We start from the raw sequence: 121,896 nt of genomic DNA, 5'->3' as shown, positions 1-121,896 counted from the left end.
CATGGTGATGATAGATTGGGGTGGGTATGGGAACAGATTGAAATAGGCATGGGGACAGTTAGGATAGCCACCTGGTTCCCGTTCCCTACATCACTGACATCGAGATCAAACAGCATCAACAGATTTTCGGATCTGATTCCCCTCCGGATTCGGGTAGGTCAATGTACTTTGCTCAGACTGGCGCAATGATTTTGTAGCAAACTCTCGCCTCCAATCACATTGAGGAGGAACCCGCAGTGAAACTGCAACCAATCAGTGAGATGGGGCGGTGACACCCCGGGGAGCCAATCAGATTGACGCTTCCGGGAAAAAAAACCTGCGGAGGGTGAGGTCCTGGGATGGAGCTGGAGAATATCGTCGCAAATACGGTGTTACTGAGAGCCAGAGAGGGTGAGGAGGGTAGGAAGGGTAGAGTGTGACTGTGACTGTGACTGTGACTGTGACTGTGACTGTGACTGAGAGCCAGAGATGGTGAGGAGGGTGCAAGTGTGACTGAGAGCCAGAGAGGGTGGGAAGGGTAGAGTGTGACTGAGACTGAGAGCCAGAGATGGTGAGGAGGGTGCAAGTGTGACTGAGAGCCAGAGAGGGTGGGGAGGGTAGAGTGTGACTGAGACTGAGAGCCAGAGATGGTGAGGAGGGTGCAGTGTAACTGAGAACCAGAGAGGGCGAGGAGGATTTGAGAATGAGAGAGGAGTAATTTTGGGAGGATAGGAAGATTTGTAGTATTGCACTTAGTTGGTGTAGAGAAGCAGGAATCTTGGGTGTGGAAGAGGATGCGATGGGATTTGACAGTGTGTGCAACGTGAATGTGAGCTGCACGGTGGTCTTCCTGTATTTTCTTCAGACTGGTGAGATGGCAGTAAGGTGTTTGATAAGGTTCCACGTGGTAGGCTATTGCACAAAATAGAGTTTTGCGATTGAAGGTCATTTAGCGGTTTGGATCAGAAATTTGCCAACTGAAAGAAGACCGAGGTGGTGGTTGATGGGAAAGGTTCATCGTGGAGCTCAGTTACCAGTGATGTGCTGCAGGGATCTGTTTTTGGGCCACTGCTGTTTGTAATTTTTATAAATGATCTGGCAGTAGGTGTAGAAGGATGGGTTAGTAAATTTGTGGATGACACTAAGGTAGGCAGAGTTGTGGATAGTGCTGAAGGATTTTGTGGGTTACAGAGGGACATAGATAAGTTGTAGAGTTAGGCTGAGAAGTGGCAAATGGAGTTTAATGTGGAAAAGTGAGATAGTTCACTTCAGAAGAAATAACAGAAATGGAGAGTACTGGGTTAATGGTAAAATTCTTGGCAGTGTAGATGAACACAGAGATCTTGGTGTCCAGGTGCATATATCCCTGAAAGTTCCCACCCATGTTGATAGGGTTGTTAAGAAGGCATATGGTGTGTTGGTGTTTATTATAGGGAGATTGAGTTTCGGAGCCATGAGGTCATGCTTCAGCTGCACAAGGAAGTGGTAAGGCTGCACCTGGAGTATTGCATACAGTTCTGGTCCCAGCATTATAGGAAAGATGTGGAAGCTTTGGAAAGGGCTCAGAGGAGATTCACTAGGATGTTGCTTGGTGTGGAAGGAAGGTCTTATGAGGAAAGGCTGAGGGAATTGAGGCTGTTTTTCCTGTAGAGAAGAAGGTTGAGAGGTAACTTAATTGAGATGCAGAAGATAATCAGAGGGTTAGGTAGGGTGGACAATGAGAAACGTTTTCCTCAGCTGGTGAAGGCTTACACAAGGAGACATGACTTTAAATTGAGGGGTGACAGGTTTAGGACAGATATCATGGGTAGTTTCTTTACTCTGAGAGTAGTATGGGGATCGAACTGTCTGCATACAACAGTAGTAGATTCACCAACATTAAGGGTATTTAAATATTTAAATGGGCATTGGACATCTGGATAATAATGGAAGGTGTAGGTTAGATGGGCATCAGATGAATTTCACAGGTCGGCAGAACATCGAGGGCCGAAGGGCCTGTACTGTGCTGTAATGTTCTAGGATGCATTATCGTCCCTCTCACTCTCCCTCCTTGGTCTTGCTCTCACCCTCTGCCCTTCCTCTGTCTCCTGTGCAGGTGGTGGTGGGAGATGGAAGGGGAAAAGCAAGAAATGGCGTCAGATGCTGCAGTTTCCCCACATCAGCCTGTGTGAAGAGCTGAGACAGACAATTGGTGAGTCACATTCATTGGGAAAGATTGACAGGCAAGGTCTGAAGTTAATGTGCATCTCTGATCCTGCGGGACTGTTGACTAAGTGGTGTATCTGGCGCAATGCTTGTTGGGAAGATGTGCTTATACAGGCTTGATTTAAAGTTAATCAGAACCCATGCTATTTTGTGATTAATTCAATAGTGTCTGCTCCACTTTAGTTAAATCAAGCCATCAGCAGTTTGTTGTTTTACATTTAGTTAAGTCACACCTCGACTTCATAAGAGCCTTTTTTTCCTGGTCTTTGCTCTTTTCTATGATAGCCCTAACTGTCTCTCAATTAGGCTCACTACTTCCAAAATGCTCCCTCCTTGCTAATGAGGATGTACATTTCAGGGGCTGAACAGTTGCCTTACCTTGAGACCTTTGGACTCATTTCTGATAAAGGGTTTATGCCTGAAACGTCGATTTTCCTGCTGCTGAGATGCTGCCTGACCTGTGCTTTTCCAGCACCACTAATCTTACCGTTAGACCCTGCTGGCCTCCATTGTGGGACTCCCCCGCTTCCCCCACGCCAGCCCTGTCCGGGGGGTCTCTGTCTCCACACCGTGCCGTGCTGGCCTGGTCCACGGGCTCTCTTCCTTTGTTCCTGTCCAAATATTTTAAAGTTAGAAGTTTGAAAAGAAAGAAAAAGACAACGAACGGACGGAGCAGAGGAGCTCTGGCTGGAGTGTCCTACTCTGTCGCCATCTTGGATCACTATAGTCATTATGATTCATTTGACACTCCACTCATTGCAGTTACCAATCTGAAAATACCCCCTTTTCCCCAACTCTCTCCTTACCCATTAGCTCCACTCTGCAGACTTGGTCATCCACCTATTTTTTGTGAAGCCCGCCATCATCACTTTCCTCCTCCAAGTCATTGATATTTATTGTAAACAATTGTGACTCCAGCATTGTGGCACTCAGTGACTTACAGGATGCCATTCCTGAACATGTCTCCCTCTGTCTTTTATTAATCAGCCAATTCTGTACTTCTGCTCATGTACCAGTTCCAACACCATGGCTTCTTATCAAGTAGACTAGCGTTCAATAGACAATTATGTCCAAATGGTTACCAGCCACTCACTGATCAGCATCTTCAGTGGTTGAGCTGAGATGGCATGTCATTACCACTGCTTCTCATGTGCTTTTGTTGTCAGATTTTGCTGAATCTATATTCTGCTCCATGCTCCACTCTGCAATCCCCTATTCTGAATGTGTTTCTCCATAATATAGTTCAATGTTGGCCTACTTGCCTGTGTCTGGGCATCAGCTGTCAGGCCACTAGGTCTCCTGGTGACATCCTAGTGACGGGTTCTGTACTGCTCGGGGAGCCCTGGTGACGGATATTGAGGTGATTGTTTAAAAATAAGGGGGGCACTATTTAAGACAGAAATGAGGAAGTATTTTACTCAGGTGATTGAGTTTCTTTGGAATTCTCTTTCTCAATACAGTAGGTGCAGAATCTTCAAATGTTTTTAAGGCAGACGTAGGTAGATTTTTGATTATCAAGGGGATAAAAGATTATTGGATATGCAGGAATGTTAAAACCAGATCTGCAATAGTTTTAATTGATGGATCAGGCCAGTGGGCTGAGGAGACAATTTTGTTCCTTGGTCATATGTGAGAGATGTCACGTTCTGCCTAATTTTTTTCTTATCATTATTTCATGGGCTATGAGCATTGCTGGTAAGACTGTCTGTCATTGAACTGACTGGCTCGCTAAATCGTTTCACACGTAGGCCAGGTCAGGTCAAGATGGCAGATTTCCCTCTCCTGAACAATCTGAATGAATGAAGTGGTTTTTGCAATATTCCATGAGTAGTTCATGAGCACTCTTACAGAACCTAGCTTTATTTATTTTTAAAACAATTTTCTGATATAGTCATAAAGATATACATCACAGAAAAAGACCCTTTGGTCCAACTCTTCCACACTGACCAGATATTCTATATAAATTTAAGTTCTGTTATCCCTGTAAACTTTTCCTATTCTTATACCCATCCAGATGTCTGTTAAATATTGAAATTGTACGAGCCTCCTCCACTTCCTTTGGCAGCTCAATCTGTGAAAAAGTTGCCCCTTGGGCCCCTTTTATATCTTTCCCCTCTCACCTTAAACCTATGTCCTCTAGTTTTGGACTCCCTGACTCTGGAGAAAAGATCTTCATGATTTTAGAAACACCCATAAGGTCACTCCTCAGCCTCTGATGTGCTAGGGAAAATAGCCCCAGCTTATTCAGCCTGTCCCTATAACTAACTCAACCCATCCAAACCTGGCAACAACCTTGTAAATCTTTTCCAAACCCTTTCAAGTTTCACAACATCCTTCCTATAGTAAGGAGACCAGAATTGCACACAGTATTCCAAAAGTGGTTCAACCAATGTCCTGTACAGCTGCAACATGACGTCGCAACTCCTATGCTTGATGCTCTGACAGATAAAGGAAAGCACACCAAATGCCACCTTCACTATCCTATCTCCCTGTGACTCCACTTTCAAGGAACTATGAACCTGCACTCTATGGTCTCTTTGTTCAGTGACACTCCCCAGGACCTTACCATTAAGTGTGTCAGTCCTGTCCTGATTTGCCTTTCCAAAATGCAGCACCTCGCATTTATCTAAATTAAACTGCAAGTGCCACTCCTCGGCTCGTTGACCCATCTGATCAAGATCCCATTGGATTCTGGGGTAACCACCTTTGCTATCCACTCTCTTGCCATATCTCACTCCTTTTTACTTAATTAATTAATCCTTACAGTGTTAAATATTTTGAATATTAAATTTATGCTTCTGATGCTGTCTGCTTTGATAACAATTTCTGAAATCTAACTTATTACTCACCAATAGCAGCTTCCAGAAACTATTTCAGTTTGTGCTCCTTTACCCGCTGGAATTCTTGCTAGTGAGCTTCCAATGTCTTGCTGTTCTGTCATCTCTCCTCGCCATTGGTTCGAGGTGGAAGGAGGGATGGAAACACCACAGTGATATAATGTTTGGGGCTGACCATTCCTTCATTGCAGATCCTTCCAGTGATACCCTTGACACCCGCACTGTCTGCAAAATCCACTCCTCGAATGCAACCGAGCAATGTCTGAACACCTACTGATTGGATTTCTGTTGATTTTTCTGGTCAATGGTAACCCCAAGGATTTCGATAGTGGGGAACTCAGTGATGGTAACATTATTGAATATCAAGGAATGGTTGTTAGATTGACTCTTATTACAAATCATAGAATCTCTACAGAGTAGAAACAGGTCCTTTGGCCTAACAAGTCTACACTGACCCACCCAGACCCATTCCCCTACCATATCACTCTACGTCCCCCTGACTAATGCACATAGCCTACACATCTCTGAACACTATAGGCAGTTTAATGTGGCCAATTCACCTAACCTGCACACCTTTGCAATCCCGGAGCACCCAGAGGAAACTCGTGCAGATACTGGGAGAGCGTGCAAACCCCACATAGACAGTCACTCAAGGCTGGAATCAAACCTGGATTCCTGTCACTGTGAGGCAACAGTGCTAACCACTGAGCCACCATACTGCCCGTGGTATTAATGTGGGGCAAATGCTCCCTGCCACCTGTCGACTCAGGCCCAGATGTTATCCAGATCGTGTTGATTGTCAGCAGGGAATTCAGTTTCTGAGTCTTAAATGATGCTGAATATTATACAATCATCAGTGAGCATTTCTATTTCTGACCATAAGATAGAGAGAAGCTCGCTGATGAAGCAGTTAAAGATGGTTGAGCCTAGGCCGTTACCATGAGGATCTCCTGCAGCCTGAGGGGCCCTGAAGGAACCCAAACACTGCATCAGTGAGCAGGCTGCTCCACAGGATGGCTGATGACACCCTCCAGATATGATTTGAATTATTTATTAGCGCACACATCTTGAAGATACGGTGAAAAGTGTTGTCAACATTATCCGGCACCATTTTGAGTTACAAAAAGGATAAAAACAAATTACTTTGTCTCCTGTTCAAATTGGGGTTTGAAGCACGGCTTCTGCAAGACATCTGGAAGGTATTCTGGTCCTGAAGGAATCCTGCTCCCAGAACAGCAAAGATGCCCCTGATGCCCCAGGAGACCCCACCTCTGCTGTTCCTGTTGTCTCTCTGACACCGAGGGTCCAGGCTCTGGGCCTACCACCACCAGGAGTCCCTGCTTCATATACCATCCCTGCCAAGAGATTATAGGAGCAGAATTGGGATATTCAGCCCATTAAGTCTACTCTGCCTTCAATCAAGATTGACCTGTTTCTCAATCCCATTCTTCTGCCTTCTCTGTGCAACCCTTGATCTTCTTACTAATCAAAATTCCATTTATTTCTGTCTTAAATACATGCAATGACTTCGCCTTCTGCAGAAGTAAATCCCGCCAATTAACCACCCTCTGGCTGAAGCAATTTCTCGTCCTCTCCATTTTAAATGGTCATCCTTTCACTCTGAGGCTGTGTTCCCGGGCCTTCCCTTGCTTACGAGAGGAAGCATTTTTTCCATGTCCACTCTATTCCAGGCCTCTCAGTATGCAGTAGGTTTTTTTTTAAACCGGATTCCACCCCCCCCACCACACACACACACACACACACACACACACACACACACACAATATTCTTCTAAACTCTACTGAATACAGAGTTCCTTAACTGTTCCCCATATGGAAAACCTTTTATCCCCAGGATCGTTCTTATAAACTTCCTCTGGACTCCCTCCAGACATCTTTCCTTGGATATGGGGCCTGAAATTGCTCACAATGTTCCAAGTATCTGACCAGCGCCATATATTACCTCAGCACTACATCTCTGCTCTTGTATTCTAGCCCTCTTGAAATGAATGTTAACTTTGCATTTACCTTCCTAACCACCAACTGAACCCACGTCTGAAGAGAATCCTGAACTAGGACTTCCAAGTCCCTTTGTACTTTATTCCCGAAGTCTTTCCCCATTTAGAAAATAGTCTATGCTTTTATTGTTCCTACCAAAATACATCACTTCACACTGTCTCGCATTACATTCTGTGTGCCACTTTTTTGTCCACTTGTCTAGTAAGTCCAAGACTTTCTGCACCTCCCTGTTTCCTCAACACTCCAACTATCTTTGTCATCTGCAAACTGAGCGGCAATTCTCAATTCCTTCATCCTGATTGTGGATGGATAACGTGAATAATTGTTGTCCCAACATTGACCACTGTAGAACTCTACTAGTCCCCAGCTGGCATGCTGGAAAAGGCCTGTTTATCCTTACACTCTGTGTAAGTTAATCCCCTATCTCTGCCATTATCTTACTCCTAAAACCATGAACTCATATCTTAGCCTCCTGGAACTCCAAATAGATCACATCCACTGGATCTCCCTTATCTAACTTACTCATTAGCTGCTCAAAGGATTCTGACAGATTTTTCAGGCATGACCACCTCCTGACAAAGCTGTGCTGATTCAGCCCTGTGTTACCATGCACTTCTAAGTACTCTGCAATCCATCCTTAAAAATGAACTCTTAAAATCGTACTAACAACTGAAGTCAGGCTAATAGGCCTACAGTTTCCTGTCTTCTGCCTTCATCCCTTCGTAAACAGGAATGTTACGTTAGTTCTCTTAGACCCTCCCTGACACCAGTGATGCTTGAATAAATGCTAGCAACGCGTCCACAATCTCCTCAGCTATCTTCTTCAGAACTCCTGGATATAGTCCATTTAATCCAGGTGACTTTTGCATCTTCAGACCGAGTTTGGAAATCAAGGAAGAATGCCTGTGATACAATTAAAGAAATTAACATATAGGAAATTCTGAGGTATGGCCAAAGAGAAAAAGGAAGCATACATAAGGTTTAGGAGGATGGGAACTGATGAAAGCCCTTGAAGTATATAAGGAAAGTAGGAAAGATCTTAAACTAGGAATTTGAAGGACTAAAAGGGGTCATGAAAAGTAATTAGCAAACAGAATTGAGGAGAAACCCAAGGCTTTTCATATAAAAACAAGAGGTTGGCCAGGAAAAGGGTTGACCCACTCAAGGACAAAGGAGGGAAACTGTTTGGAGTCAGAAGAGGTAGCTGAGGCCCTAAATGAATATTTTGTGATGGTATTCACCAAAGAGAAGGAATTGGTGGAGGATGAGCTCAGGGAAGGGAGTACTGACATCTAAGCCAAGTTGCTATTAAGAAGGAAGAGGTGTTGTGCACCTTAAAACTTATTAAGGTAGATAAGTTCCTGGGTCCTGACGGGATTTATCTCTGAATATTGAGAAAAGCAGGAGAGCAAATTGCTGGAGCATTGACAGACATCTTTGTAACCTCTTTGGCTATTCTCCAGGATTCTCGGACCTCACCTTTAGCCAGTGTAGTTCCATTCTTTTAAGAAGGGTAATGGAGAATAAATCCTGGAAATTACAGGCCTGTGAGCCTCACATTGGTGGTTGGGAAATTATTGGAAAAAGGTCTCAGCAACAAGATCTATAGCACTTAGAAGCAAATGGACTGATTAGCGATAAATGGCATGGTTTTGTGCAGGGGAAGTCGCACCTCATTAACGAGGTGATGATTGAGGGAAAAACAGTCGATGTTGTCTATGTGGATTTCAATAAAGCATTTGACAATGTCCCTCATGACAGACTGGTACAAAAAGTGAAGTCACATGGTATCGGGGTGAGCTGGCAAGACTGATACAGAACTGGCTTAGTCATAGACAGGGTAGTGTTGGAAGGTTGCTTTTGGGAATGGAGGGCTGTGAATAGTGGTGTTCCCCAGGGATCTGTGCTGGGATGTCTACGTAAGTGATTTAGAGAAAAACGAGGCTGGTCAAATTAATAAGTTTGTTGACTGTATAAAGATTAGCAGAGTCGCAGATAGCGAGGAGAATTGTTAGAGAATACAACAAGGATATACAGAGGAACCTCGATTACCTGAAGGGCACGCCTGGTGAGTATTTTGTTGAATTAATTGAATGCCAGATAACATAGTTAGCCAAGCACTGGGACCTTGCGATCTTGTTTGAATAATTGAAATTCAGTTAATCAAATGTTGGATTATAGAGGAACCTCTATAGATCAGTTGGAGGCATGGGCAGAAAATTGGCAGATGAAGTTTAATCTGGACAAATGTGAGGTGATGCATTTTTTGGAAGGGTAAGTACAGGTGGAAATTATACAGTGAATAGCAGAACCTTTTAAGAGTATTGATTTGCAGAGGGATCTGTGTGTGCGAGTTCACAGATCACTGAAGGTGGCAGCACAGGTAGATAAGGTAATTAAAAAGGTCTATAGCATGCTTGCCTTCATTGGAAGGGGCACGGAGTATAAGGATAGACAAGTTATGCTGCAGCTTTATAGAACTGTAGTTTGGCCACACTTGGAATATTGCGTACATTTCTGGTCACCACACTACCAGAAGAATGTGGATGCTTTGGAGAGGGTACAGAAAAGGTTTACCAGAATGTTGCCTGAAATGGGGGATTTTAGCTATAAGGGAACAGGAGTAAGATTAGGGCCAATCAAATATAGTAGTGAAAAATTGTGTGTGGAATCTGAGAACATAGGGGAAGCACTTAATGAATAATTTTCATTAGTATTCAAAAGGGCAATGTTATTGAGAATATGAAGATACAGGCTATTAGATTAGATGGAATTGAGGTTGACAAAGAGGAGGTTTTAGCAATTTTGAAAGATCTGAAATAGATAAGACCCCTGGGCTGGATGGGATTACTTCTTGGATTCTCTGGGAAGCCAGGGAGATTGCAGAGCCTTTGGCTTCGATCTATAGTCATCACTGTTGACAGGAGTAGTGCCAGAAGACTGGAGGGTAGTAATGTTGTTCCCTTGTGTAAGAAGGGGAGTCAGGACAACCCCAGTAATTATAGGCCAGTGAGCCTTAATTTGGTTGTGGGTAACATGTTGGAAAAGATGATGAGTTGGAATAACTTAATTAGAGATAGTCAATGTGGTTTTGTGAAGGGTATATCATGCCTCACTAACCTTATTGAGCTCTTTGAGAGGGTGACAAAGCAGGTGGATAAAGGTAAAGCGGTTGATGTGGTATATATGGACTTCAGTAAGGCATTTGATAAGGTTCCATATGGTAGGCTATTGCACAAAATACGGAGTTTCGGGATCGAAGATGATTTAGTGGTATGGATTAGAAATTGGCTAGCTGAAAGAAGACAGGATGGTTGTGGATGGGAATTGTTCATCCTGGAGCTCAGTTACCAGTAGTGTGCCACAAGGGTTTGTTTTTGGGCCACTGATGTTTGTCATTTTCATAAATGATCTAGAGGTGGGTGTAGAAGGATGAGTTAGTGAATTTGCTGATGACACTAAGGTAGGCAGAGTTGTGGATAGTACTGAAGGATGTTGTGGGTTACAGAGAGACATAGATAAGATGCAGAGTTAGGCTGAGAAGTGGCAAATGGAGTTTAATGCGGAAAAGTGTGAGGTAGTTCACTTTGGAAAAAAGTAACAGGAATGTGGGGTACTGGGCTATTAGTAAAATTCTTGGCAGTGTAGATGAACAGAGAGGTCTCTGTGTTGAAGTGCATAAATCCCTGCAAGTTGCCACCCAGGTTCATAGGGTTGTTAAGAAGCCACATGGGAGATTGAGTTTCAGAGCCACGAGGTCATGCTTCAGTTGTACAAGACATTGGTAAGGCTGCATTTGAAGTGTTGCAAACAGTTCTGGTCACTGCGTTATAGGAAGGATGTGGAAGCTTTGGAAAGGGTTCAGAAGAGATTTGCTAGGGTGTTGCCTGGTATGGAAGGAAAGGTCTTATGAGGAAAGGCTGAGGGAATTGAGGCTGTTCTTCTTGGAAAGAAGAAGGTTGACAGGTGACTTAATTGAGATGTAGAAGATAGAGGGTTTGATAGGGTGGACAGTGAGAGCCTTTTTCCTCTGATGGTGAAGGCGAACACAAGGGGACATAGCTTTAAATTGAGGGGTGATAGATTTAGGACAGATATCAGAGGTACTCAGAGTAGTAGGGGTGTGGAACGGCCTGCCTGCAACAGTAGTAGACTTGCCGACTTTAAGTGCATTTAAATGGGCATTGGACATACATATGGATAATAATGGAACGGTGTTGGTTAGGTGGGGCATCAGATTATCTTCATAGGTCGGTGTAACATCGAGGGCTGAAAGGCCTATACTGTGCTGTAACATTCTGTGTTGTGTTCTAACAGTCAGCCAAGTTTGAAGGGGAGGTCACGTCTGACCAACTTGACTGAATTTATCAAAGAGGTAAACTGGCGTATAGATGATGGCAGTGCTTTTGATGTAGTTTCCTTGGATTTCAAGGATTTTGATAGGTTCTGCATGGGAGATTGATAGCAAAGGCAAAAGCCAGTGGTATTGAAGGAAATTTGGCAAACTGTGTCCACAGTTGCCTGAGTGGAGGAAGCAGAGGGTGATGGTTGAGGTGTGTTTTTTGAACTGGAGGTCTGTGTCTAAAGGGGTCGCACAGAGGTTAATGATGAGCCCTTGCTGTTTGTGGATTATGTCAATCATTTCAATCTTGTTCAGAAGGTTGATCAGTAAGTTCACAGATGATCCAAAAATTGATTGGGCGGTAAATAGTGAGAAAGTTAGCTTTAGATTATAGGAGGATTGACGTGGTTAGTCAGATGGGCTGATCTGTGGCAAATGGAATTTAATTTGGATAACTGTGCAGTGATATGCTAGGACAGGACAAACAAAGCAAGGAAATGCATGGTCAATGGTAGGATTCTGGGAGTCATTGAGGGACTTTGTGCATGCACACTGGTTCCTGAAGGTAGCAAGACTTGTTGATATTGGTAAAGAAGGTATGGTATACTTGCCTCTTTTAGTTGCGGCATATAACATAAGAGCAGGAGATGATGCTGGAACTGTGTGAAACGTTGGTTAGGCCACAGCTAGAGTATTCTGTGAAGTGCTGGAATCCACGTGATATGTGGATGTGATGGCACAGAAGAGATTTACCAGGCTATTGCCTGGGCTGAAAATGTGTTGCCGGAAAAGCGCAGCAAGTCAGGCAGTATTCAAGGAACAGGAAATTCGACGTTTCGGGCACAAGCCCTTCATCAGGAATGAGGAAAGTGTGTCCAGCAGACTAAGATAAAAGGTAGGGAGGAGGGACTTGGGGGAGGGGCGATGGAGATGTGATAGGTGGAAGGAGGTCAAGTTGAGGGTGATAGGCTGGAGTGGGGTGGGGGCGGAGAGGTCAGGAAGAAAATTGCAGGTTAGGAAGGCGGTGCTGAGTTTGAGAGAATTGACTGAGACCAGGTCGGGGGAGGGGAAATGAGGAAACTGGAGAAATCTGAGTTCATCCCTTGTGGTTGGAGGGTTCCCAGGCAGAAGATGAGGCGCTCTTCCTCCAACCGTCGTGTTATTATGTTCTGGCGATGGAGGAGTCCAAGGACCTGCATGTCCTTGGTGGAGTGGGAGGGAGAGTTAGTGTTGAGCCACGGGGTGGTTGGTCCGGGCGTCCCAGAGGTGTTCTTTGAAGCGTTCCGCAAGTGGGCAGCCTGTCTCCCCAGAATAGAGGAGGCCACATCGGGTGCAGCGGATGCAATAGATGATGTGTGTGGAGGTGCAGGTAGCTGAAAATGTGTTACCGGAAAAGCGCAGCAGGTCAGCTGAAAATGTGTGGCCTGGGCTGTAAAGTTTCTTTTTGAACGCCAATTGGACAGACTGGGATTGTTTTCCTCAGAATAGCGAAGATTGAGAGTGGAAACTTGATCGAGATGTATGGAATTTGAGGGGCACAGATAGGGGAGACAGGAAGATACACCTCCACATGATGACCGGAAGGAGGCATACATTTAAAGTGAGGAGCAGAGGATTTCAAGGATGGGAGGAAAGGCTCTGGGTGGAAGAGTGTGGAGAATCTGGAACCCCTTACGTGTAAGGGTTGTAGAGACAGAAACCCTTGAACGTTTTAAGAAGTGTTTAGATGTGCACTTGCAATGCCAAAGCACACCTGGCTATGAGTCAAGTGCTGGAAACTGGGATTAGAGCAGCTAAGTTGTTTTTGACTGGTGCAGGTGTGATGGGCCATCGTACCTTTCTCTGTGCTGTAGATCTCAATGACCCGATGACTCTGCCATTGAACCACAAGAGCTCACAAACAGATGTCACTTTTTAAAAAATTTCTGATTAGTTAACACAGCATTTTTTTCCCCAGATTACACTCTTTCAAAGACTTTTGCTTTAAAGTTCCTGTTCATACACGTTCAGACCTATATCTGGGATAGGTGGCACTTCAACCTGAGGCTTTAAATTGAGGACACCATCCACCACAGGACTTGTTCAGATTTAATTCATTAAACCTGTGGGCTTGTGGCACAACGGGATCAGGTCCGACTCCACATCAGTAGATTGCGCATTCAAATCACGTCAGGCTCGCTGTGCTTAATTGAAGCTCAATTTCTATGGGTGGCACCATGGTTAACACTGCTGCCTTACAGCACCAGAGTCCCAGGTTCAATTCCAGCCTCTGGCAACTGTCTGTGTGGAGTTTGCACATTCTCCCTGTGTTTGCGTGGGTTTCCTCCCACAATCCAAAGATGTGCAGGTCAGGTGAATTGGCTATGCTAAATTGCCCATAGCGTTAGGGAAATGGGTCTGGGTGGATTACTCTTCAGAGGGTCAGTGTGGGCTGGTTGGGCCGAAGGGCCTGTCTCCACACTGTAGGGAATCTGATCTAATCTAAATAAATTATTGGCATTGACACTATCTCCCCACTAAGTCACCGGCTCCCCTGCCTCTGAAATCTCCTTGTTTGCATCATAGTTAGTATCCCAGCTATCCTGAGAGAGACTGGGGTTCAATTGCCTGAGGGGGAATGGTTGATTTCTCTCTGATTCAAGTATTTTCCTATTATTGTCGCACTGCCTGTCAATTATTTGTCATCAGTTTCATGAGGTGCAACATCAGCTCCCAGCATCTGAAAGGATTTTATCTGGACTTCCAGGCAATGGAGAAATTACATCCATAGATCCCTGCCAACTACTTCAGTCACTTCTTCACGATCTGACTCCTGAGGGAGTTCCCCGGCCTGCACTTGTACTTGACAGTTTTTTAGTTATTTGTGATAAAAATGTGCAGCTTCCGGACAGGATGTGACTCTCTGTAAACCGCAGCTTCCTGCACCGGGTACACTGTAGCTGCAGGAGGCCAGAGTAAATGGCTGGTTGTTTCATAAACTAGGCCAACTAGCAAGTCACAGGCAGGTCAATCGTAGCTGGCATGTCGAGCTGGGCGGGGAGCATTGGGCTGGTCAGTAGGCATTGAACTAGGCAGTGGGCAGGAGGCATTGAGCTGGATAGTGTGCAGGGCAGTGGACAGAGTGCTGGGCTGGTCAGCCTGTTGGATAGCAGTCAGCTGTCTAGGCCAGATGATGTTTTGAGTGGTAAACAATGTGCTGAGCTGGGCAGCAGGCTGTGTCAGTGAAAATAGGTGTATTTCAGGGCAGTTGCCGGAAGTATTCACAAAGGCAAATCATTGAAGATGTTTAAACATTGATGAATTTTATAGTCTGAGTCTGTATAACACCTGGATGATTTGACAATCTTCTTGGATCTCCTGATGGAATAACCTCCCTGTGATTGGGCGTTCTCACTTTTGAAGCCCTTGACTTGCTGATGTATTCAGGTAAAAAATGGCTTATGCCCGAAACGTCGAATTTCCTATTCCTTGGATGCTGCCTAACCTGCTGTGCTTTAACCAGCAACACATTTTCAATTGCTGATGTATTCAGGCCAGTTGTTTTCATGGTGGTTTCCCTTTGGTTTATCTCTGGATGTGCTCTGTGCACAGTAGGAATGCTGGTGTACATGATGGGTAATATATTCAAATCTAAAACAGAAGCAGAAGTAGGCCATTTGGCTCCTTAAGCCTGCTCAGCCATTTCATCAGACCATGACTGACCTTGTTTGTGTTCCGGATTGCACATTCCCACCTACCTCTGATAATTCCTTGTCCACCAAGAATCTACCTACCTTGAGTTAAAAATATTCCATACTGCCACCTCTGAAGCAGCCTCGCAAAGTTGCAAAACTTTCTCTCAAAAGATCTTTACTTAAAAGTGACCCTTAATTTTAAAACTGCTCCCTTATTGTTCTATACTCTCACTCAAGAGAAAACATTCTTTCTATGTCCAACTTGTACAGGATCTTAGCCACTTCAATTAAGTCACCTTCTAAACTCAAGGGAAAACCATCCCAGACTGTCCTATCTCTGTTCAAAAGACAACTCACTCATTCCAGGTATCAATCTCGTAAACAACCTCTGGTCTGAATCACACAGTATACAAGAGGCCTTTTAACCCATTGGTCTGTACTGCCAACTCTACCCTACACTTCTCAGTCTTCCTAGCAGTAAGCCCATTGTCTTTCATCATGGAATCCCTATAATGTGGAAGCAGGCCATTCAGCCCATCAAGTTCACACCAACCCTCTGAAGACCATCCCAACCCCCATCTTATCCCTGTAACCCTGCATTTCCCCTAGCTAATCCACCTAACCTGCACATCTTTGGACTGTGGGAGGAAACCCACGCAGACACAAGGAGAATGTGCAAAGTCCACACAGACTGAGGCTGGAATCGAACCTGGGTCCCTGGTGCTGAGAGGCAGCAGTACTAACCACTGAGCTGCTGTATCGTCCATAGCCTTGAATGTATCAAGTACTTTTAAAAAAGTTGAGGTTTCCCACTTCAGCAACCCTCCCAGGCCGTGCATTCCAAAACCCCACTCTCCCTCTGGGTGGGGGAGAAAAAAATCCTCCAGTTCACTCGAACCTTTTGCCTTTCACCTTGAAAAGTGTGTCCACTTGTTCTTGACCCTTCAAGCAGAACAGCTGCTTGCTTTTCACCTTGTCCATGCTCCTCACAAGCTCATACTTTTTTTTTCTAGTGAGCTTCATTTTATCCTCTAATTTCTTTCTCCTGATTGACCTTTAAGTCTTGGTCATTCTCAATATTCTGACCTGTCACCTGACCTGCCTGTCACCTTTTTGCAGTTTGTGCTTTTTCTTTGATAATTTCCTGAAGTACTTAGTTAAACATGGATGGTGAGTTCCCTTTGGAATTTTTGTTTGTGCTAGGAACATATTTATCCTGAAACAGCCTCTCAAATGAGTGCCACAGTTTGCATTGATCTATTCCCTAGTCTAGTATACTTGTTCATTTCAACTAGTTCTATTTTTACACCCCTACATTTACAATCATTTAGATTTAAAATATGTATTCCCTTTGAAACTGTACAATTCAATTCTGTTGTGGCTTTTACTATCTGCTGGTATCTTTACATGGGTCATTAATTGATCATAAGACCATAAGACAGAGGAGTGGAAGGAAGGCCATTCGGCCCATCGAGTCCACTCTGCCATTCAATCATGGCTGATGGGCATTTCAACTCCACTTACCCGCATTCTCCCCATAGCCCTTAATTCCTCGTGACATCAAGAATCTATCAATCTCTGCTTTGAAGACATTTAGCGTCCCGGCCTCCACTGCACTCTGGCAATGAATTCCACAGGCCCACCACCCTCTGGCTGAAGAAATGTCTCTGCATTTCTATTCTGAATTGACTCCCTCTAATTTTAAGGCTGTGTCCACAGGTCCAAGTCTCCTCACCTAACTGAAAAAAATTCCTAGCGTCCACCCTTTCCAAGCCATGTATTATCTTGTAAGTTTCTATTAAGTCTCCCCTTAATCTTCTAAACTCCAATGAATACAATCCCAAGATCCTCAGCTGTTCGTCATATGTTAGACCAATCATTCCAGCGATCATATGTGTGAATCTCCACTGGACACGTTCCAGTGCCAGTATGTCCTTCCTGAGGTGTGGGGACCAAAACTGGACACAGTACTCCAAATGGGGCCTAACCAGAGCTTTATAAAGTCTCAGTAGCACAACGGTGCTTTTATATTCCAACCCTCTTGACATAAGTGACAACATTGCATTCGCTTTCTTAATCACAGACTCAGTCTGCATGTTTACCTTTAGAGAATCCTCGACTAGCACTCCCAGATCCCTTTGTACTTTGGCTTTACGAATTTTCTCACCGTTTAGAAAGTAGTCTATGCTTTTATTCTTTTTGCCAAAGTGCAAGACCTCGCATTTGTTCACATTGAATTCCATCAGCCATTTCCTGGACCACTCTCCCAAACTGTCTAGATACTTCTGCAGCCTCCTCACTTCCTCAGTACTACCTGCCTGTCCACCTAACTTCGTATCATCTGCAAACTTCGCTAGAATGCCCCCAGTCCCTTCATCCAGATCGTATCATGTTACACAATACCAAGTCTAATTTAACCCGTTCTCTGGTTGGTTCCAGAATGTGCTGCTCCAACAAACTCTCAATTATTATCTGGCCTCCTCATTGAGGTCTCTGTTACTGATCTGACTTGCCCAATTAATATGTAGTTTAAAATCACCCACAACTATTATTGGAGTTTTACTTGATTATTTTCACTTTCCCAACAACTTGCAGAGACTCCCCAAATACAGCTGGACACTTACTCTGAAGTTGAGGACAAATGAATTCAAACAGCTCTGATGAATTTAGTTCACTTCCTGCCAGCTTGCTTTGGAGCCCTAATCTACCAACTCCTTTCAGCGATGCCAACTGCTTGTCTCGGGGCCCTCATCTTCTCCACCCCTCTCAGCGGTGCTAGGTGTACATCTCAGGGCCCCCACCTTCTCCACCCCTCTCAGCGGTGCCTCCCTCTGAGAAACCTCTCATGGGGAGAAGGGGAGGAAAGGTAACACTACTCTTACATGCATGATGGGGAAAACCCATGATCTGTTACCCAATTCACCATTAAACATCTCCCCCAAAAAAAAGGCCAGTTGATTTCCCCTATCTATTCAGCTCTGCGTTTCAGAATTCCAGGGTTTTGAGAAGAGTCCCTTCCGATTTGAAGTTGGCACTAGCTGTTTTTCCAGAGAGGAAGGAAAGAGAATTCCGGGAATACAGACCAGTTTAAACTCTTATCAACCATTTGAAAAAATGCTGGTGTTATTAATCAAGTCAAACTTAATAAATCATAGTTTGAGTAGAGCAAGTCTCTTTAAATATATAAATAGGAGAGAGAAGTAACGGGTCAAAGGAGTGTTTGATGAATGGTAGGACACTATGAAGGTCAGAGTGTTTTTGGAATGCTAGTCCACAGAACCCTGAAAGTGGCAGGAAAGGGTAATTAAGGTATATGGGGTGCTTGCCTTTATCAGCTGGGGCACAGATTATAGAGCAATGAGGTTTTGTTCGAGCTGTATGGGACTATGGTTAGACCATAGTTGGAGTACTGTGTGCTATTCTGGTAGCCATGCTACAGAAAGAATGTGATTGCATTGGTGAGGGTGCTGAGAGGAGATTACCAGGATATTCCCTGGGATGGAGCATTTCCACTATGAAGAAAGGCCGAATAAGCTTGGGTTGTTTTCTTTGAGCAGAGATGATTTGAGATGTTTTGGGATCGGGGGAGCCTGAGCGACGTGTACGATGTTATGAGGGTCATGGACAGAAAGCAGTTGTTGCCCTTGGTGGAAGAGTCAAGAACAAGAGGCACACTTTTGAGTTGAAAGGCAGGATGTCTGGAAGGATTTGAAGAAAATGTTTTCTTCACCCAGAGGATTGGGGGGGGGAGGGGGTCTCTGGAATGCACTGGCTGAGAGGGAGATGAGATGGGAAACCTGAACCGTTTTTAAAAAATTAACTTGGATGAGTACTGGAAGTTCATAACCTTCAAAACTACAGGTCCAGTGCAAGAAAGTGGGATTAGTGTAGGTTGTATTTTTTTTTTGGTGGGCTGTAGCGCCTCTTCTGTATCATTTATGGTTCTGAGAGGCCAAAGTGAAAACAGGCCCTTTGGAGATTGAAGATAATGGGGAGTCAGGAAATGGAAGAATTGAGTATATGTATATGTTGCAACATTTGGTAAACCCTACCCACCCACTAATTTAAACCTGCAAAACGGGTTTAACCCATGCTGTCATCTGTTAAAATTCGAGGGGCAAATAACTATCCCAAAAGTCACTATTTAGAGTAGAAATTAACAACTTTAATTTTTAAAAGTCTAATTAACTAACACCTATTTACAACTTGTTTATCTAAACCTATCTTTTACCTTTCCCTCTATAATGCTAGTCTGATAAAACCTTAGATTAAGATTTACCAAAAAATTCAAATTTCAGAATGAGCCAGCTGTTGAATCTTCTCTTGGTATCTTCCTCTGTAGATTTTCTCTCTAGTTCAGTGTCAATCTTTTTTTTTCTGTGCAAACTCCTTCTCCAGCCAGGTACCTCTGAGTTCTTAGTGGCAGCCTACATCTGTTAGTCTTTTGGCAGATCTCCTCAGCTGTTCAATTTTCCCCAGTCTTCAACCATCAAAGCATCAGATTGTGTAATTGGCTTTTTAATATTGTCAATATACTGAATCAAACTTGATTGGAGTCTTTTTTTCTTTGGGGGGGGGTATAATTTAAACTGATTGGCCCATTTAGTCAGTGGGCGGCACGGTGGCACAGTGGTTAGCACTGCTGCCTCACAGCGCCTGAGACCTGGGTTCAATTCCCGACTCAGGCGACTGACTGTGTGGAGTTTGCACGTTCTCCCCGTGTCTGCGTGGGTTTCCTCCGGGTGCTCCGGTTTCCTCCCACAGTCCAAAGATGTGCGGGTCAGGTGAATTGGCCATGCTAAATTGCCTGTAGTGTTAGGTAAGGGGTAAATGTAGGGGTATGGGTGGGTAGCGCTTCGGCGGGTCGGTGTGGACTTGTTGGGCCGAAGGACCTGTTTCCACACTGTAAGTAATCTATATTTGTTTTTATCTCCTGGCAACTAACTACTCTAGCTGCTGGGCCAAAGGTTGCATTGTGTCTTGTTCAGAACACTTGGTGCTGTCAGTTACTTCTGCTAGCCTTTAACTGTCTTAAAGATACAGTACACCCACATCTTCATAACACTTAAGTCAGAGATAATTTTTTTGCCTGCCAAGGGGATTGAAGGTTACAGGGAGAAAGCAGGGGTTGAGAAAACTCAGCTGTGATCAAATGGTGGAGCAGACTCAATGGGCCAAATGGTCTAATTTCTGCTCCAATGATCTTAAAGTCTTAAAAATCGTAAGAATTGAATAATGATTTAACATCAGTTTCCAAAAGTTGGGAGGGCATAACAAAAAATATTACTCAAAGGAAAGGTCTAGAGAAACTAATAAGGCTATATTTTAAAAAAAAAGTCCTCTATCATACTGAAGGAAGTGGCTACAAAGTTGGTAGATGCACTGGAAATATCCCAAAGGATCAGAAATCTGCCAAAGGAACACCCTTATTCAGGTGAATTCAGCTTAAGATAAGAGCCTACAGTATTGGAAACAGTATATGAGCATGGATATGGGATTAGCTAACCGATAGAGAGGGTTGAGATAAGAAGGCCTTGTCCAGATTAGCCAGTGGAGTGGCAAAGGAATCTGTGTGACAGCTATTTACCACATTTATTATAATGACTTGGACGAGGAAGCGAACATGCCACTACCAGGTTTGTGAATGATGCAGAAAAAAACCCAGATGGAAAGGCAAGTGATGGGGACAAAGGGAATGGAGTATGAAAATAAAATAGCATAAACTATACAAGGCTAAAACAGGACAAGGCACTTGTCAGACTATACCTAGAATAGTTTTGATGATCTTACATAAGGAAAAATATAATGACATTCTAAAGCGTCCATATGTTGTCAGCCCAGAGTAGGTTCCCTGGACTGATACAGGGCATTGAAACACTGTTTCATGAGGAGAGGGTAAACTGAACTTGGATTCATGGAGTTTTGAAGAATGAGAGGCAACCTTGTTGAAACATACCAGATCCTTGGGGGACTTGCCCAGGTAAATGTATAAATGTTATGACCCTTTGTGAGAGAATCTAGGACCAGAGGGTTTAATCTCAGAATAAGGTGTGACCCATTTAAGACTGATAAGGAGGAATTGCTTCTCAGAGGGTAGTAAATCTGTGGAATTATTTACCACTGAGGCCTGTTGAGGCTGGTTCATTAAGTATATTCAATGCTGAGATAGACAGATTTTTAATCAAGGAATTGGCTATTGTGTGAAAATAGCAGAAAAGTGGAGTTGAGGATTATTATCTAATGACCCATTCTGTTCAATGGCGGAGCAGATTTAACCAGTCTACTTCTGCGTGTTCTGATCTCATAGTTTCAATGTAACAAAGAGGATTGATGAGGGCAGAGTAGTAGATGTGATCTATGTGGACTTCAGTAAGGCGTTCGATAAGGTTCCCCATGGGAGACTTGTGAGCAAGGTTAGATCACACGGAATACAGGGAGAACTAGCCATTTGGATATACAGTCGGCTCAAAGATAGAAGACAGGGTGGTGGTGGAGGGTTGTTTTTCAGACTGGAGACCTGTGACCAGTGGAGTGCCAAAATGATTGGTGCTAGGTCCTCTACTTTTTGTCGTTTACATAAATGATTTGGATGTGAGCATAAGAGGTACAGTTATTAAGTTTGCAGATGACACCAAAATTGGAGGTGTAGCGGACAGCGAAGAGGGTTAGCTGAAAATGTGTTGCTGGTCAAAGCACAGCAGGCCAGGCAGCATCTCAGGAATAGAGAATTCGACGTTTCGAGCATAAGCCCTTCATCAGGAAGAGGGTTACCTCAGATTACAACAGGATCTTGACCAGATGGGCCAATGGGCTGAGAAGTGGCAGATGGAGTTTAATTCAGATAAATGCGAGGAGCTGCATTTTGGGAAAGTCAAGCTTAGCAGGACTTACACACTTAATGGTAAGGTCCTAGGGTGTGTTGCTGAACAAAGATCTTGGAGGGTAGGTTCATAGCTCCTTGAAAGTGGAGTCGCGTGTAGATAGGATAGTGAAGGTGGCATTTGGTATGCTTTCCTTTTATTGGTCAGAGTATTGAGTACAGGAGTAGGGAGGTCATGTTGCAGCTGTACAGGACATTGGTTAGGCCACTGTTGGAATATTGCGTGCAATTCTAGTCTCCTTCCTATCGGAAAGATGTTGTGAAACTTGAAAGGGTTCAGAAAAGACTTACAAGGATGTTGCCAGGGTTGGAGGATTTGAGCTCTAGGGAGAGGCTGAACAGGCTGGGGCTTTTTTTTCCCTGGATGGGGCATGGATAGGATAAATAGACAGTCTTTTTCCCTGGGGTTGGAGAGTCCAGGACTAGAGGGCATAGGTTTAGAGTGAGAGGGGAAAGATATGAGACCTAAGGGGCAACTTTTTCACATTGGGGGGGGTGGTGGGGTGGGGAGTGGTTTGTGTATGGAATGAGTTGTCAGAGGAAATGGTGGAGGCTGATACGATTGCAACATTTAAAAAGCATTTGGATGGGTATGTGAATACGAAGGGTTTGGAGGGATATGGGCTGGGTGTTGGGAGGTGGGACTAGATTGGGTTAGGATATCTGGTCGTCATGGACGGGTTGGACCGAAGGGTCTGTTTCCATGCTGTACATCTGACTGTCAAAACAGGGAGCTCAGTGCTTAGCACTGCTGCCTTATACTGCCAGGGACTCTGGTTCGATTCCAGCCTCAGGCAGCTGTCTATGTGGAGTTTGCACATTCTCCCTGTGCCTGTGTGGGTTTCCTGAATGTTCCAGCTTCTTCTCAGAGTCCAAAGATGTGCAGGTTAGGTGGATTGGCCATGCCAAATTGTCCACAGTGTCTAGAGATGTGTAGGTTAGCCATGGGCTTTGAAGATTTACAGGGATAGGCTGGAGTGGATGCTCTTTCAATGGACCAAATGGCCTGATCTTATGCTATGATTCAAACTGAGACCCCACAGCCCACTCCAATTGACACCCTAACATCCACCCCCTCCACCCACGCTCAGTAGCAGCTACATGTGCGATCTATACAATGTTCCTATCCTGTACATTCCATACCCACGATCACTTCCATCTGAAAAGACAAGGGGTGCAGATATATGGGGACATCACTATGTGCAAGTTCCCTTCCAAGATCAGACCTGGAAAAGTACTGCTATTTCATCACTGTCGAAGAGTCAAAATCTTGAAGCTGCCTTCCTGTTAGCATTGTGGACCATGAAGGTAAATCACTGCTACCTTCTCAAGGGTAACTAGGAATGGACAGCAAATGACACCATATTTCACGAACAAATAAAAGAAAATAAACATCGTTTCTCAGTGGAGAGTGAGATTCCCCATCAGGTTCTGTGTCTGGGGTGTGGTGTCTTTGGGTAAGATTTGATCATATTTGTGTAGTTGAACTGTTGTTTTTTTTTTTGGCTGGTTTATTTAAGCAGGTACATTGTCCTGGTTAGTGAACTCGTGTAATGTATTCACTGGTGAATTGTAGATTTGTTTGTCGAGTTGAGCGAAACTGATCTAAGCTTGAATGCATTGCTTCTTTTTCTAGTGAAGGACTACAAGAGTCTTTGTGATGAGCAGCCCATTGGGAGGTTACTGTTCCGCCAGTTCTGTGAGACCCGGCCGGAGCTGTGTCACTGTGTGCAGTTTCTGGATGCCATGGTAAGTGTCTGTGCTGGACCCCGTAGTTGTTTGAACCTATGACTCTGTCCCATCGTGTGCTGCCAGCGCTTTTATTTTTCTCTCTGTTCCTGACTCTTGTGGATAGAGCTAGCTCCTTGCAATATTCAGACCCACGTGACTGTTGTATCACATTGTGATGGAGCAGGCTGAGGAGTTTGTGCACTGCCTGAGAAATGCTGTTGGCCCCAGTGCCAAGTATGGCAGCACGATGGTTCAGTGGTTAGCACTGCTGCCTAACAGTCCCAGGGACCCGGTTCAATTCCAGCCTTGGGTAATTGTCTATGTAAAGTCTGTATGTTCTCCCTGTGTCTGCCTGGGTTTCCTCCAGGAGCCCAGTTTCCTCCCACAGTCCAAACCTATGCAGGTTAGGTGAATTGGCCACGCTGAATTGTCCACAGTGTCCAGAAATATGTGGGTTAGGTGTGTCAGTTAGGGGAAATGTAGAGTAATAGAGTAGGGGAATGGGTCTGGGTGAGATACTCTTCGGAGGGTCAGTGTGGACTTGTTGGGCTGAATACCTTGTTTCTGCACTGTCGGGATTCTGTGATTCCCGTTCCAGTCCTCCCCTCTGTTTTCTCTCTTGCAGCCTGCACTTGGCCTGTCTTGACACATTCAGACCTGGGCATGTTCAGAAGTAGATAATTCAATCCACTGTTTTGTAAATCAAAAGACAAGCTACTTTTTTAAAACAGAAAAGAGATTTCGAGTAAAAGTCAAGTTGCTGTTTGGTTTGCGAACAAAAAGGAATCACTTGATGTATTAAGTTAATCTCTCCCAACTCAACAACGTCATTGTATCAGGAAATGCTTTGTAGAAACGGTTCTGGAGTCCTGATTGAAGAAAGGCACCTCGTTTTCTGCTTGGGCACTTTACAATATTGAAGTCCACAACTTCAGAGTGTAACCTGTACCCGTTTTCTCACGTTATGTGGTATGATTAAATTAGGTGATAACGTGAAAAAGCCATTTTGACTTGCTATCTTTTCAAAAAAAAGTCTGTTCCTTTTTGTAATAAGTTTTCTTTAAATACCTGAAAATCAAAATTCCATGGACCTTAACTTTAGAATCCAAGTTTACTTGTAATATTATTCGCCTTTCTCTCGATCCAACTGTGCAATAAAGCTGATTTTCACATCATAAAGGCTTCTGCTTCTCACTATTTTCTGAGACAATTTTATACCTTGATTTAATCGTCTAATCTATCGAAACTACAGCCTCTGCTCATATTTTTTTTTAAAAATTCAATCTATTCATGGCGTATGAAAATTTCAGTGACTGGGTTATCTGACCTTAATTGCATTTGAGAAGGTACTAATGAACAGCTGCAGTCCCTTTTGTAGATAATGATGAAATCCTTTTTTTTAAAATATCCATTTCGGTTGTATTATCAGAGCTGGCAAATAGAGAGGAAGCTAGCTGGAGAATTGTAATATTCAGGAAATGTTTAGTGTTCCAATTAATCAACCCACCATTACTTAATCCTGCCAAAGGCTAAGGACAGGATTTGTTGTAAGGCTTTCACCCATATCGGTTCAAAGTTCATTTAACAGCAATGTAAGGGTAAGTTAGTTTTGGTCAGTCAGTCAGTTGGAGGATGTGGAAGCAGGTAGCTCCTACCTTTGAACTGCCAGTCAGTCAGGTACTTGGGGCTAGAGTGAGAAGGTTCCTTCCTGGACAGGATGCTACTCTGGCAGAGAGGAATTGGAGATGCTTGTGAAACAGTAACACTTAAAGGTTGGAGTTAGCTCTCGGGAAAAGCCTGGGATACTTTTAAGGCTCAAAGAAGCTTAGGAGCAATTAATAATTCAGTACAAGGGAAAGTAGAGGTGAAATAAGCCCACCGGTATTATTTGCTTCGTGTGGCTAAGCAGGATTGGAGCTCACAGAAACCAGTTGTCTAGGGAAAAAGCTGGAATTGTATCCAAGGGTACGTGCTTGAGTGCAGTTTCCAGAATCCATGAAAATGCTGTTCTGGGAAAAGAAAGTAAAAAAGAAAATGCGTTCTGGTCACCATGCTATCAGGAGGATGTGGATGCTTTGGAGAGGGTATAGAAAAGGTTTACCACGATGTTGCCTAATATAGGGGATTTTAGCTATAAAGAAAGGTTGGATAGACTGGGTTTGTTTTCAATGGAATGCTGAAGGTTGAGGGGTGACTTGAGAGAAGTTTGTAAGATTGTCAGTGGAATGGATAGAGTTCAAAGTATGAGGCTTTTTCCCAGGGTGAAGGGGTCAGTTAGTAGGGGACACAGGTTCAAGGTGCAGAGAGGAAGGTTTAAAAAAGATGTGTGAAGCAAGTGCCTGATTGCTGCCAGAGATGGTGGCAGAAGCAGACACGATGGCAGCATTCAAGAAACACCTGGACAAATACATTAATAGGATGGCACCAGAGCAATACTAGAGGGATAATTGAAGACTGTTTTAGTGTGGAAGGACAAAATGCGTCAGTACAGACTCAGAGGGCTGAAGGGCCTGTTCCTATGCTGGTTTGTTCTTTTGTTCTCTTTGTACCAGAAAGTGACTGGTTGCTGCAGCAGTCTTTTGAGAAGGTGGCTTTTAAGGAAGTTCTGAGGCAAGGCCTTCAAGTGAAGCACTGCAATTATTGTAGAGTTTAATGATCAGCTGGATAATTTAATGTTTTTGGAGTTAGTGCACAATCAAAGGGTTCTGTCTTGACTGATATGATATTCTGATATGGGGCTTGCAACCATAAGTTGTCACTTACACAGAATTAGCCAAAGATAAATGAGTATTAGACAGTAAGTTGTGGCTTTATTACAGATTGTATTGCTGTCTTCACTTTGCATATTGATGTTTCTTTTATCTTTGTTCAAAGACCATGGCTCAATTTGCTTTATCCTCTGGTCCGTAGCCAAGACCCAAGGGGGAGAATTTCAGGATTTTGATCCAGTGACACTGAAGGAACGGTGCCACAATTCCAAATTAGGATGGGGAGGGGTTTGGAGGAGATCTTCTAAGTGAACATGCAGGAGTGGTGTTCCCATGTTTGTGCTGCCCTTGTCCTTCAAGATGGAAGTGGCCATGATTTGGAAGATCTTTCTGCAGTGCATTTTGTTGGTAGTATAGAAATTGCTGGAAAAGCTCAGCAGGTCTGGCAGCATCTGAAGAGAGAAATAATTAACATTTTGGGTTAACTGATCCTTCCTTCGAACTGATAGCTTAGAAAACATTGGTTTATATGCAGAAGGATGGGCGGGAATAAGCGATAGGTGGAGAGAGAAGAGCAGTTGGACAGACAAAGGAGTGCATAACAATCTGGCTAGGAGGATGAATAGCTATTTAAGAACTATTCATGGCTAACAATGGATGGTATGTAGTCGCACACTGATAATAAGGCCTGGTGTTTGGCTTTAGGACATGGGAAAGCTCAAGCCCTAAAGTTGTTGAACTCGATATTGAGCCCAAAGGGCTGTTGAGTTCCCCAGGTGGAAAATGAGGTGTTCTTTCAGCTTGCACTGAATTTCGCTGGAACGCTGCAGCAAGCCCCAGACCAATGTTGACCAGGGAACAGGATGGTGTGTTGAACTGATAAGCAACTGGAAGCTCAGGGTCTCTTTTTGTTTTGCAAACAAAACGTAGGGATTCTGCAAAGCGGCTACCCAGTCTCCACTTTGTTTCCCTGATGTAGGAGAGACCACGTTGTGAACAGTAAATGCACTAGACTAGATTAGTGCAGGTAAAGTGTCACTTCACCTAGGCCATTGGATACTGTGGAGTGAGGAAGTAAACAGACAGGTGTTACACCTTCTATGATTGCAAGGGAAGGTGCTGTGAGGAGTGTTGGGAATGAAGGAAGGGTGGTACAGGGTGTCCCGGAGGAAGACTGACAAGGGAAGGGAATATGTGTTTTGTGGCATCTCACTGGAGGTGGTGGCTAATGACCCTGTGGATGTGGATGCTGTTGGGATGGTAGATAAGGACAAGGGGGACCCTATCGCTGTCATGGAAGGGAAGAGTGCAGGTGAGGGCCAGAGTGCAAGAAATGAGTTGGACCCAGTCAAGGAACTTGTCGACAACAGTGCTGTGGAATCCTCGGGTGAGGAAGAAGGTGGACAGTTCGGACATTCTTTTGTCAAAGTTGGCATCATCGGTACAGATGCAATAGAGACAGAGGAACTGGGAGAATGACGCAGGGTCTTTACAGGATGTGAGGATGTATAATCCAGGTAACTCTGGAGTCAGTGGGTTTCTAGTGGATATTGATGGTCAGCCTAGCCCCAGAAATGGAAACCATGTCAAGGAAGGGAAGGGAGAAATCCAAGATGGATTAAGTGAAAGTGAGGGCGGGGTGGAAATTGGAATCCAGATCATTAAACCTTTTGAATTCCAGATGACAGGGAAGCAGAAAGAGTTGTGAGTGAGGTCCAGAATAGGACTGGAGCATAGTCCAAATATGTGGGGTTTTTTTTGTAGATAGTACATACTGCTGCTTCTGAGTGTTGGTGGCGTAGGGAAGGGATGCTGAAGTGGTTGATGCAGTGTCAGTCAAGCGGGTTACTTTGTCCTAGGTGGTGTCAAACTTCCTGGGTGTTGGAGCTGCATCCTTCCAGGCAAGTGGGGATTATGGCATCATTTGCATCTTCTAGATGGTGGACAGGCTTTGGGGAGTCAGGGGAGGAATTACTCCCTAAGGAATCCCCAACCTCTAACCTGTTGATGTAGCCAATGTATTTAAATGGCTAGTCCAGTTAAATTTCTGGTTATAAAGATCTAAAGCTGAGAAAAAGGCCTTTTGGTCGATCACATCCATGCTGTCAATATCCTTTCTAATCCCTTTTTCCAGCACTTGCCTCATAACTTTGTCTGTCTTGACATCGCATGAGTGCATCTAAATACGGAGTTAAAAATCACACAACACCAGGTTATAGTCCAACAGGTTTAATTGGAAGCACACTAGCTTCGGAGCGACGCTCCTTCATCAGGTGATCAGGACAATCACCTGATGAAGGACCGTCGCTCCGAAAGCTAGTGTGCTTCCAGTTAAACCTGTCCGACTATAACCTGGTGTTGTGTGATTTTTAACTTTTGTACACCCCAGTCCAACACCGGCATCTCCAAATCTAAATACTGAGTCATAGAGATGTACAGCATGGAAACAGACTCTTTGGTCCAACTCGTCCATGCTGACCATATATCCTAACCTAAATCTAGTCCCATTTGCCAGCTCTTGGCCCATATTCCTCTAAACCCTTCCTATTCATATACCAATCCAGATGCCTTTTAAATGTTGCAATTGTACCAGCCTCCACTACTTCCTCTGGCAGCTCATTCCATATACGTACTACCCTCTGCATGAAAACGTTGCCCCTTAAGATGCCCTTTAAATCTTTCCCCTCCCATTTTAAATCTATGCCCTCTAGTTCTGGGCTCCTCCACCCCAGGGAAAAGACTTTGTCTAGTTACCCTATCCATGCCCCTCATAACTTTATAAACCCTCAGCCTCCAGGGAACACAGCCCCTGCCTATTCAGCCTCTCCCTATAGTTCAAAATCTTCTAAAACTGTTATGAGGATTGCGGCCTCTGGTGAAAATGTTTCTTTTCTCTCTTTATCTAAACCTTCTGCCACTTACTTCAAATTTGTGCGAAGATTTGTAGCTCGGGTGCTCGTTGTTGTGGTTCTGTTCGCCAAGCTGGGAATTTGTGTTGCAGATGACCAGCTATCCTTAGTAGCCACACATGCAGATGACAAGCAACATGAGTTTGACTGGGACAATGCTACTATTATAGGACAAGCCAAACACAGAACAGCCAGGGAATTCTTAGAGGCATGGCACTCATCCACTGATTCAATCAACAAGCACATTGACCTGGACCCAACGTACCAGCCACTGCAGCGGACAGCTGGAACAGACAACCAGAAGTGGCAGCGACAAACCACTATAAATGCCAGAGGAAAGATCACAGAAGCACTTCACAGGAGGTTCCCAAGTACTGAGGATGCCACCTAGACAGGGGACGGAACCTCTGCAACATAAATTCCCAGCTCGGCGAACAGAACCACAACAACTTACTTCAAATCTATCCCCCCCCACCCTGGTCATTGGTGCCTCCAATAAGGGGAAAAGTTTCTTCCTGTCTATCTTATCTATACTCTTCAATGTATGTGATTGCCAAGGTCCTTCTGATTGTCAGTGCTTCCCAGGATCCCATCATTGATCATGGTGGCTCAATGGTCAGCGCTGCTGCCTCACAGCGCCAGAGACCCAGGTTCCGTTCCCACCTCTGCGTGGAGTTTGCACATTCTCCCCGTGTCTGCGTGGGTTTCCTCCACAATCCAAAAAATGTGCGGGTCAGGTGAATTGGCCATGCGAAATTGCCTGTAATGTTAGGTGAAGGGGTAAATGTAGGGGAATGGTTCTGGGAAGGTTGCGCGTTGGCGGGTCGGTGTGGACTTGTTGGGCCGAAGGGCCTGTTTCCACACTGTAAGTAATCTAATCTAATCTAATGTTTGTCCTGCACAGATGCATCACTTTTATCTGGATTGGAATCCATTTGCCTCTGACCAGTCTGACCCCTAGGATGTTGATAGTGGGGGAATTCAAGAGTGATACTGTGGAGTTCAGCTTTTCTTTTGTCCATGTTTGACCCAAGGCTGTAATGAATCAGGAGCTGAATGGCCTTGTGGAATCCACACTGGGCATTGCTGAGCAAGTCTGGCCTGATACCACTTGATGCCTTACAGCACTTTACTGATTGTGAGTTAACCGATGAGGCTTACCCCTTCTCATTTCATTTGATTTTTTTCAGGAGCTTTTTATTTACTTCATGCTTGGACTCAGGATTGATAAAGATCGATATTGCTTTAAATTGAGGAGGCTGTGTGTCGAGAGAGCTGCAGTGTTTAAAAATATCATCTTGATTGGAGTGCATGGAGAGTTGGAGACCATGTTGCCTTTTCTTGGAGCAGTGAGAGCAGAAAGCAGACACTATGGAGCCAATAGTTCTGAGCTAGAGGGAGGATTATTTTCCAGCAGTGTTTAATTTGTTCCTGACCAGATAACCATGGCTTTTGTCAGGCTAGTGTGGAAGTGAGCAATGAGCTTGAAAAGGGAGAGCATTTGTTTTTAAAATCTGTCGGTCAGTCTGTCCATGTCTTTCTCAGCCTGTGCTCTCCTGCTTGCTCCTGCCCACTTGCCTGCTATCGCTCTGCAAATCCTACTGAAGGAGGGTTAAATCCTCTTCAGACAGTCAGAGGGCAAATTCGCAATCCATGGATGAAAGTGTTGGTGTACTGAAAGGAATTGGAGGAACTGAAACAAATAGCTCACTGACTCCAGTCTCCATACTGGTGCCATCCCGCTGTTTCCATATTTCCACCCTCCCTTGATATTCATCTCTGCCTTTGTGTCAGTCTATTTGTGAAAGGATAAAGTTTACTTTACAGAGCTGTAGGCTCTGAGAGAATTGCTGTAGGCCAGTGAGAATTCATATTAAACTGTTTTATTTTCTTAAGTGCAGAAACCCAATGAGGACTTGAGTTTGTCAGTCCAGTAAATTGGGGATTTTGGATAGTTTGACTAAATAATGTCACAATTGGGATGAGGCTGAGAATAGTGGGGTTTGATTTCCAGTTCACTACCTGGCGGATTCTTCTAGTCTCTGTCTAAAGGAGACTGGTTATTGCAGTTGACTTGATGACACTTCTGTATTTCAGAACAAAGCCAACAGCATGAGTTTGATTTCTGTTCTAGGTGATGTGGACTTAGGACTTTCGTCATGCTCAAAGAATCTGACACGGTAAATTGAGTCAGTATTCTTGATTCAAGAATGAGAGATGGTCAGATTGAAGCACTGAAGGTTCTGGAGAGATTTGATGGGGTCGCTGCTGAGAGACACCATTTCCCCCGGGATGGGCAATCGAGAACATGGAGATCCTGTCTCAGGGAAGGGGCCGATCACTTCGGACTGAGGAGGAGAAATTTCCTTGCCCAATGGATTGAGACATTCTGGCATTCTCCACCTGGGGGAGCTGTGGAGTCTACATCGCTGAAAGTGTTTACAACTGAGGTTGATAGATTAGAATACTTATTGTGGAAACCGGCCCTTTGGCCCAACAAGCTCACACCGACCCTCTGAAGAGCAACCCACCCAGACCCATTCCTCTACATTTACCCCTTCACCTAACACTACGGGCAATTTAGCATGGCCAATTCACCTAACCGGCACATCTTTAGACTGAGAGTGGAAACTGGAGCACCCGGAGGAAACCCACGCAAACACAGGGAGAATGTGCAAACTCCACACAGGCAGTTGCCCGAGGGGGGATTTGAACCTGGGTCTCTGGCACTGTGAGGCAGCAGTGCTAACCACTGTGCCGCCCTTTATGTTTGGTGCCTCAGAGAATGGAGGGATGTGGAGTGTGGTGAGGGCAGCTGAAACCCAAGATCATCTGTGAAAGAGAAGCAGGCCCAGCAGTCTGAATGGTATTCTGCTCCTACCTCTGCTGTTCTCATGTCATTGATGGTCTGTTTATGCTTCCTTCCCAGGCTGACTATGAGGTGACTCCAGATGAAAAGCGAAAAGATTGCGGTCAGTGCCTTGTGGACAAGTTCCTCGACCCCAAGGTATTACAGTGTCTCCCTTCATGTTGCCATGCCGGTGGCGCGGGCTGTGTGGTGGGATGTGGTGCCTGGAACTCTATATGGTCAGGGGATTAAGCCAGGTTGATGTCCATCTCCACAATCACCTACATTTTTGGGCAAAAAAGCACGAGTTGAACTGAGTTCTGACGCATGCTGACCTTGTGTTTTTATTTTCTCTTGAGTCTCCCGAGTATATTTCGGAGATACCCAGCAACATGAGGAGTCATTGTTTGCAAGAGCTGCAAAATGGAGCCTGCAAGGAGCTCTTCAAGGATTGTCAGAAGTGAGTGTCGTGGAGGGAAGCTATGGTTCAACTCCTAGATTCTCTGAGTAATTAGATCAACGTTCACAAGTCAATTGCAGGTTTCATTAATCCCAGCATTGCAATAACTTAGCACCTGTAGTGTTGTGAATTGACCCAAGCTGTTCCACAGGAGAAAAACAACTATATAATATTGAGCTTGATAGAGGGGGTAAGTGAGGCATCTGGCTGTAGGGAGGGCTTTCTGGAGCTCAGTCCCTCGGAACTTGAGGCATATCCTGAAATGACAGAGCATTTAAAATGCTCGGGTGCTACAGTTAGAGGAGGGGAGCGATCTCGGGTGGTTGTCAAGCTGGAAGAGATCACAGGAGCGGCAGTGAGGCTATGGAGGGATTTTGAAACAATGATGAGGATTTTGAAATCCTGTTGCTGCTTGTCTATGGACTAGCATGGGGCTGTGATCACAAGGGTGAGAGGAGAATGGGACTGGGGCTGATACTTCGAATGTGGACAGTGAGTTTTGGTGGCTCAGGGTTGTTGAGGGCAGATTCTAGGAGTCCAACCAGCAGCATTAGAATAGGCAGGCCTAGAGGAAACAAAGGCAGGGATGAGGGCCTCCAAAAATGATGAACTGCAACAGAGTCACACTTGGGCGATGGCAGCTGCGAAAATGTGATCTCCATGAGATGTGTGTCCGTCGGGGGGGGAGCATGGGCAGGGGGTGTTTGTGTATGGAACGTGGGTGGACAATGTTCACTGACTGCTATCTTCAGTCCTTCTATTCACTTTTCTCTGACAGGTTGGTCCACGATTTCCTAAGTGTTGCACCTTTCTCTGATTATATGGACAGTTTGTACTTCAGTCGCTTCCTCCAATGGAAATACCTGGAGAGGTGAGTACTGCCCTGCAGGAGGATGGGGTAGCACGTAGACTGATGTGGGTGTTTGACTGGGGATAGGGCTGAGGTATTCTCCGATGGAATCTGAGGAGTCACAGTGATGGGAGCCTTGTGTCTCTGAGTAGTCCTGTCCCTGTCATCCGATCTCCCTTGGGGATTGCTGTAATGGTGGACATAGTTATTAACAGCTCTCCATGGAAGCTCAGCCTGCTATTCATAGAATCCCGACAATTTAGCATGGTCAATTCACCTGACCTACACATCTTTGGACTGTGGGAGGAAACAGGAGCTCCTGGAGGAAACCCACACAGACACTGGGAGAATGTGCAAACTCCACACAGACAGTCACTCGAGGCTAGAATCGAACCGGGATTCCTGGTGCTGTGAGGCAGCAGTGCTAACTACTGAGCCACTGTGCTGCCCTGGTGTATAATTTGGCGCTCTCTTATTCAACAGGCAACCTGTGACCAAGTACAACTTCCGCCAGTACCGGGTGCTGGGAAAGGGAGGCTTTGGGGAGGTAAGTGTTGAGTTGGACAGATTGCTGTCAGTGAGATCCCTCCTGTACCTCCTGTTTGATATCTGTGCCTTTCTCCCTCTGAGGTCTGTGCCTGCCAGGTTCGAGCCACAGGGAAAATGTACGCCTGTAAAAAGCTGGAGAAGAAACGAATCAAAAAGCGGAAAGGAGAGGTCATGACTTTAAATGAGAAAGAGATTTTGGAAAAAGTGAACAGTAGGTTTGTAGTAAGTACTTGAAATGGATTCAATATCAGAGCCACAGGCAACCCCACAGTCCCCGGCCCACCAAATCTGTAGTCTGCCTCCATCCCCACGTTTTGGCTGGACTGCCATCTTTTCTCCTACATGATGATTATTTTGCTATCCTAAACTGAAGATATACAGGAGAAGTTTAATTTCTCTACAATGGCACTTTTTTCCCCATTGAATTCCATTATTTCCCTACCTACGCCATTCCTGTCTCTACCCTCCTGTTTTTGTCCTACCAGCTGCCAATGGACTGGGTCATCCCATGACTTCAGAATGTTTCCTTTCCCTTGCAGACAAATCTAATTCGCTGTCAATCTTGGATCACAGGACTCACCTAGCTTACTCCGTTTGAACTTAAGACATAACCTCAAATGGAGATGCTCAGGAACTGCAGTTAGGAGAGTAGTGATCTTGGACAGTTGTGGGGCTGGAAGAGCTCATGGTGATCACACTTGCCCATGCATGTGTCTGTGTACCTACCCTGTGCCTGTGTGCCCACTTGGTGTCTGCCTCTTTATGATTTGGCCTGTTTTGTTGCAGGTGAGCCTGGCCTATGCCTATGAGACAAAGGATGCTTTGTGCCTGGTCTTAACCCTGATGAACGGAGGAGATCTCAAGTTTCACATCTATCACATGGGCGAGGCTGGTTTTCCAGAGCAACGTGCCATCTTCTACGTGGCCCAGATCTGCTGTGGTCTTGAGCATCTGCAGAGAGAGAGAGTGGTTTACAGGTGAGTACAGTGACACATTGAGCAGTCCCAGCCTTTCCCACAACATTTGACACTTGCCCTGTTGTTTCTCTGTCACTACCTTGTATCCCATCACGGGAATGCAGCCGAGTGCCGTATCCCGTGACCCATCATGCTGTGCCATGTATCTGTCTCTCTGCCCACTCCCCCTCCTGTTCTTCTGCTTGTCCACCACCTCCCCCACCAACCCCCACTGATGGGTCTTTCTTTTGCAGAGATTTGAAGCCAGAAAATCTGCTGCTGGACGATCACGGTATGTGAGCGAATCTGCACCGGGATATCACTGCGCAGCGGGTTGGGAATGATTGGGGGAGGGGGAACTGGCAAGACAGTGTGTACCTCAGCGTTGGGTCGAGACCAGCAACCCAGATCACTATGGAAATTGGAGAATTGTCTATGGCCGTTCAAGCTGCTGGTTCGCTGTCTGAGATTGTGGAACTGAGACAGCTGCTACTGCAGGGACACATCCTTACCTTGTGCCTACAGATCAAGTTGAACTCCCTTGTTTGATAGTATCCGAATGTGCAATGGATGATATTAAAGCAAGTGTTGTGTGTACAGGTCACATTCGGATATCGGACTTGGGCCTGGCAGTGTACGTGCCAGAGGGACAGACAGTCAAAGGCAGAGTGGGCACCGTGGGCTATATGGGTGAGTATGGTATACACGGTGAAGACTTGTTCCTTGCCAGTGCTGCCGGCTGGCAGGAGAGAGAGTGCAGTCCTCATTAATCTGGCTCCAAGTCTGATCACTCTGTATTGCTGATCATGATAATGCTGTGTCAGTGTGATTGGAAATTACTGCAAAATCCCAAGGGAGAGACTAACTTGGTGTTTGAAGAATATTCCCAGAAACTATTAACAGCAGCACTTCTAGAACCATCGCTGCACTCATATATCTATCTGCATCACCACCTACATTCATCCAGGAAGAATTAGACTCTGGTGACTTTCCACTGGGCTACCCCTGATTCCCTCCTCCACTCTGGTTGACAGAGCCCTCACTTCTACCATCACCCCTTCCTTCCCTCCCTCCCAGAAGGATAATAGGGTTCCCCTCATTCTCACTTTCCAACCCTTCAGCCTTCACATCCAAAGGATCATCCTCTGCTATTTCTGCCTTCTCGAACAAGGTTCCAACACCAGACGAATCTTTCCCTCCCCTCCACCGTCAGCATTCCCATCGATTGTTTCCTCCAGGATACTGTGGGCCACTCCTCCATCATTATTAATGCTTCCTTACTGACATGTGGAATCGCAGTTGAGTGGTAATGACCTGTGAGATGCAGAAACAATGGTTTTAAAGGGAGATTTTATAATCATTTGAAGGAAATAAACTTGTCGTGCTACGGCATTAGTGGGACTGACTAGAACATTGCACAAGGAACCTTGGAAGCTATATAAATAAAATGGGGAACATGTAGATGTGGTGTACCTGGACTTCCAAATGGTGTATGCTAAGGTTTCACACCAATACTTACTGAGCCAAATAATATTTGTGCGAATACTTTATCCTTCACATCATGAGCTCTTGTGTGAATTGCAAAGAGGAATCATAGAATCCCTACAGTATGGAAACAGGTCCTTCAGTCCAACAAGTCCACACCAACGCTCCAAAAAGTAACCCTCCAGACCCATTCCCCTACCCTATTACTCTACATTTACCCCTGACTAGCCCACACATCCCTGATCATTATGGGCAATTTAGCATGGCAAATTCACCTAAGCTGCGCGTCTTTGGATTGTGGGAGGAAACCAGAGTACCCGGAGGAAACCCACACAGACACTGGGAGAACATGCAAACTCCACACAGACAGTCGCCCGATGTTGTAATCAAATCCGGGTCCCTGGTGCTATGAGGCAGCAATGCTAACCACTGAGCCACTGTGCTGCCAAAGGAAGCAGAGAAAGAATAAACAAGTAATTTTCAGTTTGCATTCCACCAATGAGTGAAATAACACTGGGATCAGTGCTGGTGCCACAATGGGTTACGGTTGAATATTAGCGATGGAATTAGAATGTCCTTTATTGTCACATGTACTCAAGTACAGAAATGCAAGGTTACAGTGAAATATTTACATTATTGCTCACATGGCACCATCTGAGGTACAAGCGCCCAGGTAGAGATCTTGGATGCAAAATACAGGAATAAAGGAAAAAATGTTGCATCATTTACAGTTATTCATAGTACATTTTTTTAAAAATGAGAAATAAAGTTAGAAAGATAAGCATTACAGTCTTTCCTTAATTGGGCTGCAGTTGATCAAGACAGAGGCTTCCACACATGGTCAAACTGGGCTCACAAGCCGCTGACCATCCGCAATGGTCCCCAGTTCAACAAGCATTCCCAGCTCTCAGGCTGGAGGTCTGAGCAGAGTACCTCTGCTCGCCAGTCGATCAGTGATTTTGGACAATGGCATCCAATGTATAATTTAGATTTGCTAGGGACTGAAAGATTTAAAACAAAAACTTGAGGAGGACATAGTCATGAAGGGAATTGGATGAATTCACTGGGTACAAAAATCAGTAGATTGTATTTGGGAATAATGCAAACTTGTCCACTCTTTGGCAGGAAGAATGGAATTGTAGTATTTTAATAAAACAGTGATTGCAGTACTTGACCGTACAGATGGATCTGGGTATCCTGGCAATGAATCATAAAAGTTGATATGCAACAAAAGCAGAAATTGCTGGAGAAGCTCAGCAGTTCTGGCAGCAGTTTTAGATCTCCAGCATCCTGCATACAAGAGATGATCAATGAGGCAAGTTGAGGTTTATTGCAAGGTGAATTCCGTTAGAGATAGAAGTTTGATTAGTCTGGATCACGTTGATATAAGTAGGGAAGATGTGTTGGGTAGGCTAGAGGTTATTATGGTGGACAAATCCCCAGGACTGGATGGGATCTATCCCAGGTTGCTGAAGGAGGTGAGAGGAAATAGCTGGGGCACTGACAGATATCTTTGTGGCATTCTTAAATACAGGTGAGATGCCGGAGGACTGAAGAGTTGTCCCCCTGTACAAGAAAGGTAGTAGGGATATTCTGGGTAAGGACAGACTAGTGAGCCTGATGTCAGTGGTGGGGTAGTTGCTGGAGAACCTATTGAGGGATAGGATCAATTTATACTTAGAAAAGAATGGGCCTATCAAGTGATAAGCAACGTGGGTTTTATGTTGGGGAGATCGTGCCTTACCAACTTCGTCGAGTTCTTTGAGGAAGTGACCAAGTTGATAGATGAAGGCAGGGCTGTTGCAGTCATATACATGGACTTTAGTAAGGCGTTTAAGGTTCCCCATGGTAAACTAATAGAGAAAGTGTGTAGGGTGTTCTAGCTAGGTGGATAAAGAACTGGTTGAGCAACAGGATACAGAGTTGAAGGGAGTTTCTCAATGGAGAAAGGTGACCAGTGGAGTTCCAGGATTGGGGCACTGTTGTTTGTAATATACATAAATGATCTGGAAAAGGGCACTGTTGGTATGATCAGCAAGTTTGCAGATGACACGAAGATTGGTGGAGTAGCAGAAAGCATAAGGGACTGTCAAAGAATACAGGAGGATATAGATAGATTAGGACGTTGGGCGGAGAAGTGGCAGATGGAGTTCAATCCAGACAAATGTGAAGTTTAGGCAAGACTAATTCTAGAGCTGGCAGGTCATGTTAAAGTTGTGCACAACGTTGGTTCGGCCACATTTAGAATACGGTGTACAGTTCTGGTCGCCACATTACCAAAAGGATGTGGACACTTTGGCGAGGGTGCAGAGAAGGTGTACAGGGATGTTGCCTGGTATGGAAGGTGCTAGCTATGAAGAGAAGTTGAGTAGATTAGGTTTGTTTTCATTAGAAAAAAGGAGATTGAGAGGGTACCTGATTGAGGTTCACAAAATCATGAAGGGTATAGACAGGGTAGATAGAGATAAGCTTTTTCACAGGGGTTCAATAACGAGAGGTCACGCTTTCAAGGTGAGAATGAAAAGTTTAAGGGGGATACACGTGGCAAGTACATAATAGAGGGTGGTAGGTGCCTAGAATGCGTTGCCAGCAGAGGTGGTAGAGACAGGTACAATACATTCATTTAAGATGCGTCTGGACAGATGCACGAATAGGTGGGGAGCAGAGGGATACAGATCCTTAGGAATTGGGCGACAGGTTTAGACAGTAGGTTTGGATCGGCTCAGGCTTGGAGGGCCAAAGGGCCTGTTCCTGGGCTGTAAACTTTCTTTGTTCTTTTCTTCTTTGTGAATGGAATATAAAAGTTCCTTCAATCTACCATGGTACTTTTAATGATTCAAACCCAAACCCACTCGGGTCCCTTTGCTCTTGCACCCTATTTCGGAGTTGTACCTATTCCTTTATGCTATCTCTCGATTCTTCCAACAAAATGAATCACCTCTACTACTCTCTGTCACCAGTTCACCCACTTTACCAGCCTGTCCATGTCCTTTTTAACAATTATAGCTATCCTCCTCATTTCCAGCTTTTTGATATCTCCTGATGTTAACATTATACCTATACACGGAGGCCTAGATCATTGACGTGTATCAGGAACAGTGAAAGTAGGAAACTCTGCTAATATGCTTTCTTGTATCTTCCTCATTGTTTTCATTCTGACTTAGCCTTGTCTTGTCAGAAATATTTTACGCAGTGCCTTCATCTACAATATAAATACCAACTGTAAATAGCTAAGGGCCCGGCGCACACCATTTACAACTTAAAAACAGCTGTTTATTCCCACTGCCTAACTTTCCATCAGACCAGCTCTTGTCTAACAGCCATTCATGGGGTATCTTATCAAATGCCTTTTGAAATGTTTAAATATATCGCATCCACTGGCCTCCCTTTATCTACTCTACATCCAAGAAACTCTCTGATATGAGAGAAAGAATGAAAAGGAGAGGGGAAGATAGATGCGTTGTCCAAACTGGAATATTGCTGCTGACCCATAAATGTGTTAATCCCTTCAAGCTCCTGAAGTTGTAAAGAATGAACGTTACACATTCAGCCCTGATTGGTGGGGTCTGGGTTGCCTGTTTTATGAGATGATTGAGGGGCAGTCACCATTTCAACAGCGCAAGAAAAAGACCAAACGGCAGGAGGTGGAACGGCGAGTCACGGAGGAGCAGGAGACTTACTCTAACAAGTTCTCAACACAAGCACGTTCACTGTGTCAGCTGGTGAGTCTGAGAGACTGTCAATATTGCAGGGTAAGGGGAAGTAAACATAGAATCTATATGTGTATGACAGAGGACTATATTTGTGTAGAGGCTTCTGGTGTACAATGGGCTGGGAGAAGTATGTGTGTTTGGGGGAGGGTGCTTGGTGTACGGAAGTGAAGGAGGCTTTGGGGGGAGGTGGGGGGAGAGGGTGTGGTTGATGTCTGGTTTGAGAAGGTGGGTATGGGTGAGGGAGGATACCTGACTCCAAGCATCTGTATCTGTACGTGTATCTGTGAGGGAGGGGGTGAGGGTATGGAGTGGTGTGTTCCTGGGTGAAAGGGGCTCCGGAGGTGGGCAGGTGTGAGGGGATAAAAGGGTCCTTCTCAGGATGGCAGCTGGTGACAAGGGATGTTCTGCAAGACTCAGTGTCTGGACCACAACTTTTCACTTTATACATTAGTGGGCGGCACGGTGGCATAGTAGTTAGCACTGCTGCCTCACAGCGCCAGAGATCCGGGTTCAATTCCCGCCTCAGGCGACTGACTGTGTGGAGTTTGCACGTTCTCCCCGTGTCTGTGTGGGTTTCCTCTGGGTACTCCGGTTTCCTCCCACAGTCCAAAGATGTGCGGGTCAGGTGAATTGGCCATGCTAAATTGCCCGTAGTGTTAGGGAAGGGGTAAATGTAGGGGTATGGGTGGGTCGCGCTTCGGCGGGTTGGTGTGGACTTGTTGGCCCGAAGGGCCTGTTCCCACACTGTAAGTAATCTAATCTAATTAACGATCCAGTTAAGGAACTGAGGGCATTCTGGCTGAGTTTGCAGATGATACAAAGATAGGTAGCATTAAGGAGGCAGGGAGGCTGCAGAAGGGTTTGGACAGATTGAGAGTGGGCAAAGCAGCAGATGGAATACAATGTAGGAAAGTGTGAGGTCATGCACTTTGGTAGGAAGAATAGAGGCATGGACTAATGGGGAGAAAATTCAGAAATCTGAAGGACAAAGGGACTTGAGAATTCTGGTCCAGGATTCTCTCAAAGTAAACTTGCAAGTTGAGTCAGTAATTAGGAAGACACTTGCAATATTTATTTTGAGGAGGACTTGAATATAAAAGCAGGGATGTACTTCTGAGGCTCCATAAGGCTCTGGTCAGACCACATTGGGAATATTGTGTGCAGTTTTGGGCCCCATATCTGAGGAAGGAGGTACTGGCCCTAGAATGTGTTCAGAGGAGGTTCACAAGACTGGTCCCAGGAATGAAAAGCTTAACATAAGAGGAACATTTGAGGATTCTGGGTCTATACACGATGGAGTTAGAAGGATAAGAGGGGATCTAATTGAAACGTACAGAATACTGAATGGCCTGGACAGAATAGATGTTGGGAAGATGTTTCTATTGGTCGGAGAGACAAGGACCCGAGGCACAGCCTTAGAGTCAAGGGAAGACCTTTTAGAACAGAGATCAGGAAAACTTCTTCAGCCAGAGATTAGTGAATCTACGGAATTCATTGCCACAGAAGGCTGTGGAGGCGAGGTCATTTAAGACTGAGATAGATAGGTTCTTGGGTATAAAGGGGATCAAAGGTTACAGGGAGAAGGTGGGAGAAAAGTTTCTCATACCTAATCGGCCATGATTGAATGGTGGAGCAGACTAGATGGGCTGAATGACCTAATTTCTACCTGTCAACGTGTGGAGGTGGATGAGTGTGTGAGGTGGGTCATGGCTTTGTAGAGGTAGGGGAGTGTGTCTGGGTGTAAATGCAGGGTATCTGGCTGTTGTGGTATTTCCGATTGTGAGTGTGGTAGCTGATCATTAGCTCTGTCTCCACAGTTACTGAGGAAAGCCCCTGAGGAGCGGTTAGGCTGCTGTGGAAGGGCTTCGAATGAGGTTAAGGAGCATCCCCTATTTCAAGACATAAACTTCAAACGGCTTGAGGCAGGAATGCTGCAGCCTCCATTTGTACCTGATGTAAGTCCTTTAAACCTCCTCCCCGCCTCCATCCCCTCACCCATGCTCCGATGTGCTCGCACTCTCTTCAGGTTTTGGCCTATCTTCCTTTACCTTGCACTGCATTTGCTTTGAGACAAGTATTGAGTGTGTGGTTCTCAGAGCTACCCACCATGTTCGAAGTAGGAGCTAATCAGAGCAAAGGTCTGAACCCCCAATCTCTGCACTGCAATGCCAGTGTTCCTTTTTGGCGTTAGAATGATTTAGGGTACCTGTTTATATGGCATTTTACTGATCAATAAACATGGAGCCAAAGGTTTTTCTATCCCACATGGAGACTGGTCCTCAGTCACTGACTCATTCACTCTGTTTTTCCACAGCCACAAGCAATCTACTGTAAGGACGTGTTGGATATTGAGCAGTTCTCTACAGTGAAAGGAGTGGAACTGGGGCCTGCTGATAATGATTTCTACACCAGGTTTGCCACAGGCTCTGTCTCCATCCCCTGGCAGAATGAGGTAATTCAAGCAATACAATCAGATTGCACAGAAAAAGGCCAATATCCCATTCGCTGCACAAATAACATTCTCTAGCTCCTCTTTGCAGGAGGTCTCATTGCAGCGTTTAGTCATCCAGGGGTCCTATAACACTCTCCAGTGTTTGCAGCAAGCTTTATACACAGCTTGAACCCTTGGCATTGCTTATCTCTCCACCTTGTCATCGCCCTCATTCCTACCCTCAGCCCCTCCAAGTTAACCCACTCTTCCCTCTGCCCATGTCCCTCAGGGTGTACCCACACTCATTTCACCCTCAACATCACACTGATGTTGTTTGGTTGCTGTGTTAGTCTCCTCACGAAGTGTGTTTTGGTCTTCCAGATGATCGAGACAGAATGTTTCAGTGAGCTGAATGTTTTTGGGAGTGATGGTTCAGTGCCCCCGGACCTGGATTGGAGGGGTCAGGCTGAGCCCCCACCCAGGAAGGGGTTACTGCAGAGACTGTTCAGTCGCCAGGTAAGTGAAAAGCAAGAGGTCAGAACTCGGACATTCTGACCCTGCTGGTTGTCATTCCAATCCATGTTGGAGTAAGGTGCTTCCTTTTCCCTGGTTTACAACAGCTCAGGAATTATTCAGTCAATCCCAGGCACATTCTTAATCTCCCACCTTGCCTCCAACACATCCATTTCCTCATGCCCCACCATGCGTCTAATTTATCCTTTGTCTCCTTTCATCCCTCTCCCATCCTCCTTAACTCTATTTATCAATCCTTCCCCTTCATTCCCCATCATCCTCACTGCTCTCACCCACCCTCCACACACTGTCGACCCCTCACAGCTGACACCCATATCTCTGTCAGAAGCCCTGCATTCACTGCACCCCACTTCTCACCTAATTCTCTCTAAATCCTGCACCTCCCCCAAGTGGGGGCATGCACTTTCTCCTCACCCCATCTCACCCCCCCCTTTCCCCCTGCATTCATGCTTAGCCTGTACCCCTTCTCCTGTTTCCTTCTCCTCCCCACTTTCTCTCCTCCCTTTTCCCTCCTTCCTCTCCACCCCGCCTCCCCTCCTTTCTGTCATCCCCAGACCCATTGCCTCCAGTATATCATCTCAACCCCTGGATTTCTTTCTCAGTTAGCTGCAGGGTCACAAGGATGTTGTCTGGGCATATCTGTTAATCTCAGGCAGTTGTGGAAAGACCTGAGGGTGAAGAGATTTCTGGCAGTCAGGACCCCAGACCTGATTATCAGCTCTTGAGAATCTTCCGCCTTGTTCCTGAGCCCATCTCCTTCTCTCTCCTGCAGAAATGAGCTCTCAATACGGGATAACTAAATACAAGTTGATAATCCCACAATCAAGCCTTTGGTGAAAGACTCAGTAAACCAAGAAAGTTAATCTTCAGGAGCATTCCACTACTACCTGCCACAGCTATCAACATGTCCACCGTCATTAACCTACACTGTTTATCACTGTTACTAACTGCCATAACAGCAACAGGGCCACCATTACTAACATACACTGCTTACAATTTTAACCAGCTAGCTGACTTAACAAACTAGTGAAAAGTTCTCACTAAAGTGCCACGTCATCATAACAAAGTTCGTCACTAAACATTACCACTTTTATACTATAGCCTGAGAGAGAATCGGGGTCGACCATTGAGCTCACCACCTTACTGAGTACTATCGTGACTGATCTTGTGCTTCACCTCCACTTGCCGGTCAGTGTTCCTGATCCCCGCTTTAAATATGTTCAACAATGGTGACTCCGTAACCTTTGGAGCAGAGAATTCCAAAGATTCTCAAATCCTTGCGTGAAGAGATTTCTCCTCATCTCGGTCTGAAATGACTGCCTTCTTACCCTGAGTGTGTGCTCTGTTTTAAATCCTCACGATGATTCCATTTCTTTTATTAGAAATTCCAATACATTCTTCTAGAATGCTTCGTCCAATATGTCGCTATAGTTAGGACCTTATAAACAGCCATTTTCTGACTCTTGCTATTGTGAATTTCTACCCGTACTGAGCGAGTGTTTCTCATGCACTTGAGGCCAGTTCCTTTCATAGGAATGTCCTTACTCACCTTTACAATCCGATCTACCTTCTTTGCCATTCTGTCTGTCTCTCTGATATATTGTGTATCCTGGATTATTTGTTTCCTATGTTTAGTAATCTTGTAACCATGTTTCTGCGATGTTAGTTAGATTTAAATCATTGACCTCAATTTATCCTCCTGTATATACTCTGGTCATCGAGATAAAGAACATCTTAATTCCATGTTTTTACTTCTATTCCCTGAAATGATCTTACTCACTGCACCATTTCTACTAAACTGTCTCACTTTTCCTATCCCATTTCACATTTATTCTCACTGCTACATTCTTGCATTGCCTCAACTTTTCTAGATTTCTAAATCTCCTTGTGCATGGACCTTCACTCCTCTTAGTTGAAAGCCTTGTCTAAAGCCCTAGTTAGCCCCGTAACTAGCAAGAGGTCTGTCCTCATTCTCCTGCAGTGTTAATGGCTGAATCAAATTCCTGTCACCGTTAAGCTTGTCCAACCCCCTAAACCTACACTGCTTCTCACAAGTGCTAACCTGTGTAACCTGAGAGCACAAATGTCACTACCCTGCACTGTTCATGGTGGTAAACAGACTACTAGAACTGGTGTGAAGTGGATTGTTGCTAACCTGTGCTGCTTACCACTGTAAATAGTGTGGATGCTTATCACTGTAACTAGTGGGTGCTGCTTACTGCTGTAACTAACTGCTGTCATTAGTGAATGCTGCAACATCATGAATCTCATGAACTCCCCGTTTTTAGAAACTTGCAGCAGTGAGCCACAATTCTACTCCAGAGACTAACCTGGCCTATTGGCTAAGCAGCACCGGGCAGCATGAGATAACCAGAGTCAGTCCACGGCACACTGAGCGGCTAATGGGGGAAGGGGTTTCTGATCAGTGAGGGGGTGATGAGGTAGATGTCTGGTTAGTGACTGAGTGAAAGTTAGATATCTAGTCAGTGAGGACTGTATCTGATTACTGAGGAAATGATTGGGGGAAGAGGTGTTCCTGGTCAGGTGAGGGGATGACAGTAAGTATCTGATCAGTGAGTGTGACGGGGTAAGATCAGGTTAATGAGTTGATGGGGAGGAGGGTTATCTGGTCAGTGAGAGGGTGATGGGGGAGGGAGTATCTGGTCAGTGACTGGGTGATGGGCTAGTGTCTGGTTAATGAGGGGGTGACGAGGTGTTAGGTTGGTCCACGGTTCAGAGTCTGTTAATGGCCAAAATGAGAAGGATTATTGTATCTTTTCTGATCTTGATAATCGGGAGAGAGCAAGAGAATCTGCTGTAGCACTTCAGTTTCTGCCTCAGTGCTGTATTGTACTTTTGTGGTCACAGCAATGGTTGGTCTGTTGTCCTGTCTGTGCTGAGCCTGTGTTTGCCTCTCCTATTGGTTCCAGCTCCTTGTCAAAGGCCTCGCTTTGCTTTGCTTTGCTCCCACCTGCCCTTGCTCCTTTTTTCAGGTTGACTGTGGAAATTGCCAGAAGACAGGAGAGGATCATCAACCGTTGGACCCAGACCAACCTCTGAAACCCTTCAATGGACCATTCCTCACTGAGCCAAAGGACACAAGCTGTTTACAATTTTGCACATATTTGTACATTTAATATATAAATACTAGGATGTATATTTTAACTACAAACTGTGTGATATTTGAGTTTATGAGCAAATCTGCAGGGATTTTGGAGAAATGTTGGCACTGTGGAGCAATTCTAATGGGGGACTTCAATAACCCAGATATAGACTAGGATATTGCGGGTATAGAGGCAGCTGTTTCTGGATTGTGTTTGGAAGAATTTCGTGCAGCACTGTCCAGCCCAACAAGAAAGGGTATGTTGTTGGGACTGGTCCTTGGAAAAGAAGTGGGTCAAGTGACCTGAAATGTTAACTCTGATTTCTCTCCAGATGCTGCTCCACCTGCTGAAGTTTTCCAACAATTTCTATTTTTGTCTCTGATTTACAGCATCTGCAGTTGTTTCAGTTTTTAAAATATAAAAAAAACTATGTTCATTTTTTCTAATTGAACATGGTATTCACTGAAACATAAGCACACAAAGACATTAACAATAAAACAATGCAAATCTGAGCTTATTACACATAAAACCAAGCTATCTACATATACCATACAGTCTGCTTGACTGAGTATTTTAAGATATTTCAAAGTCTCATCTATTAGCAAATAGTATCACTTTACAGTGATTCAAATAAAGAGAAGTTATCCTTCTTAACTGCTTCTCCCTGGTCTGTCCTGTGAACTGTGAAATTTCTTACATAAATCATCATCAAGCTCAAAGGTTAGATTTTCTAGCTTTTACTAAGCTGCAGATTTCTAGCCAACCACATCTTGGTTTGGAGAATCCACAAATGAAGCTTTAGCGCTAATGAAACTGCGTTTCTTGCACTGACCTCTACAGTCCTCTCTTGGAGTAAAACTATATTTCTTTCAAACCAGTCAGCTTTCCTCAAACTACTATAAAACATTTCGGTTTTCTAAGCTAGAACCAATCCTTGATTATTCTAAATGAAACCTGAAAATGTGTTGCTGGAAAAGGGCAGCAGGTCAGGCAGCATCCAAGGAGCAGGAGATTCGACGTTTCAGGCATGAGCCCTTCTTCAGGAATGAGGAAAAAGTTTGCCAAGCAGGCTAAGATAAAAGGTAGGGAGGAGGGACTTGGGGAAGGGGCGTTGGAAATGTGATCGGTGGAAGGAGGTTAAGGTGAGGGTGATGGGCCGGAGTGGGGGTGGAGGTGGAGAGGTCAGGAAGAAGATTGCAGGTTAGGAAGGCGGTGCTGAAATCGAGGTTTGGGACTAAGACAAGGTGGGGGGAAGGGAAATGAGGAAACTGGAGAAACCTGAGTTCGTAAACCGACCAACTCCCGCAGCTACCTAAACTGCACCTCCTCCCACCCTGCCCCCTGTAAAAATGCCATCCCATATTCCTAATTCCTTCGTCTCCGCCGCATCTGCTTCCAGGAAGACCAGTTCCAATACCGAACAACCCAGATGGCCTCCTTCTTCAAAGACCACAATTTCCCCCCAGATGTGATCGATAACGCTCTCCACCACATCTCCTCCACTTCTCGCTCCTCTGCCCTTGAGCACCGCCTCTCCAATCGCCTCCAGGACAGAACCCCACTGGTCCTCACCTACCAACGTCCACCTACCACCCCATCCAACGTCCAAACGGACCCCACCATCAGGGATATATTTCCCTCCCCTCCCCTATCAGTGTTCCGAAAAGGCCACTCCCTCCGTGACTCCCTCGTCAGGTCCACACCACCAACCCAACCTCCACTCCCGGCACCTTCCCCTGCAACCGCAAGAAATGCAAAACCTGCGCCCGCACCTCCCCCCTCCCTTCCCTCCAAGGCCCCAAGGGATCCTTCCATATCTGTCACAAATTCACCTGCACCTTCACACACATCATTGACTGCAATCGCTGCACCCGATGTGGCCGCCTCTATATTGGGGAGACAGGCCGCCTACTTGCAGAGCGTTTCAGAGAACACCTCTGGGACACCTGGACCAACCAGCCCAGCCACCCTGTGGCTCAACACTTCAACTCCCCCTCCCACTCCACCAAGGACATGCAGGTCCTTGGACTCCTCCATCGCCAGACCATAGCAATACGACGGCTGGAGGAAGAGCACCTCATCTTCCGCCTAGGAACCCTCCGCCCACAAGGAGCGAGAAGTGGAGGAGATGTAGTGGAGAGCGTTATCGATCACATCTGGGGGGAAATTTCTCCAGTTTCCTCATTTCCCCTCCTCCCACCTTGTCTCAGTCCTAATCCTCGAACTCAGCACCACATTCTTAACCTACAATCATCTTCCTGACCTCTCTGCCTCCACCCCTACTCCGGCCTATCACCCTCACTTTAAACTCCTTCCATCTATCGCATTTCCAGCGCCCTTCCCCCAAGTCCCTCCTCCCTACCTTTTATCTTAGCCTGCTTGGCACACTTTCCATGTTCAATTTTAAATGAAAGCCAACAATATTTCCACTTCCTTGTAAACACCACTGTATCAACAATCTTCCATTAACACTTGGGGACATTGAGTCAGAGTACCTGATCTCTGACCCATACTGGATTAGATCACTGTTCCAGACTCTGACTTTTTCATTTTCAAATTCATCTCCAAAGTAACCAACACTAATAAATTAGTTTGAAATTTAAGTGCTAATAATATTTAAATTATATATCTATCTATCATCTTTGATCACAGACTAAGCAGCTTGAAATAAAACGTAAGAGTCAAATGTTTGAAAAGAAAGCAGGAAAGGCATCATTTCATTGGAGGCAGTTCAGAGAAGGTTTTCTCGGATCACTCCCCGCTATGGAGGGTGTCTTATGAACAAAGGCGAAACAGTTTGGGGCACCACTTGCTGGAGGTTAGAAAGTGACAGGTGATCTTATTTGAGTATTATCATCAAGAGTCTTAAGATTTGTATTTCAGAGGACAGTTCCCCTCAAGGCAGATGCTAGGATCAGTGGGCATTGTCTCAGATATAAGGGTACAGTGTCCTTGTGTATATTTGAAATTGAAAAAGTCTTGATCAGTAGGGGAATCAAGAGTAAAGTAAAGACAGGAATGTAAAAGTGAGGATTGCAGTCGTGATCCTATTGAATGGTGCAGTATATTTGAGGGCAGAAGGGACCTACGACTGTTGTGATTTCTTATGGTCATATGGACTGGAGAGTGGCGAATGTTGTGCCCCTGTTCAAAAAATGGAATAGGGATAACCCCGGGAATTACAGGCCAGTTAGTCTTACTTCAATGGTAGGCAAAGTAATGGAAAGGGTACTGAGGGATAGGATTTATGAGTATCTGGAAAGACATTGCTTGATTAGGGATAGCTAGCATAGATTTGTGAGGGACAGGTCTTGCCTTACAAGTCTTATTGAATTCTTTGAGGAGGTGACCAAGCATGTGGATGAGGGTAGAGCAGTGGATGTAATGTACATGGATTTTAGTAAGGCATTTGATCAGGTTCCCCATGGTAGGCTTATATGGAAAGTCAGGAGACATGGGATAGTGGGAAGTTTGGCCAGTTGGATAGAGAACTGGCTAACCGGTCGAAGTCAGAGAGTGGTGGTAGATGGTAAATATTCAGCCTGGAGCCCAGTTACAAGTGGAGTTCCGCAGGGATCAGTTCTGGGTCCTCTGCTGTTTGTAATTTTTATTAATGACTTGGAAGAGGGAGTCGCAGGGTGGGTCAGTAAATTTGCAGACAATACGAAGATTGGTTGAGTTGTGGATAGTGAGGAGGGCTGTTGTCGCCTGCAAAGGGACTTAGATATGATGCAGAGCTGGGCTGAGGAGTGGTAGACGGCGTTCAACCCTGTCAAGTGTGAGGTTGTCCATTTTTGAAGGATAAATAAGAATGCGGAATACAGGGTTAACGGTAGGGTTCTTAGTAAGGTAGAGGAGCAGAGGGATTTTGGGGTCAATGTTCATATATCTTTGAAAGTTGCCACTCAGGTGAATAGAGCTTGTAAGAAGGCCTATGGTGTATTAGCATTCATTAGCAGAGGGAGTGAATTCAAGAGTCGTGAGGTGATGTTGTATCTGTATAGGACCTTGGTAAGGCCACATTTGGAAAACAGTGTGCAGTTCTGGTCGCCTTATTTTAGGAAAGGTGTGGAAGCTTTGGAGAGGGTGCAGAGGAGATTTACCAGGATGTTGCCTGGAATGGAGAATAGGTCGTATGAGGATAGGTTGAGCGTGCTAGGCCTTTTCTCATTGGAACGGCAAAGGATGAGGGGTGACCTGATAGAGGTTTATAAGATGATCAGGGGAATAGAGTAGACAGGACTTTTTCCCCGGGTACAACAGAGTGTTACAAGGGGACGTAAATTTAAGGTGAAGGGTGGAAGGTATAGGGGGGATGTCAGGGATAGGTTCTTTACCCAGAGAGTGGTGGGGGCATGGAATGCGCTGCCTGTGGGAGTGGCAGAGTCAGAATCATTGGTGACCTTTAAGTGGCAATTGGATAGGTACATGGATAGGTCCTTAAGCTAGAACAAATGTTCGACACAACATCATGGGTCGAAGGGCTTGTTCTGATCTGTATTGTTCTATGTTCTATGATTGCTTTTCTAAAAAAAGTCAAATTGCTGGAGAAACATAGCAGGTCTGGCAGCATCTGTGAAGAGACAAACAGGGTTCACGTTCAAGTCCCGAGACCCTTCTTCAGTATTGATAGTAACTAGGAAAAGGGTTTGCTGTTTCTGTTAGCAATCCTATAACAGTTCAATTGAAACACAAATGTTTGAAAATGTGATTACAGAAAAATTCAGGAAATCCAGTAATAGTTAAGACTTGGTTGGCCATCATGTGTTGTGAATACATGGAACATGTTGCCAGCTGTGGTGGTGGAAGCAGAGTCATTGGGGACATTTAAACGATTGCTGGACATGGACATAGCAGTGAGTTGAGGGGTGTGTAGGTTAAGTTATATTTTACATTAGGATTAAATCTCGGCACAACATCGTGGGCCAAAGGGTCTGTTCTGTGCTATACTTTTCTATATTCTATGTGTCTGAAGTCAGAGGCAGAAACTCACAGATTCATATGATATTTCTCACTGACAATAAGCATTTTAAAGTGTGCAAATGATTGCAAACTGTGGAGGAACAAATGAGAATCCATCTTTAAAGAGATGGTAGAAGATATTCCAGTTAATAATAAGGAGATTCAAATTAAAGAATTAGAGAAAAAACAGAATTTTGTATTGATGAAAGACAGGGCTCATAAGAACAAACAAAATCTGAAACTGCTAGAGAAACTCAGCAGATCCGGCAGCTTTTTAAAAAATTAATTTGTCTGATGTGGGTGTCACTCTCTGACCGATATTTACTGCCTGTCCCTAGTTGCCCCTTGAGAAGGTGAGTTCCCTTCCTGAACAGCTGCGGGTTGACCCACAATTCCATGAGGGAGAGAATTCCAGGATTTTCACCCAGCGACAGTGAAGGAATGATGATTATATTTCCAAGTCAGGGTGGTGAGTGACTTGGAGGGGAACTTGAAGGTGGTAGTGTTCGCATATATCTGCTGCCCTTGTCCTTCTAGATGGAAGTGGTTGTGGGTTTGGAAGGTGCCATCTGAGGATCTTTGGTGAATTTCTGCGGTGCGCCTTGTAGATTGTACACACTGCTTGATGAGCAGAGGGATCTTGGTGTCCATGTACACAGATCTCTGAAAGTTGCCACCCAGGTAAATAGTGCTGTGAGGAAGGCATATGGTGTACTGGGCTTTATTGGCAGAGGAATTGAGTTCCGGAGTCCTGAGGTCATGTTGCAGTTGTATAAGACTCTGGTGCGGCCTCATCTGGAGTATTGTGTGCAGTTTTGGTCGCCATACTATAGGAAGGATGTGGAAGCTTTAGAACGAGTGCAGAGGAGGTTTACCAGGATGTTGCCTGGAATGGTAGGAAAATCTTATGAGGAAAGGCTGAGGCACTTGGGGCTGTTCTCATTGGAGAAGAGAAGGTTTAGGGGAGACCTGATAGAAGTGTATAAGATGATTAGGGGTTTAGATAGGGTAGATACTAAGAACCTTTTCCTGCTAATGGAGTCAGGTGTTACTAGGGGACATAGCTTTAAATTAAGGGGTGGTAGGTATAGGACAGATGTTAGGGGTAGATTCTTCACACAGCGGGTTGTGAGTTCATGGAATGCCCTGCCCGTATCAGTGGTGAACTCTCCTTCTTTATGGTCATTTAAGCGGGCATTGGATAGGCATTTGGAAGTTATTGGGCTAGTATAGGTTAGGTAGGATTCGGTCGGCGCAACATCGAGGGCCGAAGGGCCTGTACTGCGCTGTATCCTTCTATGTTCTATGTTCTATGCTGCTACTGAGCATCAGGGGCGCAGGGTGTGGATGCTTATGGTTGTAGTGCCAATAAAGCAGGCTGTTTTGTCCCCGATGGTGTCAAGCTTCTTGAGTGCTATTGGGACTGCACTCATCCAGGCAAGGGGTGTGGTAATCCATCACACTCCTGCCTTACGCTTTGTGAGCATATTTTGTGGTGTCAGGATTCGCCTTTGACCTGCTCTTGTAGCTAGTGTGTTTATATGCTGAGTCCAATTTCTGGTCAATGGTAACCCCCACGATGTTGATAGTGGGGGAAACTGTGATGGTAACACTATTTAATGTCAAGAGATGGCAGTTAGATTGTCACTCATTGGTGATCATGTGGCATGACTGTTAATTGCCACTTGTCAGCCCAAGCCTAGATATTGTCCGCTTGTCGTTGCACTTGTATATGGTCTGCTTCAGTATCTGAGGAGTTGTGAATGGTGCAGAATGTTGTGCAATTAATGGTGAACATCCCCACTTCTCAGTTTATGATGGGGGAAGGTCACTGATGAAGCAGCTGAAGATGATTTGAGCCTAAGACACTACCCTGAGGAACTCCTGCAGAGATGTCCTGGAGCTAGGATGACTGACCACCAACAACCACGACCATCCTCCAATGTGTCAGGTATGACTCCATCCGGTGGAGAATTTGCCACCTGATACCCACTGATTCCAGTTATACCAGGGCTGTTTGACGCCATATTTGGTTGAATGCCGTTGATGTTAAGGGCTGTTGCTGTAACCTTACCTGAGGAATTCTGCTTGATTGTCCACATTTAAACCAAGGCTGTAATGAGGTCAGGAGCTGAGTGACCCTGGTGGAACACAAACTGGGTGTCAATTAATAGGTTATTGCTGAGCAAGCCCTGCTTGATAGCATTGTTGATTACTGATGACCAAGCATAGACTGGGACAGTAATTGGCTGGGTTGGATTTGTCCTGCTTCTTATATACAGGACATACCTGGGCAATTTTCCGCATTATCAGGTAGATGCCAGTGTTGTAACTGTCCTGGAAGAGCTTGGCTGGTGGAGCAACAAGTTCTGGAGCACGTTTTCAGCACTATTGCTGGAATGTTGATAGGGCCTGTTGTCTTTGCAGTATCCAGTGTCTCCAACAGTTTTTTGATATCACATGGAATGAATTTAATTGGCTGAAGACTGGTTACTGTAGTGCTGGGGACCATCCATTGAGCACTTTATAGCATCATATAATCCTCAGTTGGAAGCAGTCTATTTGACCCATCAAGTACACAGCCACTCTCCAAAGAGCATCTCACCTAGACCCATCCCTATCCTATACCTGTAAACGTGCAGTTCCCATCGCTAACCCACCTATCCTACACATCCCTGGACACTATGGGCACTTTAGCCTGGCCAATCCACAGCTTTGAAATTTGGAGGAAACCAGAGCGCCCAGAGAGAACCCACGCAGACACTGGGAGAGCGTGCAAACTCCACACAGACTGTCACCCGAGTGTAGAAACGAACCCAGGTCCCTGCTACTGTGAGACAGCAGTGAGAATCACTGAGCCATTGTGATGCCCCAATCATGTGCCCCCTTTGTCTTCTCTGCTGTAAAGATGCCAATCCACACCTATCTAGTCTGGCCATACAGCACAATTTCTCCATCCTAGGAAACATACTGCTGAACCTCCTCTATACTCCCTCCAGTGCCATTACATCTGTCCTGTTGTGAGGTGAGCAGAATGCATACAGTACTCCAGTTGTGGAGTACAAATACAGTACACTGTACAATTCGAACATACCTTCTTATTGATATGACTGATGAAAGCAGGTATCCTATATGCCACCTTAACTATCCTACTCACCTGCTCTGCTGACTTCAGGGATCTGTGAAAAGTTACCCCAGTAACCCTCTGTTCTCCTAAGCTGCCCTGTGCCCTGTATTCATTAAATACTCCCTCATCTTGTTTCTTCTTCCAAAGTGCATCACCTGACACTTATTAGGATTAAATAAGGTTAAAAATCATACTACACCAGGTTATATTCTAACCGGTTTATTTGGAAGCACTAGCTTTCAGAGCACTGCTCCTTCATCAGGTGGTTGTGGAACTGTGCTCCAAAAGCTTGTATTACCAAATACAACTGTTGGACTATAACCTGGTGTTGTGTGATTTTTAACTTCGTCCACCCAAGTCCAACACTGGCTCCTCCACATGCCATTTGCCCATCTGACCAACTTCAACACAGATAGTCGCCCAAAGCTGGAATCAAACCTGGGTCCCAGTCCTAGGCATTGTGAGGCAGCAGTGCTGACCACAGAACAATCATGTGACCTTCTGGCTAAAGATTGCTTCAAATGCTTTATCTCTCCATCCTGGAAGCTCCCATCCTCATTCCTGATGAAGGGCTCCTGCCCGAAAAGTCAATCTTCCTGCTCCTCGGATGCTGCCAGACCTGCTGTACTTTTCCAGCACCACTGTAATCTTGACTCAAATATTTCAGCCTTATCTTTTGCATTGATGTGCTACACTCTTCCAGCATTGAGGATGAAGATATTTGTGGAACCAGTTGTTCAATTGTCTACCACCATTCACAACTAGATGTGGCAGGACTGCAGAGCTTACATCTAATCCATTGGTTATGGGATCACTTAGCTCTGTCAATCACTTGTTACTTATACTGTTATAGCATGCAAATAGTCCTGTTTGTTAGTTTCACCAGCTTGACACCAGATTTTCAGGAATGCCTGATGTTGCTCCAAGCATTCTCTCTTGCATTGTCTATTAAACAGCTGGAGTCTCTGAGGAGAGAAATCAGAGTTAGCAGTTGAGGGGTCCTGTGACCCCTCTACCAAACATAAAAGCAAATTACTGAAAGCCGAAAAATAGACTGGTGCCAAAAATGTGGAAGGAGTCTTCAGAAAAGAGTTTAACTTTGTCCAGCCCAGTCCAACACCAGCTCCTCCACATAAGGGTAAAATACCATTTGCCCAGCTGACCAATTCCAACACAGACAGGCACCCAAGGGTGGAATCCTTTATTCATTCAACCTAAAGTTTTATACATTCCTGGATGCAAATGTTACTGGTTGGGTCAGCATTTCTGCCCCTCCGGGAGTACAAATGGAGTGAGCAAAAATACAGGAGGGTAAATGGATTTCCTTTTATCACCAGAAAACAATTTAAAATTTTATGGGACATGGGCTGGTGGTGGCCAATGAACATGATTTCCCAGAGAGTCTAAGGAAGTGTTAAGCGTGGGTAAGGAAGGGACTGATGAACCTGTTACCATGGCAAAGTTATTAAGTCACTCTTAAATAAGTGGGATTGTTCTAAGTAACCTATTGGATGAATGAGTTTCATTCTGGGCAGAGTCTGGCAGATTTTAAAGTGACCATGTATCTGAGAATTTCAGGATAGCAACATGAGCTGAGAGAAATAGCAATTCTTTATGAGGACCATCCTGAAATAATCCTCATGCGTGATAGCCAGCAGTCAATCTTGTAAGGTTAAATGGGAGGAGCAGGAAGATGCTTCAAGTACTCAATTTAATGGGGCATTTCTGGGAAGGTGAATGACAATAAAGATTCAGACCAGAGTGAAGCAGAATTATGTACCATGACTTCCCTGGTTACTGGATAAAAGGCAGACCCTCTTTTACAGAGTTGTCACAGTGGGTGTATGTTGAAGAGTGACTGTGTCTCACAATATACCTATCATCAAGATGGCCTCTTCATAAGGAAGTGGAGAGCTGCTCAAAGACACCTTGATTGGGACACCTTGATTCATCAAGGTCTTCTGCGCATCACTGGGGATTCTTATGAGATCACCTGGGAATATCATAATATCAACAAAAGTGGGAATTGAGATTAATAGTGGATGGTTTAACTGATTGCTGGGACTCTCGGTCTTTCTCTCTCTCTCTCTCTCTCCACCCCCCCCCCCACCACCGACAATCTCAATTCCCAATGTTGTTGGAACATTTAGTATAGTTCAAGTAGATTGAGTAGGATTCCTACATAGAATTAAAACAGGGCATCAGCCCTCCAACTATTTTATATTCATCCACTCATTTCCCAAAGACAATATCCTGAAGGAATCCACAGTTCCCGTGTTAACATTATAGTCTTCACCATCTTTACACAACTCCACTATAGCTGATGTCTATACATTTCATTAATCTGCATTCCATTTCAGCATGTCATGCTCAGAACTCAGTGATAGGATTTTAATTACCATCACATTCAAATCTGCTATGACCCAAGCAGGGCCAGCTTGCCATATGATATTAGGTTTCTTGTGGACACCAAATTTATGTGATATTAGAATAGAACACCCACAATGTGGAAACAGGCCCTTCGGCCCAACAAGTCCACACCAACCCTCCCAAGAGCAACCCACCCAGACCGCTATTATTCTACATTTAACCCAACTAATGCAGCTAACCTACACATCCCTGAATGCTGTAGGCAATTTAGCATGATCAATTCAACCTAAACTGCACATCTTTGGATTGTGGAAGACACGGGGAGAATGTGCAAACTCCACACACAGTCGCCCAAGGCTGGAATTGAACCCAGGTCCATGGCTGTGTGAAGCAACAGTGCTAACCACTTGTTTTATGTTAAATTTCCCTATGCATTATGAAGGTAATGATCAATGAGTTTTCGCAGTTTTTCACTAGGAATGGGTTACCTAGGAAGGTTTGGTCAGATTAGGGATCACATTTTATGGCAAATCGTGTTTAAGGAGGCCATGTATGTGGAAGTAAAGGAGACTGCATATCAATCCCATTCTCAAGGAGCTTCGAAAGATTCCATAAATCCTTCTTAAAAATGATTGAATGATTGCCTGGAAGGTTCTGAGGATTGGGGAAAAGGAGTCTGGGTTTTATTGTTAGAAATAATTAGATCCACTCACTTTGAGTGAACAACAGCTAGTCAACAACTGCATTGACCCAAGTCACATTGACAGAAGTTCCACAATGAAGGGTCAAAGATCAGAAGATTAATAGAGTTACGAAATCCAACTTGTATCCAATTCCCCAACAATAGTGTGTCCAGACAGGCCGCTCAAAATGATGAACTTATGAAAAAAGGGACAATAAATGAGGTGTACTGGGAGATTGAGGCATGCCTTGGCCAAAGTGACCGTGCTCAAGGACTGCTGCAGAATCCAGACTGACTGCAGCCACAGACAGGCAGGTTACAACTGACTCAGCAGCTGCAGACCATACAATATACACTTGAAATGGAATTGATCCAAATGCCATCCCCAGGACAATAGGAAACATTGAGTTGTTTACCAGACAACGGGGCACCTCACACCCTCATTTGGAAAGGGCTACCTGACCTATGTGCTCCCAACACCTCCAGGGATGGATGCCAAGGACCACTATCAACATATCAACGCTTGGTTTGGTCCAATTGATCTGGTGAATGAGCGCTGATTAATCCATTGGTGCACAACAAAGACCCTCCCAAAGGGGCACAAAGGCTTCTAAGTATCAGAATGTCCACAACCATCCTCAGGAGCAGTAACTCGAGACCAACCAGTGAGAAGAGAAAACATCCCTGGGAGCACAGGGAAAAGATTATCACCACCTGTATCAAGGTGAAGATCCCATGTGGTGGAATATGATCATCCAGAATTAAGTGAAATCTCAAGATAGTTGATTAGATTTATCGTGTAAATTGTTAGTTTGTAGTGTATTTTGTTATCATAATAAATTATATTTATTTATTTAACACAAGTAACATTAAGAGTCAACTTGCAGTTTCTTTGCTAAATAAAAGAGTTCAAACACAGAGTGTGTCAGGCGCAACAGTTGGATGCATCAATGGATTTGAGAATTTGACCTCTGTAAGCTATATTGAAGTACCCAGAAATGATTATCTACATCTGTTAACCAATTAGGCAAGAAATTAAATGAGCTGCAGGCACAGATTCAAATTGGAAATGATGATATCATAACCATTATGGAGACATAGCTGCAAGGTGGTCAGGACTGGGAACTAAACATTTCAGGTTATAAGGTTAACAGGAGGGATACAGAAAACAGCAGAGGGAGTAACATTACTGATTGGAAACAGAATCATTGAGCATCATAGAGAGGTATAGCACAGAAAAAAGACCCTTCAGTCCAACTCGTCCATGCTGACCAGATATTCGACATTAATCCAGTCCCATTTGCCAACATTTGGCCCATGTCTCTCTAAACCCTTCCTGTTCATTTCCCCATCCAGATGCCTTTTAAATAACGTAATTGTACCAGCCTCCACCACCTCCTCTGGCGGCTCATTCCAGAGAGGCACCACTGTCTGTTTGAAAATGCTGACCCTTAAAGTCCCTTTGAAATCTTTCCTCTCTCACCTGAAACTTATGCTGTCTCATTCTGCGCTTCCCTATGCTGGGGAATAGGCCTTGACTATTCATCCTATCCACCCCCCCTCATGATTTTATAGACGTTTATAAGGTCACCTCTGATCCTCTGATGCTCCAAGGAAAACAGTACCAGTCTATTCGGCCTGTCTCTGTAGCTCAAACCCTCTAAACCTGGCAACATCCTTGTAAGTCTTTTCTGAACTCTTTCAAGTATAACAACATCTTTTAGCAGAGAGACAGAATTGAATACAATATTCAAAAAGTGGCCTCACCAATGTCCTGCACAGCTGCAACATGACCTCCCAACTCCTACACTTGATGCACTGATCAATAAAAGCTTCTATGGAGTGTGAGGATGTAATAAGGGGAAAACACTCGGGTGAGACCTTATGAGTGGAACTGAGGAACTGTAATGGGATGAGGCAGAGACTGCCTACAGTAAACTAGGAAGCTTTGCTAATAGGTAAAACAATGAGGAACAGCGGAGGGTGTTCAAAGAAACATTGAATGCTATTGACAAGAAGTCTGTACCCATATGCAGCGCATAAAAAAACAGACAAGGGCATCTAAGGGACAGCAGAAAATTAAAGGCAAGGGCTTTCAAAAATGCAAAGAACATCACAGAGCCCACAGAATGGGATGACGAAGGGCCACAAAGTAGCTTAGAAGAGTGGCTGAAAAGGATTATGGCAGGAAACTTACAAAGAGGCATAAAAGATAGGAATAATGTGATCAAGGATAGTCGGCATGGTTTTGTGAAAGGCAGGTCGTGCCTCACAAACCTTATTGAATTTTTTGAGAAGGTGACTAAGGAGGTGGACGAGGGTAATGCGGTAGATGTGATGTATATGGATTTTAGTAAGGCGTTTGATAAGGTTCCCCATGGTAGGCTACTGCAAAAAATACGGAGTTATGGCATTGAGGGTGAGTTGGAGGTTTGGATTAGGAATTGGCTGGCTGGAAGAAGACAGAGGGTAGTAGTTGATGGTAAAGGTTCATCTTGGAGTGCAGGTATCAGCGGAGTTCCACAAGGATCTGTTTTGGGACCATTGCTGTTTGTCATTTTTATAAATGACCTGGAGGAGGGGTGAGAAGGTTGGGTGAGCAAGTTTGCGGATGATACAAAAGTCGGTGGAGTTGTTGACAGTGAGGAAGGATGTGGCAGGTTACAGCGGGATATAGATAAGCTGCAGAGCTGGGCAGAAAGGTGGCAAATGGAGTTCAAAGTAGCTAAGTGTGAAGTGATTCACTTTGGTAAGAGTAACAAGAAGACGGAGTACTGGGCTAATGGTCGGGTACTTGATAGTGTGGATGAGCAGAGGGATCTTGGTGTCCATGTACACAGATCTCTGAAAGTTGCCACCCAGGTAAATAGTGCAGCGAAGAAGGCATATGGCGTACTGGCTTTTATTGGTAGAGGAATTGAGTTCCGGAGTCCTGAGGTCATGTTGCAGTTGTATAAGGCTCTGGTGCAGCCACATCTGGAGTATTATGTGCAGTTTTGGTCGCCATACTATAGGAAGGATGTGGAGGCACTGGAACGGGTGCAAAGGAGGTTTACCAGGATGTTGCCTGGTATGGTAGGAAGATCATATGAGGAAAGGCTGAGACACTTGGGGCTGTTTTCATTGGAGAAAAGAAGGTTTAGGGGTGACATGATAGAGGTGTACAAGATGATTAGGGATTTAGATAGGGTTGGCCATGAGAACTTTTTCCACGTATGGAGTCAGATATTACGAGGGGGCATAGCTTTAAATTAAGGGGTGGTAGGTATAGGATTGATGTTAGGGGTAGATTCTTTACTCAGCGAGTTGTGAGTTCATGGAATGCCCTGCCAGTAACAGTGGTGGACTCTCCCTCTTTATGGACATTGAAACTGGCATATGGAGGAAAGTAGGCTATTGTAGGTTAGGTGGGCTTGGATTGGCGCAACATCGAGGGCAGAAGGACCTGTACTGAGCTGTATTTTTCTATGTTCTATGTTCTAAGACATTGAGAAGAGATTTTATTGTTATATAAAGGGCAAGCCGGCTGTTTAAGAGTACTATTGGCCACTCGATGCTAGCAGTGAAATTATTCTCAATGATCATGGGGAAATGGTAGACATGCTGAATGATTACTTTGCTTCAGCAATCACAGCAGAAAAGAAATAACTTGCCAAGAAGTCCCAAAGAATTTAACAGAGGATCAAGGATAGGGTCTAGGTAAAATTAGCTAAAGGAAATCATCAGTAAGGGGGAAAATAATGGAACTGAAGTATGAGAAAACTATACAAGACCCCATCCACGGGTGTTAAAGGAGGAAGGAGAGCACATTGACAATGCCCTTGTCATAATATTTCAGATTTCCCTGGATTCAGAAATTGTACATCTTGACTAGAAATTTGCTCATGGCATTCTGCTTTTTTGGAAAGGTATCGGAAGGAAATCAGGGCATGACAGGCCAGTCAGGCTGATATCTAAGGTGAGGAAATTGTCAGAGTCAAGGATAAGGTAATGATCATCTTGAAAATTTTCAGTTAATCAGGGAGCGTTAGCGTGAATTCATGAAGAATATATCATGCATGACAAATCTCGTAGAGTTATTTGAAGTGGTGATAAAGATTGTGGAGAGAAGTAGTTCAAAGGATGCTGTTTATATTGACTTCCAGAAGGCTTTTGATAAAGTCCCCACCACAGACTGGTAGCAGAATTGAGAGCACGTTACTGACATGGATAGAAAATTGGCTGAGTGGCAGGAAACAGAGTTGAAATTACTGATAAATACTCAAATTAGAACATAGAAAAGTACAGCAGAGAACAGGCCCTTCAGCCCATGATGTTGTGCCATGGATTATTCCTAACCTAAGATAAAATAACCAAACCTACACACCCCTCAATTCACTGTTGTCCATGTGCATGTCCAGCAGTCACTTAACTGTCCCTAATGGTTCTGCTTCCACCATCAACACCACTGGCAATGCAATGGGCAGCACGGTGGCTCAGTGGTTAGCACTGATGCCTCAGAGCGCCAGAGATCAGGGTTCAATTTCCACCTCGGTCAACTGTCTGTGTAGAGTTTGCACATTCTCCCTGTGTCTGCGTGGGTTTCCTCCCATAGTCCAAAGATGTGCAGGTTAGGTGAATTGGCTGTGCTAAATTGCCTGTAATCCTCTAAAACTGTGCTAGATCCTTGCTTCCTCCATCATACGTAAGCTGCCTCCTTCCTTTTGAAGAGAAGCTCCTCTGTTCTCGTCATCCAAGGTTCCTTAATTTTACCCCTTCTTGCCTGTCTCAGAGGAACAAATTTATGCATCACGCACAACAACTGTTCCTTAAACAGTTTCCACATGTTTGCTGTGCCCTTTCTGTGGAACAATTGCTCCCAATCCATACTTCCCAACGTCTGTCTGATAGCGTCATAATTTCCTTTTCCTCAATTAAATATCTTCCATTGGTAACTGCTCCTTTCCCTCTCCAAGGCTATGGTAAATGTGAGGCAGTTGTGGTCACTGTCACCAAAGCATTCTCTACCGCAAAATCTGACACTTGTCGTGGTTCATTGTCAAGCACCAAACCAAAATGGCCTCTCCTTTGTCAGCCTGTCTACATGCTGAGTAAGAAAACCCTTCTGAACATGCTGACAAAAACGGCTCCATCGAAACCATCTGCATTAAGGAGGTTCCAATCAAAATTGGAAAAGTTGAAGTCACCCATACAACAACCTTGCTACATCTGCATTATTCCAAAACCTGCCTGCTTATCAGTTGTCCAATCTCTCTACTGCTATTTGGGGGTTTTCTACAGAGCACCTATGGGATGGCTGCTCCCTTGCTGTTCCTAACCTCCACCCACACTGACTCAATAGACAAACCTTCCTCAACAACCTTCATTTCTGTTGTTGTGATGCCCTCTCTGATTAGCAATGCTACATCCCCTCCTCTTTTTCCACCCTCCCTGTTCTTTTTAAATGTTCTAAGCCCTGGAACATCTAGTAACCATTCTTGCCCCTGTGAAACCTACGTCTCCATTTTGGCCACAACAATATTGTCCCAAGTACTGATCCATGCTCTAAGTAAATTGGCAGGGTGTGAGTAGCGGTGTCACGTAGGGACAGGCCTCAATTATTCACAATGTTAATTATTGACAGCAGCCCAATGTTTGGGCGGGATGGTGGCTCAGGTGGTTAACACTGCTGCCTCACAGCACAAGGGAAGATGGGGTCAATTCCACTTTCAGGCAAATGTCTGTGTGGAGTTTGCAGATTCTCCCTGCATCTCCGTGGGTTTCTTCTGAGTGCTCTGGTTTCTTCCCATGGTCCAAAGATGTGCAGGTTCGGGTGGATTGGCCATACTAAATTGTCCAGGCTAGATGGATTAGGCATGGGAAATGCAGGGTTACAGGGATGGTGGTGGGGTCTTTGTGGGATGCTCTTTGGAGTATGGACCAAATAGCCTGTTTCCACACCATAGGGATTCTATGGCCTGGGTAATGGCATTAAAAGTGAAATATCCAAATTTGCTGATGACACAAACTTGGGCAATATCGTAGACAGTGTTGATGACAGCATCAAACTACAACAAGATATTAATTGGGTGAATGGATTTTAATATATTCAAGGGTGAGGTTATCCATTTCAGACTGTAAGAAGATAGATCAGGGTTTTAGTTTAGAAAGCATAAAGTTAAGTCCAATGGATGTCCAACAAGATTTGTGGTTTCAGGTTCAGAGCTCTTTAAAAGGCCAGGGAAAGTTGGAGAAAATAGTCAAAAAGGCTAGCAGACTTCAGGCTGTCATACCTAAAGGGCTGGTATACAAAAACGCAGACATCATGCTGCAGTTATACATAACTCAGGTTAGAACTACAGACCTGGGTGCACCTCGGAAAAGATACTTCGGCCCTGGAGGGAGTTTGATGCAGATTTACAATGATGATACCTGGACTTCAAACAAGGTAAGAAAGCAGACACATGGAATTAGGCTACAGATCAGCCATGAACATATTGAATTGTGGATCAAAGGTGATTTGCTGAATGCCCCCCTCCTGTTCTTCTGCCCTTAAACCTTGATGTTTGTAATTCTGCATGAGACCCCAAACAATATAATGATCCTGGAAAAGACCAGAATTTAGGTCGTGATCTGTTTGAGGACTAATAACATTTTGTTTTTGTAAAGTCAAACTTAACAGAATTAACATAACATAAATTTGGTCTTGACAGGAATCATAACAATATTTGATTCAATTATGATCCCATCAAATGATGTTAAAATTCTGTCAAGGGGTACTGAGTATCATAATCTGTAGAGGAAATCAGATTATTGAGGTGTAAAACAGCATCTGTAATGGGGTTAAGTGGAGATTATTACAGGTCTTGAGGACTGTGTACAATGGATAGTATACTCAAGTACAGTTTGTTCTGTTATAACATGATAGTCCCGTTCTCATGCAACCCTATATTATAAGAAAATCGTGTAATAGCAATATCATTTAAACTAATGAGCCAGAATCACGTTATAATCAATACACCTGCGGTTACGTTAGGGCCCGGGTGTCCTTGGAGAAGGAGCGTGCAGTGTTCACCAACACCCTGGAGTTGTTCAGGGAGAGGTGGGCGCCACAGGGAGTGGAGTGCATCATTTCCCCCTCCAACTCTATTTTGATTTAGTCCCTGCCCTCCCCTTCACTGTTTGATCACACAGCATTGTCCTTTTTTGATGTGAAGGACACTGCTTGTCACTGGCCACTTGGGTGTTTTCCTATTTTTCCTGGTGGTGGATATTGAATAAAGATTTGTACACTTTGTGTCTTTCACAGTGTCTCACACCTGCACACACACACCATGGGTGCTGGGGAAAAAAAAAAGCACTACCGCAGTTAGGCGGTAGTGCGGGGGTTAAAGAAAAAAAAGAGTGAGTGTCGGCACTGCGTGTCACTGGCCACTCGGGTGTTTTCCTACCTTCCTGGTGGAAATAAAAGGGGAGTGTCGGAAGGACTGATCCTCTGGTATCTGACTCTGAATAACAACCTGCCAACCACCCCCCTCCTTCTAAAAAAAAACAAAAATAAATAATCAATACACGCTTTAGAAGTCAGTGTCCCCAATTCACCAATTGTGTCATAGTGAATTTGCATTGATGAAACCCGTGTTATAGCAGAATGGCCTGTATATAGATTAATATGTTAATACAGGGACTGTGAACGGTCAGGAAGTGTCCCCTTTGCAGTTTGGGTGTCATCATTTGTAGCTTCCTCCATTACCACAGCAGCCACATTTCTTTACTGCGCAAGACTTTAGTTAGACCACATTCGGAGTATTGTGTGCAGTTCTGGTTGCCTCACTGTAAGAAGAATGTGGAGGCTTTGGTGAGGGTGCACAAACATTTATCAGTTCGAAGGGTCACTGGATCTGAAATGTTAACTGTACTTACTCGCCACAGATGCTGCCAGACCTGCTGAGTTTCTCCAACAATTTCTATTTTTGGTTAAGTTTATGGGGAAGTTACCTGGATTGGACAGCATTAGCTATAAGGAGAACTTCGACGAATATGGATTATTTTCACTAGAGTATCAGAGGCTGAGGAGTGACCAAATAGAAGTAAATAAAATAAAGAGAGGCATGGATAGGTTGGATAGTTGGAGTCTTTTTGCAAGGGTGACTGCAATGTGCTGTGAGGGGAGGTGGTAGAAGCTGAAATGATAACAACATCTAAGAGACATTTAAGCAGACACATGAACAAGCAGGGAATAGAGGGATTCAGGCTGTATGCAGGTAGATGGGATTGGTTTGGAATGGCATCATAGTTGGCACAGACATTGTTGGCCAAAGGACCTGTTCCTGCGAAGTATCGTTCTATGTTTATGGTAGGCCAACATACCCTGTCTTCACACAGAGCTAACAGGTTAACAGAACATTGGCACAAGGAACAGAAAGGAGGAGGCTAGTATGTAGGAAAAATGGTTGAAAGGCAGGAAACAATAAGACATAGTGAATTACTATTTTTCAGCCTGGAAAATGTTAGACAGTACTGTTTCACAACGGTCAGTGCTAGGACCATGGTACATAGAGTCATAGAGACATATAGCACAGAAACAGACCCATTCAACTTGTCCGTGCTGACCAGATATCCCAACCTAATCTAGTCCCATTTGCCAGCATTTGGCCCATATCCTCTAAACCCTTCTTATTCATGTTCCCACCCGGATGCTTTTTAAATGCAATTGTACCAGCCTCCACCACTTCCTCTGGCAGCTCAATCCACACATGTAACACCCTCTGCGTGAAAAGGTTGCCCCCTTAGATCTCTTTTATATCTTTCCCCTCTCACCCTAAACCTAAGTCTTTCCCACCCCAGGGAAAAGACTTTCTCTATTTAGGCGAAATTTAGGACTGCAGACACTGAAGATTAGAGTCAAGATTAGAGTGCTGCTGGAAAAGCACAGCAGGTGAGGCAGAATCCGAGGAGCAGGAAAATCAACATTTCGGGCAGGATTCCTGATGAAGGGCTCCTGAAAGAAACATCGATTTTCCTGCTCCTCAGATGCTGCCTAACTTGCTGTGCTTTTCCAGCACCACTCTCATCTTGACCTTGTCTATTTACCCTATCCATGCCCCTCTATAAGATCACCCCTCAGCCTCTGACGCTCCAGGGAAAACAGCCCCAGCCTACTTAGCCTCTCCCTACAGCTCAAATCCTCCAATCCTGGCAATATCATTGAAAATCTTTTCTGAACCCTTTCAAGTTTCACAACATCCTTCCCAAAACAGTGAGACCAAAATTGCACATAATATTCCAAAAGTGGCCGAACCAACATCCTGTACAGCTGCAACATAATCTCCCAACTCCTGTACTCAATACTCTGACCAATATAGGAGAGCATACCAAATGCCTTCTTCACTATTCTATCTACCTGCGACTCCACTTTCAAGGAACTATGAACCTGCACTCTTTGTTCAGCAACACTCCCCAGGACCTTACCATTAACTGTATAAGTCTTGCCCTGATTTGTTTTTCCAAAATGCAGCACCTCACATTTATCTAAATTAAACTCCATCTGCCAGTCCTCAGCCCATTGGGCCATCTGATCAAGATCCTGTTTAATCTGAGGTAGCCTTCTTCACTGTCCACAACGCCTCCAATTTTAATGTCATCTGCAAATTTACTAACTATACCTCTTATGCTCACATCCAAATCATTTATATAAATGATGAAAAGAATTGAACCCAGCATTGATCCTCATGGCACTCCACTGGTCACAGGCTTCCAGTCTGAAAGACAGCCCTCCACCACTACTTTCTGTCTTCATCCCTTGAGCCAGTTCCAAATGGGTAGTTCTCCTTGTATTCCGCGTGATCTAACCTTGTTAACCAGTCTCCCACAAGGAACCTAGCCGAACGCCTTACTGATGTCCATATAGATCACGTCCACCACTCTGCCTTCACCAAACCTCTTTGTTACTTCTTCAAAGTACTCAATCAAGTTTGTGAGACATGATTTCCCACACACAAAGCCTGCTGACTATCCCTAATCAGTCCTCGCCTTTCCAAATACATGTAAATCCTGTCCCTCAGGATTCCCTCCAATAACTTGTCCACCATTGATGTCAGACTCACTGGTCTATAGCTCCCTGGTTTTCCTTACCACCTTTCTTAAATAGTGGCACCACGTTAGCTGACCTTCAGTCTTCCAGCACTTCACCTATGTTATCGGTGATGCAAATATCTCAGCAAAGGGCTGAGCAATCACTTCTCTAGCTTCCCACAGAGTTCTAGGGTACACCTGATCAGGTCTTGGGGATTTGTCCACCTTTATGTACTTTAAGATGTCCAGCACTTCCTCCTCTGTAATATGAACATTTTTCAAGCTGTCGCTATTCATTTCCCCATATCCTCTATCTTCCATGTCCTTCTCCACAGTAAACACTAATGCAAAATATTTGTTTAGTATCTCCCACATCTCCTGCGATTTCACACATAGGCTTCATTGTTAATCTTTGATGGGCCTATTCTCTCCCCAGTTATCCTTTTTCCTTAATGCATTGAGAGAATTCTTTTGGATTATCCTTAACCCTATTTGCCAAAGCAATCTATGTCCCCTTTTTGCCCTTCTGATTTCCCTCTTAAATATAATCCTAATGCCTTAATACCTTTGTAAGGATTCACTTGATCTCTCCTGTCCACGCCTGACATATGCTTCCTTCTTTTTCTTAACCAAAACTTCAATTTCTGTAGTCATCCAGCATTCCCTACACATACCAGCCTTGCCTTTCACCCTAAAAGGAACATACCATCTGGGAGTGTCATGGACAGATATGGTCAATATGGACTGATTCAGTCAGCTGTTTGTGATAACTGACAGAACCCAGCTTCCAGCTGGCTGGTTATGATAGAGATGGATAAATACAGACCGCAGCAAGAATCACTCTGATCATCACACTCATAACACTTTATTTCAAAGTATACATGAACAATATTACAATTGACACAGTCTTCAGTAAGAACAAGAAATAATGACTGAGCCTGGGTTTATTGGACTGGCGTGAGAAGGGTGAGAGAGGGTGGTGGTGTAGATTGATGTGAGCTTCTGACACCAGGGCACCTTGCAGACTTCAGAGAAACATATAGACCAATGTCAGGTGTGAGTTCGGAGTGGTTAAACAGATTCATTCGGGATGAGACTGGTTAAACAGGTTTAATGATGAGGTGAGGTCATCCAGTCTAGATCTGGACTCCTTTCAGAAGATTAACAGATGATGTAGTGTTGATCATCTACCTCCCAGACCTCTCCAACATCCATTAAAATTCCCAACCAAATTTGACTTTTCCACAGGTAGAGATGCATCCATGCCACAGTATTGAAATGCTCTTGGCTTTAATGGGATGTGGGTGTCAATGGTAAAGCAGCATTTAGTGCCCATTGATAATTTTTTAATTGTGAGTGAGTAGGTTATTATCAAAAGTCTAGATCCATGCACAACCCTGTGGCAATGGATTGGCTCTGGCGCACAGGAGACTTATGATGGTGTCACTATCAACTCCATCAATTATCTAACCATCTCGATAACAATGTTCCTTCAACATCTACATTAATAGCAATTCCAAGCTTAGTCAATTAAACTACTCCTGATCATTTCACCCTTCACAAAACCTTGTTGTCTGAAGATTTCCTGGGTGTCTGGTGAAAACTGTGCACAAAGACATTTACGATAACATTGCTGGTTGTGAAATCTCTGTGGATCAACTCTGTGTAGCACTCAGTTCATTTCTCAAGTCTTGCTCCACTGATACTGATTCCAAATACTTGTAATATGTGCTTGCATCTTAGACTTAGACTGTCTCTCACAAACTGGAAACAATCTGTGTTTAAAAGTCGGTCTGTGTGACACAGACTGCAGTGTGTGTCTGCATTAAGTCTGACTGTGTGTCTACATTGCAGTGTGACTGTGTGTCACAGACTACAGTGTGCGCCTGTGTTACTGGACTATCTAGTCGCAGATTGGAATAAATGTCTGTATTATTGGGTGACTATCAGTCACATGGAGAAAGTGAGGTTCCTGACGAAGGGCTTATGCCTGAAACATCGATTCTCCTGCTCCTTGGATGCCGCCTGACCTGCTGCGTTTTTCCAGCAACATATTTTTCAGACTATCTGTCACAGACTGGCATGAATGTCCGTGTCACAGGGTTGACTATCTGTCACAGACTGCAATGATTGTCTGTGTTCCTGGGTGACTATCTGTCACGGACTGCAATGAATGTCTGTGTTCCTGGGTGACTATCTGTCACAGACTGGAATGAATGTCTGTGTTACTGGATGACTGTGTTACTGGGTGACCGTGTGTCACAGACTGCAGTGTGTGCCTGTGTTACTGGGTGACCGTGTGTCACAGACTACAGTGTATGTCTGTGTTACTGGGTGACCGCATGTCACACACTGCAGTGTGTGCCTGTGTTACTGGGTGACCGTGTGTCACAGACTGCAGTGTGTGCCTGTGTTATTGGGTGACCGCGTGTCACAGACTGCAGTGTGTGCCTGTGTTACTGGGTGACCGCGTGTCACAGACTGCAGTATGTGCCTGTGTTACTGGGTGACCGCGTGTCACAGACTGCAGTGTGTGCCTGTGTTACTGGGTGACCACGTGTCTGTATAGTGTGTGTCGTGTTACAGTGTGACTGTGTTCCACAGACTGCAGTGTGTGTCGTGTTACAGTGTGACTATGTGCCACAGGCTGGAATATTTCTGTGTTGCCATGGTATTTAGCACCTGTTCATGGCAGCAACTACAGCTGCCCCCCTCCCTGAGCCATCTTTTGAATGTCGGAAAGTCACTTGACACTGTGGAGCCAAATCCTTCACTGTGTCCTCAAGAATCCTGGAAAAACTGTTGAGAGAAACCAAAGTCAGAGCAGCAATCAGTGAATGTTTACAGTAAAGAATTAGACCATTCTGCCCCTCATACCTATGTTATGTCTCTGCAGGAATTTACCACTTTAGTTCATTCTCCTGTCTTCTCCCTTTAATTCTGCACATTCTTTCTTTTCCGAGAAATCTGTTTCCCTTTCGATTGCTTCAAATGAACCTGCCTCCACCACACACCCTCAGACAGTGCATTCCAGAAACTAATCATCGAGTGAGCCTTGTTCATTCCTGGATGTCATTTGGTAAACCTCTTCTGCATTCTTTTCAAAGTGTTCACATCCTTCCTCTCCTGTGCTGTGTAAAACTATACATGATTTTCGGGTCGAAGAAAGGTGAGGACTGCAGATGCTGGAAACCAGATTTTAGATCAGAGTGGTGCTGGAAAAGCACAGCAGGTCAGGCAGCATCTGAGGAGCAGGAGAATCGATCTTTCTGGCATAAGCCCTTCATCAGGAATCAGGAATCAAGATTCCTGATGAAGGGCTTATGCCTGAAACATCAATTTTCCTGCTCCTTGGATGCTGCATGACCTGCTGTTCTTTTCCAGCGCTGCACTTTTGACTATACACAATAGTCCAATGATATCTAACCACTGATTTATAACAGGTCAGCATCACCACTTTGCTCTTCTATTCTGTGCATGCCTTAGTGCAGCTTAGGATACTATTTGTTTTATTAACTACTTTCTCCACTTATTTGGTCATGTTTAGTTACATATATAGCCAGATATCTCTCCATGCCTTTTTGTGTCACACCCTTTGTTTTGTACTGTCCCTCCATGTTAGTCATAGAGTCCTACAGCATGGAGATATGCCCTTTGGCCCAAAATGTCCATCCATGCTAGCCCCATTTCCTGCACTTGGCCCATATCCTTCTAATCCTTTCCTATCCACCTACGTTCCAAATGCCTTTTAAACGTTGTTAATGTACCTGCCTCATCCACTTCTGCAAGCAGCTCATTCCATATGCCTGCCATCTTCTGTGTAAAAATGTTGCCCCTCAGGTCCCCTTTTATTCTTTCCCCTCTGACCTTAAACTGATGGCCTCCAGTCATTGATTTCCCAACCCTGGGAAAAAGACTGAGTGCGTTCACCCTCTCCATGGCTCACATTATCTTTCACATTTCTATAAGATTTCCACCTCATTCTCCTACGATCTAAAGAAAAAAAGTTCTATCTTGTCCAACCTCTCTCTATAACTCAGACCTTTGAGTGCTGACACCATGCTTGTAAATTTCTTCTGCACTCTTTCCAGCTTAGCAACATCTTTCCTATAGCAAGGTGACCAAAACTGAACATAATACTCCAAGTGCAGCGTCACCGATGTGCTGTACAACTGCACCATAATTTCCCAACTTCTGTACTCAATGCCCTGACTGATGAAGGCCAGTGTGTTAAAAGCGTTCTTCACTGGCCTGTCTACATGTGATTCCAATTTCAGAGAACTGTGAACTTGAACTCCAATGTCCCTCTGTTCCACTTCACTCCCTAAGGCCCTACCATTCACTATGAAACTCCTACCTTGATTTGATTTTCCAAAATGCAACACCTCACACTTATCTATATTAAACTCCATTTTCTATTTCTCAGCCCATGTCCCCAGCTGACCAAGGTCCTGCTGCAGTTTCTGATAATCTTCCTCACTGTCCACTATTTTAGTGTCATCAGCTAACTTTCTAATCATGCCTTGTACATTCTCATCCAAATCGCTGATATAGGTAACAAACAGTAATGAGTCCAGCACCGACCCCTGAGGCACGCTATTAGTCATAGGCCTCCAGTCTGACAAGTATCCTTCCACTATTACCCTCTGCTCTGACCATCAAGTTAATTTTGTACCCAATTTGCCAGCTCCCCCTGGATTCCATGTGAGCTAACCTCCCAGAGCAGCCTAACATGTGGAACATTATCAAATGTCTTTCCAAAATCCTTATAGACTATGTCTACCGCCCTGCCTTTGTCAACCTTCCTGGCCACTTCATCAAAGAACTCTATCAAATTTGAGAGGCATGATTTCCAAGCACAAGGCCATGCTGACTATTCCTAAGCAAACTTTGCCTTTCCAAATGTATGTATATCTCATCTCTCAAAGCTTCTCAAGTAACTTGCCTACCACAGATGTTAGGATGACAGGGCTATTTTTCCCAGGCTTTTTTTTGCAGTCCTTCTTTGTTCTTTCAACAAAATAAATCATGTCATATTCCTCTGCATTGAACCTCCTCTTGCCTACCCACTTCACCAATTTGTCAATGTCCTTTTCAAGTTCTACACTTTCTTCCTCATAGATTTCTACAATTTGCATATCTTAATACTATACTCCAAGGTAGAGATCATTTCTATACATAAGGAAGAGCTTAGGTGCTAATACTGGGAAACCCCTCTACAAACCTTCATGTAACTGCTGCCTTTGTCCTTCTAGATGGTAATGGTCACAGGTTTGGAAGTTGTTATGTGAGGAGCATTGGTGAATTTCTGCAGTGCATCTTGACAATGGTACAAACTGCTGCTACAGAGCATCAGTGGAGGACGGAGGGAATGTTTGTGGATGTTGTGCCAACGAAGCATTTGCTTTGCCCTGGATGATGTCAAACTTCTTGAATGTTGTTAGGGCTACAAGCAGGGAAGTGGGGAATATTCAATTAGATTCTGTTTTGTACTGGTTGTTGTGGTTGTGTTCGCCGAGCTGGGAATTTGTGTTGCAGATGTTTTGTCCCCTGTCTAGGTGACATCCTCAGTGCTTGGGAGCCTCCTGTGAAGTGCTTCTGTGATGTTTCCTCCGGCATTTATAGTGATTTGTATCACTATAGCTGGAACTGACAACCGGAAGCGGCAGATACAAATCACTATAAATGCCGGAGAAAACATCACTGAAGCGCTTCACAGGAGGCTCCCAAGCACTGAGGATGTCACCTAGACAGGGGACGAAAATTCCCAGCTCGGCGAACACAACCACAACAACAAGCATCCGAGCTACAAATCTTCTCCCAAACTTTGTACTGGTAGATGGTAAACAGACTTTTACCCACTTGACACCTGTAATATGTACACATTCTTGCCTTCATCTTAAATCTCTACGTACCTTTTCATCCAGGGAGTTCTGGATTTGTTGACCCTGTCTTTCCCCTTTGTGGGAATATTTCTTGACTGAATCTGAACTCTTTATATGATTTGGAAGTTTACCTTCATTGTTTATATAGTTCTCCCTCTATATTGTATTTTTCAATCACTTTTTGTTGCCTTTTAAAACTTTCCCAATTCTCTGGTTTAACATTAACCTTTACCACATTATATGTTTTCTATCTTTCAAAAGGTCTTCAAATACTGTTGGAGCTCATAACAACCTTTCAAACTCCAACCACCATCTGGAGAATTGGAAGTATTATTCTTGTCCCTCTAATCCTCTACAGTTACTTTAAATCTCTACTCTTCGGTTAATGTCCTCCTTGCTAAAGGACGTATTTGCTAAAAGATCAATTAACGCTCCCGTCAGCCTCCTATTAAAGAAAGCAACCCTGGTTTACATACCAATTTTATCCATTGAGGTTAAGCACATTCGGGTGGAAGCCATAGCTGTTAACTTTAACACATATAAAGTGAGAATGCCCTTTAAGGGGCTGTAAGTTTTTAAATTGACTTAGGGGGTTTCAAAACAGTATAAAGCAACTAATCCACTGTACAGGGTTGTCACAAAGGATGATCTCACATCTGGAATGGAATGAGTTGATGAGTGAGTGGAGTGAGTGAGTGAATAGATCAGAGTGGTGCTGGAAAAGCACAGCAGGTCAGGCAGCATCCGAGGAGCAGGAAATTGGATGTTTCTGGCAAAAGCCCTTCACCAGGAATGGAGGCAGGGAGCCTTCAGGGTGGAGAGATAAATTGGAGGGGGGGGGGGGGGGGGGGGGGGAAACGGGGGGGCTGGGGAAAAGGTAGCAAAGACTACAATAGGTGAATGGGGGTGGGGATGGAGGTGATAGTTCAGAGAGGAGGGTGGGGGAAGGTAGGAAAGAGTACAATGGGTGGATGGAGGTGTGGATGAAGGTGATAGGTCAGAAGGGAGGGTAAACGGATAGGTGGGAAGAGAGATTAGCAGGTAAGAGTGGCCCAACATTTCAACTCTCCCTCCCACTCTGCCAAGGACATACAGGTGCTGGGCCTCCTCCACTGCCGCTCCCTCACCACCCCTCTGGAGGAAGAACACCTCATCCTCCGCCTCAGAACACTTCAACCCCAGGGCATCAATGTGGACTTTACCAGTTTCCTCATTTCCCCTCCCCCAACCTCACCCCAGTTCCAACCTTCCAGCCCAGCACCATCCTCGTGTTCTGTCCAACCTGCCTATCTCCCTTCCCACTGATCCACTCTACCCTCCCCTCTGACCTATAATCTTCATCCACCCAGTGTACTCTTTGCTACCTTCTCCCCAACCCCCCAACTTATCTCTCCACCCTGGAAGCTGTCTGCCTCCATTCCTGATGAAGGGCTTTTGCCCGAAACATTGATTTTCCTGCTCCTCGGATGCTGCCTGACCTGCTGTGCTTTTCTAGCACCACTCTGATCTAAACTCTGGTTTCCAGCATCTGCAGTCCTCTCTTTTGCCAAGTGGAGTGAGTGAGTGCCGTGAGTGCTGTGAGTGGTGTGAGTGGCGTGAGTGAAAAAATACTGACTACATTTCCATTCTTCGGCATTCCCCAGAGCTCTGATGAAGAGTCATCCAGACTGAAAACCTTAAATTGCTCTGGCTCCCTGGATGCTGCCTGACCCCCTGTGATCTCCAGCATTTTTGTTTTCAGTTTCTGTGTCTCTCCTTCAGTGAGGGTAAGCAAATGAATAACATATCATAACTCTTAAAGAAGGGCTTATGCCCGAAACGTCAATTCTCCTGCTCCTTGGATGCTGCCTGACCTGCTGCGCTTTTCCAGCAACACATTTTTCAGCAGTTAAAGAAAATCTTCCAACTAGAGCTAAAATCTTGATGCAAACGACTGGCTACTGAATTGAGGATCTTTTTTGTGGTGGACAACCATGTGTTATCATTGCCACTGTGGAAAAAGGCACATCGTTGACCCTTGTGGTTTGCACTCCGAATCCACAGGAGTTGTTCCATCTCATCTATATTCTCCATCCATAAGATTTCCGCAAACTAATCTGCCCTACTTGTGAATAAATGTGTGTTGAGATTTAATACCATCTCAGGTATTCAATTGCTAATTTATACATGTGACACATCATGGATTGTTGATTAGCAGGCCACTCCTCCCATCAGGATTGTGTTAACTCCTAATTTCTGATCCTGTTCGAAGCCAAGCAAGAAATCCATTCAGCTACTTGTCCTGACTCAATTTTCCCTGAACTCTGATTCTTTTCCAGAAAGAAATGTTATGAAAGATCTTTTGAAAATACTGGCAAATAACATTCCTGAAAACTCAATCCAAAAACTTGAACATAGGTCCCTTCTAAGAGCCTTTCCTGAGCATATGCAGCGGAGCCACAGGTTTGGAAAAACAGGAAACTCTGTACTCTCTGAAATTACAGTCAGATGCAAAACAAGAAAGCACCATAGCATATAGGGGTTTAGAGCTAAATATTGAGAAATGAGCTTTGAGTGGATAGATGCTTGATGACTGGCATGGATACGACGGGCCTCTTTCCCTGCTCTAGTACTTTATGACTCTAAAGCCTCTGAGTCACATGAGGATTCCTTAAAGCACAATCTGAGCAAGGCAACACAAAAGTAGGGGAAAGGTGTGAGAAGGACAAACAGTTTACAAAGAAATATAGATAGATTAAGTAGATGGGCAAAAAGTTGGCAAACTAAGTAAAATGTGGGAACATGTGAAGCTGTTTACTTTGAAGGGAGAACAAAAGAACAGAGCATTGTTTAAATTGAGAGAAATGGCAGAAAACTGCAACACAAAGAGATTTGGGAGTATTTGTGCTTGGAACACAAAAAGTTAGCGCACAGCTGCAGCAGGTAATCAGGAAGGTTGAAGGAATGTTGGTCCCTATTTCAAAGTATAAGAGTAGCAAAGTTTTTTGCAACTGTACAATGTGCTAGTGGGACCACATCTGGCGTATGTGTATTCATCAGAGGCAGTTCAGAGAAGGTTCACTTGGATAATCCCTGGTATAGGGGAATTGCCTTACGAGCAAAGGTCAAACAGGTTGGGATACACAGTGGAAATTTATCCCAAGGATGAAGAAATATAGGAAGAGGAGATTCAACCATGGCTGACAAAGAAAGTCAGGAACAGCATAGAAGTTGAAGATGAAGTACACAATCTGGTGAAGATTAGTGGGACTCCAGAGGATTGGGATAAGAAAAGCATCAGTAAGTAGGGAAAAGATGAAATATGAGAGAATGGAGCTAGTAACATAAAAGAATTTTTAATATATCTGAAAAGTAAGGAAGAAAGGCAAGAATGGACATTAGAATGCTGGAAAATGAGGATGGAGATGTAGTAATGGGGAATAAATAAATGAAGGAGGAACTGATACTTTGCATCTGTTTTTACATTTGAAAACATCAGTAGCATACCAGACATTTATGTGGGTGAATCTAGGTGAGTGGGTAAAGAAATGATAGATGGAATACAGTGTGGGAAAGTGCAAGATTATGCAATTTCGTAGGAAGAGTAGAGGTGTAGAATATTTTCCAAATGGGGAAAGGCTTTGAAATCTGAAGTACAAAGGGACTTAGGAGTCCTTTTTTCAGAATTCTCTTTGGGTTAGCATGCAGGTTCACTTGGTGGTTAGGGAGTTAAATGCAAGTCATTTATATAAATGATTTGGATGTGAACATAGGCGGTACAGTTAATACGTTTGCAGATGACACCAAAATTGGAGGTGTAGTGGAAAAAGAAGAAGGTTACCTCAGAGTACAATGGGATCTTGATCAGATGGGCCAATGGGCTGAGGAGTGGTAGATGGAGTTTAATTTAGATAAATGTGAGGTGCTCCATTTTGGAACAGCAAATGAAAGCAGGACTTATACAATTAATGGTAAGGTCCTCCAGAGCGTTGCTGAACAATGAAGGAAAGTATACCAAATGCCTTCTTCATTATTTGATCTACCTGTGACTCTACTTTCAAGGAACTATAAACCTGCACTCCAAGGTCTCTATGGAGTGCAGGTTCATAGTTCCTTGAGAGTGGAGTCACAGGTAGATCGAATAGTGAAGAAGGCATTTGGTATGCTTTCCTTTATTGGTCAGAGTATTGACTACAGGAGTTGGGAGGTCCTGCTGGACAGGACTTTGGTTATGCCACTGTTGGAATATGTGTGCAATTCTGGTCTCCTTCCTATGGGAAGGATGTTGTGAAACTTGAAAGGATTCAGAAAAGATTTACAAGGATGTTGCCGGGGTGGAGGATTTGAGTTATGGGGAGAGGCTGAATAGGCAGGGGCCATTTTCCCTGGAGCATTGGAGACTGAGGGGTGATCTTCTAGAGGTTTATAAAATCATGAGGGACAAGGTCTCTTCTCTGGGGTGGAGGAGTCCAGAACTAATCGACATAGGTTTAGGGTGAGAGGGGGAAGATATAAAAGGGACCTAAGGGGCAACTTTTTCACGGAGGGGGTGGTGCATGTATGGAATGAGCTGCCAGAGGAAGTGGAGGCTGGTACAATTACAGCATTTAAAAGGCATCTGGATGGCTATATGTATAGGAAGGGTTCAGCGGGATATGGGCCAAGTGCTGGCAAATGGGACTAGATTAGGTTAGGATATCTGGGCGGCATGGATAGTTGGACCGAAGAATCTGTTTCTGTGCTGTGTATCTCTATGACTCTATGACTCTAATGTTAGCATTCATTTCAAGAGGGCTAGAATACAAGAGCAGAGATGTACTTGCTGAGGCTGTAGATGAAACTTTATGTGGAATATTGTGAGCAGTATGAAAGGAAATTTATCTTGGTATTGAAGAGGCCCAGAGGAGGTTTATGAAAATCATACTGGCAATGAAGGGCTTGTCATATGAGGAGCAGTTGAGGACACTGGGTCTGTACTTGATAGAGTTTGGAAGGATAAAATGTACTGCAAGACTGAGAGAGAGTGGACATGGAACGGAGACTAGGATCTGAGGGCACAACCTCACAGTGAAGGGATGAATCTTTAGAACTGAGATGAGGAGGAATTTCTTCAATCAGCGGGTAGTTAATCTGTGGAACTCATTGCCACAGAAAGTTATGGAGGCCAAGTCATTGAGTGTGTTTCAGACAGAGTTGGATAGGTTTCTTTATTGGTAAAGAGATCAAGGGTTACGGGGAGAAGGCCAGGGAATGGGGTTAAGAAACATACCAGCCATGATCAAATGTGGGACCAGACTCAATCACTCAAACAGTGTAATATTGCTCCTATATCTTATGGTGTAACGGACTCTACTGACTAGAGTTTGAAAAAATGAGAGATGATCTCATTGAAATATAAAGAATTCTTAAGGAGCTTGACAGAGTAAATGTTGGAAGGATGGTTCCTACTTGTCTAGGAACAGCATAATCTCAGAATTAAGGAGGACAAACTTAAAGACTCAGATGAGGAGGAATTTCTTTGAGTATTGTGAGTCTTTGCCACAGAGAGCTGTAGGGTAGAGTCCTTGTCTATATTTAAGGCTGAGACTGATCCAAATCAAAGGTCAACGGGAAAGGGCAGGGAAGTAGACGTGACAAGTGTTGGACAACCATGATCCTAATGAATGACAGAGCAGGCTTAAGGGGATGAATGGCCTACTCCTGTTCCTATTTCCAATGGTCTTACGGGTTGACCGAGTGGGGACAGTGTGTGTTGGTGAGCTAATTGTAAATGGCGCACACTGAGACTTACTGAGGATGTAGTCTGTACAAGGACCCCTCCACCCCGACGGTCATCATGTGATCCTGTTGCTGGGCTTCCCTCATTTTCTCAAGCACAGTAGCGAGCCCAGCCGCACACAGCCGAGCTGCTCTCTGCGTGACTGCCTCACAAATTTTCTGCACCAAACGGCGGTCCTCAATCCCAGAGGATAGATCAAACTTTTCCAGAATGGATTTCACATTCAGCAGGTCATCAGTATCACTGGCAGGGAGAAGAGAATAGTGAGATTTTAGAGCAACACATACTCACACAGTTACAGTATGATTCTGAGACAGAGGACCACAGTGAGTGTTTGAGCTAGAAGGTACAGTGAAATAACCAGGCAGAGAACACAGCATGACTCTGAGATACAGAGTTGATGTGAATATAAAACACTAATGGTCAGATGGTTCCTCTACCTTTCTATCACTGACAGGTACTTTGTTTCAAAGAGACCGTGATGATCGAGTCGATGTTGTTTGATTCCTGAGAAGATAACTCCTTTCTCCTTGAGCTTCAACAGAATATTTTGAACAATCGTACCCAGGAGCAACCCACTGATCATCTTCTCAAAGCTGTGAATGGGATAGGAGACAGAGAGAGGGGTGAGATGCAAACTCTGGTGAGACCCTGCCCTGAAACTGGGAAGATACTGACCCTGAAACAGGAGAAACCCTCACTTGGGATCAAGAGAGACCCTCGCCCTGAACCAGGACAGAATCTCAACATGGAACAGGGGAGACATTGATCCTGGAACAGGAGAGAATCTCACAGGGGAGACCCCCACCCTGAAACTGGGGGGGGGACCCTCACCCTGAAACAGGGGGGGACCCTCAGCCTGAAACGGGGGGAGCCTCACCCTGAAACGGGGGGGGGGCCTCACCCTGAAACGGGGGGTCCCTCACCCTGAAACGGGGCGGGGGCCTCACCCTGAAACAGGGGAAACCTTCACCTGGGATCAAGAGAGACCCTCGCCCTGAGCCGGGACAGAATCTCAACATGGAACAGGGGAGGCATTGATCCTGGAACAGGAGAGAATCTCACAGGGGAAACCCCCGCCCTGAAACGGGGGGGACCCTCACCCTGAAACGGGGGGGACCCTCACCTGGGATCAAGAGAGACCCTCGTCCTGAACCAGAACTGAATCTCAACATGGAACAGGGGAGACATTGATCCTGGAACAGGAGAGAATCTCACAGGGGAGACCCCCGCCCTGAAACAGGGGGGGACCCTCACCCTGAAACACAGGAGACCCTCACCCTGAAACGAGGTGGCAGCATTGACCTGGAACAGGAGAGCCCCTCATTCTGTAACAGGGAAGACCCTCTCCACTGAACAGGAAAGACACTAACCCTGAAACAGGGATACCCTCACCCTGGAACAGGTAGAACATTAGATTGAGATAGTGTCACCATTGCCCCAATAGGAAATCTGAAGGTGGGAACAAGTAGTCGTGAAAGACTACTTGTGGCTAGTGACAGAAATGGAGGAAATGAGGATCAGGAGTGCAATGAAGGATTTGTATTGACTAACTGAGCAACATTTCAGAACGTGTTTCATCCAGAGTGAAATGTTCTCTCTGATGTGAGTAATAGTGTGCTAGGGGGTGGAAACACTCACTATAAATGCTGTGACCGAATGGGATTGTGGTAAAAATGAACATCTATCACCTTTATTGAGATGACTGAGAGAGAAACGAGTATGTGGACTGTAACTCAACAAAGTGTAGAGTACACAGCAGCTATGCAATCATTCCAAACCCTCACTAAAGATCCAATCCTTCCATCTGCTTTCCCGGATGCTGAGACCGTTTATCTGCCAGCTCGTCAAATTCATTCATAATGTCCTGAAGTGGTCTCCTCACACTGTCTCCAAATGCTCCCCATTCTGCATTTATGCACATGAGTCCATCATCACCATCCAATTTGTCAATGTTCCTCATCTGCTCCATGTAGCACACGTTGGTGCCAGTCCCTGTATAGAAGCCAGGGAGAGCACAAAATCAGGATCACATAAACGGGGACCCACAGCCCAGTAAACCTACCATCCACAGCCCAGTAACACGCAACACCCACAGCCACGTATCACCCAACACCCACAGCCCGGTAACACCCAACACCCACAGCCTAGTAACACCCAACATTCACAACCCACTATCACCCAACACCCACAGCCCAGTGTCACCCAACACCCACAGCCCAGTGTCACACAACACTCACAGCCCAATATCATCCAACACTCACAGCTCCGTATGACACAATCAAAGCCAATCGCACCCATCACCAACAGCACAGTATGACCCAAAACACACCGTCCAATATCAGCCAACAACCACAGCCCAGTGTCACCCAACACCCATTGTCATCCCGCTACAACATCCCAGTATCACCCAACACTCACAGCCCAGTGTTGCCCAACACTCACAGCCCAGTATCACCCAACACCCACAGCCCAGTGCCACCCAACACCCACAGCCCAGTGTTGCCCAACACTCACAGCCCAGTATCACCCAACACCAACAGCCCAGTGCCACCCAACACCCACAGCCCAGTGTCACCCAACACCCACAGCCCAGTAGTGTCGAACACCTAGAGCCCATTATTACCCAGCACTCACAGGTAATCTCTCCAACACCCATAGCCTAGTGTCACACAACACCCACAATCCATACACCCACAGCCAGGTATTACTCAACACCCACCTCTCAGTGTGACCCAGCACCCACAGCCCAGTAACACCCAACACCAACAACCCCTATTATCATTCAACACCCATAGCCCAGTGTCACCCGACAACTACACCCAGAGTCATCCAGCAACAACATCCCAGTTTCACCCAACACTCACAGCCAATCTAACCCAAACCACAGCCGAGTGTCACCACTCACAGCCCAGTATCACCCAACACTCACAGGTAATCTCTCCAAAGCCCACAGCCCAGTGTCACTCAACACCCACAGCCCAGTGTCACTCAACACCACAGTCCAGTGTCACTCAACACCCACAGCCCAGTATCACCCAACACCCAAAGACCAGTATCTTCCTACACCCACAGACCAGTGTCACCCAACACTCACAGCCCGGTATCACCTAACATCGACAGACCAATATCACTCAACACCCACAGCCAATCTCACCCAACACTCACACCCCAGGGTCACCCAACACCCACAGCGCAGTATCTCCAACACTCACAGCACAGTATCACTGAACACTCACAGCTAATCTGACGGAACACCTACGCCCATTGTCATCCAGTTACAACATCCCAGTATCACCCAACACTCACAGCCCAGTGTTGCCCAACACTCACAGCCCATTATCACCCAGCACTCACAGCCCAGTATCACCCAACACCCACAGCCCAGTGCCACCCAACACCAACAGCCCAGTGCCACCCAAAACTCACAGGTAATCTCTCCAAAGCCCACAGCCCAGAGTCACTCAACACCCACAGCCCAGGGTCACTCAACACCCACAGTCCAGTGTCACCCAACACCCACAGCCCAGTATCACCCAACACCCAAAGACCAGTATCTTCCTACACTCACACCCCAGGGTCACCCAACACCCACAGCGCAGTATCTCCAACATTCACAGCACAGTATCACTGAACACTCACAGCTAATCTGACGGAACACCTACGCCCATTGTCATCCAGCTACAACATCCCAGTATAACCCAACACTCACAGCCCAGTGTTGCCCAACACTCACAGCCCAGTATCACCCAGCACTCACAGCCCAGTATCACCCAACACCCACAGCCCAGTGCCACCCAACACCAACAGCCCAGTGCCACCCAACACCCACAGCCCAGTGTCACCCAACACCCACAGCCCAGAGTCGTCACATACCCATAGCCAGGTGTCACCCAACACCAACAGCCCAGTGCCACCCAACACCCACAGCCCAGTGTCACCCAACACCCACAGCCCAGAGTCGTCACATACCCATAGCCAGGTGTCACCCAACACCCACAGCACAGTGTCACCCAACACCCACAGCATAGTGTCACCCAACACCCACAGCCCAGTATCACCTAACACTCACAGCCCCATATGACACAATCAAAGCCTATCTCACCCATCACCAATAGCACAGTATGACCCAAAACACACAGTCCAATATCAGCCAACACCCACAGCCCTGTGTCACCCAACATCACAGCCCAGTGTCACCCAACACCCACAGCCCAGTGTCACCCAACACTCACAGCACAGTGTCATCCAACACTCACAGCACAGTGTCACCCAACACCCACAGCACAGTGTCACCCAACACCCACAGCACAGTGTCACACAACACTCACAGCACAGTATCACATAACACTCACAGCTCATCTGACCCGACACCTGTACCTATTGCCATCCAGCAACAACATCCCAGTATCACCCAACACTCACAGCCAATCTAACCCAACCCACAGCCTATTATCACCCAACACCCACAGCCCATTATTACCCAACACCCACAGCCCAGTATCATCGAACACCTATAGTCCAGCATCACCCAGCACTCACAAGTAATCTCTCCAACGCCCACAGCCCAGTGTGACCCAACGCCCACAGCCCAGTGTGACCCAACACCCACAGCCCATTATCACCCAACACTCACAGCCCATTATCACCCAACACCCACAGCCCAGTGTCACTCAGCAACCACAGCCCAGTGTCACTCAGCACCCACAGCCCAGTGTCGCCATACATCTATAGCCAGGTATTACCCAACAACCACTTCTCAGTGTGACCCAGCACCCACAGCCCAGTAACACCCAACACCAACAACCCCTATTATCATCTAACACCCGTAGCGCAGTGTCATCCAACACCCACAGCCCAGTGTCACTCAACACCCACAGCCCAGTGTCATCCAGCACCCACAGCCCAGTGTCACCCAGCACCCACAGCCCAGTGTCACCCAACACCCACAGCCCAGTGTCACTCAACACCCATAGCAAATCTCACCCCACACTCACAGCCCAGGGTCACGCAAAACCCACAGCCCACTATTACCCAACTCAGTATCACTCAACACCCACTGCCCAGTATCACCCAACACCTACAGCCCAGTATCACTCAACACCCACTACCCAGTACCATCGAACACCCATAGCCCAGTATCATGCAACACTCTCAGCCAATCTAACCCAACCCACAGCCGAGTGTCACCATGCACCCACAGCCCATTATTATCCAACATTCAGCCCAGTATCACCCAGCACTCACAGGTAATCTCTCCACGCCCACAGCCCAGTGTCACTCAGCACCCACAGCCCAGTATCGCCATACACCCACAGCCAGGTATTACTCAACACCCACCTCTCAGTGTGACCCAGCACCCGCAGCCCAGTAACACCCAACACCAACAACCCCTATTATCATCCAATGCCTGTAGCCCAGTGTCACCCAACACTCACAGCCAATCTCACCCAACACCTACAGCCAGAGTCATCCAGCAACAACATCCTAGTATCACCCAACAATCACAGCCAATCTAACCCAAACCATAGCCGAATGTCACCCAACAACCACAGCACAGTATCACCTAACAACCACAAATCAGTATAACCCATCACCCCACAGCGTATCATCCACCACCCACAGCCCAGTGTTACCCAATACCCACAGACCATTATTACCAAACACCCATAGCAAATCTCATCCCACACTCACAGCCCATGGTCACCCAACACCGACAGCGCAGTATCACCAACACCTACAGCCCATTATCACCTAACAACCACTGCTCAGTGTCACCATATGCCCACAGCCCATTATTATCCAACACTCACAGCCCAGTATCAATCAACACCCACAGCCCAGTACCACCCAACACTGACAGCCCACTATTATCTAACACGTAGAGCCCAGTATCACCCAGCACTCACAGGTAATCTCTCGAACGCCCACAGCCCAGTGTCACCCAACACCCACGGCCCAGGGTCACCCAACACCCACGGCCCAGTCTTCTTCAAAACCGACAGCCCAGTATTATTCAACGCCCACAGCCCAGTATTATTCAACACCTACAGCCCAGTATTATTCAACACCCACGGCCCAGTATCACCCAGCACCCACAGCCCAGGGTCAATCAACACCGACGGCACAGGGTCACTCAACACCCACAGCCCAGTATTATTCAACACCCACGGCCCTGTATCATTCAACACCCACAGCCCAGTATCATTCAACACCCACAGCCCAGTATTATTCAACACCCACAGCCCAGTATTATTCAACACCCACAGCCCAGTATCACCCAGCACTCACAGGTAATCTCTCCAACGCCCACAGCCCAGTGTCACCCAACACCTAAAGACCAGTATCAACAGCACTCACAGTCCAGGATCACCCAACACACATGGCCCAGGGTCACCCAGCACTCACAACTCAGTATCACCCAACACCCACAGACTAGTATCACCCAACACCCACAGCCCATTATTACCCAACACACACAGCCCAGTACCACCCAGCACTCACAGGTAATCTCTCCAATGCCCACAGCCCAGTGTCACTCAACACCCACAACCCAGTGTCACCCAGCACCCACAACCCAGTGTCACACAACACTCACAGCACAGTATCACCCAACACCCACAGACCAGTACCATCGAACACCTATAGCGAAGGATCACCCAGCACTCAACAGGTTATCTCTCTGACACCCACAGCCCAGTGTCACCCAACACCCACAGCCCAGTGTCACTCAACACCCACAGCCCAGTATCACCCAACACCCAAAGACCAGTATCATCCGGCACTCACAGACCAGTGTCACCCAACACTCACAGCCCAGTATCACCCAACATCGACAGACCAATATCACTCAACACCCACAGCCAATCTCACCCAACACTCACACCCCAGGGTCACCCAACACCCACAGCGCAGTGTTACTCAACACCCACAGGCCAGTGTCACTCAACACCCACAGCCCATTAACACCCAACACCCAAAGACCAGTATCTTCCTACACTCACAGACCAGTGTCACCCAACACTCACAGCCCAGTATCACCCAACATCGACAGACCAATATCACTCAACCCCCACAGCCAATCTCACCCAACACTCACACCCCAGGGTCACCCAACACCCACAGCGCAGTATCTCCCACACTCACAGCACAGTATCACCGAACACTCACAGCTAATCTAACGGAACACCTACGCCCATTGTCATCCCGCAACAACATCCCAGTATCACACAACACTCACAGCCCAGTGTTGCCCAACACTCACAGCCCAGTATCACCCAGCACACACAGCCCAGTATCACCCAACACCCACAGCCCAGTGCCACCCAACACCAACAGCCCAGTGCCACCCAACACCCACAGCCCAGTGTCACCCAACACCCACAGCCAAGTAGTGTCGAACACCTAGAGCCCATTATTACCCAGCACTCACAGGTAATCTCTCCAATGCCCATAGCCTAGTGTCACACAACACCCACAATCCATACACCCACAGCCAGGTATTACTCAACACCCACCTCTCAGTGTGACCCAGCACCCACAGCCCAGTAACACCCAACACCAACAACCCCTATTATCATTCAACACCCATAGCCCAGTGTCACCCGACAACTACACCCAGAGTCATCCAGCAACAACATCCCAGTATCACCCAACACTCAGCCAATCTAACCCAAACCACAGCCGAGTGTCACCACTCACAGCCCAGTATCACCCAACACACACAGCCCAGTATCACCCAACACTCACAGGTAATCTCTCCAAAGCCCACAGCCCAGTGTTACCCAACACCCACAGCCCAGTGTCACTCAACACCAACAGCCCATTAACACCCAACACCCAAAGACCAGTATCTTCCTACACTCACAGACCAGTGTCACCCAACACTCACAGCCCAGTATCACCCAACATCGACAGACCAATATCACTCAACACCCACAGCCAATCTCACCCAACACTCACACCCCAGGGTCACCCAACACCCACAGCGCAGTATCTCCAACACTCACAGCACAGTATCACCGAACACTCACAGCTAATCTGACGGACCACCTACGCCCATTGTCATCCAGCTACAACATCTCAGTATCACCCAACACTCACAGCCCAGTGTTGCCCAACACTCACAGCCAATCTCACCCAACACTCACACCCCAGGGTCACCCAACACCCACAGCGCAGTATCTCCAACACTCACAGCACAGTATCACCGAACACTCACAGCTAATCTGAAGGAACACCTACGCCCATTCCCATCCAGCTACAACATCTCAGTATCACCCAACGCTCACAGCCCAGTGTTGCCCAACACTCACAGCCCAGTATCACCCAGCACTCACAGCCCAGTATCACCCAACACTCACAGCCCAGTATTATTCAACACCCAAAGCCCAGTATCACCCAGCACTCACAGGTAATCTCTCCAAATCCCACAGCCCAGTGTCACCCAACACCCACAGCCCAGTAGTGTCGAACACCTAGAGCCCATTATTACCCAGCACTCACGGGTAATCTCTCCAACCCCCACAGCCTAGTGTCACACAACACTCACAATCCATACACCCACAGCCAGGGATGACTCAACACCCACCTCTCAGTGTGACCCAGCACCCACAGCCGAGTAACACCCAACACCAACAACCCCTATTATCATTCAACACCCATAGCCCAGTGTCACCCGACAACTACACCCAGAGTCACCCAGCAACAACATCCCAGTATCACCCAACACTCACAGCCAATCTAACCCAAACCACAGCCGAGTGTCACCACTCACAGCCCAGTATCACCCAACACACACAGCCCAGTATCACCCAACACTCACAGGTAATCTCTCCAAAGCCCACAGCCCAGTGTCACTCAACACCCACAGCCCAGTGTTACTCAACACCCACAGCCCAGTGTCACTCAACACCCCCAGCCCATTAACACCCAACACCCAAAGACCAGTATCTTCCTACACTCACAGACCAGTGTCACCCAACACTCATAGCCCAGTATCACCTAACATCGACAGACCAATATCACTCAACACCCACAGCCAATCTCACCCAACACTCACACCCCAGGGTCACCCAACACCCACAGCGCAGTATCTCCAACACTCACAGCACAGTATCACCGAACACTCACAGCTAATCTGACGGAACACTTACGCCCATTGTCATCCAGCTACAACATCCCAGTATAACCCAACACTCACAGCCCAGTGTTGCCCAACACTCACAGCCCAGTATCACCCAGCATTCACAGCCCAGTATCACCCAACACACACAGCCCAGTGCTACACAACACCCACAGCCCAGTGTTACTCAACACCCACAGCCCAGTGTCACTCAACACCCACAGCCCATTAACACCCAACACCCAAAGACCAGTATCTTCCTACACTCACAGACCAGTGTCACCTAACATCGACAGACCAATATCACTCAACACCCACAGCCAATTTCACCCAACACTCACACCCCAGGGTCACCCAACACCCACAGCGCAGTATCTCCAACACTCACAGCACAGTATCACCGAACACTCACAGCTAATCTGACGGACCACCTACGCCCATTGTCATCCAGCTACAACATCTCAGTATCACCCAACACTCACAGCCCAGTGTTGCCCAACACTCACAGCCCAGTATCACCCAGCACACACAGCCCAGTATCACCCAACACCCCCAGCCCAGTGCCACCCAACACCCACAGCCCAGTATCACCCAACACCCACAGCCCAGTATTATTCAACACCCACAGCCCAGTATCACCCAGCACTCACAGGTAATCTCTCCAAATCCCACAGCCCAGTGTCACCCAACACTCACAATCCATACACCCACAGCCAGGGATGACTCAACACCCACCTCTCAGTGTGACCCAGCACCCACAGCCGAGTAACACCCAACACCAACAACCCCTATTATCATTCAACACCCATAGCCCAGTGTCACCCGACAACTACACCCAGAGTCACCCAGCAACAACATCCCAGTATCACCCAACACTCACAGCCAATCTAACCCAAACCACAGCCGAGTGTCACCACTCACAGCCCAGTATCACCCAACACTCACAGCCCAGTATCACCCAACACTCACAGGTAATCTCTCCAAAGCCCACAGCCCAGTGTCACTCAACACCCACAGCCCAGTGTTACTCAACACCCACAGCCCAGTGTCACTCAACACCCCCAGCCCATTAACACCCAACACCCAAAGACCAGTATCTTCCTACACTCACAGACCAGTGTCACCCAACACTCACAGCCCGGTATCACCCAACATCGACAGACCAATATCACTCAACACCCACAGCCAATCTCACCCAACACTCACACCCCAGGGTCACCCAACACCCACAGCGCAGTATCTCCAACACTCACAGCACAGTATCACCGAACACTCACAGCTAATCTGAAGGAACACCTACGCCCATTGTCATCCAGCTACAACATCCCTGTATCACCCAACACTCACAGCCCAGTGTTGCCCAACACTCACAGCCCAGTATCACCCAGCACACACAGCCCAGTATCACCCAACACCCACAGCCCAGTACCACCCACAACAACAGCCCAGTGCCACCCAACACCCCCAGCCCAGTGCCACCCAACACCCACAGCCCAGTGCCACCCAACACCCACAGCCCAGTAGTGTCGAACACCTAGAGCCCATTATTACCCAGCACTCACAGGTAATCTCTCCAATGCCCATAGCCTAGTGTCACACAACACCCACAATCCATACACCCACAGCCAGGTATTACTCAACACCCACCTCTCAGTGTGACCCAGCACCCACAGCCCAGTAACACCCAACACCAACAACCCCTATTATCATTCAACACCCATAGCCCAGTGTCACCCGACAACTACACCCAGAGTCATCCAGCAACAACATCCCAGTATCACCCAACACTCACAGCCAATCTAACCCAAACCACAGCCGAGTGTCACCACTCACAGCCCAGTATCACCCAACACACACAGCCCAGTATCACCCAACACTCACAGGTAATCTCTCCAAAGCCCACAGCCCAGTGTCACCCAACACCTATAGCCCAGTGTCACCCAACACCCACAGCCAAACTCACCCAACACCCACAGCGCAGTATTATCGAACACTCACAGCCCAGAATTACCCAACACCTATAGTCCAGTATCACCCAGTACACTCACAGATAATCTCACCAACACCCACAGCCAGTTATTACCCAGCACCCACAGCCCAGTGTCACCCAGCACCCACATCCCAGTGTCACCCAGCACCCACAGGTAATCTACCCAACACCCACAGCGCAGTGTCACCCAACACCCACAGCGCAGTGTCACCTAACACCCACAGCGCATTATTACCTAAAACTCACAGCCCAGAATCATCGAACACCTATAGCCCAGTTTCACGCAGCACTCACAGGTAATCTCCCCAACACCCACAGCCCAGTGTCACCCAACACCCACAGACGAGGGTCACCCAACACTCATGGCACAGTATCATCGAACACCTATAGCCCAGCATCACCCAGCACTCACAGGTAATCTCTCCAACGTCCACAGCCCAGTGTCACCCAACACCCACAGCGCAGTGTCACCCAACACCCACAGCGCAGTGTCACCCAACATCCGCAGCTAATCTGACCCGACACCTACACCCACTGTCATCCAGCAACAATATCCCAGGATCACCCAAAACTCACAGGCAATCTAACCCAACCCACAGCCCAGTGTCACCATAACTCACAGCCCATTATCACCCAACACCTACAGCCCAGAATTACCCAACACCTACACTCACAGTCAATCTCACCCGGCACCTACACCCAGTGTCACCCAACACCTCAGCTCTGTGTCACCCAACACCCAGAGCCCAGTATTGCCATACACCCACAACTAGTTATTGCCCAACATCCATCTCCCAGTGTGACCCAACACCCACAACCCTTATTACACCCAACATTCACAGACCAGTGTCACCCAACATTCACAGACCAGTATCACCCAACATTCACAGACCAGTGTCACCCAACATTCACAGACCAGTATCACCCAACACCCACAGACCAGTGTCACCCAACACCCACAGACCAGTGTCACCCAGCACCTACAGCCCAATATCATCGAACACCTATAGCCCAGCATCACCCAGCACTCACAGGTAATCTCACCAACACCCACAGCCCCGCGTCACCCAGCACCACAGCCCCTCGTCGCCCAGCACCCACAACCCTGCGTCGCCCAGCACCCACAGCCCCGCGTCACCCAGCACCCACAGGCCCGCGTCACCCAGCACGCACAGGTAATCTATCCAACACCCACAGCCCAGTGTCACACAACACCCACAGCCCAGTGTCACACAACACCCACAGGTAATCTCTCCATCACCCACAGACCAGCGTCACCCAACACCCACAGACCAGCGTCACCCAACACACAGCCAGTTATTACCCAACACCCACCTCCCAGTGTGACCCAGCACCCCAGTAATTCCCAACACCCACAACACCTATTATCTCCCAACACCCATCGCCCAGTGTCATCCAACACTCACAGTCAATCTCACCCGACACCTACACCCAGTGTCACCCAACACCCAGAGCCCAGTATTGCCATACACCCACAACTAGTTATTGCCCAACACCCACAGCCCAGCGTCACCCAACACCCACAGCCCAGCGTCACTCAACACCCACAGCCCAGTATCACCATACACCCACAGCCCAGTATCGCCATACACCCACCTCCCCAGTATGACCCAGCACCCACAGCCCAGGAACACCCAAGGCTCACAGCCAATCTCACCTGACACCCACAGCCCAGGATCACCCAACACCCACAGCCCAGGATCACCCAACACTCAGCTAATCTGACACAACACCAACACTCTGTCATCCAGCAACAACATCCCAGTGTCACCCAACACCCACTGCCCAGTGTCACCCAACACCCACTGCCAAGTGTCACCCAACACCCACAAGTCATTATAGCCTATCAGCCCAGCCCCATATCACCCAACATCAGAGGCACCCAACACCCACAGTCTGGTATCACCCACCACCCACAGCTCAGTATCACTCAACATCCACGCCCAGTATCATCGAACACCTATAGCCCAGTATTACCCAGAACTCACAGGTAATCTCTCCAACGCCCACAATCCAGTATCACTCAACACGGCTGCCCAGTGTCACTCAAAGCCCACAGCCCAGTGTCACACAACACCCACAGCCCAGTATCACCCAACACCCACAGCCCAGTGTCACACAACACCCACAGCCAATTTCACCCAACACTGAGTCCAGGGTCATCCAACACCACAGCCCAGTAACACCCAACACCGCGAGCGCAGTCTCTCCAACACTCACTGCTCAGTATCACCCAACACTCACAGCTAATCTGACTCGGCACCTACACCCATTGTCATCCAGCAACAACATCCCAGTATCACCCAACATGCACAGGCAATCTAACCCAACCCACAGCCGAGTGTCAACATATACCCACAGCCCATTATTACCCAACACTCACAGCTCAGTATCACCCAACACCTGCAGCGTAGTATTATCAACCAGCACTCACAGGTAATCTCACCAACGCCCACAGCACATTATCACCCAACACCCACAGATCCGTATCACCCAACACCCAATCTCACCCAACACTCATAGCCCAGGGTCACCCAACACTGACGGCGTAGTATCACCAACACTCACAGCCCATTATCACCCAAAACTCACAGCTAATCTGACCTGGCAACAATAGCCCATTATCACCCAACACCCACAGCCCAGCGCCACCCAACACCCACAGCCCAGCGTCACCCAACACCCACAGCCCAGCGTCACCCAACACCCACAGTCATTCTCACCCAACACTCACAGCCCAGGGTCACCCAATATCGACAGCGCAGTATCACCCAACGCCCACAGCCCAGCATCACCCAACGCCCACACACCGACATCACCCAACATTCACAGCCCAGGGTCACCCAATACCGACAGCGCAGTATCACCAACACTCACAGCACAGTATTACCCAACACTCAGCTAATCTGACCCGACACCTACACCCATTGTCATCCAGCAACAACATCCCTGTATCACCCAAGACTCACAGCTAATCGAACCCAACCCACAGACAATTGTTACTCAACACCCACAGCCCAGTATCAGGAGAAAGCGAGGACTGCAGATGCTGGAGACCAGAGTTGAAAAGTGTAGCCCTGGAAAAGCACAGCAGGCCAGGCAGCATCCGAGGAGCAGGAGAGTCGACATTTCGGGCATAAGCCCTTCTTATGCTCGAAACGTCGATTCTCCTGCTCCTCAAATGCTGCCTGGCTTGCTGCGCTCTTCCAGCACCACACTTTTCAACAGCCCAGTGTCACCCAACACCCACAGCCAATCTAACCCAAACCATAGACCAGTGTCGCCCAACACCCACAGACCAGTGTCGCCCAACACCCACAGACCAGTGTCACCCAACACCCACAGACCAGTGCCGCCCAACACCCACAGACCAGTGCCGCCCAACACCGCTGTGCGATGTCACTGAACACCCATCACTCAATGTCACCCAACATTCATTGCCCAATGTCAACCACAGCACAATGTCTGATATTGCCCAGAAAGTAACATCATCCATCAGTCACTATCTTTCGCCTGGCACCCGCTGCTCATTAAAGTCAAGTGCCCACTATCTGGTGTCATCCAATGTTCAAAGGCCGGTGTCACTTACAGCCTTATGGTCTCCAGCATCCTTGGATCAGTGTTCCCACATGCCCACAAGCCACAGGACCTGCAGCCCAGCACTCCTCAAACACCTATTGTTTATATTCTGAGCTTTGAATAATCTGTATTATCAATCACTCCTTGCATTCTTGGACACATTCAAGCCAACACTCACCTACAATGAGACCAATTTCACACTTTGGATCCTCATAAGCACATGACATCAGTGTCCCAACAGTATCATTTATAATGACAACTACGTCCAGGTCGAATTCCTGAAAGCACACATATTATAAGGAAACCATCGTCCAATTACCAGAGAAACATATCAGTCATACCAGAATAGTGGGTCAGTGAGTTACCCATGTCAGTCAGTTACTAGGTTAGTCAGATAGCAAGGTCATTCCATTACTGGGTTAGTCAGTTATCAGGATAGTAGATCAATCAGTTAGCAGTTCTGTAAGTTATTAGCAGTTATTCTGTAAGTCAGTTTGCATGTCAGTTAGTTACTGTGTCTATCAGTTAGCAAGTCTGCCAGATACTATGTCTGTCAGTTACCAGGGTCAGTCAATTATCGGTGATTTGCCAGGGTCGGTCAGTTACTAGGTTAGTCAGTTATTAGGTCAGCCTGTTATCAGAGTAGGCAATCAGTCAGTTAGGAAGGTCAGTCACTTATTGGACCAGTTAGTTACCAGGTCAGTCAGTTACGAGGGTAATGGATCAGTCAGTTAGCACTGTCAGTCAGTTATCCGGTCAGTCAGCTACCAGGGTGGCTGGTCAGTTAAATATTGAGTCAGTCAGTTACCAGGGTGGCTGGTCAGTTAGATATTGGGTCAGAGAGTCTGGATCTGTCACCCTGAGCACCTGAACTGAAAGTTATTACCTGCCGACGTTGAATAGCAGCTCGCAACATCTGTACGACATCCTTTCCTATACAGTCTGGAATATTGAATCCCTTGGTCCAGTTTAGCAGGATCCCCTACAGAGTCGAGCAGAGTTGAAATTAATTAGAGCCTGATCTGAAATGAGATGTTCACCACCCTAGAGAGTGTATGTAAAGCTCTGAGTTTAACTTGATACAGGCCGGAGTGTACTGAGTGAGATAGGAGTGAGGCAGACACATCAGTCACTTGAGCTCTCACCTGATCTAGGCCAGTCTGTTGGTAGGGGAAGGAGAAAGTGAATCCCAGAGGAGGAGGCTCCTTGATGTTTTGGCTTGACAGGAACTTTATGATACAGTCCACAATGTAATCAAAGAGCTACAAAAGAGCAGAGATTAGTTTGTCTCAGAACCAATATAAGGACAGCTTCAAACAAAATGAATCACCTCAGCATGAAGCCAATGCAAGTCATCAGTCATTGGATTATTTTGCAAAAGGAAGTGTTTGTCCAAAGAAATGGTTACTTGACCCTAAAAAGGGTTGTCTTGTGTTCTAATGAAGAACAAAGAAATGTTCATGTTGTAATCTTATTTGAATTTTGTCAGGACAGGATGGAACATGGAGATTATTAAATATATATTTTGCATAATTACACAACCAATGTATTATCTTTTTCTATCTTTTCCTTCGAATTGTTTCTCTTAAATTTTGTTAAGAAGAAAAGGCAGCAATCTGTTAATATCTAATCCTGTTAGTACGATGTTAAATTCTTAGATGCTGAAGGGAACGAGCATATTGGGTATTAATTAGTTAATTTTCCACTGTGCAAACTTGATGATGAAATAGGGATGTCAAAACCATTTTATTAGATAATAGATGCCCTGATCAGATAATTTCTTACTGTATAATACTAAAACTCAACTCCTGGTCCTGAAAAGTCCCTCCAATTATCCTGGAAAAGTAAGATATGCCAAAGGTTTTAGCTACCAGGGAATTTAGTTGTTTCATGCTGCTAATATGCAGTTGAAAAAAGGGGCTCTTGTGGTATAGTGGTAGTGCCCCTATCTTTGAGCCAGGAAGCCCAAGTTCAAATCCCACTTACTCAGAGGTTTGCAACAATAGGTTGATTAGAAAACATTTTACAATGAATTCACCCCCTCACTATCTTAACCAGTTTTAGACCCTCCATCCAATTAAAACATCTTGTCAGTATCTGCCCTGTCAAGCTCTCTGAATAAGATATAATCACATTATTAGATTCATAGAGTACAGCAGAGTGTTTGTGGCCCATCAAGTCTGCACCACCAGAGATACATATGACCTATACACACCCCATTTCCCTGAGCTGAGCTCATAGCCTTGAATGCTCATCCAAATAACTTTTATAAGGTTGTGAAGTTTCCTGCCTCGTCTATACTCCATTTTGTTATGACATGGGGTAAACCCTCCTGCTTAATTTTAACAGCAACCCAGAAAGGATTTATCCCATGCAGTAATCTGTGAAAATTTGATAGGCCAAGTACTACGCAAAGTAAAAGTTAACAACTTTATTTCTTAAAGTATAACAGAAAATAATTAACTAACAACTATTTACAATTCTTTCCTCTAACCTATCTTTTACCTTCCCTTCTCTAACACTAGTCCAATAAAACTCCAGATTACGATTTACGAAACAAAACTTCTTATCTCAATTCCATGCAGCTTTCATTTCCTCTGAATTCTAGTCTTCTTTCCTCCTTCTTAGGGATTTCTGTTTCACAGATTACTGATTGATAAAGGTACCTTTTAAGAGAGCTATTTTTCAGGCAGTCTTTTTACCTGCTGGGGCTCGGCTGTTCTCCTGTCAACTATCCAATTTTCCCTGGTCTTATATCCCTAAATCATTGGATTGTGTCATTGGCCTTTAAGATTGTCAATATAAAAAATTCAAATTGGTTTGGAAATTGGTATTTTTTTGGGGGCACAACTTACCCTGAAACTGATTGGCCTAATTCGAATCTGTTTTATTGCTTCCAGACAACCAGCTAATTTAGCTTTTGACCAAGTATTATATTGTTACCTTATTGAGAACACGTGTCAAGTAGCTGTACAAGCTGTGAACTCTCTTGAAGATACAGTACACATCTCCATAACAATTTCACATCTCCACCTTCCTCTGGGCGAGAAGGTTTCTCCTTAAAACCCCTCTGCCAGGCAGTGATGCCTGCATCCCACGAGTGAATTAAAAACATACCACACCAGAAATATTTGAGTTGTGGAGAAACTGCCTGACAATGGTCCTTAGAATGGTTGAGCTGCAGTTTGCTTCAGGTTGGTAGGAGCAGTGCAGCTAGAACCATCCAGAGCCAAAAAAAATCTTTCTCCCTTCTCTCTGTCTGGGTGAAAAGATAAAATGAAAAAGAAATGTCAAAGAAGGAATTCTAATAGATTAAAAGTCTGATGTCCACTTGATCAATTCTCAAATCAAAGAATTTGCATGACATAATGTCATAATTGGTAAAATCAAAAGGCAATTTTAATGAAGTCAGCCATTATTACTGTATTACTCACATCACATAAAGCTCTAATTTCCTGAAGTATACTGCGCCCAACATTCTCTCTACTATTAGGCATTCTATAAACAAATCCCACAAACATTTGCTCCAGCTTTCTGTTTTCGGTTTTGTCAGAACTGATTATCTCGATCCTTCAATCTTATAAGGATCACTCTTACAAGGAGAGGTTGAGTAGTTTGGGCCAACATTAATTCAATGTAGAAAAATGAGAGGAGATCTTATTGAAGCCTACAGGATTCTGACGAGGCTTGACGGAGTGGGTGCTTCCTCTAAAGTGGGAGTCTCAAACTAGGAGGCACAGTGTCAAGATAAAGGGTCACCCACTTAAGGTGGAGGTGAGGAGACATTTCTTCTCATAGAGGGTCTTAAGTCTCTGGAATTCATACCCTCAAAGTGTAGTGGCACTTAGTGTGAAATTCAATAATTTTGATTGATGAGGGAGTCAAGGGTTGGGGGTCAGCGAGAAAATGGAGTTGAGAGCACACTCAAGAGTGCCACAGACTTCCTCATTGGAAAAGCAGGCTCAAGTGGCAGAATGGTCTACTGCTGCTCTGAATTCTTTAATTTTAATAAATTACTGGTTGAATACATCTCTTGGCCTTGGTTCCAGTAAATTATTGGTTTGATGTTAATGATCCCCAGTCAGCTAATTAACAGTCATGACGTTGTTCTCAGGAATACCTGCTGTCCCGAAGCCTGCATCAGTTTGTGGGGGATTCTGTAACTCTCAGACACCATGTGCTCAGCATCTTCACACGCAGAACCAAACCTCACCAGTAAGACTCGAAAATTAGTGCCACCAAGGTCCAAGGCCAGGAAGCTGCCATTTACTGGAGATCAAAGAGAGAAATTGAAGTCTGTACCAACTCTGGGTCTGCATCTCTCCTCCACCCATTGCCAGGGTCATGGGTTAGCTCAGAGTCCCTGAATGCAGTGACCAATCCTAGGCCTTGCTCTCCGATTGGCTGCACCAGCCCAGATATGCCCACTACCCTCAGATCATCTCCAGATCACTCTGACCCTCTCAAGCACCCTTCCTCCCTCTCAATTATCCTCAATGCTTCAAAAACCCTTGATCACCTTCACCTCCTTGACCACCATCATTTCCCCTCAATCACCCTTATTGCCATCACCCTCAGTCCTCCTCAATTATCCTGATCCCCTTAATCACCCTCACCCTCTCATCACCTTCACTTCCCAATGATTGCTCTCTCTCACCGCCCCGAATCACAGTCTGTGTTGAACCAATGTTGATTATGAGTTGACAGGGTAAACCCTCCCCAAGTCCCTGAACAAGATTGCTCTTTGCTCCAGCATCATCCATTCCTCAGTCTCATCTGCACCATCTCCTCAGGGTGGCTGGAACTCACCTTTACCAGCAGGCAGTGAGCGTATGAAGGTGGGTAACATGCGGACCGATGCCTCCTGGTAAGTGTTTCTGCTCAGGCCTCTCTCCATTTCCTCCCTCAGCCTGTGCATCACCAGATGTAGCTGCTTCTTGCTCACTTGGAACAGACTGAGGATTCGGTCAACCTCAGGGTGCGCAGTGGTATCTCCACAGCTCATGGTCATCGCCATGAAATTGGCCCAGCTGGAAATGGGAAATCTAAATCCTCAGGCTGTAATCCGGTGTCCTGTGTGTGCAGGCAGCTATCAGGTTGTGTGAGAACCTGGAACACAAACAAGGTTTCAAACCATTTCTTCAACAATAACATCGGCTGCATGACTGCATTACCAAAGAGGCAGTTGTAAGAACCTTTCACTTCCTTTGTTCTGAATCAGGAAAGCAATATTTATCCGGGGGACAATGCCGTGCAGCTGGTGGGCCACACGGCCCAGGATTAATTTCATTATTTCCTGCAGCACTTTGACATGATTGAATGACAAGGCCAGAAATAGGAATATAATACAGTTGACTCCATGACTAAAGAGCTGGTGTAGGAGATGAAGAGATTCAGCTATCTGAATCATTGGGATCTCTTCCAGGGCAGGTACAGTCTGTACAAGAAGGATGGCTTGCACCTAGACAGGAAAGGCACCAATATCCTTGCAGTAAGGTTTGTCAGTGCCACTAACTGGCGGAGCAGGGGGGTGGGAACCAGTGCAATAGATCAGCATGCAGTGTAAAGGGCTAAATTAAGTAAATCAAGTAGGAAGAACAAGCAGGGCCAGGTTAATGATCACGGCAGGACTAGCAGTCTGGTGTATACTTATTTTAATGCAAAGAAGATAACAGATAAGGCAGATGAGCTTAGAATCTGGATTAGTGCATGGGAGTACAATGTGGTAACCATTACAGAAATTTGGTTGAGAGAAGGACAGGACTGGTAGCTCACCATTCCAGGGTTTACATGCTTCCGGCAAAATAGAGAGGGATATAAAAGGGTGGAGAAGTTGCATTACTGGTTAAGAAAGATGTCACAGTTGTACTAAAAGAGGGAGCATCCAACAAGGCACTATGGGTAGAATTCAGGAATAAGAGAGATGTAATGACTCTGATAGGGTTAAACTTTAGGTCTCTCAAAAGTCAGTTAGAGATAGAAGAACAAATATGTAAGCAGATCACAAAGTAAGTTAAATAAACATGGCTGTGATAGTGGGTGATTTTAATTCCCCCAATATTCACTGAGAATCCCTTAGTGCCAGGGGTATAGAGAGGGCAGAATTTATTTAGTGCACCCAGGAGGGATTTTTGAAACAATACGTTGTTGGGGAGAATCTGCTATCGGGGTACCTACATTGGGGCTAGGGAGGGGAGCACCATTATTAAAGCAGACACTGTCAGATACCAGCTAAAACACAGCCATGTAAAGTAAACCCAGCCACTGCAGGACTGTCTGCCTGGGGCCACATTCCTGGGGGATTTGAACATGTCCGTCAGTTTCAGATCATCCTGTTACACTCTCATTGTTAATAAAGGAAACCGGTAACTATCGGATAGTGTAAATCGCACCGATACTACACTTGATTGATAAAGTACTTGCTAATGCCTCCGCTGACGTCAAACTCATTCGGGTCCTATGTTAAATGATAATATCTGTATATTCAACTATGGAGAACTATTGTGAACGCCCAGACAGCCAGACGCATGGCAATGAGGAAACCCTTCCAAACAATAAACCTTTAATTTACAAGATCGGAAACTGCCGAACCCAGGATGTCTACCCATTGTTCAGCACAGCAGGAGTTGGACAGGTATCTCGGGGCAGCCAATAGAGACACTAATCCATTCACAGACAGGTGAACCGACCAATGAAAGAGCCGAACAAGGGGAACCTGACCGGGAACTCGAGGAAGCGCGAAGTATAACTGCACCAGATCCGAAGGGAAAGACAGAACGCCTTCTCCAACGAATTTGCATGCTTTTGAATTCGTTGTATAGTGTACCAGTTTTGATTCTGTAATAAACGGTGTTTTTGCTCCAAACTCTAGCCGGTTTGATCTCTCCTTCCAACGAACACGTAGAGACGAGACCATTCGGTTTCCGTCTCAACAGATGGTGAGCCTGAACGTGGGAAGGGAAAGAGACGACCGCAAGTTGGCCACGTTGGCGGACCGGAGGGCAGACAAACTTTCGGCCGAACTTTTAAAAGGTGAGGAAGCGCCTGTTAAAGCAAAGACTTCCAGTAGGTAAATTTTTTAGTTAGTCAGTCTTTGTCTGCTCCCTGATCCTCACCCACACAAACAGTACTTTTAAATCAGTTTGGCAGCAACGTTGCAGAGTCCATACTGGTAAGCTATTTTCTCACTTCTTCACTAATACCTGCCTGTTTTCGCGGTACTGAAGTGACTAATTGATCCATGGCTAGCCTTACGTTAATGCGCGCTTTTTGAGTTGAGTTAATGCGTGGATTTCGGATCCTGGACGCAGTTTTTTGAGTTGAGTTTTACGCGTGGATTTCGGATCCTGGACGCGGTTTTTGAGTTAAGTTAATGCGTGGATTTCGGATCCTGGACGCAGTTTTTTGAGTTGAGTTAATGCGTGGATTTCGGATCCTGGACGTGGTTTTTGAGTTGAGTTTTACGCGTGGATTTCGGATCCTGGACGCGGTTTTTGAGTTAAGTTAATGCGTGGATTTCGGATCCTGGACGCAGTTTTTTGAGTTTGAGTTTTACGCGTGGATTTCGGATCCTGGACGCGGTTTTTGAGTTAAGTTAATGCGTGGATTTCGGATCCTGGACGCAGTTTTTTGAGTTTGAGTTTTACGCGTGGATTTCGGATCCTGGACGCGGTTTTTGAGTTAAGTTAATGCGTGGATTTCTGATCCTGGACGCAGTTTTTTGAGTTTGAGTTTTACGCGTGGATTTCGGATCCTGGACGCGGTCTTTGAGTTAAGTTTATGCGTGGATTTCGGATCCTGGACGCAGCTTTCTGAGTTAAGGTAAAAGCGTGGCTTACGGAGCCTGGACGCTTTCTGAAATTAATTAATACAGCGCTGACCGCACTTGACTAATTGGATCCTTTCTCTTTTAATAAGCACTTTAACTCTGACAACTATCGATAGACACACTCGCTGCTAGCATCCTAAGGGGACAGAGGGCAGATCTCATCTCCTGGATAGGGTTTACCTGCACAGGCGTTTGCCTTAGACCGGTTGTTAAGAGCAGAAATCTGCCACGCGAAGGTCAGGCTTTTGAAAAACGCACTGGTTTTAAAGCGGTACCCACCAGGTGAGATCCGTCATGGGGGACTTGAACTTTGGACCACCAAAAATGACCCAATTTCGACCATTACGCCCCGGAGTGCCCTGGTGGCACCTCACGGTCGGCACAGACGTAACTTGGCATGCCCAATTATTACTGGACAGTGTAGCAGTGCACAAGACAGCACTGGATCAAGTGTTTAATCAAGCGCCTGCCCAAAAAGACCTGATATTGACGAGACTAAAAGAGACCTTCACTGATACGGCACTAATGACCAAAATTTTAAACGGACTCCTACTCTCGCCGCAGTATTCAGTGCGGCAAACAATAGCCCTAGGGAAACCCCCTACTGATTGGGCACCACCGACCGCCGAAAAATCCCCGGGGTGGAAAACGAAACTGTTAGTCACATTCAACCCGCAGTGGCAAGGGGGCCACTGTACCTCCACCACAGCCCCAGTCATTTCGGACGCCCCTGCCAAACATGTCACTAAAACTGGGGCCAAGGGACTGCGACAGGCTGAGACGAGAGTACGGACACACCGACAGTATGCGTGGGTTGGCATGTATGTGGATGAAAACCAGTGTGCGGCCAGCCCAGTGAGAGAGGGAGTGAGTGAGTGAGTGCAGTGATTTTTAACGGACGTGGCGAACGGAGGTGTCGTGGCAAATGTTTCATCCCAGGTTTCAGTGTACAGTGGACCGGCGCCGACAGCCTGAGTGTCGGAGAGGGACCGTGGGAAGCCGCCCAGCAGCCAAAAGCAGTCTTACTGGTGTCGGAGTACGTGAGTGTTGTTCTCTACGCTTAGTGGTTTGGGATTGATCACTTAATGGTCTGGGATTTTTCTCCATGGTCTCGTCTTGATTTTTAGGATTAAATACCGCTTGTCCCCCCACTATCACTATTAATTACTCTTATACTTGGAAAGGAATACCTGGATGTAGGGAGGGGGCGCAGGAAGGGATGGTGGAGCTTTTTATTTTATGGGCGGCACGGTGGCACAGTGGTTAGCACTGCTGCCTCACAGCGCCTGTAGACCCGGGTTCAATTCCCGACTCAGGCGACTGACTGTGTGGAGTTTGCACGTTCTCCCTGTGTCTGCGTGGGTTTCCTCCGGGTGCTCCGGTTTCCTCCCACAGTCCAAAGATGTGCGGGTCAGGTGAATTGGCCACGCTAAATTGCCCGTAGTGTTAGGTAAGGGGTAAATGTAGGGATATGGGTGGGTTGCGCTTCGGCGGGTCGGTGTGGACTTGTTGGGCCGAAGGGCCTGTTTCCACACTGTAAGTCTAATCTAAACACTACGGTTGTGGAATCCTAAGACGGAAAATCCCGGGGTGTCCTGTGCTCACCCTAGTTTTGGCGGGTCACCCTTCTCTGGGCGGGTCACCTTAGCTCTTGGCGGGCTTTCTTGCTTTTGGCGCGAAGGCTCAGGTTGGGCGGGGCCAGCTGACTTTTGGCGCGAATGCTCAGTTGGGGCGGTGCCCGTTCGCTTTTGGCGCGAATGCTCACTCTTGCCAGAATTGCACAGTCTAGAAGGGGCTGCTCGCCTGCGGACGTTCTGCGACCCCATTACCTCAACTACCGCGCCACCACTACACCGATGGGTCTCTCAAGCGTCATTGCCCTACTCCATGGGATTACTCGATGAACAGGTCCTCTTCAGTTACTGGGATGTCGATATGAATCATGCCGCTAACCACATCTTGTTTGACAGGTTGTACCTTTTACTTTTGACTATAACGTCCCGACCAACAACATGCGCACTGCCATATCGCCATACTGTACGTTTTCATTTACAATGTTTTGTATGTCCAGTGTTTGGCCGTCCCACTGCCCAAATATCCCCCAACCCACTTATTTTTGTCTCTCTCTCTTTTTCCCCCGCTGGTCACAGGCCTCAGGCCTCCAACTAGGACGTGCTACTCAGCACACAGCAGGGTGCTTGGCCCATCTCTCTTCCTCGCGGCCGCTCACTCATCTTATTGTCCGCCGACATGGGTGTTTAGGCCATCCTTTTTCCCCTCATGTTCACAAAGTGCCAAGAACGAGGGGGGGGGGGGCCCACCTACTCCTTCTTCCGTCTATGCCCTCCAAATTTTTCTGCCCCTTCTCACGAACCCATTTTTATCCTTTCTCCCAAGTCCACAGATTTTTCTTTCGCTAAAGCATTATGGACGCTCATTTTAAAGCAATTTCCTCCTGCTGCTTATCTCCCCCCCTCCTCAAGTTTGCGGCTAGGGAGGGTTGAGCTACTGCTGCCACAGACACTGCCATTTCCAGTCCCTAAAGCGGGTATAGGCAACCATGCGGGGTGAAGATGCCAGCCAGTCTACCTGGCTGAGGCTACACTCTCCAATGCTTTGAACATGCAACCTGTAACTACCAGTCAGTACCAAACCTTCCCATCGAAATCTCGTACAGACTCCTCTTGCCGATTGTACTGCCCGATCCTACAACCCCGCTCCCCATTCCCCATGCCATAGACACGCCCCTTCATCGTTTTCTCCCAAACCCACACACTTTATGTTCACCGCCGGATCTGAGGTCGTCTTAGTTCTGTCTTTCATTCAGCTTACATGAATTCAACTGGGTCTTGCTGAATAGAAGATCCGCGGATCCTTACGCTCCATCTCTTTTAAGGTTTTCAGCTCCCTGACGTTTTCTACCAGGACACAGTAACTCATCTACTGGCCTCATCTCTCCATTAGGGCATTTCACTCACTATGCTTCCACTGCCGTACTCTGCGCCCCATCTTCTTTCCAAAGTCTTATGCTCCCTGAGGTTTCCTACCAGGGTTCGTCACGTCGTCTCCAAAAACTAAATGGCTTCTTGCCCCAATCTCATGCTCCCTGACGTTTCCTACCAGGACTTTCCCCACTCTCATGCTCCCTGAGGTTTGCTACCAGGATTCATCACGTCATCTCCAAATAATAAATGGTGCCACCGCCACTGCAAACTTAAAGGTTCCCGACCCCTCTGTTGCACTGTGGGCGCTCACGCCTGCCTTTTCACTTTTCTCTGTTACACTCCTGGCCAACGCTCTCTTTTGTCCTCCACCGCACCTACAGTATCGGCAGCACTTTGCCGTCGCCTTTTGCTTGAAGGCATTATACATACAATCGCCTCCCACAGGGATCAATACTCAGCTCCTGCCCAAATCCTTCAGTCTCTTCAACTGCGAGTACTCCTCTCCAACTCATCTGTTCGTATCTTTTGCAAGGCGCTGGTTCGCGCTGAGAACAGCAGGGTCACCAGGTTCCTTTATGATTCTTTTCCCGGGGTATCTTTTAAAGGCTGTCACTTCCCTCAAACTGATCAAATCCTCAAGTGTCAAACTTGTGGTACACAGTTTGAAAGTGCTACACAGACAATTTCTGTCCTGACCTGTCTGACCATCCTTTTATGATTCTCTCTCTCTCCCTCTCCTCTACACAGGGATGAAGTCCGATATGCCCGCAGCACCTGCGCATTCTCTTTTGGCTATGACACACGGCCCTTCACACACACAGATTCTTGCATACACAAGGATTATACTTGCACCTCTCGTTCTGTATCTCGTTTGGGGGGACAAGTCCCCTCAGGCAAACAGTCCAATTTCGTCCCACCGCAAATCTCCTAATTGCCCAGAGTTTTACATTGTCCCCCTCTCCATAATCATCATCATCATATCTTATACTGAGCTGGCTGGAAACACATAGGCCACCGCACGCACCACTTCTCTCATTGCTCCAGGTCAGCACAACCTAATATATCCCTAAAGTCACTCGATGAGACGGGACCTGACGGGGAGGTGCAGAAAGAGAGGGGATCATGCAACCCCACCTTGGCACGGTTTCTACGTAGGGTTTGGGTTGCTGCCCTTCTACACCGACATGGGTCTGTTTCACTGATATCTTTGCTCTTCTTGTACTTTATTCTGCTGTCTAAACTCTTCATTGGGCCTTCTCTTGGGAGGTCCACCTTGTTAATCATGGACTCCGCTGTGAGCAGGCGAATAGCCGTCCAAGTAGGATTGTGCCTTTTTAGTTGGTGATTCAACTCCCTTTTCGTCTAAATTTGTCTTTATCCCTTGCGTAGGCGCCTTTTTCTGATGTTACCCATATTCTGAGTTACAGTCGCGGTCCGCTCCAATATCCTACCCAAGTGTCTGGGGGCGACAATCCGCCCTGCCTGCAAAAGGGGGGTCCCAGCTGCCTTGAGGCTTATGCTGCGTCCACGAGAGGTTAGGGGATCCCCTCCGCTGTGTCTTCCCTAACCACACAGTGGAAATTTACCTGCTCTATTGGCCTGTTACCACAGCATTGATGGAGATTCTCATCAATTCCACATTAATGACCCTTATCCTAAACAGTCTCCATGGGCCGCCACGATATTTGGCTCATCAAACGATTGTGCTACGACAACTCCATTAGGTGAGCGCCCCGAGCACCGGCAGTTCCCCGGTGTGCTAATCGAAACTACTTGTGTCCCTTACCGTTCATTATCAACGCGTACCGTTTGCCTTCCCCCATGCAGTCTACTGTGGTTCCCTTCTCACTATCACCAATCCCACTTCCCTCTCGAGGGACTTACTCTATTATTTCGACACAACTCTTGGCCAAATGTTTGTTACTCTTCAAACATTGCGTTTTTAATACATACAGGCGTCTGTGCTATCTCTCCGGTGCGTGTCGGCTCCCTCAATGGCTTTCTTTCGAATTCATCTGATCCTGTTGTACTCATGACTAACTTTTCATCTTCATGTACGCTAAATGAAGCCTGGTTGTCCAAAGAGCCCCCACTTATTTATTTTGCCCGTTTAAATTGGGGATATGTGAATTGATCCTTCCATAACAGCGGGTGGGTGAGATGTACTGTGTGCCTTGGCAATTGAGACACTGCTGTTCTCGCAAGCGACTTTTGCGGACTGTCCAATATTCCTGACTGGCCTCAGCCACTCTCGGAGGCCACTAACCATGCTACTGAGCTGCCCACGTCTGTCCTTGTGGCGGTGAAATGGATGTCGCCATCTATTACTCAATGCAGCACGACTGGTTAGCCAATGACGGGTAAGATCCCTTGGGCGAGGGACAACCTAAGACAGGCACAGTCGCGCATTGACATCGGAACAGGTGGCCTCCGTTCGTCTCCATTTGATGAGATTTCTGCCTGCTTGCATCCGTGTCGGACGGTTGGACAGCACTGCTGCTCTCTGGAGCATACTGATCTACAGGACCACCGGGGCACAGTACAGTTTCACACTGGGTTTCACATCTCTAGCGGGTACCTACCTGCTGGTACCAGGCTGTTCCTACTCCCTTTCCAAACGTACAACGCCTATTTACATTTGCCGGCTCTTTGGACTACAGACTTGCGTTTACTAAATGGCTTACTCATTCTAACGCACTCGCATACATTCCGCCAGCTCTGAATGACTTATTGCAATGCTTGTCTAATCCTGTGCTTTTCGTTATTTCTGCAGACACTGCCTCAATTACTTCAACTATTAGTTTAGCTTAGCATGCAGCTGTGACCATCTATTGCTCAATTGTGTAGCGGCGCGTTTTCAATACACCCTTCATCCCCATATGACTGTCTCCTTAGAACCGGTGAGTCTGGTCGATACAACACCGGACACCGGTCGCCTCGTGGGGTTGCGTTCCTTACGGGATTAGGGGGTGTGGCCTCTTTCGAGGCCAAGGGAGGGAATGTTGGGGAGAATCTGCTATCGGGGTACCTACATTGGGGCTAGGGAGGGGAGCACCATTATTAAAGCAGACACTGTCAGATACCAGCTAAAACACAGCCATGTAAAGTAAACCCAGCCACTGCAGGACTGTCTGCCTGGGGCCACATTCCTGGGGGATTTGAACATGTCCGTCAGTTTCAGATCATCCTGTTACACTCTCATTGTTAATAAAGGAAACCGGTAACTATCAGATAGTGTAAATCGCACCGATACTACACTTGATTGATAAAGTACTTGCTAATGCCTCCGCTGACGTCAAACTCATTCGGGTCCTATGTTAAATGATAATATCTGTATATTCAACTATGGAGAACTATTGTGAATGCCCAGACAGCCAGACGCATGGCAATGAGGAAACCCTTCCAAACAATAAACCTTTAATTTACAAGATCGGAAACTGCCGAACCCAGGATGTCTACCCATTGTTCAGCACAGCAGGAGTTGGACAGGTATCTCGGGGCAGCCAATAGAGACACTAATCCATTCACAGACAGGTGAACCGACCGATGAAAGAGCCGAACAAGGGGAACCTGACCGGGAACTCGAGGAAGCGCGAAGTATAACTGCACCAAATCCGAAGGGAAAGACAGAACGCCTTCTCCAACGAATTTGCATGCTTTTGAATTCGTTGTATAGTGTACCAGTTTTGATTCTGTAATAAACGGTGTTTTTGCTCCAAACTCTAGCCGGTTTGATCTCTCCTTCCAACGAACACGTAGAGACGAGACCATTCGGTTTCCGTCTCAACAACGTAGATAGTCCAACTCAGGAAGGGGCCATAATAGTCTTTGTACAGTGTTGGTGAATGAACTTGGCCAAGAGATCAAAGTTTCAGCAGAGGAGCATTTTGGGAAGAGTGATCATAATCCCTGAAGTCTTAAGATAGTAATGGAAAAAAGATATGACTGGTCCACAGATGAAAGTGCTAAATTGGGGGAAGGCTAATCACAATAGTGTTAGGCAAGAACTGGAAAAATTGGAGTGGGGGCAGCTATTTCAGATTAAATCCATATACGACATGTGGGAGTCTTTTGAAAGCTAGTTGACCAGAGTTCAGGATGAGTATGTTCATGTGAGGATCAAAGATAAGAATGGCAAGATTTGGAAACTTGAATGATGAGAGAAAAAAATAAGGAAGTATGTGTGAGGTTCAGGAAAAAAAAATCAAACAAAGCCCTTAAGGAGAATGATGGAAATAGAGGTGCTGCACTTTGGGAAAGCAAATCTAAGCAGGATTTATACACTTAATGGTAAGGTCCTAGGGAGTGTTGCTAAACAAAAAGACCTTAGAGTGCAAGTTCATAGCTCCTTGAAAGTGGAGTCGCAGGTAGATAGGATAGTGAAGAATGCTTTCCTTTATTGGTCAGAGTATTGAGCACAGGAGTTGGGAGGTCATGTTACGGCTGTACAGGACATTGGTTAGGCCACTGTTGGAATATTGCATGCAATTCTGGTCTCCTTCCTATCGGAAAGATGTTGTGAAACTTGAAAGGGTTCAGAAAAGATTTTCAAGGATGCTGCCAGGGTTTGAGGATTTGAGTTATAGGGAGAGGCTGAACAGGCTGGGGCTATTTTCCCTGCAGCGCTAGAGGCTAAGGGGTGACCTTATAGAGATTTATGAGGGGCATGGATAGGATAAATAGGCAAAGTCTTTTCCCTGGGTTGGGGGAGTCCAGAACTCGAGGGCATGGGTTTAGGATGAGAGGGGAAAGATATAAAAGGGACCTAAGGGGCAACTTCTTCACACAGAGGATGGTATGTGAATGGAATAAGTTGCCAATGGAAGTGGTGGAGGTTGGTACAATTGCAACATTTAAAAGGGATTTGGATGGGTATATGAATAGGAAGGGTTTGGAGGGATATGGACCAGGTGCTGGCAGTGGGATTAGATTGGGTTGGGATATCTGGTCGGCATGGACATGTTGGACCGAAGGGTCTGTTTCCATGCTGTACATCTCTGTGACTCTATGACTCTATAACTTAAACAAGAAATTAGGAGGGCGAGAAGGGGCTATGGAATGTCCTTGGCAAGTTAGATTAAGGAGAATCTCAAGATATTTTATACATATATTCGGAGCAAGAGGGTAAGTAGGGAAACTGTCAAATTCCCTCCCTCCACCACCAATGTTCAGCAGCAACAGTGTGTACAATCTGCAAGGTGCACTGCAGAAATTCACCAACGATCCTTAGATAGTACCTTCCAAACCCATGATTACTTCCCTGTATTAGGACAAGGGTAGCAGTTACATGAGAACACTGCCATTTGCAAGTTAGCCTCCAAGCCACTCACCATCCTGATTTGGAAATATATAATCACTTCTTCACTGTCACTGGGTCAAAATTTTGGATTTCCCTCCCTCATAGCATTATGGTTCAACCTATAGCATGTGGACTGCAGTGGTTCAAGAAGGCAGCTTAAGGACAAGTAGGGACTGGCAGTAAATGCTGGCCAGCCAGTGAAACCCATGTCCTCTAACCAAATAAAATAGGGTAACTCCATTCAAGTTTAAAGGAGGAAATTTATGTGTGAAGCAAGAGGAATTAGGTGAGGTCTTTCATGACTACTTTGCATTCGCCAAGGAGAAAATCATTGATGATGGTAACGTTTGAGAGGAGCATATTGATCTTCTCTGGCATGTCAATATTAAGAAGAAGGTATTCAGTGTTTTGATAAAAATTAAGGTAGATGCGTTACAGGGTCTGATGGGACCCATCCCAGGATACAGAGGAAGGCAAGGGACGAGAATGCCAAGGCCATGACAAAGATCTTTGTAGCCTCTTTAGCCACAGATGAGGTCCCACAAGACTGGAGAATAACTAATCTTTTCCCTTTGTTTAAGAAGTGCATCTGGGATAATCCAGAAAATTATAGGCAGATGAGTGTTACATCAGTGGTATGGAAATTATTGGAGAAAATTCTTAGGGAAAGAATTTACTTGCATTTTGAGATGAATGGGCATATTAGGGAAAGTCAGCATGACTTTATGCAGGAGGGGTCTTATCTCACAAATGATTGAGTTGTTTAAAGAAGTTATGAAGATGACTGATGTGGAGAAGATAATGGATATCGTCTACATGAACTTTACTGAAGCATTTGACAAGGTCCATTATGGTAGGCTGTTCCAGAAGACCAAATTGCATGGGATCTATGGTGAGTTTGAAATTTGGATACAAGATTTGGCCATTGAAGACAGAGGATAGTTAAAAAGGGTTGTTTTTCTGACTGGAGACCAGTTATATTCCTCAATGATCAGTGCTGGGACTTCTGTTATTCGTAATGTATATAAATGATTTGAATGAAAACATTGGTGGTCTGAGCAATAGGTCTGCAGGTGGCACAAAAATTGGTGGAGTTGTGGATAGTGAGGAAGGATATCAAAGGATGTAGTGGGATATAGATCAGCTGGAAAAATGGATGGAGAAATGGCAGATGGAATTTGATTTGGACAAATGTGAGATGATGCATAATGGGAGGACAAATGCAAGAGGAAAGTACTCTGTAAATGGCAGGATGCTTAGGGACATTGGTACAGCAGGGATCTCAGGGTCCAAGTCTATAGTTCCCCAACAGTGGCATCACAAGCGGCTTTCAAAATAGCATATGGCATGCTTGACCTCATCAGTCAGGGCACTGAGTATAAAAGTTGGCAAGCTTTTGTTAGATTTTGGTCATGTCACAATTGGAGTACTGTACTAAGTCTGGTCACTACACTATAGGAATGATGTGGTGGCTTTGGAGCTGGTGCAGAAGAGGTTCCCTGGATGCTGCCTAGTTTGTAGTTTGTCAGCTATTAGGAGAGGTTAAGCAAACTTGGATTATTTTTGCTTGAGAGTCAAAGGCTGAGGGGCGACCTGACAGAAGTATATAAAATTAAGGATGGATAGTCAGAATCTCTTTCCCAGGGTGGAAATGTCACATATTAGGGGGCATTGGTGAGAGGGAGGAAGTTTAAAGGAGATGTACGAGGAAAGTTTTTTTAACATAGTGATTTGCAAGTACCTGGAAGACTCAGACAAAGGAGGTTGTAGAAGCAAAGTTTAAGAGGTATTCAGACAGACATCTGAGCAGACAGAGAATTGAGGGATATGGACCACATGGCAGAAGGGATTAGTTTAGAACAGCATCATGGTCAGCAGACATAATGGGCAAAAGGGTCTGTTCCTGTGCTGTACTGTTCTATATTCTATTACACAGGACAATAGAATCAAACACACATTCCTTGTGGGGATAATGTCTTGACTTTACATTCTCCTTTATTTGGTGCTGTGGACCATCAGCACCAACAGAATTCCAGCACATGACCTGGGATATTCCATTCTCTGCCATTTTCATCAAGCCAGGGAATTAACCCTGGTTCAATGGAGAGTGCACAGGACATAATAGAAGCTGCACCGGGTATACCTAAAATAAGTTACAAAACAGGATGATTTACTCACCAAGTAACATAAGTAGCTTTAAAGAGACAGAGGTAAGTGACCCCACAATCAAGAAATCTAAACTCTGCAGTCCTTCAACAGTAAATGGGAGTGGATAATTGAACAATTCAGGAGAGGAGATACCCCATCTCAGTGATGCGGGAGCATAGCACATCAGTGCAAAGGATAAGGTTGAAGTATTTGTGACCATCTTCAACTGGAATAAACTCTCTGCCCACACTCTACCTTCTGATCACTGCTTCTGTGTCATCTACATCCAACATGGCACTTTCCCTCACAGCCACAATCTACCCACTAACCAGAAATCACTACAATATCTTACTCTATTTCTGCCATATGTCAGACTCTCTGTCTCACAAGCACTCTCCAGTATCCAACTCTCTCACCCATAATATCAAACTCCCTGCCTCTCCAACAATTCCCAACATCTGACTCTCTGCTTCCCCTATACTCTCCAATACCAAATGTTTCCAATAATCTGACACTCCCACTCCCAACACTCCAAAATATCTGAGTTTTTGTCTCCCCAATAATATCCAACATCCAATTTTCTCATTCCCGAATATCCGACTCTGTCTACCCAACACTCCCCAAAATCTGACCCTACCTCATGAGCAGTCTCCAATATCAGTCTCTCTCATGTCCCAATATCTGACTCTCTCACTCCCCTATCTCCAAGAATTTCACTCTCAAAACTCAAACTTTCTGCGTCTCAACACTCCCCAATATCCAACTCTTTCACTCCCTATATCCAACTCTCTCACTCTCCATTATCTGACTCTCTACCTCCCTAACATTTTCCAATATCTGACTCTCTCATTTCCCAAAACTGATACTCTCACTACCCAATATCTGACCATCTGGCTGCCGAGTATCTGGCTTTTTGTCTCCCCAACACTCTCAAATACCTAGCTCTCACACTCCAAATATCTGATTACCTGCCTCTCAAACATGCCCCAGTATCCAACTCTCACTCTCATTATCCAACTCTTTTACTCACCAATATCTGACACTGCCTTGGCTAACCTCACCAATATCTTTTCATTTATTATTCACTCACAGCATGAAGCCATTGCTGGCTAGACCAACATTTATTGCCCATCCCTAATTGTCCAGAGAGCAGTTAAGAGTCAACCATGTTGCTGTGGGTCTGCAGACCAGGTATACCAGTATCCAGACTGTCTCACTTCCCAATATCCGATTCACTGTCTCAACACTCTCTAATAGCCACCTCTCTCACTCCCAAAATCTGTGACGAAACTGCTCCTGTAACAAGGCTATGTTATCCTTGTTTATTTTTAGTGGGATTATAACAGCAGAGGTTCTGATATGTCTGGAGATTTTTACTTGAAAAAGCTTTTAAGTGTTTTTTAAAATAATGAAAGGGGTGTGGCCAGCTCTCCAGGTTCAGGGTTTGGTTTGGTTTGGTTTGGTCTTCACAAGCTGTTTTTGTTTCAGCTGTTGGTCAAAGTTTAGCTGGGAACCCAGGGAAACTGCTGGGGACCCAAAGGAGTAATTCCCATACCTGACTCTCCCACTCTCTTAATATCTGACTCTGTCACTACCCAATGTCTGTCCAATGTCTGATTCTGCCTTGCCAACATGATCCAGTATCCAACTCTCTCGCTTCCCAACATTAGATTAGATTAGACTACTTACAATGTAGAAACAGGCCCTTCGGCCCAACAAGTCCACACCGACCCGCAACCCACCCATACCCCTACATTTATCCCTTATCTAACACTACGGGCAATTTAGCATGGCCAATTCACCTGACCCACACATCTTTGTGACTGTGGGAGGAAACCCACACAGACACGGGGAGAACATGCAAACTCCACAAAGTCAGTCGCCTGAGGCGGGAATTGAACCCGGGTCTCTGGCGCTGTGAAGCAGCAGTGCTAACCACTGTGCCACCGTGCCACCCTAACATCTGACTCTCTGTCTCCCCTACACTCTCCAATATCCGACTGTGCCTTGCCAACATGATCCAGTATCCATGTCTCTCACTCCCCAACATCTGAAACTCCAATATCCGAATGTGCCCTGTCAATATGCTCCAAGATCTGATTCTTTCACTCCCCAATGTCTGATGCTCTGCCTCCCTAACTTTTCAATATCCAACTGCCTACCTTTCAAACACTCTTCAATATGCAACTCTCCCCAGCACATTCAGGAAGCTGGTTAAATGGGAAGACTGTTTGATGTTTTGATGAGGAACTTTACCTTTCATTTGGGACAGGAACGTTCACTGAATGTTTCATTTACTAATATGAGGATGAAGCTCATTCCTCTTCCAGCTTCCCAATGAACTTTTGAATTGTGTCCCAAATATCCCCTTCACACTCATGGGGAGTCACTGAGATGCTCTCCTCTCCTAAAGTTTCTTTAGGAGTAGTTAATGGTTCTATGCAGTGTATGCTTACTCAGTGCAGAAACAGGAACACATGGAAGAAGCTGTAGTGTCACATTATTCTTCAGTGGTTGACAAGGTTAGTGACCATTACGCTGTGACCATTACGCTGTGACATGGGACTGATTGCCACTGCATCAACCTTACCACAGCACTCACAGGCCTCTCTGTATCTGGCCCACGTTGGGGGATTATTCATTTGGGCCAATGTGAAGTCTGATATGTAACAGAGACACTCATTGTTGCCACACCTCGTTCAGTGTTACTGTTCAAACCAGTGCAGATGGTAATAGGCCATGTCCCATTCAGAGGCTGCAAACTTTTGCAAATATCTCAAACCTAATAGCCTTTTGCCTGAAGGTGAGGGTATTGGAGAGAGGAGGGAGGGAGCCAAAAAGCAGGAGAATTCCCCAGTTTTGAAATTTAGTGTCCAACTGATATTAGAGTGTGTGGAGTGTCAAACAGACATGTCTTCCCTTCCACATACATTGCTTTACCTCTGTTTTATTACAACTGCTTCTTCCCCAATTGGCTATTGAATCAAACTTTCAGCTGATTTACTGACACTGTCATTGAATAAATCTATTGAATAGATGACAGTGATCCTCTTCCCTGAGTCATATTGACTTTGAGTGTCCTTGATCAGAGTGCCCTTAATTCATCTCAGATATATGGCTTAACGACTCTGATTACTCAGTCTACATATTTGGTTGTAAAGTACACACACTGGTCCTGGATGTATCTATTGTGTGAGTTATATCTAATACTATCAGATAGACTTCATACAGTGAGGCTATTCCGCCTACTTGACCCTACTCATGACAAACATTTCATAATTTTAAATATCAGTAATTGTTCAATTTGCAACCTTCTCTTTCCAAGGAAAATGAGACCAAATTAATTCATTCATTTTGATTGGCTCTGTTATCACTCTTGTCAATCTATTTCATACTTCCTGCAGGGTCCTTATATCCTGTTTACAACATGGACAAAATGCTCCAAGCATGCTCTAACCAAGGGTCAGAACAAACCTATCAATTCTATTCCTCCAAAAATTCACCTTATCCTTAGTTTGTGTTCTTATGGCCTTATTTCCTTTCACTGCTACATTTACTGGTTTATGAACACACAAATTCGGAGCTAATTAGTTCATTCAGCACCTTGAGACTGCTCCACCATTCACAAAGGTCATGTCTGATCAGTTTGTGCTTGAAATCCCACATTCCCCTCTAGCCCTGACAACTCTGGATTTCCTGCCTTACAAGAATCAATCCGTCCGAATCTTCAACATATTCAATGACCTGCCACCTTCTGAAGCAGAGAATTCCAAAGTCGCTCTGAGAGACAAAAGATTCTCTTGCCCTGAAAGTGCCGGTGCCAAAGGTAAAGTAGCTCTGAACCAAAACAGGAATAACTAGAGAGGCTCAGCATGGTTGGCAGCATCAGTTTCTGAGGAAGGATCACTGGACTCAAAATGTTAACTCCGTTTTCAAAGTTTGTGAGAAGATTTGTAGCTGATTCCTGCATGAGCGCTTCCTGCCATGGCACTCATCCACAAATTCGATTAACAGACACATCGACCTAGATCCTATATACCGGCCACTGCAGCGGACAGCTACAGACAACCAGAAGCGGCAGATTCAAACCAGTATAAATGCCAGAGGAATCAGCACAGAAGCGCTTCACAGGAGGTCTCCCAAGCACTGAAGATGTCACCTAGAAAGGGGACAAAACGTTTGCAAGAAAAACTCCCAGCTCGGCGAACAAAACTACAACAGTTAACTCCGTTTCTCTCTCCACAATGCTGTCAGATCTGCTGAGTTTCCCCAGAAATTTCTGTTTTCCGTTCAGATTTTGAGCATCTGCAGTTCTTTGTTTCATTAAAATAGTTCCCTAGTTCATGTTGTGAAGACCAAATATGAGGATGGGATTCATTCAGCAGCTGATTCAGAAAGGCAGCACACTCTCAATGGGCTGAATGTCTCCTGTATGACTTGATAATTCGGTGAACTGACAGTTTTTACTGAGCTATCTCTCGCTCTCGGTGAGAAGATCAGACATTAAACATTAGTGGCATTCCTGGAACAGGACAACATTTCAACTTTAACCCGGGGCAATGTTCAAGACTTTCTTTATTTGTTTATGACATATAGGCATCACTGATTAGACCAGTATTAATTCGCTATCTCTACAGAGAAGGGGCAACCATGTTGCAGTAGGTCTGAAGTCACATGTAGGCTAGAGAAAGATAGCAGATTTCCTTTTCTAAAGGACATTAGTGAACCAGATGAGTTTTTACAACAATCAACAGTGGTTACATAGAGTCATAGGAATGTATAGTACGGAAACAGACCCTTCGGTCCAACATGTCCATGCCAACCAGATATCTCAACCCAATCTCGTCCCACCCGCCAAAACCTAGCCTATATCCCTCCAAACCTTTCCCATTCATATAACCATCCAGATGCCTTTTAAATGTTGCAATTGTACTAGCGTCCACCACTTCCTCTGGCAGCTCGTTCTATATACGTACCATCCTCTGTGTGAAAAAGTTGCCCCTTAGGTCTCTTTTATATCTTTCTCCTCTCACCCAAAACTTATGCCCTCTAGTTCTGGACTCCCCCACTCCAGGGAAAAGACGTTGTTTATTTATCCTATCCATGCCCCTCTACAAACTTCTATAACATCACCCCTCAGCCTCTGATGTTCACCGATTCAACCTCTCCCTATAGCTCAAATTCTCCAACCCTAGCAACAGCCCTGTAAATCATTTGTGAACTGTTTCAAGTTTCCCAACATCTTTCCGATAGGAAGGAGACCAGAATTGCACACTGAGGGGTGACCTCAGTCTTTTAGCTTTTAATTCCAGATTTTTAATAAATTCAAATTTCATCATTGCCATAGAGAAATTCAAAATCAGGTTCCCAGAGCATTAGCCTGGAATTCTGGATAACTCAACATGTAGCACATTGCATATAAATCCATAAAGTAACAGACAGCCAAGCCCAGACAGTGGGAGCAACCTCCACTGTCCATCAAGAGGCTAGGGTTTTACCTTAGACCAATTAGGGATGAAATGTTTAGAGCGCTAACATTGAGGGAGCACTGCACTATCGGACAATCAGTACCGAGTGTGTGCAGCACTGTTAGAGGTCAGTACTGATGGAGTATCTCACTGTTGGAAAAGCAGTGAGCTCATGCTGTGTTTTACAATGTTCCGCCATTGTCAAAATAAAGCAAGAGTCTGTTTTTGGGATCATGCTCTATATAAATGAGTTGTTGTATCTCCTAATTGAAGGTGAAACTGTCATTCACGAATAACCTTTTAGTTCTGAGATGTCACATGATGTCCGCTAGATATGGCAGGCTCTACATGAAAGGAAGTCTTACCTTGTGCAGAAAGATAGTTTCATGGAGATCGTGGAAACATCAGCAGAGGATAAAGTTGGAGTCTTTCAGTCAGCAAACATTTTCATTGCAGTTCCTCAAGAAGCAAAAAGCAGGAGGTCTCCCTCGGCCCACCTTTCCAGGCGTTCGGTGTGTGACAGATGATCAAGTTTGTATATCAAACAGAAATAGCTCTCCTCACACAGATAATGCTGTACCTCTCCATTTCATTACAACTGCTTCTTCCCAGTTGGTTACTGAAACAAACTTTGAGCTAATTTACAATACCATCATCTATTGCGTACATGACAACTATCCTCATCTCTGTGTCATATTGACTTTATGAGTGTCCTTGATCAGAGTTTCTCTTATTCATCCCATAGATAAGTGGCTTAATGACTTTGATTACTCAGTCTGCATATTGGAGATTGTAAAGAACACACACCGACCCTGAGTGTGTTTACAATCTAAGTCATATATAATATCAGAAGTCTTGTACATAATGAGGCTATTCAGCCCAGCAGGACCTACTCATTACAAAATATTTTAAATATCTCTAATTTGTCACCCATCGACCTTCTCTTTCCAAGAGAACAAGAGACCAAACTGATTTAATCATTTTTGATAGGCTCTGTTATCATCGCTGATGTCACACGTTCAGTGACTTCCACCACCCCTACTGCCATGTCTGCCACCACTTCCGCCCCCACCAACGCCACTCACCTGCATTCTGCTGACACGCCCCACAAATTCCACTGTCACCATTCCCGGCCCCCAGAACCCTGAGGGGAACACCATCCCTGCTCATGACTCCACCCCCATTCCCCCCACCATCACTCCAGTTACTGGCTCTGTCCCCACTCCCAGCTCCACACCCACACCAGATCCCAGGTCCCAGCCCTGCCAAGTTTTCACCATCCCTCCAGACCTTCCCCTCACTGAGGACGAACGATCAGTCCTCAGCAAAGGACTCACCTTCATCCCCCTCCATCCACGCATCAATGAATTTAATACACGCCGTGACGTCGAACACTTCTTCCGTCGCCTCCGAGCTTACTTTCAAAATCAGGACACCTGCCCACCTTCCAAGGACCCCTTCGCCCACCTCCAACACACTGCATCCACCCGGACACCCCGCGCTGGCCTATTACCTGCCCTTGACCTCTTCATTTCCAACTGCTGCCGGGACATTAACCACCTCAACCTGTCTACCCCCCTCCCCCACTCCAACCTCTCACCCTCACAACGCGCAGCCCTCCAATCCCTCTGCTCCAATCCCAACCTCACCATCAAGCCAGCAGATAAAGGAGGCGCAGTGGTAGTCAGGCGAACTGACCTCTACACCGCTGAAGCCAAACGCCAACTCGAGGACACCTCTTCCTACCGTCCCCTCAACCATGACCCTACCCCCCATCACCAAACCATCATCTCCCAGACCATACAGAACCTCATCACCTCAGGAGATCTCCCACCCACAGCTTCCAACCTCATAGTCCGGGAACCCTGCACTGCCCGGTTCTATCTCCTTCCCAAGATCCACAAGCCTGACCACCCTGGTCGACCCATTGTCTCAGCATGCTCCTGCCCCACTGAACTCATCTCCACCTACCTCGATACTGTCCTAACCCCCCTAGTCCAGGAACTCCCCACATACGTTCGAGACACCACCCACGCCCTCCACCTCCTCCAAGACTTTTGTTTCCCCGGCCCCCAACGCCTCATCTTCACCATGGATATCCAATCCCGCTACATCTCCATCCGCCATGACCAGGGCCTCCAAGCCCTCCGTTTTTCCTCTTCCCACGTCCCCAATAGTACCCTTCCACCTACACTCTCATTCGTTTGGCCGAACTGGTCCTCACCCTTAACAATTTCTCCTTTGAATCCTCCCACTTCCTCCAGACCAGAGGGGTAGCCATGGGCACACGTATGGGCCCCAGCTATGCCTGTCTCTTTGTTGGCTACGTAGAACAGTCGATCTTCTGTAATTACACCGGCACCACTCCCCACCTCTTCCTCCACTACATTGATGACTGCATTGGCGCCACCTCGTGCTCCCATGAGGAGGTTGAGCAATTCATCAACTTCACCAACACATTCCACCCTGACCTTAAATTTACCTTGACCATCTCTGACACCTCCCTCCCCTTCCTGGATCTCTCCATCTCCATTAATGACGACCGACCTGACACTAACATTTTTTACAAACCCACCGACTCCCACAGCTACCTGGATTACACCTCTCCCTACCCTATCTCTTGCAAAAATGCCATCCCATATTCCCAATTCCTCCACCTCCGCTATATCTGCTCCCAGGAGGACCAGTTCCACCACAAAACACACCAATTGGCCTTCTTCTTTAGAGACCACAATTTCCCTTCCCCCGTGGTTAAAGATGCCCTCCAATGCATCTCGTCCACATCCTGCACCACCGCCCTCAGACCCTACCCCTCCAACCGTAATAAGGACAAAACGCCCCTGGTGCTCACCTTCCCCCCTAACAACCTTCGCATAAACCAAATCATCTGCCGACATTTCTGCCTCCTCCAAAAAGACCCCACCTCCAGGGATATATTTCCCTCCCCACCCCTTTCCGCCTTCCGCAAAGACCATTCCCTCCGTGACTACCTGGTCAGGTCCACGCTCCCCTACAACCCACCCTCCTGTCCTGGGACCTTTCCCTGCCACTGCAGGAACTGCAAAACCTGCACCCACACCTCCTACCTCACCTCCATCCAAGGCCCTAAAGGAGCCTTCCACATACATCAAAGTTTTACCTGCACATCCACTAATATCATTTATTGTATCTGTTGTTCCTGATGAGGTCTCCTCTACACTGGGAAGACTGGACGCCTCCTCGCAGAAAGCTTTAGGGAACATCTCTGGGACACCCGCACCAATCAACCACACCGCCCTGTGGCCCAACATTTCAACTCCCCCTCCCACTCTGCCGAGGACATGGAGGTCCTGGGCCTCCTTCACCGCCGCTCCCTCACCACCAGACGCTTGGAGGAAGAATGCCTCATCTTCCGCCTTGGAACACTTCAACCCCAGGGCATCAATGTGGACTTCAACAGTTTCCTCATTTCCCCTTCCCCCACCTCACCCCAGTTCCAAACTTCCAGCTCAGCACTGTCCCCATGACTTGTCCTACCTGCCTATCTTCTTTTCCACCTATCCACTCCCCCCGCCCCCTGACCTATCACCTTCATCCCCTCCCCCACTCGCCTATTGTACTCTATACTACTTTCTCCCTACACCCACCCTCCTCTAGCTTATCTCTCCACGCTTCAGGCTCTCTGCCTTTATTCCTGATGAAGGGCTTTTGCCCGAAATGTCGATTTTACTGCTCCTTGGATGCTGCCTGAACTGCTGTGCTCTTCCAGCACCACTGATCTAGAATCTGGTTTCCAGCATCTACGGTCATTGTTTTACCTAGGCTCTGATATCACTTTTGTCAATCTATTTCATACTTTCTGCAGGGCCTTTTATCTTTTTTACAACATGGTGAATGGAACTGGACAGAATACTGTGCATATGTTGTAACCAAGGTTAAGAACAAGTTCAGCAAAGCCTTCCCTTCTCTTTTGTGTCCTAATGGCCTTATTAAGTTTCATCACGAGTTTTGTCAAGCTTTACTGAGGTAGTGTGCTGAAAATCAATCCATACAATTCTTGGAGTTGTCATAGAATTCAAGAAGTGTAACAGGTAAGGCAGATTAACTCAGGGCATGGTTGGAAACATGGGACTTGGATATCATAACAATTACAGAGATATGGCTCAGGGATGGACAGGACTGGCAGCTTAATGTTCCAGTGTATACATGCAATGGGAAGGATAGGCAAGGAGTCAAGAAAGGAGGGGGAGTGGCACTTTTGATGAGGGATAACATTACAGCTGCACTTAGGGAGGATATTCCTGGGAATACTGATTACAGTGGTGCTGAAAAAGCACAGCAGGTCAGGCAGCATCCGAGGAGTTGGAACATCGACATTTCAAGCAAAAGCCCTTCATCAGGAATCCTTCATCAGCTCCTGATAAAGGGCTTTTGCCCGAACATTGCTGCCTGATCTGCTGTGCTT

The 121,896-nt window shown here is 45.9% G+C and overlaps 2 protein-coding genes across 6 annotated transcripts; one reads left to right on the top strand and one right to left on the bottom strand.

Moving 5' to 3' along the window:
* The first annotated feature begins 307 nt into the window (after positions 1-307).
* grk6 (G protein-coupled receptor kinase 6) lies at positions 308-46,281 on the top strand. Of its 5 annotated transcripts, none has more exons than XM_060837073.1 (16): positions 308-390; positions 2,075-2,170; positions 23,572-23,684; positions 32,213-32,290; positions 32,491-32,591; positions 33,370-33,462; positions 33,925-33,988; positions 34,072-34,212; positions 34,777-34,967; positions 35,201-35,238; positions 35,547-35,636; positions 39,945-40,153; positions 41,962-42,099; positions 42,459-42,596; positions 42,957-43,091; positions 46,103-46,281. In XM_060837073.1, the coding sequence occupies exons 1-16, from the start codon at positions 339-341 to the stop codon at positions 46,244-46,246; spliced, it is 1,821 nt and encodes a 606-aa protein (XP_060693056.1). In that variant the 5' UTR covers positions 308-338; the 3' UTR covers positions 46,247-46,281. The 5 variants fall into 5 exon arrangements, with proteins under 5 accessions (XP_060693056.1, XP_060693059.1, XP_060693057.1 ...); XM_060837076.1 differs by lacking the exon at positions 46,103-46,281 and adding an exon at positions 43,882-44,803; XM_060837074.1 differs by having other exon boundaries at positions 311-325.
* A 23,801-nt stretch (positions 46,282-70,082) lies between these two features.
* LOC132823548 (hexokinase-1-like) lies at positions 70,083-98,775 on the bottom strand. Its single transcript, XM_060837492.1, has 9 exons — positions 98,574-98,775; positions 97,885-98,033; positions 94,910-95,026; positions 94,651-94,746; positions 93,943-94,042; positions 80,858-81,045; positions 79,491-79,648; positions 79,063-79,293; positions 70,083-70,206 (listed from the first exon to the last, which is right to left on the bottom strand). Exons 1-9 carry the CDS (start codon positions 98,773-98,775, stop codon positions 70,083-70,085), a joined length of 1,365 nt encoding a protein of 454 aa, XP_060693475.1.
* Positions 98,776-121,896: the final 23,121 nt, after the last annotated feature.

The sequence above is a fragment of the Hemiscyllium ocellatum genome, chromosome 16, assembly GCF_020745735.1.
Source record: "Hemiscyllium ocellatum isolate sHemOce1 chromosome 16, sHemOce1.pat.X.cur, whole genome shotgun sequence".
Lineage (NCBI taxonomy): Eukaryota > Metazoa > Chordata > Chondrichthyes > Orectolobiformes > Hemiscylliidae > Hemiscyllium > Hemiscyllium ocellatum.
The sequence above is the reverse complement of the archived record's forward strand: the minus strand, read 5'-3'. Positions and strand labels throughout refer to the sequence as shown.

Bases quoted from the DNA above. Each gene is read 5' to 3' on its own strand.
- grk6 (XM_060837073.1), top strand. From the start codon at position 339: ATGGAGCTGGAGAATATCGTCGCAAATACGGTGTTACTGAGAGCCAGA. The intron at 35,637-39,944 runs GTGAGTATGGTA...AATCCCTTCAAG, and splicing joins GGGCACCGTGGGCTATATGG to CTCCTGAAGTTGTAAAGAAT. The intron at 42,100-42,458 runs GTAAGTCCTTTA...GTTTTTCCACAG, and splicing joins AGCCTCCATTTGTACCTGAT to CCACAAGCAATCTACTGTAA.
- LOC132823548 (XM_060837492.1), bottom strand. From the start codon at position 98,775: ATGACCATGAGCTGTGGAGATACCACTGCGCACCCTGAGGTTGACCGA. The intron at 94,747-94,909 runs GTGAGAGCTCAA...TCGACTCTGTAG, and splicing joins AACAGACTGGCCTAGATCAG to GGGATCCTGCTAAACTGGAC. The intron at 81,046-93,942 runs GTGAGTGTTGGC...GCTTCTATACAG, and splicing joins TGAAATTGGTCTCATTGTAG to GGACTGGCACCAACGTGTGC.